General features: G+C 40.5%; 2 protein-coding genes and 1 non-coding gene across 3 annotated transcripts; all 3 read right to left on the bottom strand.

Annotated features, from left to right (window-relative positions):
* Window positions 1-388: 388 nt before the first annotated feature.
* GNAI3 (G protein subunit alpha i3) lies at window positions 389-31,875 on the bottom strand. The gene is made up of 9 exons (XM_089514849.1): window positions 31,559-31,875; window positions 16,967-17,009; window positions 16,167-16,308; window positions 14,890-15,047; window positions 12,488-12,616; window positions 6,970-7,099; window positions 6,273-6,426; window positions 1,643-1,853; window positions 389-1,557 (listed from the first exon to the last, which is right to left on the bottom strand). The coding sequence occupies exons 1-8, from the start codon at window positions 31,836-31,838 to the stop codon at window positions 1,663-1,665; spliced, it is 1,227 nt and encodes a 408-aa protein (XP_089370975.1). The 5' UTR covers window positions 31,839-31,875; the 3' UTR covers window positions 389-1,557; window positions 1,643-1,662.
* On the bottom strand, window positions 10,187-10,326 carry LOC149316129 (small nucleolar RNA SNORA57). Its single transcript, XR_016280767.1, has one exon. It is a non-coding gene; the product is annotated as a small nucleolar RNA SNORA57 (small nucleolar RNA).
* Window positions 31,876-41,400: 9,525 nt separating the features above from the next.
* Window positions 41,401-54,422, bottom strand: GPR61 (G protein-coupled receptor 61). The gene is made up of 3 exons (XM_089518622.1): window positions 54,356-54,422; window positions 52,761-52,871; window positions 41,401-45,483 (listed from the first exon to the last, which is right to left on the bottom strand). Exon 3 carries the CDS (start codon window positions 45,067-45,069, stop codon window positions 43,705-43,707), a length of 1,365 nt encoding a protein of 454 aa, XP_089374748.1. The 5' UTR covers window positions 45,070-45,483; window positions 52,761-52,871; window positions 54,356-54,422; the 3' UTR covers window positions 41,401-43,704.
* Window positions 54,423-112,502: the final 58,080 nt, after the last annotated feature.

The following is a 112,502-nucleotide window of genomic DNA, read 5'->3' as shown; positions in this document are numbered from 1 at the left end:
AAATAGCTATTGTAATATCCTGCAGATACAAAGTGCCTCCAGCCTCAGCCATATTTGAATAAACCAGGAAAAGGGGATGTGAGCTTGCCAGATGTTGTCAGACACCTCTCATTGTCAGTTATGTTGGCTAGAGATGAGGAAAGTGTAATGAACATCTGGATTGCTACATGTTCCTCCCCCCTCCCCCATAGTATGTCTATCAATACTGTGGAAACCTGGTATCAAAATTATTCAGAAATGAATACAAAAGTTCCAGAAGTATTATTACATGAAAGGTTAGTAACATCAGTTCTATTTTATCTAGCTAAAATCTTTATTTGCAGAGGGTGAAAATTCAATTAAGAGATACTGACAAAGATTTCTAAACCACTTCTAGAAATGGCTCCAATAAAGTTAAGAACATTAAGATTTTTAACTCACTATTTTAATATTGCCAATAACTACATCAGGTGGAAACTGTACATGACAAATTGGAAAAGAGTTTCAGTGTAATGGTTTCAGCAAAGTAATGTACTGACTCTGCTTAAGAACATCACTACAGTAAAAACAGTGGCAAACAAGAACTTGGCACCACATTTACAAAGTAAAGGCATGCTGTTTAATACACAGTTTCAAAATCTCTGAAGACGAAAGGCCCTGGTAAATGCAGAACAAATTGCACCGTCTACAAAATTCCCCACTGGTTTAAGACCAAACACACACACAAACAATTAAGTGGTCAATTAAGTAGCTTTGCAGCAGCACATACTCTCCCCCCTATTTGGAATTTGACAACTCACCTTTCAATTGGAAGCCACCATGGGCAGTTTATATAAGCAGATTTCCACCTTCTACACCAGCAGCACACTCTGAGATTTGGTAATCAGCATAAACCAGGCTAACCCTCCCCAACTTTTTAAATCAGGAAAAGCCTGTCACCCTGCTACATGAAATCTATCTTTGGGGGAAGGGAGAAAGCCTTACAGTGTATGTAAGCAGAATGGTAACAAAGGAGACATCAGAAGAAGCCACAGCTTTAGCCATAAGAATTCTAAGGCCCTTTTATGTAATTGCAGTAATATTAAGTTCTGACCACACCAAGGTTTAAAAACAAAAGGTTCCTGCTAAGAGGAATACTTTCTGCATGATCTGGTCACATGTGCATAGTTAAGTGTTTGTTTTTAAAACAAGACTGTTTGCACATACAGAAATAAAATTTAGTTGAGATACAGTTTTGACAGAAAACCCTTAAAAACAGCGCAGAAGTGGCTTATTAAAGAAAGAAAGCTACATATTGAAGTTCTGGGATATCAATTTCGTAACAGCTGTACATTTATGAAACTTTGCAATAATAGTGATGCTTAGATGATCAAAACACCACACTTAACAGTAGTTCCGATTTTTGGATTCTAACTTCAGCATCCCATACCAATAAAAAGGTTCCTAGTACAGATGATTGTGCTAAAGAATGCAAGGATTTTCCATGCTGTTTTCATTCCCCAGTCCTGTTCATGCTTGTAGCTGTCCCACGAGGCAGCAAATAAACAGTCCAGTTCATAAAACACTATATCCTGAAATCTGAAAGAAAAAAGTTCATATTAAAGTCTGGTAAACATTTGTACAATGCTAAAGTTCAGAAAAGTTTGCAAAGCTCATAATTTACCTTTCATGGTCACTCTCCTTTTAGTAGAGTCCACATTCCTTCAGGTTGTTTTTAATTATAACATCTGTAACAGCATCAAAAACAAACTGCACATTCTTGGTGTCAGTGGCACAGGTGAAATGAGTGTAAATTTCCTTGGTGTCTTTTCTTCGATTGAGATCTTCAAACTGGCACTGAATGTATGCAGCTGCTTCTTCGTATGTATTAGAACCTAGAAAAAAGGATACAAAATGTAACAGCCCTCTTGATGGATCAAACCAGAATGCCTGGTCCAGCATCCTGTCACTTTACAGTGGCCAAGCTGATACCCAGAACAAGTGGGCTATACCCCTCTCTTGTGGTTGTTTCCTAGCAACTAGTAGTAGTAGTAATAATAATAATAATAATAATAATTTTTATTTCTATCTTCCCGCCTCTCCCCATGGATCGAAGCAGGATCACAACAAGGTTAAGATCACAAAGTTAAAATTACAACAACATTAAAACCACAATAAAATAAAAACATAAAACCTAAAAAACATCAAATCTAAAAACAATAGTATTCATCAATCAAGGGGCCAGCTAGACTCGTTCCATACCAATGATCTTCATAGGAGGTCAGGAGGATAAGCACGGCAAAAGAGTTCTGTCTTTACCGCCTTCTTAAAGATTTCTAGAGATGTAATAAGGTGGGTCTCTTCTGAGAGTCCATTCCAAAGTCTGGGGGCAGCTATACTAAATGCCTTCAGGGAAGTAGAAACATGTTTGGATGATGGTATTTCCAACAAATTCTTCCCACTTGTTCTAAGAGTGCGGGGCGGATTATATAGGGAGATGCGTTCCCGTAAGTAACCCGGACCCAAGCCATATAGACATTCTTCTCTTTTCTTGGGTGGGTGGGTGGATATGACTGAATGCATATATAGAGAGATGCATACACATACACACCATGACTAGCAAATAATTTATGCTAATCTACATTACTTTTAAAGGAACTTCAAAGCTCTTCTGAAGTATCTGTTTTTAGGGACTATATTTTGTTCAAGTACACTATTTAATATTAATAGTGATTCTTCAATACATTTATTGGAAAAAATAGGCTAAAGAAATGCAGTTGCATTGACAGGACACCTTGATAGTGTATGATGTAGCTCCATCTCTGATGTTAAACAGAGCTGTGATTGGTTAGTACCTAGATTACCTGGGAACTAAACTATGGGGCCCAAAGCTCTTTCAAGGAAACATGGGATAAAGCAACCACAAAATAAGCAACCAATTAATATTAAAGAAACAAATGGATGATAGGATGCTTTAATCATGGTACAGCAAACAGATGAATGCACTGAGAAAAAGCAGCAAGGATTAGAATTTTTGTTTGTAAAAGGGTAGAAAACAAAGGCTGACAAGAAGCTGTAAGTGTTTAGGGATCCAAATGAAATTTCCATCATATAACCTATCGCACAATTAAATGTGAACCATTTCTGAAAACTCAAAATAATTTCAGCAACAGTTTGCTATATTTGCATGGAGTGGCCACTGCTTTTGAAAGAAAATGTTCTGAAAACATTTATGAACACAATCTGCCTGGATTACAGTGATCACTGCAAAGCTTTAATTCTCTTTAATTTAAAATCCCAGTTCCATGATTTAACTTTAGACACCAGCATAAACCATAATTACAATCACAAAGAAATTTGCTAGCAAACAGTAAAACAATGACAATCAGCATTTTTTTTTTAAAAGGGCATATATGACCATGATTATATGTTGCTGGATTTACACTCTAATCTTTCTGCAATGACAGGGTGCTTAAGCCTAATGAACTGGATCCTACCACAGTAATAATTAGACTAGACCCACTGAAATTCAGTGCATTTATTTTAATTGCCTTATGCAAAAGCACTACAGATGAATAATGTGGTGGTGTGGTAGTAACAGGAGTGACCTGGAAAAATGGAGCTTGTCATGGTACAGAAAGGATCAGAAATTATACCAGGACAGAGCGTATGTGGTTTAGCAAAACACAAGTAGCAGCACAGAAAAGATCAGGAATTAAACCAGGACAGAGCTTACGTGTTTAACATAAAAGAAGTAGCAGCAAGAAACAGGAGGAGAACACAAAAAAAGGAGATGCTTGCATAGTGCATGCTCACTCAACTTTATGAACACACCCTACTGCAATGCGCTATGTGCCTGCAGCATAAAGATGGATAGGTGGTACAGAGGAAACAAGAAATCTTAGCTATTGCTTCTATGAAAATCAGGTGCTAGACATGTGACTAAATGGATGGTCTGAGGGGAGGAGGAACTGACATGCGCCTGTTCCTCCTTCTACCCCCACACCTTTCTGGGCCTCTAGCTGCCTCCAGAGAAGCAGCTGGAGCACAAGAAAGGTCTGGGAGGAGGAGGAACAGGCACATGCATCTGTTCCACCTTCTCTGCACTGGGTGCCTGGCCAAATGGAGTTGCGTGCCACCTGTGGAACGCATGCCATAGATTTGCCAGCACAGGCTTAGAGTAAACAGTGCTGCAGCCAGAAGTGCTCTTTACTAGATACCAGACAAAATCAAACTGGACCCAAAAGTTCCCTTGTTTATTTGGTGTTCAGACAGATGAGAACAACAAGAAGAAGCTCATAAAACACTGAAAATACTGTATGCTTTATTCACAAAAGCACTTCAATTTAGTAGTTACATCTAACAGACTTTAAGGGTAAGTCCTTCAGAAGCAACCAAAAAATCTATCTTTCAATTTTTAAGAAGAGCAATGTTTAGTAGGCACTTGGACTGAGACTCAGTGGGCAGTTTAAACAAGATATTTTAAAATGAGGATGCGTAATTTAATCTCACCCTTATGTTAAGAACTTCATAACATTAAGGCAGAGTTGCATTTTTTGAAACTGTATACTTTCCTCTGATGAAGGTTGTAACATTGTAAGCCTATCAGGAAAAACAATGTATAGGAAATGCTTTTGTGAGCTCTCTTTTCTTTGGCTTGGAAATGGTGATAATGTTCTCCATGATTCCCCCACCTCCTAAGTTCCAGTCACAAGTTGCCAGCTTACTTCCTCTACCATCAGTATGCCAATATGTCAGCTTGTAAGGTGTCACAGAACATCCTGTTCTGGGAAGCTTCTCCATTGTCTCTCATTTTTGTAAAACTTTTACTCTTTTAGATTTCATGCTAGGCAGTGGCTCACCTGCACTTCCTCTTTGTAATAAATTGGAGACAACTGATTTATTAAAAATAATAATTTTTAAAATCAAGTTTGAATTTAACTGAAAAGACTTAAGTCTCTTTAAGAATTATGTTCTATCCTTCCAGTAAACTGTTCATCTGAAAGTTCAGCTATGCTGTTTGAACGTTTCATAATAGCTGAATAATTATCTTACAACAGCAGAGAGTTTCATGGCAGGTGTAGAACTTGCAGCAGGCTAGCAGAAAAATTATGGCTGCCCAAAAAGAAAAGCCACATTTCTGAACCCCTGTATAATGTATATGCACTTGGTTCTGTATCTATTAATTAGCAGTTGTTGGACTATCACAAGCAAGGGGCAAAACAGACTGGTGGCAAAGAGCAGCCTCCAGCCGCTATAGGCCTGGGATCACAGTGATTGCACCACCCATTCTCAAAGCAGGCCACCACCACCACAGTGCCAAACAGGCCGCCAGCAGGACCGATTTTTTATTGCACCTTTTCCCGGTGACCTGGAAGTGGCTTCTGGCCACTCTGGGGGCATGCATCATCTGCACACCATGCCCCCTAAGCAGCTGTAAGCTGCTCCTTTTTGCCCACCTGTTTTGGGCCCAAGACTGCCTATTAGTGGGAAGAAACTGTGTGGTGACTTGAATGAATACAAACAAATAAGACACACTCAGACTTCAAACCATATATGTTCAAATTCTTACTTTGTGAGGCAAATAACAGTGTTAATGAAGTTAACAACGAAGTGTTACAGTGTTAATAAAGTTAACAATGAAGCTCATAATAGATGCCATAATTGCAGGATGGTACAGTGGACCCTTGTTATATGCTGGGGTTTGGTTCCAAGATCCCCCGTGTATAACAAAATCCGTGTATGCTCAAGTCCCATTAAATATAATGACTTAGCAAAATGGTGTCTCTTATAAAAAATGGAAAATCAAGGTAAATTTATACTTTTTGGAACATTTTCAAACCGTGTATGCTTGAATCCGTGTATAAAAAATCCGTGTATAAGAAGGGCCGACTGTATTAAGAGTATCCTCTACACCAGGCATATAAATGGGGTACAAAATCTTTCAATACTTTGAGAAACCACCACTTTTATTTTGCATATAAATATATTTAAATGAATTTCATCACATATAAACAAAAGAATAGCGAAATATTATATTAGATATCTGCTTCCATCAGGAAACATAACCATGACCATAAAATAGAAGAATATATTGAAAACAGCACTAGTAATACGTAGAGCTACAGTTAGCCTGATTTCACCAAATGGGAATGCTAGTACACACATTTCTATATATTTAAAAGGCTATATAAAAGATGAGCCAAGGAAGAAGGTTGTGTACACATTCACAAACATTTTTAAAAAATAACAGGACACTTGCTTTTATTATGTTGGTCATTCTCAACATATTGTTCCTACTATCTTGATTTTACCTGGGTATTCTGGATAACAAATTGTTAGTGGGCTCCTCCTTATCTTTTCCTCAAACAGATCTTTCTTGTTCAGGAAAAGAATGATCGATGTATCTGTGAACCACTTGTTGTTACAAATGCTGTCGAAGAGTTTCATACTTTCGTGCATACGGTTCTGGATGGGGGGGGGGGAGAACAACCCATATTGAAACAGTTTGACATACTTAAATAATTAGAACAAAGTTGTAATACAAAAAATGTGAATTATTCAATTTGATGTCCAAATAAGCAAGTACTTCAAGCAAATAGCTGGATTCTATTGTAAAAAAAGTCACAAAAAGATCCTGAATTCTCCATAATTTCAGCTATTACAATTACAAATTTCCTACAAAATGTGACCCACTGCCTTACTTATTTACTGTAATGAAATTCTACATTAATTTTTGACATATGATTCAAGATGGTATTTTGGTTTTCATTACCTGTCAGTTTAAAAAGTTACACAGCTACCTGTCAATGTAGGAAATTTGAGGAAGCATACAAGAAAAAAAAGTTTCCATACCTTAAAATATGATTACCATTAGTAATTTTCAAGGCAACCATACAGCAAAATAAGTCATTTTGGTGAAAGTTTTTCAAACAAACTATACAAAACTTCAAGTTAATTTCTATTATAGTTCACATTATGCAGAAAATAAGGAACTCTATGGCTACATACCATTTCTTCATCCTCAGCAAGAACAAGGTCATAATCACTGAGAGCTACGCAGAATATAATTGCTGTTACTCCTTCAAAGCAGTGAATCCATTTCTTACGTTCTGAGCGCTGACCACCAACATCAAACATCCTGGCAGGAAGATAAATGACTTGAAGATTGTGCCAAAATAAGAGTAAAGTTTGCCTCCTCAGTGCCATCATATGTACATAACAGGCCTTCTTTGCCTCTAAAAGAATCTATGCATAATGCTCAAATTCACAAAAAGGCCATTATATTGACATTAAATGTCTGCAATATTGTCCCTTTCTAATCTTTTCTACCACAAATGTTTCCACAGAACAAGACGATTGTTTCTAGAGAAACAAGACTATTTGCATGACAAGACTATTTGCCTAACTATAAATGTCCTAAGATATACACCATCCTTTACTGAGTGATAAAATAACAGATGACGATTTGGCTATTTTAATGACTGTGCACATATTTTTGTGTGCTTTTATTGACATTTTGTAACTGTATTGTTTGGTTTTATCTGTTGTAATGCCGCCTCGATCCTCAGGGAGAGGTGGGAAATATAAATAAATAAATATTATTATTGTTTAAATATTTGAAAGGATGTCATATTGAGGGAGCAAGCTTGTTTTCTGCTGCTCCAGAGAACAGGACCCGGAACAATGGATGCAAGCTACAGGAAAAGAGATTCCATCTCAACATTAGGAAGAACTTCCTGACAGTAAGGGCTGTTCGACAGTAGAACACACTCCCTCGGAGTGTAGTTGAGTCTCCTTCCTTGGAGGTCTTTAAGCAGAGGCTGGATGGCCATCTGTTGGGGATGCTTTGATTTGGATTTCCTGCACGACAGGGGGTTGGACTGGATGGCCCGTGCGGTCTCTTCCAACTCTATGATTCTATGATGATGATTATTTTTATTAACTAGCAGTAACAGTAAAAAACATTTTCAACAACAAAGCAGTTATGGTAATTATGGATCCCATGATAATCAGGTGAAACTGTCAGCAATAGCCACCATCAATCATGGCCTCTCTAGCACTCAAGGGTGCCAAACTGGGATATAGGCAATGGTAATTTCAACCAGCAAGGGATTAAGTACAGGCAGAAGCATGGGACAGATGCCACTCACCTCCTTTACTCCAAATATATATTGCAGAGGTTGGGAAACTACTGATAATATAGGGCAAATTTAATAATCTTAAGGAAGATTAGTGTACCCAACTGCATATATATTAAAATGCATCAAACCATATGCATAATTCTAGAAATTGTCCAAAGACATCTACTGATTTATACTACTTTAATTGTGACTGCCTATCAATACATATAAGAAAACCAGCATCTCCTGCCACAGACTAAGAGCTCTAAGGGGCACATGATCTAGGAAATCTGAAATAAAATCATAGTATCACAAAAGGAGTGACACCCTGTAAGTAAGTACAGTATATACTTCTACATTGCTATCTCTATAACACAGATGTTGTAGCCTGCTTCTAACTACACCATTAACTGAAAAGAAACCATAAATTTAAATGTTCAATTTTTGCAATGTGAATTCATACATTCTTTAATGGCAGACAACACTGAAAGAATTTTTTTTATTGGAATACATTGAAAGAAGAACACTGCCATGGTGACTGATATACAGGTATTTCTCATCATATTCTCTCTGAAATACAGAGAGACATTGCACAATGCACAAATGGAATGCTATGCTGATAGTCTGTTTAGCATCCTTTCTGTTCCCAAGCAGCAGAGCACATGAATAGCCTATAAGCACAGTGTTCCAGTAGCAACTTGTTATACCATATTTACATAATCAAAACTGCTCTAAAATCCAAGATAGGTGGTTGCTGTAGTCAAGCTAATCTGCCATAAACTTTTATATACACTACTGCAATATGTTTTAGTGTTTTGAGTTTCTCTTAATCAGTATAACCCCAGAGCCAGCTAAAAGATATGACCTTATTTTATAAAAGAAGTAACTTCAAAAGTCACCTAACTGACTGACAACAGGCCCAACATGCAGTCCACACCCTCAAAGCCTCCTACCTTACAGCTAACTCTAACTTAAATTAAGAGCTACATAAACAAGATTACTTATAGAACTGCTCCAGAAATTCTTTAAAAATTAGGGGAATTCTCCTGTGTGGAGAGACAATTATATTTTAAGATTCTCACCATTGCAAAAGAAGTGCTTTGATCTTGAGACAGAGCTCTCTATTCACCTACATTGTTGTAATGTAAGTAAATGTAAGTGTGCAGTCACTATAGGAAGATGTAGAAAGATACAAGCCACTCACTTCTATGCTCAAAAACAGCAGCTTGCATCTGAATGTGAGTAACTATTCATCACTGAGTGTACAGGCACATTACAGAGGTCTAATGGCATACCTAAAATGCATCCAGTTATACATGCTGAAATGATATCATGGGATCTATCTACCCGTTCAGTGCAAGACATTCTGCATTTAGCAAGACTCAGATATTCACCAGCACAGAAAAACGAATCTACTTTCAATTCCATCCCATCAGCTGTACATGAGGGTAGCTGATGCATACAACAAAACCATCGAACGGATGAACTTCTATTTAATCATATTTTAATCTTAAAGTGACTCAACAAAATTTTAGATGAATCTTTTACTAGCTGGATTCAATTTGTCTGCTTATATCTGCAGGACTCAAAAGAAAAAAATATAATGTTGTTTTCAAAAACTATTTTGAAACACACACCACACTCCCTTCGACTGAGGTTTAATAGTCAGACCATTAAGCTGCACTACAATTCACAGCTTTCTACTGGACCAGTTAGAGTTGAGATAATACTGCAAACTAAAGGCAATCTCCAGCAAATCCCCACCCTACTTTCAGCTGACAGGAAAACAGTCAGTTCAGACCCCTAGGCAGGAATCATTTCTCCTTCTCCCAGCAGCCTGCTATGTGGAGTGACAGAGAAAGAGAGAACAAATATATGGCGGGGGGGAGTGGCCCCACCTCTTTCTCGCTCTGGTCCTGTCCAGAGCTAACAACTTAATTAATTAATTAAATTTCTTGCCCCCCACTCCCAATGCTGTGTAGGAAATACTTTCTCCAAAGTGCATTATAGGTCAAATCATCCTCTCCTTGGAAATGGTAGTATTCATTGCTTGACAAATTGCTTTTGCAACATGGAACAGCCCCTGAATGAACATACAATGCCACCTTTGGCCCAGTGCTTGAGGACAGAACCAGCAGATGGCAAACCACTGGCACCAAAGACAGAATACTGGACAGGCATTCCTTTCCCTCCAGTCATTACAGAGCCAGGCACGGCAAGGCCTGAGCCTGCCAAGAAAAGGAGGCATTACTCCCAAGGGAACGTGACCCTCAACAGAAAAATGGTACCCTGCCCTGGGTTAAGGAAGAGAGAAAGAAAATAATTTGAAAGTAGGCTGAACAAGTTCAATATCTGATTCACTGGAATAGGCTGAAAATGGGCAGATATGTCAGTTATTCTGCATTTATAAAGCACTTTAGCACACCCATTTCAGAGAGCTTGTCTCATTTATGTTCTATATATGAGACACTACCATTATACCAACACTACCAAGAGGCTCAATTATGGGCCTAAACCCAATTGTTGATTTCTGTTAGAGTAAACACAGTGCATCAACAGAACTTGACATGCTGACATTTGTTAACATGTCAGGCTCCCACTGACTCAGTAGGTTTACACTAGTTGGAATTTAAGCCATGGCATTTTTTTATCCAAGAGCCAGTTTGGTGTAGTAGTTTGAGTGTTGGACTACGACTCTTTGGAGACCATGGTTTGAATCATCACTCAGCCATGGAAACCAACAGGATGACCTTGAGCTTATCAGACTCTGTCTTAGAAGAAGGCAATGGCAAATAAATTTTGCCATAAAACCCTATCACAGTGTCACTACAGGTTGAATATCCCTTAATGTGAAGGATAATTAATGTCTGATCCCACCTTAACTGCCATGGCTTCATTTTGTAGAATCGCAGAGTATGTAGTTTGATAAAAAATGGTTAAACTCTCTGTGAATTATAAATATCCGTCCCTAAACTGCCACTGGGCAATCTTGGGCAAGTAAGAGTCTCCCAGCCTCAGAGGAAAGCAAAAGGCAAACTCCCCTGAACAAGGATCGCTATAACACACACACAACCTTTTATCCAAGCTCATTCTGTGATTGCCCTGACCAGTATTCAAAGTTCAGAACCAAATTTAATACTATTTAAGATTTTGCTATATCTTTATAAAAATACATAAATATTGTAAACATTATCCAAATCAAATAGAAAACAAGTACAGTTAAAAGCCGGATGTAAGTGAGCCATGTCAGCAGAAATCGAAACAGAAGTAGTAACTCACTGCTCCATGTATCAAATTATTTATCAAAACATTATGAAATACCATTTCTTTCTATCAAAAAGAGGTTGAGATAATGCACTCTAACAAGTCTAGTATTGCGCACACAACCAATTTCTCTAATACTATGGTGACAGGCAGGGATATATTGTGCTTCAGTGCATCCTCATGGCTGGCATGAAGGATGAGAAGCAGAAGGAATTCATACTGAAAGGGATACTGCTTAGATCACACTGATTACGTTAGTGTGGGCACATGCTTATAGGAGGGGCTTCTTACATTTTCCTTTTTCCTCATGCAGAATGTCTAACATTTATGAATTCCATGAGCAGCAATGCACACCATGGAAACTTGCATTAAGAGGGCTGTGAGCTCTTGCCAGTCCCACTCATTCTGCGTGATATATTTTACTAAAATGTGAGACTTGCCAGAAGTTATGACAACAGAAGAGCCAAGAGGTTTCAAAAGATAAACTTAATAAGAATATGGCAATTCCTAGAAGGACCTCTCTAAAGAGGTGGTGATAAATTACTATACAGAGGAACATGAGGTATAAGTTACCCACCCTGAAACGGAAAATACACAGCCTCTGAAAATACATATCAAGCACAACTGATGGCAAGCACTGTAAGAGCTGTGCATGCTCCTTGCCAATGTTTACTGGCTGGTTAGTATTATCTCTACAGTTTTACTGAGAAAGCCATGCACAGTTTAGAGAGCCACATTAATTTCAGCTCCAACTGCAACACAGTAAAATGATGTATGGTAAACCGGAAAATCTTTTATGGTGGGCCTTTTATCTTCTAAGTTTCCAAGAAAAATTATAAAATAGTAGCCAGTATCCTTTTAGTATATGTGCTCCTATAAAGCAAGGGTTCGGTACCTGTGTCTGTGATCCCAACATAAAAGCAGCTGAAAAAACAAAACAATAAAAAAGTGAACTTACACCAGGAATCTCTAGCAAGAACAGAATATAATGACAGAGGCATATTGTATTATTTAAAGCCACAGGCAAACTAAGCTTACACCACCATGTGGAGAAGAAAAAGTGGTACATTTTATACCCCACCAAAGAAAATTGGTGTGATACTATAAGAACTGGCAGCCCTCCAGCAATCACATCTACTCACTTGAAGTACAAATCCTTGAAGGTGAAATGTGTTTCCACAATGCCTGTTGTTTTCACTCGGGTCCGCAGAACATCTTGCTGGGTTGGAATGTAGTTCTGTTGGGATATTCTGTCCAAGTCATTAAGGTAGCTAAAATGAGAAGGGGGTGAGCAAAGAAGGGACAAAAATACATTAAGAGTCGTTGCTTACATCATCTCCTGTCACTAATATTATTTCTGAACAGTGGAAACTGAGCAACAGGTATACTGCTGCATCTGTTACATTAATTCTATGTCAATATAGTGTGCAGAACAAAATATATTTGAGCAAATGACACATCTTGGATTCTTCACAAAAGACTTAACATGTGAGCTGTCTTAGATGTTTAGCTTGTAATATGAAGATGATGAATATTTATTACGGCACACAGCCAGCACAGAAAGAAAAGGAAAAACATCAGAAAAGCATAAGCAACATATAATTACAACCCTAGCCTAAAGAATATTCAAAAAGTAAATTGGGTATATTTTCAACAACAACAAAAAAACCTGATACCAGTCCAGAATGTAAATATGGGTAGATAACTATAAGCAGACCTATCTCCTGGAGTAAACAATTCAAGATCGTGGTTTCTGCTTATCCTATTATATTAAAAAGTTATTAAAATATAAAAACGTGTACAAATTCCTCTATATTAACATGATCAATCGATTTACTTGTAATATGTGAAATAAATGTTCTCCAACAAAATAAGCTGTACACACTAATTCACTGGAATTATTATGCCAGTAAATATCAGCTTGAGCCAAATAGCTTTTAATAGGACAACAGTTTTAAACAGGAGTGGGAAATCTGCTGTTCTCTTTGCAAATCCACAGGTTGTCCAATTCTCATTTACAATGTGAAGTCTCCATAGCTCAGTGATGTCTTGTTTGTTATTTTAAAGCACCATGTACTGTGATAGTCTTTATAAAAATAAACCAATAAAAAGTATTAGTAAGATGTATGTAAAAGAGATACAATTCAGAAATGATGGAGTTGCCTCCAGTAAGCAAAAGGAAGAAAGACAACACAGATATATGAGACTGGCAGGTCTGCAGGCACTAGTGTTTTGTTACGGGGTAGTTAATGGTGTACCTGCCTTCTTCATGTTGAAAAAATAAATAGTCTTGATACAGGGTGCTGCAAAGACTATGAGGCCTGTAACAGAGGACTGGCTGAAGCTAACCTCTTCTTCCCAGCACTCCCTGCTGGCACACAACTACCTGAAAACCTCCTGGAAAATCCAGTAGGTATCAGTGACCACCAATTTACAGAAAATGCTTGAGTGAGGGGCTGTCAGAAAAGAAAAAATCAGTTTCCATTAGACCCACTCTGGATGCAACACTACTTGCATATCACATGAGTGATATTTATAAATATTTTTTTTTAAATGCTGAGGGGTGGAGCATTAATATAATTAGTTAAATGACTACAGTTCTGTAGTTAATATAGACTATAGATTTATATCTTGTATTATTTTCATACTACTGGGAGTGATGTACTTGAGTCCCCACAGATACTGTTGAACTACAACTCCCCTCACACCTGCCTACTGGCCCTGGGAGCTAGGACTGATGTAATTGAGAATAAAAATTAAAAATCCAAAGGGCCACAGGGATGCAAAAGGAGCCCTTGGGAGGGATACCTCTCCTTTCATACTACTGTTCTCCAGCTGTTTTCTAATAAGCCTCATTAAGATGAGAATAAAATAATGAAAAGCCTCACAGAACCTTCAAACCCAACACATTTCTTATGGCATAGGTTTTCACAGAATTAAATCCATTCCTTCAATGCACGAATTGTATCTTCCAGAAATTGTTAGCCCAATGTTACAGTATATGGAATTCCTCACATTCATCCAAGACATAGTAAAGGTCAGTAGAATGGCGAAACGAAAGGCATCTATTCAATCAACAGGAGATGTCACTTTACCAAGAGAAAAAGAGGAGGACTACTACTCTGTTCTGCAGTGCATTTCAGTTCCAAGAGGGAGGTCTTAAAAATGCAATTAAAAGCAGGTTGCCCAGTGTCATTGAAGCCGATAGCAAGAATCAGGAATGAAAACATATCCAGCTTCTTTCTCTGACCAATAGGCTCACTTTAATCAATTAAGCATAATCCATGGAATCTTCAAAGCCAAGCCTTCATTAATTGTCCAGTTTACCAAGCTTAAGAAATTTCCCTGAAATGCCTTACGTATATCCTTACATCAAGAGCTTCCCCACGGCTGTTTGAGAAACACACTTTAGAATTGCTCATTTGCATCACAGTAACTCTGCAAAATAAACCACAGTTGTGAAAGGACAAATATGCTTTTGTGAGTAGGTAAGAGCATGAGTTCAGCTGTGACAGTTCTTATAATTTGAAAAACAATTTCTTACTAGGATGCAGAATCATTAAGTTGATATTCTCTTGATCTGCTGAAGCATGCTTGAACTCCAGGGTCTCTCCATAATCGCTTTATCACTCCTGCTAGTTCAGGCGTCATGACACCCTCTTCTGCACTTCCAGCTAGTACAAACAACTGGCGGGCATCATCCTACAGAAGAAAATAGGTTAAATACTGTTATTATATGCAACAGAATAACATACTGCTTCACTACTAGCACTAGAAGAACTGCTTTTCTGCTACAGTTTACAATGATACTGTAGATTACCTTCCACCAAACACCAGTCCATTTTTTCTTCACTGGAAATATCACCACCAGAACAATCAGTTGCAAACTGCAGAAGCCATTATCTGAGACACACTAAAAGGATTCATGTAATAGGGTGTACCAATTGCAACAACTAAGAAAAGTAAAGGATGCTGTTTTCTAGAAGTCCTGTGAGAGTATAGAAAAAGCTCTAAAGTTAACCTCAACTATGAAAGTCACTGGAATAAAAATCCCAAGCTGAAATTGGAATTTGAGGGTCTGACAAACTATTGCTATCTTTTCCTGTCAATACAAGATGGTAAGCAGAAAGTGGAAAACGCTGCCTCAGAGTGGAATGGAGTGGAGTGGAGTCTTTCTTCTTTGGAAATTTTTAAACAGAGGCTGGATGACTACCTGTTGGAAGTGCTTTGACTGCGTATGCACCCAAGGCAAGGGTTTGATTGGCCCTTGTCGTCTTTTCCAACTCTACAACATATTACACTAAGGAAACAACACAGTAAAATAACTGGAGCTACATCAGACTTCCATCAAGCTCACCCAAACACTGGATAAACTGACATTATTTATTTTAAGGAAACTGTTCCCAGAATAGCTTACCTAAGGCAAATCTGAATTCAATTTAAAGCAACATTAACAAAAATATATAGTACAAAACAAGAGAGCAGGAATTAAAGACCAGAGTAGAATGGGTTAAAAACTTAAAGTAAGGCATCGCAAGTAAAATCGGCTTCTTTCTAGTCATTACCCTCCTAACTTCTGAAAGTATGAACACAGAGAACAGTCCCAGAGGAAGATCTTAAAGTATACATTGATTCACATGGGAGTCCCTCACATCTCTTGGTAAGCTTCATTGCAACAAAGCACTGAAAGCAAAACATTATCAGCTCCTAAAGAATCATGATCAGATACATACCATTCTTATCTTGTTTTTTCAATTCTAGTTTCATAAACATCAAAATTTGTCATTATGTCTCATACTAATGAACCAACACAATACTTACAGCTCTGGCAACTTCACCAAAGTCTATCTTTAGTCGTCCCATTGCTCTTATTATTGCAATTATAGATTGAATAGTATTGCTATAGACAACCACTTTATACTGCTTGCATTCTTCCTCTGAATAGCCATCCTCATGAATGATTCTGGAGAGGAAAAAAGTCATTATTAGTTAATCAGTTTCAGAAAAGAGAAAACCCCACACAGCCATGAAACTCAATCTGTTACTGAACTGTTACTCTCTGTTAGTCTAATGTATCTCACAGGATAGCTGTAAGAATAAGACCAGGAGGAAAAAACATGCAACCGACACTCAGTTCCATGGAAGAAGGGGAGGGTAAAATTGTAATAAATAGATTTCACCTCTTCATAGCTATATAAAAATACTGTATAAATTTCTAACTGTTGTCAACAGGTTGGGACCTTATCGCCCGGTTTACTTGCTACGGCCTCTGAGTTGTGCGGTAAACTGTTCCTTAAGATTGGAGGTCCCTCCATAATTAGATAGGAATGGCCCTGGGGCTGCATTAAGAAGGGCAAACCTACAAAAAAAAAGCTGAGGATCTTCTTGCACGGGTGGAAGAACCTCATATATGGACAAGAGCATTTATGAATCCCAATCTATGAGCACAATTCATTTCTGCTCCCTGTAGGATCTTGCCAAATCTCTGTCCTGTAACAAATGTCCACATGGGAGGATGGATGATGTGAAATTGAAAAGAAGAAGCATAAAAATGCAAACATTGTGTCTGTGACCTAAGCATATTTTTCATCAGTCAAAAAGGCAAACTAATTTTTACTTACTTCATCTGCTTCACAATGGTACTTTTACCAGATTCTCCAGCACCTACAAAACAAAAACAGTGTTATTTCATGTCACATGATGCAAAGTGGGATTTCTGTGATAAAGAAAAAAAAATTTAAATGTTTTCTATACCAACACCATTTAAATGTTTATGCTTAATTGGATGAGATATAATTAAGTTGTAGACAATTCAAGTCTGAATGTAAATCCTGCCTTTTTAACTACTAATTTACATATATCTGAGCTACTTAGATACATACTAGATTATCCATCACTCATCTATTAGAATTCCTGATACACCCTGCAACAAAACATGATTATGCCCCACAGAAAGATTTAAGTGTATAGGTTTTGAGCAATCTCTTTCTCACAGTGATATGAAAGGTGATACTTTCACCTTTAAGCCATCTTTGTGACACTGGAAGTGTCATTGATACCATCGCTTCCGGCATCCCAGCCCCTCTAGAAGATGATTCATTTCTCGCCCAAATCTGCCCAAAATTTTTTACTTTATTGGTCCTGAAATGTTTTAAATTTTTCCTGTTTAATTTCATTTTAGGGATTGATTAATGATTTTATGTTTGGGGGAAGGATTGGGGCTTTAATTGTATTTTAAAATTGTATGTGATTTTATCCTTGATATTCCTGTAATCTGCTTTGATTCTTTCGAGAAAAAGCAGAATATAAATAAATACTATTATTATTAATACTATTATATCAACAACAGTAGTTGAAGAGCCTCCCCAGTCCATCCCACCCTTCATTCTGAGATTATATTACTCCCAAATACTTTGTGAATTGACTGAATAAACTGGAAGAAGTCATGGTGCAATTTCTAATTTTTCCCTTCCATCTCTCTTGTAGTCTTTCATCATTCTCCAACTTCATTTATAACTGGCTCTCACTAACCCTTTCCACAAAAGATAATAAACAGCAACAAAAGATAAAGAGGCACTGTTGAAAGAAAAAAACAAAACAAAATGGATTTCCATGTGGGAAAGAGAAGGGAAAGCTCCCAGCCTTTTCAATGGTGGTTTTGAAGACAAATGTTTTCTGGGTTGAGCATGTAGAGAACTGGAAGCAACATTTAATTCTCAGAAAGATAACCGAAGGAAATACAGACTTGCCAAAACAATGTAACCTCTTCTGGCAGCCCTGTTCCTTAATTCTGTGGAAGGGGCAGAATGCCTCTTGCTGGATGAAAAGGAAAACACCCTCTATGTGTGTTCAGAGGCACTATGAGTATTTTCTTGTTGGCAACTAGAAACAACTGTTGACTACTAAGCTTAGCCACTATAGACCTATCTATAGATCTGAATGATTTTATCTTCAAAATACTTTGTGAATAAAACAAAATGGACTTCTGAGGTTTCTTCTATAATCATCCTATGGAGAAAGCCCAAAATGAGAAAATGAAGAACAATGTCACCAGTACTGGACTACCAGAACTTATCAACCAACTTGGTAAAGTAAACTTCCTACATTTACATGCCTGTAAGATGTTCCATGAGAGCTTTAAGATTACTTTTAAAACCACACAAAAAACCCATATACACATGCTAAATATTATCCAACTGGTGCCATTTTGCTGACTGATTCCTCTTAAATCTATCAGAATGGGAACCCAGGCAAATCTTAGGGACCTCTTCTCCTCCTTGCATCACTTACCATGTTATTGCAAAGTGCCCCACAATCAGCAAAGTAGTTTTGGGCTGCAGGAGGAAGGGGGGAAATAAATGAAAATGGTTTCACTCCCTGTTCTGTTGACCAAAGCTTCTGCTGGATCAAAGAGACTTCTGTCAGTAAAAAGAAACTAAATGGCTACAACCCAAAGATTTTCAGATTTTAAACTAGATACCATTCCCATCCTGGAGAGAAGTGACTAGCAAGTTACCACAGGGTTCTGTCCTGGCCCCAGTACTATTCAACATCTTTGTCTTAGATGAAAGAATAGGGGCATGCTTATCAAATTTGCAGATGACGCCAAATTAATAGGAATAGCTAATACCCCAGAGGACAGGATCAAAATTCTAAATGACCTTAATAGCTTAGAAAGCTGAGCCAAAGCTAACAAAATGAATTTAAACACAGAGAAATGTAAGTTACTGCACTTAGGGCAAAAAATGAAATGCAAAGATATAGGAGGGGGGACACCTGGCTTAACCAAACTACATGTGATAGGGATCTAGGAGTCCTAGTAGACCACAAGTTAAACATGAGTCAACAGTGTGATGTGGCAGCTAACATCAATAGAAGTATAGTGTCTAGATCAAGGGAAGTAATGATGGCACTCTGTTCTGCCTTGGTCAGGCCTCACTTAGAATACTATGTCCTGTTCTGGGCACCACAATTCAAAAAGAATGTTGAGAAAATGGAGCGTGTCCAAAGGAAGGTGCCCAAAATGGTGAAGGAACTATGCCTTATGAGGAGAGACTTAGGGAGCTGGTTATGCTTAACCTGGAGAAGAGATGGTTAAGAGGTGATATAATAGCCTTGTTTAATTATTTGAAAGGATGTCACGTTGAGGATGGAGCAAGTTTGTTTCCTGCTGCTCCAGAGAATAGTGTACAGAACAATGGGTGCAAGCTACAGGAAAAGAGATTCCATCTTAACATTAGGAGGAGCTTCCTGACAGTAAGAGCTGTTCAACAGTGAAACACACTCCCTTGGAGTGTAGTGGAGTCTCCTTTGAAGGTCTTTAAACAGAGGCTGGATGGCCATCTGTTGGGGGTGCTTTGAATTCTTGCATGGTAGAGGGTTGGACTGAATGGCCTTTGTGGTTTCTTCCAACTCTATGATTCCATCATTTCTGCATAGCTACAATTAAAACCTCAAAATGGTTATTCTTAAAGTCTGTGCTTATGATATGTTGTTTTACAGAATGATTCAAGAGCTCCCAGTAAAATAAGACTTCCCAGTACTCCACATCATGAATACATGGTGAAGAGAAAGAAAGGTAAAATCTTCCCCTATCTTTAATATCTCTGCTATTCTTCCACAAACCTGTGTAAGTTTGGAAGCTAGGTAAAATTATGTTTTTAAGTATCTAAGTGTAAATGTAATACACATACACAGCATTAAAATTAGAGCCACCTCTGTACTTCATAGGACACATGTTAAGTATTCATACAGGTATATCTCAATTAATGAAGGAGATTTGTGTTCAAGAGTATTGTTTCTTTAACAGAAAGAGACAGAAAAAACATGGAAAGAATCGAAACAGATTCCTACACCAAAGAAGAGCAGTAAAACCCGATTCCCCCACCTTAACAAAATATTTACTACCATAATCATCTCAGTTAAAAGTGCGGACTTTATTAGATATTATAGAGTTTGGCCTGTTACAGACTGCCAAAATAAAGCTGCTTCGGGTCTCTTTGGAGTTATGCTGTTTAAATGATGCATGCATTCTAAGAGGCCGGAAGCTGCACCAAAGCTGCACTCCAGTGCTTAGGAATGGAGTGTGGCTTTGGCGCGACCTCTGGACTCTTAGGACCCATGCATCATTTAAATAACATACCTCCAAAGAGACCCAAAGCAGCTTTATTTTGGCAGTCTGTAACAGGCCTTTATTTCATTTTGGATTGTTTATTTCATTTTGGGTAGCTGTATTTTAAGACTTCTACAAGGCCATGTAATGTTTTTCAGATTTCTAGGAAACTGGAATGTTTTCCATCCATCTCACTAACTTTAGGCCAGAAGCAACCCCAATATTCACCACTACTTTCCTGCAAAGTAAAGTCAGTGGGAGGGCGAAATCAAAAGAAAGAAAAGATGCTTAAAACACTTTTCTCACCCACCAATCTCCTGCAGGTTTCCAGACCCATATTTTCCTCCCATGGATCTGGGGTCCAAAACACACTGCAGAAATAATCCAGTTTGAGACCGCTTTCAATGCTTAAGCTCAATGCTAGGGAATTCTGGGAACTGTAGTTTTGTGAGACATTTAGCCTTCTTGGTTAGAGAGCTCTGGTGCCACAATAAACTACAATTCTCAGGATTCCATAGCACTGAGCCAGGGCTGTTAAAACAGTCTCAAACCAGATTATTTTGGCAGTGTGCTTTGGACCTGGAAACAAACCAGAAGGGCGGGTGGGGGAACTTGCAAGGGAAAGCTAACAGACAGGATTAAGTACTTTATTCACTACTGGTTGGTTTTCTGCTCCATTCCCTCCTAATGCTGCGTTAGAGAGAAGACATCACACTTCAGATTTTATTACACAAGATGGGTTCTTAATATGCAATTGCAATATGCAGCTCCTTATGTTCCACTTCAAAACTCAGGAGAAATAAAAATGGTACTTAGGGGCTGTAGATACAGGCAGTAAGCACCAGCTGGGGGGGCAGTGTGGAGGCATAGTGTTTGGACAGACACATGCCCTGATGCCTTCCCCAAGCCAGCGTCATGCCGCCCACCACGGTAGGCAGTACAGTATTACAGCACTCTTTTGGCGTGGCATTCACACACCGCATGCCCAAAGGAGTATGGAAAATTGCCGCCACGGAGACAAGGGTGCCCTTTTCCAGGCCAAAAGGAAGCGGCATTTTGCTGCTTTATTTTGCACAGAAAAACGTCAGACTGGGGCCGTGGCATGCATCTGCCTTGGCCCTGATTCGACGCTCAAAGGGCCAGTGGCAAGCTGCTTTTTCATGGCAGGCTGTTTCGCCCCTCAATCTATCCTGGATAGGAAGAAGCATTACCTAATAGAAAGACTAATTAGATTGCCAACAAAAGTAGAAATAGGCAGGCATTAAGCTACTAGCTACTAAATCTTGTAAGAAAGCTTTAGCATTGTACTGAAAGAAAATACAGTAGGCCGTCTACATTTGCTGGGGTAGGGGAGCAGGACTCCATGAAAGTGGAAAAAATGAAATATAGACGGCCAACCATACTACTACTCAGGGCCACAGAACCAGATTAATAGGTACACTATGGATACACTTCATCTACTTGTAATGAAGCTATAATGTGCAATGTTGCATTGCTTTTACCAAATGTGCATGCTGCAGGAAGTCCTGATTAGGAGAAGAAAGGAAAATGCAGATTCAAATGGCCATGGTTCCTATTACATGCAATTTTTAAAAAGGCACCTTTGTCTTACATGTCACAGGGCTACACTTTGCATTTCTGCTATTTTTATAATACATGCAGTAGCTTGAAAATTCAGATAAAATCCTTAGATTTAGATACACTTCTTTCCACTGAACTCAGTGGGAGTAAGCATACTTACAATACTCTGGCTTTACTGATCTATAAAGTGCAAGGTCCTTTCAAATTACACAGCTAAGTAATATATACCAGAAGTTAAATGTCTCAGGTAAACCAATGCAAGCATTTCTGTACATTTAGCCACCTGCTATAATAGGAAAATTACAGAAGACTGTGCGCCAGCTAAACTGAGTGGCCCTTTATAAAAGTGTGTTTTTTGTTGATTTTTTGCCTGGAGGCACTGCAATAAGGGAACAACAAAAGCGTTGTCTGGAGCAGAAATGAGCAAAGACAGGGAAAGAATAAGACAAAAGTAGAATCTCTTCTATCTTATAAATTCCCTGTCTTCTTAAAATCAGAAAATTGACCTGCTACTAAGCAAATGATTTGATACTGAAGTCAGGCTTCAAAGTGCTGGAAATCTGTTTAGAATGCTACCAACTACAAGATCATGTATTTCAAGTCTCTAATTTTTAAGGTGTTTCAGTTACTTGTTGGCTGTTGATAAATGCCAAATCATTTCTTCACACCTAGGTTTAACATTAATTTCATGCCTGCCTAACTACTGTTATCATGAGATCAACCAGAGTATTGTTTGTGGGGGAAATAAGTGACCTTTTGTATGAACAGAAAGAAAGGGAAATTATGATCACACATTCAATAGTTTACGTAACTGCTTTCAGAACAACCAACACAGGGAAGCAGACCTCAGTAAGCAAAAACAGAAGAACATACTTTCCTACCATTTCTGAGGAGCTTTGTCCGAATTCCACAATCACACTATACAGTACAGCTGATATCAAGGAACAAGCACAGCTACCAGTATCATAACAGGGGCGGGGGGAGACCTTCCTATCTGAATATGTTATAGCCCCTTTCATTAAAAAATCACAAAGTTGTTTTCAATAAAAGCAGATCCATGAAAGAGAACTGTTAATGAAAACAATAAAGTGATACAGTCAACACTAACAGTTAGGGAAATAACACAGAAAATTACAACAGATTCTACACCCCAAGACTTCAAAATATGGAACAAAGAAAATTATGATAACTGATGTTGATACCAGATAATGATAAATATATACTAAGAAAAATATGGATTGTGACTCCAAAAGTTAAAAAAAAACACCCAGGAACTTTCTTTACTAAACAGAGTTATTTATGCAGTTCAAATAAAATAAACATTGGCATCAAGCTTCTAAACTTGATACTGGTCAAAAGCATGGAATCAAGTAACACTAGCTGCTCACCTTGCTCATACTTTCTCCACTAAGCATTCAGCTATATGTTCATGGCAACAACACTATTAGGATACCCTATACAGGTATTCTTTAGCTAATGAAGAAGATGTATTCCTTGGCATTACAATTTTATTTAAAAACAAAACAAACACACCTTGGTACCTGAGGTAGAAATAACACGGAAAGAATAAGAATATGTTTCTGCAGTTCAATATGCACTATCAGAATTAAATCAAGCTTTACTGAACTCAGTAAAACTTGCTTCTGAGTAAACATAGGAAAATTTGCCAGCCTACCAAGTTCTCTCTTTTCCAAACAGCCAAAACTATTCAACTTGGTCTGCAGGCTTAGACCAAAGGCCAACCCAGTCAAACATCCTGTTTCCCCACAATCCCCTACCAAATGCCTATGGAAAGCTTATGTCATAAACATGCCCCTTATCCACCTTCTTTTAAAATAAAGAGACCCCAAACTGCAACTTTTCTTTCTAGAAAAGCTGCTCCAGATTCCCTAATCATCTTGGTTGCCTTTTCTGTACTTTTCCCTGTTTTTACAATTATGTTTTTGAAAAACAACAACTAGAATTGAATGTATTATTTCATGTGTTGTCTCATCACAGAAGGCAGTACCATTTTGGTCATTTTATTTTAACTCTGCTTCCTAATGACCCCCAAAACAGAACCTGCCCTTTCAATTTCTGCATGCGGGATCAACGTTGTCACTGAGTGATCCACCACAACCCCCAACTAATTTTCCTGGTCAGTTTGTGTTCAGACTGCAACAGTGTGCACGTGTGAAGTCAATGTTTATTAATTGTTTGTGCCTACTTCCAATCATTGGAGGTGAAGTTCCATTTATTTTATACATACTGGCCAGAATCCTGTATGGGAGTTATGTCTTTGTAAACAGACTTAGGTGTGTGGGAATTAGAATTGCAAATAAGCACAAAACCCGTATCCAGTAGAGGGCTGCTGTTACATAACTACATTATAGATCTGGCAAAGGGACTGATAAGCAAAATGCACATTGGGCACTTGTGCTGGTGTCCTGTTATGCCTCTTTGCAATTCACTAACAGGATTTCTTAGCACCTCTGACATAGTTAAATGCACACACATTTAGGTTAAGTGAAAGGTCATATGGGATTCTGGCAAACAGCTGCAAACACTCTCTAATTTATTCATGATTAGAACCACAGATTGAAATAACCATTGCCATTGCAATATCCTGGTTTAGATTAATGTAATGTTTCATATGCCTTTGAAAATGGTTCAGAAAGCATTTGCGTACAGAAACCCATAGGGTAAATTTGGGCAAATCACACTTTCTCAGCCAATGGCAAATCTGCTCCTTCCCATACACTCCGATCCTCCGGGAAAAACCTCTTACAATCTAGAAAGACCAGACTGGCGGTGACCTCCCAAAGGTCCTTCTCTGTCACTGCTCCAAAAACTTGAAATGACCTGCCGGAAGAGATTCGCCAATTATCCTCACTTGAGACTTTTAAAAAGGCGACAAAAACCTTTCTCTTCCGGCAGGCCTTCCCTGATTGATAATGTCCAGAACCACTTGGATCCCCCTCTTTTTATTATTTTTCTTATTTGTGGCTTGTTTTTTTTTAATTTTGATGTATTGTTATGTACTTTTTAACCATCTTTTACTGTTTAATTTTATAGTTGGGAGGGAGGGTTGGGTCGGGGTCTTGTGGGGCTTGTTTTTATTGTTGTATACTGTATTAACTCTGCTGTTACCTGCCTCGATCCTCAAAGCGGAAGAGGCAGGATATAAATAATAATAATAATAATAATAATAATCTGAAGAAACCCGCCAAAATAACCCATGATACATGAGTGGCTTAGGGTCACCAAAACTCAAGAATGACTTGCAGGCACACAACAACAAACTAAGGTGGGCTGAGCCTTACACACATAATACAGCACTACTTTTAGTGTTTCAGCTGGCTTTTTTTAATTTTTAAAACATTCCCTGTAGACCATGGCATCTGAAATACTGTCATTTCCATATGTAATACAGACCACGATTGAAAATTCTCAGCAGACGACCTTTGTAAGAACACTTACAAACAAAATAAACATTTAAATTGAATAATATTAACAGCATTTGTCTGGGATAATGCTGTATGGTGAAACTTATGCAATACAACCATGGACAAGTTTGGACTGTTATGATTGTGTTGCTTTCATAACACAAAGGAACAGGAATTTGCATAAACACACACCTTACATCAAGATCAGCCACAAAATTAAGTAGGTCAATACAGACTAGCTCCCTAAAACTAAGAGTGCACCACACCTTCAGATGAAATTATAATTTTAAAATGCTAAGTCCTCTGTCTTTGGAGTCAGCTATCAAGTAATTCATTGCCTATCCTACTGACATAGTGGTTCCCAACCTTCCTAATGCCGTGACCCTTTAATACAGTTCCTCATGTTGTGGTGACCCAAACCCATGAAATTATTTTTGTTGCTACTTCATAACTGTAATTAAATAGGTGTTTTCCAATGGTCTTAGGCGACCCCCATGAAAGGGTCATTCGACCCCCAAAGGGGTCCTGACCCACAGGTTGGGAACCACTGTACTAACAGAAGATTATTCTTAAAACCAAATATGTTATTGTAAGAAATTTTAACCGATACTAGGATTTCTTTCTTTTCTAGTCAAGTACATTGCAATTAAGCCACACCTTTCCCTTCAGCAGTTTCCCTCTTTTAATACTCTTTATATGTACATTATAGAAAGCTTTCTACAACATCTAAAACACAAAACATTTTATGTTCTATTAATTTGGAATTTTGCATTCTTACTAAAATTAGTAAGCATAAAGACATAAACCTGACATGAGTACTAGTATCACCAGACACTGGGAATATTCAGTGCTAAATTCCAAGTTTTCAAAAAACAAAAGAAAGAACTGAAACGTATAGAAAGCAAAAAGTCTTTTCTCAAGAAACAATTACACAAACATTTGTCATCCCCAAAGGCCAACATTTACAGCTTCTCTTAAGAAAGGTTTGATCCATGAAGACACCATGATTCTCCAAACTGAGAAAGTTCAAGCATGTTATTACTTGTCACATCTGCTCACTGGATCAGACAACAAGTTCATTTATTCTCTGATTCTGATTCCAGTAGTGCCCACCATTCCCTTAATTAACTTTCAACTAGACAAACTAGTGAGAGCCAACTTCTGATCCTCATCATCTGGTTAATTTTTTTTACTGTATGTAAGCAGGAAGGCCCCAGTTTTAGCCATCATGGCTAATAAATGTTAAGATTGATCCAGATGAAGCCAATCATGCTTTAGTCCCCATCAATCATGACTAACTCCATAATTACCTTCATCTGGATCCCTGTGATATTTGTTCATAGATTTGTAAAACCACCAAGACAATAGTGTAGAAGGGGAAAAAATCCACAGTATTGATTTCCTCCCTGCCCGCTCCCCCATGCCTCGACTAAAATTAAAAAGCAGAAAACATAAAGGACTCATATTTTAACTGATAACTCTTTTATTCTCTTACTGGGCCTTCTTTTCTTCATCCCCATTAATTCCAACAAAAAGGAAATTACACCAGCTCTAGGGCTGAAAAGTTGTTGCTGCTGGTCTGGGGGTACTTTGGGTTCTACAGACCAAGTGTGGACAACTGCAATGATTCCAGAGATCACTGTCTCAGCTAGAACTTGCTGTGGGCTACCTCATGCTGCACCACCAGACCTTGGGGAGGGCAGGCCTATATAAAGGCTACTGACTGTTCACATAATACTGCAGATCTAATCTTTCCCTAATCCAGTTATGCATGTCTCCTTTTTGCCTTCTCTGAAGCAGAAGTATCAATGTCATAAGAGGGAAAGGCTGCAACATCTTGGGAGGCTATCAATGAAAACCTCTTCCTTTCCATAGACAACAGCCTATGCGATGGTCACCTGATCTCTTTTTTGTTCTCTGCAAGGTACACAAGTGCAGCTTAAATTAGTGGTCACTGCCACACAGTGTAATGAATTTCTTACATTAATTACGCAGGTATTGCAGTGTTAGACTGTAGAATCAGTATGTAGAGAGATCTTGTAACATCTTTGAGACTAAAGGAAGTAGACTGAAGTCTACAAAAGCTCATTTTACCAACTTCTTTCCTTCAATTAATTACATAAAGAGTGAAGTAGTGTTTCATTCCCTTGTCTTGAATCTATCAACAAATATTTTCACTGAATGAGTCCAAATACAAGTTGGGTCTCCCTTATCTGAAATGCTTGTTTTGGATTTCAGATTTTTTTTGGAATTTTGAACATTTGCATATAAATAATGAGGTATCTTGGAGATGGGACTCAGATCTAAATACAAAATATATTTATGTTTATGTATATACCTTATGAACATAGCATGAAGGTAATTTTATACATATTTTAAACAATTTTGTGCATGAACCAAAATCTGTGTACACTGAACCATCAGAAAGCAAACTTGTCACTATCCCAGCTACTCATGTGGACAATTCAGGAGTTTGGACTATTTCGGATTTCTGAATAAGGGAGACTCAACCAGAATTGGTGGTTTGAAATTATTTTAACATGCCACTATTTCATATGAAATACTTCTTTTCCTACAAAAGAAGTTTTTTTTCTCAGTAATCACTTTTTTTTGGTTTTTGTTTTTTCCAGCATTTTTAGCACAATATACTAAGTGTGAATGCAAATGATTTAAAATATATATTTCCTAATGCAGAACTATCAGTGTGCTTCAACCACAAAAAACTTTCTTCCCTCAGCATTATTTATGTTTCTTTGAATCAGCATGTACAACTTTGAAATTCAATGAATGATTTATCACTGAAATGAAGCACTGGAACAATGTCAAATACAGACCAGCACTGTAATGTAAGAAGATATGTTACATGTCATTTAAAAGTAGAGGGAGAACATGGCACAATAAAATAATGCAATACATAAAACTTACAAAGCAAATTTGGAGAACTTCTGAAGCTCTTTAAAGACTGCAAATTATACAGTGCGCCATGTGTGGATGCATTTTACGCAGCTTCCAGTTTACACGGAAGTTGCTTGGGGAGAACAACAATTTCCTATGGGGCTTGAGCATAGGTGGATTTTCCCTTACGCAGAGGAATCCGGAATGGATCCCCCACGTAAGGAGAGGGCCCACTGTACTACATTAGACCCTTGTTATATGCTGGGGTTTGGTTCCAAGATCCCCCATGGATAACAAAATCCATGCTCAAGTCCCATTAAATATAATGAAATAGCAAAACGGTGCCCCATATATAAAATGGAAAATCAAGGTTTGCTATTTGGAATTTATTTCTTTTTGAAATATTTTCAAACAATGGATGCTCAAATCCGTGAATAAAACATCCATGGATGATCGGCTGGGCAAGAAATGTGGGCCATAATATTTATTTGAAATGGTGGGAAGATATTTCTATTAAGGGTTTGAAATGTACATGTCCTTATGATTTTAAATAATGTTTTTCTACAAAACGATGTACAAATGGTACTTAACCCCAGAAAATTGTCTAAAGTTTTACAAAGGGGTTTAAATTTAAAGTTAAACCCCCCCTAAGATTAGGATCATCTGGTCATAGTAACTTTTCCATTTGATGATTCATTCTAAAACCTTGGCTTCTTGCACCTTTATATATCACAGTGCTTCCAATGTACTGCAAGGGAAGGGGAGAGTTCAGATAAAGACTTCCTGTCTGACATCTTTTGCAGCAAAGGCTAGAAAAAGGAAGTATGCTTGCCAGATGTCACTATTATCTGGCAAATTCATCATCTCTGAAAACGACCCTAGTTGCATCCCCACCTAAGAGGAAAACCCAGAGACTATCTTTATTTTCTCCCTTTCTCACCTCAGTAGTTGCCTGTGTGGGACTGACTACAAACTACTGTGCCACCTGCACTGAAACATGCATGCTCCCTTCTGCTGGCAAAGGTGCCAAGGGTTGTATATGATTTGAGGAAAAACAGGAGCAAGCAATTGCAGCAAATCCAGAGGCAGATTTTCTTCTCCAGGGCCTCACAAAATGTAGCTGAGATCTCATTTTATTTATAGCTCCCAGCATATAAATAAAAGTCCAAAAACCAAAACAAAACCCACAGAAATAATCCAGTTTGTGACCGCTTTAACTGTCCTGGCTCAGTGCCAGGGAATCCTGGGAACTGTAGTTTATTGTGGCACCAGAACTCTGACAGAGAAGGCTAAATGTCTCACAAAACTACAGTTCCCAGGATTCCCTAGCACTGACTCAGGACAATTAAAGTTGTGTCAAAGTTGATTATTCTCTCCAGTGTGTTTTGGACCAAAGTAAATAAATAAATAAATACCCGAGAAACCTAACAAATATTTTAATGGTAAACTGGATATAAAATTCAACACTTTGGCAAGAAAAGGGTGGCTTCATGGGTCTGTAAAGGTCAATGGCTGCAAAACCATCCCCAGGATCTGCATGTTATCTCAGGGGTACCCTTTGCCCACCCCTGGGGTAAGAGGCAGAACTGACTTGTCTGCCCACCTTCCTGACTCTTTCATCTTGATCTCCAATGCTGACGTTTTTTTAGACCAGCAAAAAGGGGACAAAAACGAGGACCCTTTAAGTTAGCCTAATAAAAAAGTTATCCTAATATGGATTTCCTCCCAATGGCCAACTTCTCGTTTTCATCCTGGTTTGTCCAGTTGCAGGAGGAGGAGCTAGAAGGTGGCAGCAGCACACACAGTATGTTGTAAACACCCTTCAGTTTGTTCTTCTCCTTTTAAAAAAGTACATACGTCGGACACCAAGCGTAGTTGGAAATGGGTGGATGCTTTGAAGGAGCTTTGAAACATGAATGTTAAGCTCTTCAGCCTATGTATCTAACAAACAAATACCCATTTAGTAAAGAAACAGTAATGTTTGGGGGAAAGGCTAACTTCTTGTAAAAGAGAGTGGCTCACTTGAGAGTGCCACAGCCTACAGACCACCATATTTCAAACATCAACCCAGACCTACTTGGTAGCAAGATAATTTGCTCTCCGTGTCTTCACTCTTTTTATTTGTTAGTGGAAAAGGTGGCTCTTTATTTCATAAAGCCTGCCTTGCCAAGATTTTGAAGGCTCCACAGCCTTTGCCAATCAGAGGATGGCTTCAGGCAAAGCCACTGGGGTTGCAAGGCATCCCTTATTATAAGGCATGGCCCCTATTTACAGGTTGGGAAGCTTTTCCTTTTAAACTTAAACAGACCAAACCAGATGCTCCCCTCAAATCCCCTATTTTGGGCTGTGGGCCCTTTGGAAAGACAGAAACTGTGCCATCATTCATGAGTGTGGATAAGGCGATTCCACGGATAAATACATGGCTAGGGCTGCACCCACACTGCAGAAATAATTCAGTTTGACACTGCTTCAACTTCCATGGCTCAATGCTATGGAATCCAGAGGTTCACCCTTCTCTATCAGGGAGCTCTGGTGCCACAACAAACTAGTTCCCAGGATTCCATGGCAGTGGGCCATGGCAATTAAAGTGGCGTCAACCTGGATTATTTCTGCAATGCAGACGCAGCCCAGGCTAACAGAAGTCCATACTTTTGCTTGGCATTTAAGCCCAGGATGATAAGGGTCCTCCTTTTCCAGGACACTCCTTCTGTCCAGGAGGAATGCCAAAATGTCCTCCATTTGGAGCAGCATGAATTTACATTGATATAGAAGGGTGACCAGAGTTGGGCCTCCTTTTCCAGCTCCTACATTTCATCCCCTTCTGTCCGGGAGGGAGTCCAAACTGTCCTCCATTTGGAGCAAGACTCAGGAGCATAAATGTAGGAATGTTTTTGAAAGGCCTTTACTTGTGGCCCTGTCCTCCATTCCCTCCCTCCCTTCAGCCACGTCTGCTGCCTCCTTTGCCTTCGTTGCACACCATAGTCAGCCGTGTGTGGCTGTTCTTTGAGATTCTGAGAGCCCTCCTGGACGGAGGGCTGAAGGGGAGAGGCCCCTCTCGGGGGAATGCAAAGGGGCCCCTGCAGCCAGGGCGGGTGGGCAGCTTCTTCGCGTGGGCCCCGCCAAGGCCCCGAAGGCCTCCGCAGGGCCTGGCCCGGCCCCACCCTCCTCCTCCTCCTCCTCGTCGTCGTCGTCGTTCTCACCCAGCAGGAGCAGCTTGACCTCCTTGGCCGCCTTCTCGCCGTCCTCGCGGAGGTTGCGGTCGATCATGCGGCTCCGCTCGGCCGCCGCCTTGTCCTCGGCGCTCAGGGTGCAGCCCATGGCGGAGGCGGCCCTGGCTCTCTGGCTTCCTCCCTCGACGGCCGCAGAGGAACAAGCTGGGAGTCGACGGAGAAGAAGGGAGGCGCCACCGGAAGTAGCCCTCCTCCCGCTTCCGCTTCTGCCCAGCGCCCAAGCGGCGACGAGGGACGCCAAGAAGTGCATCTTGGGAAATGTAGTCCCAAATGGACGCCTCAGGCGACGGTTGGAAACCGTTGGGGGCGAGAGGGCGGGGCTCTGCCGTGACGTCATCGTTCGCCTTCCCTCCCATCAGTCCCCGCGGCTTCAGGGCTGGGCGGCGCTCTTTGTCCTTTCACGAAGACAGAAGCCCATCAGCAGCCAAAGGAAAGGCACAGTGTCCTTGTTGCAAGCTTCTGAAGCTCCAAGGCTTCTTCATCAGGCGAAGTGTCCCAAAGGAAACAAGAGAAGAGCAAAAGCGGGAATAAATGGAAGTCTCACTTATTAAAACACAATTGGAGGCCAGAGGAGCCTAGACTTAGCAGGGACCGTCAGGCAGTGCTCTTACCCCGCTATTTCAGCTGTAGCCTATAGGCTGGGAGTATTTGATCTGTAGCCATTAGTATCCTATAAGGCAGAGATCTGCTAGCATCCCAGAACTGAAGGCATGCCTATTACAGCCAGGCAGTGCTCTTACTGCACATTTCAAAGCTGCTGTGGAGAGTGGCGTCCCTTGGTGTCTATGCATTACGTCTGCCATGCTGTCGGGGCAAATCTGGAAGCGTGTCGCGGCAGAGAGACACAGAGACAGGAATGGGGGTGCAAAGCTTCTTCGCTGGCCAGGTCTTGGCCAGCCCTTTTTATTCACATCAGGGTTACATTAGGTTTACATTATCTCATAGTACATCAGAAGGCAATTTGCAAAGTCAGTGACCAATGTGTATTTAGGAAAATTCCAATTAGCAAAGGGAGCAGGATGTGTACACTGTCTCAGCCGAATCAACATGGGCTTATCCAATTATGGATAAAGCATTGTCAACCAGAAGGTGAGTCATAATCCTATGGTCTGCCAGTAGGGTGATCACACCTCAATCTTGGTAAACATTGCTATCCTGGGAGGGGGCGCATCCCCTGGGTCTCCCAGGGAATGCCACAGAAGCGCAGGCCCTCTACGCAATAATTCTGTTAGCCATGGCCTCCGAATGACAGTCCCAACATTTTGGAGGACATGTTGGACTATATATATTTTTAAATTGCCCCGATGTTTTCATCTTTACCAGAAACAGGTCTTTTGCAAAGTTAATGGGCCTTAGTCATTCAACATCAAACTACCTCAAAAGACAACTAGAATAGCTCATCACCATAGCTCTTGGAAAGCCCAGCAGCTACTGTGAGGACTACAGCTTAATTCATAGGGGAGGGGGATAGGAGATGAGGTCCTAATATCTTGGACGCTTGATCCTGGGAATCCTGGCTCCATGATACCATTGGGCATGCATAAACACCAGTGTATTACTCTTCATATCACCAGTAATATATTTTACACACAGTGTTATTGATCATGATGAAGACACCTGGTGTCTGCTACAATATTACCAGTAATACATTGTATGCGCAGTGTTATTCGTCACAATGAAGATAGAGACCGCAGAGAATTACAGTGCACCCTTCTTTTACGTGGGGGGTCTGTTCCAGACCCCCCCCTCCGCGTAAAAGCAATGTTGCGTATGCTTGAGCCCCATTACAAGTAATGGGGCTAATGCTTGTGGGGGCATGGTGGCGCAGCAGGGCACATGCACAATGGGCGCACATGCCATAGTTCCTTCCGGTGCATGGTGCCACTTCTTCCAGCACTGCTTCCAGCATATGATGCGGGATATGATAAATATCCCAAATTTAATAGGTCTTTCACAATAGAGTTGTAATGGTACAGCATTACTAATGAGTGACCCCACTGAGCTCAGTTATTAGTTTTACCTATTCCAAGAGAGATACATGAAAGACTGTTTCTTAGGTGGTTGAATACTTTGATACACACAATATTCACACAGCTGGTAGACAGAAATGAACAATTTTGGTTCCTGCACCTCTGATAAATAAATTTATATTGTGACCCAAACCAAGTTATTTTAGCACATGTGGCAGTAAATTTCACAGAAGCCTCTCCCCATCCCTAGCTTTAAAAATATGACAGTAGCCCATTAAATAGCCAACCATTTTTTTTCAGGTCAGCCCAAAACTGTTGCCTGGGACAGTTGTCTAATTGTGTCAAATGGCAGAACCAGACTTACATACCCTGCTGCATAATATTAGTGCAGCCATTGTGCGGGTAGATCTTAGCTCTAAGACCAAACTAAAGACCAGCAGTTGGTGGTGATCCCTTTTATGCCGCGAATGGTTGCTGCAGCCCCAATCCATAAAGGAAAGGGGTAGCAGACCACCATCCCTTAAAGGCCATCTATACAGCCCCCTTTCAAGCTCTGTTTGTGTCTGAGGAAGAAGTCTGCTGCCTCTTTGCCCAATCACAGGGAGCTTAAGTGGGAACAAACAAGGAGATTGTGCGCAGCCAGGTAGCAGCCTATTCCTCTTAAGGGAAGTCTGCTTTTCTGTTGAAAGCTGTAGCTCACTTTAGTGCAAAAGAATATTGCATAAGTATATTGCATTAAAGTTTATCCACCCTCAAACACTGGGTTGTTTTTTTAGCACTTATTAACAATCCTCTGGGACAACTCAGTATAAAACATGATGTTTTCACCCAATTGGATAGGCGTCCAGTTTTTAAACAGAAAAAACAAATAACAACTCAGGATGTGCCGATTGCATGTTTCAGGAACAGCCCCTAAAAAGGAAATTGTGACTGTTTCACAACCTAGTGTCCAAAACAGAGGCGTTGCGATACATGTTGCTCTGTTGCCCTCTAGTGACTTTTTCTTAATATTTCCAACATCTGAAGTCAGAAGTTATATGATATGGAAATAAATTAATCAAGGGCCAAGTGACTCCCCCTGACTGACATGAGATGTTTGATTATAGATGATTGAGCTCAGTTTTGGCCAGTTTAGGTAAGCTTTCTGTGAACCTGCCTCAGTACTTGATAAAAAGTCTATAATTTAGTACAGTGGTAGAGAAGGATGTTTCCTATAGAGACAGTGATACTTCATGAAGTATGTATATAACTTTCTGCAGGAGTTGCTAGCTCCCTGCTCCCTAAAGTCCAAAGTGAAAGTAAAAGATTTTGATGATGATGACGATGGAAGAGAGAGAGAGGAGATCCTTATGGATGAATACACACAATTGTTATCATTCTAGTGTCTCTCTGGCTTTACTTCATGAACGAAGATTCAGGAAGGACTCATCCCGCGCTTTGTACAAGCGCGTTGATGACTAAAAAGGCCAATCCAAGATAAACAAGTCCGGTTGCAGAAAGCACAGCAGAAAGTCTCCTTGGGTGATGTTTCCGGATTGTGGTTCTTTCTGTGTTGTCGTTTCTCTTTGAGACTCGTTCAGCGTGAGCTTTCAAAAACAGGCTGCAGCATCGTGGATAGTACGTCTCCATGCTTCCCAGTGTGAGGCCAGGGCGGACCATTGCTGGTGATCGATTTGGCCAAGCCTGAGATGTTGTTTCAGGGAGTCCTTGTATCTCTTCTTTGGGGCGCCCCTCTTACGCTGACCCGTGGTGAGTTCACCGTAGAATACTATTTTTGGGAGGCAATGGTCCTTCATCCTAGAAACATGTCCTGCCCAGTGCAGCTGCATCCTCAGTAGCATGGCCTCAATGCTGGTGATCCCTGCTTGCTCAAGGACAGCTACATTTGTCACATAATCAATCCAGTGTATATTTAGAATTGTGTGTAAACAGCGCTGATGGAGTCGTAGGTGTTGGCGATAGGTGACCCATGTTTCAGACCCATAAAGGAGAATAGACAGTACAATGGCTCTGTGAGTCTAATGCCACAGGTTATTTGGCTGTTTCTAACAGTGGCTCATGCATGCTTCTGGACACTACATGTCTAATCTGGATCAGAGGTTGGGAAAGTTTCTTTTCTGGACTACATATCCCATAGTCTTAAACTGGATGGTAGATTCTGAGACTTTCCATTAAAAAAAGGAACTTGCCTAAACTTCCCTAAGCCCAAATGCATCTGAGGAAGTAAACTTTAGTCTCCGAAAGTTCATGCTACCAACTTCTTTCTTTCTGTTAGTCTCAAAGGTGCTACAAGATCTCTCTACATACTGATTCTACAGACCAACATGACTGTATCTTTCAATTTTACCAAAGCTTTATTGAGGATACCTCTGATATGAATACTGTTGGGCTAATTTTCAAAATACGTACTATCTACAGTCATTACTGAAACCTTTCCCAAGTCTTTTGGCTAAAACAGAATGAGCCTAGCATTCATTAGTTTAATTTCCTGATGCTGGGAGGGAGAAAGTGAGAAACACCTTGCAAATGATCTCCCTACCACCTCCACCCACTTTATAAGTAGGTGCGCAGGTTTATAATTCCACAGGAAGAAAACAAAGGAACCATTTGAAACTGGCACCTACAGAGAAGAAACATAAACCATATCAGTTCTGTCAGAAAATATAGCATGGACTATGACTTGAGACCAGCATTCAAATCCCTGCTTGGCCACAGAAACCCACTGGATGACCTTGGGCAAGTCACACTCTCTCAGCCTCAGAGGAAGGCAAAGACAAACCCCTCTGGTATTTCCTACCCCCCCCCCAAGAAAACCCTGTGATAGGTTTGCCTTAGGGCTGCCATAAATCAGAAATGATTGAAGGCACACAAGAACAAACAGCTACACAATATGAGGTTTTCTTTGCTGTGTTGCCATCTAGAGGCTGTACTGCTGTTTTATTTTAGTACTTGAAAGACTGGCGAAAGTAAGTGTGTGTGTGTGTGTGTCTTGCTCAAGGCTGCTCACTGAATTTGTTGTGTCACAAGAGTTTCATACCCAGCAGAGGATTAAAATTAGCAGAGGCAATGTGAGCAAGGTGTAGGAAAAAGGCAAGTTTATTTCTGCAGTAACAGATGCACATTCTAGAAGTCCAGAGTGTGGCAACACAATGGTTTTCATAAAATACACCTATAAAATCCAGAATACATATCTTTTTTACAATTTGTAAACAACTGGATGAACATTAACATCTTAGATCAAATTGCATTTCCTTTGCTCACCATTCCTCAACACCTTTAAATTGTCCCGGATGTGTGTTTCTTCTAATCTGTTTATCAAAGCAACTAGCATGTGAAATTCAGACAACAGGGACTTTAATGCTTACAACAAGGAGGCTGTCACTTCAGCAATGCATCTTGAATGAATTGTACATCAAGGAGGAAGTTCCCCTTCATATCTGTATGTTAAACACAGGACAAAGACTGAGGGGTGAGGGACAAAAGGTCACATTACTTTACTCTAATTTTCCAGTTATGGAGACTTCTGGGCTTTCAGCACAAGAGGAATGTATAAACCCATGGGTGGGAGTTTATTTATTTTTATCACAGTAGCAGAGCTTCAAATTTGACTGAAGACCTCCAGTTGCTGGACCATACTGATGGTTACTTGATACATTTCTTGACAAGCTACAAGCATCCTTAGCAGAGTTGTTGAGGGGGAGAAAATTCATGAGCCCATATCAACCTGAATTTAGCTTACTTTATCTCCTACAGAATGTTAGTTATAATTATACATTTATTATAATAATTATTAGACTAAAGTGTGAAAACGAATATCTTAATATAACTAATATGATATAAGTAATTCTTGGAAACTAATACGGCAAAAATGGGAATGTCATCGTTTCCTACCTGATAGAAATTCTGAAGAGAAAGAAAATAGATTTTACGTGCCTGAGTTCCAGCAAAGTTCCTTTAAGTCTATAGAAAATGCATGTTTACTAATGTCATAGATTGCAGAAAAGCCCTTGGAACAATGCACCCTAAACGCTGGTGCATTTAAAAGTGGAAGACATTCATTCCTACAATAATTTTCTTTTCATCAGAGCTTGGAAGACCTACTGTTTTAAATCCTTTACTACAGTTTTCATAATTCTTCCAAACAGCAGTATAGTGACTGATACAGCCTGCATGGGAACTCAAAAACTAACTTTTCCAGCTTTTCTACACTTCTTGCAGATTCTGGAATTAAAATATGAAAAACAGCCACCGCCACCACCACCCCTCAAAAAATAAATAAAAAGAGCATCAGAAAGATTATTGTTCCTTGCTTTTGGGAGACAGGCTGTGTCTGCCACATAACCTTTCTGAACACCTAAATTAGATTGCTGCCCAAGATTTCTGTTGGAGAACACTTTTTTTTTACTATTAATGCTGGAAGTAAGACATGGGAATCATGTAAGGATGCACAGATGTTAATGGACTGCATCTCCCACCATTGTTTATTGTTGTCTATATGTCTATGTAGCTGAAACTTGCAGCTGAATAACATTGGGTGAGCACATGATTTCCAACTCTGGTGTAGCTATAAAACACAATTCTAGGCATTTGAAATGACTTTGTTATGCCTTTGTCCTATGGATTTATTGTTTGGTATGATATTTAGAATTTCATTGCTAGAGGGCCCTACTGCTGTAGTTCAGGGAAAGGCACATGAACTACTTCATGGAGAATGTTATGCCTCTCGCAAAACTAGAAATCCCATGATTCTATAGTATGAAGCATAGCAATTAAAGTGCTATACTGCATAGTATGGATGGACTTCAAGATTCAGCTGTTTTTTGCTTCAGGCTGCAAAATATCTTGGGCTGTTCTTAACACACTCTTTACCAATTTAGGGGTTTATGAGGGACATAATTGGGATGAGAGCTGGAGTTGTTCCTTCTACCTGCCTCCCACATCGCCCATCTCTTCTCTTAAGCACAAATAGAAGATCCATTCAGAAAGGGATCTGGGAGTCCAAGTAGACCACAAGTTGAACATGAGTCAACAGTGTGATGCAGCAGCTAAAAAGATCAATGCAATTTTAGGCTGCATCAATAAAAGTATAGTGTCTAGATCAAGGGAAGTAATAGTGCCACTATATTCTGCTCTGGTCAGGCCCCACCTGGAATATTGTGTCCAGTTCTGGGCACTACAATTTAAAAAGGATGTGGAGAAACTGGAGCATGTCAAAAGGAGAGCGACTAAAATGGTAGATGGTCTGGAAACCATGCCCTATGAAGTACGACTTAGGGAGCTGGGGATGTTTAGCTTGGAGAAGAGAAGGTTAAGAGGTGATATGATAGCCCTGTTTAAATATTTGTAGGGATGTCATATTGAGGAGGGAGCAAGCCTGTTTTCTGCTGCTCCAGAACCTGGACGGAGCAATGGATGCAAGCTACATGAAAAGAGATTCCACCTCAACATTAGGAGGAACTTCCTGACAGTAAGGGCTGTCTGACAGTGGAACACACTCCCTCGGAGTGTAGTGGAGTCTCCCTCTTTGGAGGTCTTTAAACAGAGGCTGGATGGCCATCTGTCAGGGATGCTTTGATTTGGATTTCCTGCATGGCAGGGGGTTGGACTGGATGGCCCTTGCGGTCTCTTCCAACTCTATTATTCTATGATTTTATGATTCTATCTCTGCTCAACACAACAAAGGGAACACATAGGGTCAGGCCAGTGTGTGCAGCCCCACTCTTCTACATTTAGAGGCCTCACATTTGCTCAGGGCAGGCAAATGTCTGAACAAGACTAATAAAGCTTTTATAAAGTGAACTTCTACAATATTTTTCCTCATATCTTCAGTATTATAACTAACAGTGGGCTTTAATTTGTTCTTTGCCAGCTGGAAAGCCTCTTTAATGAGCTGAAACTTGAATATATACATCTCCTAGCCTGGAGTTTTGTAAAGATTTGGGATCTCCCTTCACCTTTCAGTAATTACTGTGTAGGGGATGGGGGGAGAGGGAATTCTTCTGTTCAATGATTAGAGAAGATTTGGTGCTTAGGTCTTGACCTGATAGGCCTCACTACCCCTGACCAATGGGTTGCTTTTCACCTCTTGCTTAAGATGGCCAAGTGGTTTCATCGGCAGGCAGTCTTCTGTTTGAAGGGTTGTCCAATTCAGGTCCAATGGCCTTGAGCAGACTGAGCAATCACACAGGTCACCTGGCCACAGTCTTCTCCACTATGGTGATAAAATGTATTTCTCTTAAGAAATAATTGCTATAATTTCCGTAAACACAATGAAGAATCTTTTGACACCTCTTAAAGACTAGCAAGTTTTATTTGGCATTTATATTGGTGCATCCAGTGAAGAGGACTACAGCCTGCAAAAAAGGTTATACCAATAGAACTTGTCTTGCTGCTGCCACACTGCAAAATTAATGAAGTTTGACACCATTTTAACTATCATAGCTCCACCCTATGGAATTCTGGGAGCTGTAATTTGTTGTAACACTGGAACTCTCTGATAGAGAAGGCAAAATATCTTACAAAACTACAGATCCCAGAATTCCATAAAATTGAGCTATGGCAGTTAAAACAGTGTCATACTGCAATAATTCTTCAGTATAGATGCAGCCTCAGTCTCTGAGGTGCCATGAGATTCTTCTTTGTTATGATGCAAAACAACTACTCCCTTTAAATAATATACTTTCATTCAGATTTATATCTATACAGTACATACAAATTAGTTTTTCCTTTTGGTTGTAAGGACATACACACTCACATTGCCTCTGAGACTGAGCTGGAAAACCTCTTCCCTTCCCAGATTTTGAGATGTATCACATTTGGGTTCTCAGAGCCTGTAAATTGGTCATTGTGTTGAAAGTTGTAATTGCTGGCTATTAAAGAAAACACACACATACCTAACTCTAACTATTGGGGAAAACTGAAGAATTATGGGGGTACTGGAGGCAAGTGGCTCTGTTGTCAGTGGGGTGGTGAATCTGGTCCTGGTCTTACCCCACATGTTAAAGGATCTATCAATAGTGCTGAAACTGTTTTGAAGACAAACTTGCTAGCTCCTTCACAGTTTTGACTAAAATCCCAAATTTGAAATGACATTATATCCCAGTTGTAGACTATCAGAATGTGAAAATCTACACATTCTGCTGGACTGAGTCTTGGGAGTAAGCCCCATTAAAGTCAGTGGGATCTCTGGGTAGATGCTTATGTACCAGATGCTTATGTTAATACGATTCTGATGATTTCCACCTTATACTTCACATGTGAACCTTCTTGTTTTTCTGTCAGATCTGCATCTCTGCAGGACCATTTGATTTTCATCTCCTCTGCTGTATGCCATTTACTTATTATTATTATTATTATTATTATTATTATTATTGCATGGGTGCATAATCCCAAAAGGTCCTACACAGTAAACAAGTGAAAAATGGAGAAGTGCCCCAGAGTACAGTCTCAGCTTGTTGTATAAAAGCACAGGGGCACATCCTAACCCCATTCACTTGCCTACCCCTGCTGTGTATCATTAGAATTTTCCTTCAGGATCCAGTAGCCTGGAAAAAAATAGCAAAAGGAGGGACATCAGACAAAAAATAATAATTTCCTGTGCAATAAAACTCTGCAGGTTGCTGATCAAAAAGAAGCTAATGTACATTCCCAGTTCCAAGTCAAGCAGCTGGGGAAACAGCATCAGACCAGGTGATGTTATTGGGACAACCACTTTCCTGGCTGGAGCCTTTTGCTTTAGTATAAGAGGACGAAAGCCCATTATTCACACACAGGCAGGGAGCAAATGTCATAATAAATAATAGCTTTATTTGTTACTCGAGGTTTCAACTGTCCTACATTAAAACCTCCCTCTCCCTCTTTTATGTGAGGTCACTTCATTAAAAAGTTCATATGTATGTCAGAAGGAGAGTAAGTTCTGTGCAAGATTTCTGCTGGCACACTACAGGGAGGACATGACCATAGGTTGGTCCCCTCAAGGCCAAGGAGAGAAAGCATTCATGATTCACAAGAGTTATCTTAGCTAAAAGGCTAAAAAAATCTGGGTGGAACCAGACTTACATTTCCACATAACTTTCTCCCTACTCAGTTCCAAATTTTTATTTTTATTTTTGGCAACCAAAAGAATTTCTGAATATTGATAGATTGGCATAACTTTACAAAACGTATCTAGTTGCAGTACTTTGAAACTTCCCTCTCCTCCATGCTGGCCTGTGGAATTTTGTGGGGAAAAGTGTAGTGTTAAAAACTGATCCCCAGCTTTGGGCCTTCAGAGTACAGTATTTAGACTTCAGCTCCCAGAAGCCCTAGCCAGCTCAGCCAATGGTCAGGGATTTTGGAAGGTGTAAGCCAACAACATTTGGGGATCCAAAACTGGGAGCCATTGCAGAAGACATGAAATACTGGTGTTCAAAGGGAGGGGAATAGTGAACAAAGAAGGCACAACTCTGCTCCTTAGGTGTGCTATTAAGCCTCCCACATGTTTCCTATGCAACAGCCATAAGAAAGTTGAGACTGCAGAGTTTCTGGAAAAACAAAACAAAATAAAACACGGAATTATTTACTAGAAAGCAAGATGCCATATCTCATAGTACAATCACATCCAGGCAGAGATTTTGTTTGCCTGTTCATTACTTTGTTTTTAGGCCACCAAAGTATTCCAGCTGGTTGTGACGGCAGGGCCCCACACTGCAATGTGGAGTGTTACAGGGGAGGCACAGATTACCTTTAGCATTGCAAACTTTCAGTGTGGTTGTCATCCCCCTCCACTACTCCCTGAGTTGCCAGTAAGCTCGTTTGTTTAAGGACTTATCATTAGATGTATGGTGTATGATTCTGGTGGCCGAAGGTGGGAAAGATGACCTTACCCAGCCTTACAAGTGTATGTTTAGCAAGTAAGTGATTGCAGAAAGAGGCAGGATCATGAAATATGTTTTATGCTGCTGCTTATCTGAGCAGTGAATAGGAATCATTTCCCTTTCTGGTGTGTCCTCCAGTAGAATCCTGAGGTGGAATAAAGCTGACTTTCCACCAATGCCAGTTCTAAGGGAGGCACTAGCTAGAACAGGAGGCAGCAACTATTAATAAACTGCTGGAGGACAATAGGAATGGGAGAGTGTGTGTCAGGCAGTTGCATGGGAGCTGTTGTTGTGTGCCTTCAAGTCATTTCCAATTTATGGTGACGCTAAGGCAAACCTAACATGGGGTTTTCTGGGGCTGATAATGTATGACTTGCCCAAGGTCACCCAGTGGGTTTCCATGACTGAGCCCCCAAACCCTGGTCTCCTGGGTCATAGTCCAATGCTCAAACCACACCATGCTGGTTCTTGCATGGGAGATAGAACTTGGAAAAGTTCTTCTTCTTTTCCCCCCAATAATTTTTAGAATGCCTAACCAGCTGGAGTAGCTGGGCCATTGCCCCCCCAGATATTTTGGACTGTAGTTCCCATAATCTCTTACTTCTGGCCATGCTGCCTGGAGCTTTTGGGCTTTTAGGTCTGTCCAAAACATAGAGGCTCCAATGATCCCCACCCCTGATATATATAAAGGCCCTATTAATCATATTTAGTTCCCAGTGTAATGAACCTTTCTTAGAGGGCTCAAAAGGCTATGAGAGGTGACAAGAGGCACTGAATCTCTATGAATTGCATGAATGAAGAAATGGATGGTTTTATAAATTCTATAAATCAATGACCACAAATAGAAAGCAGATGGAAATAAGGATCCTTGCTGATTTCCTTGTTTTTTAATGGGTTACCTTCCCAAAGAAGAGTTCAAAGGAGATGTTTAAAAATAAAACTCCTAGATGCCAAATGTAAATAAAATCTAAGAAACTGGCAAGGGGTAGATGGAAACAGCAAGAAGTTTGAAAACATGAGGCCATTTCTAATTTCATACTTTAAAAATGAAGGCTGATGGGAGGAGGGGAGAGTGAGCAATTACCATCCCACATTGGCAAAAACTGAATGAAATGACTCAGATACTAGTACCAGGTGTTTCTTGGCTGAGTAGTGAGCTGGAGAGATAAAGTGCCATGGTTGTATTTATTGAACACTCTCCCCACCACACCCCTCCCTCCCACCTCCATCAGCTGCTTTATTCTGCATTATTTCACACACCAATAAACTAGATTGTCAAGTGCAAAAACAGCTACACCTCTGACTTGGGTGAACGTGCTGCCCTGATGTAGCTGTCTGAGACAGTGATCTCATTATTCATGTGCTGGTCCAAGAATTCAGAGGTTTCTTCAGCAATTTGTCCTGGAATTCGGAAATCTATGGTTGTTTGGTCCCTTTGGGGGCTTGGGTGGGTGAAGGTGTTCCTAGCCTCAGCATTACAACCAGTCCCTTGAAGAAATTGCAAGAAGTTCTCTTCGATGGAACCTTCTCTGCTGGGTAACCTGAGGTCCTCCTCTGGGGGTTGCTTGAAGAAACACATGAGGTGCTTGCTGAGTTCTCCTCTGATCTGTCGGTTGAGGCACCCATAGAAGAAAGGATTGGAGGTGAAGGAAAAGTAGCCAATCCAAGTCACCACATTCTCTGCCTGTCGGCCAGGGAAATGGGAACTCAGCACAGAATAAAGGTGAAAGGAAAAATATGGCAACCAGCAAAAGAGAAATTGTCCTCCCACTGCAAGAAGGATGATGACAGCTTTCCCACCACCAAACGTCCTCTGGGGGGTAGTCCGTGGGGCCCCTGAGCTAGTCACCATTGTGGATCTACTGCTAAGGGATTCTGATCTCTGCCGTGGGGTATCCATCCAAGTGGGGAGTGGACCATGGTGCATGGCAGCTACCCTGGCCACTCTGAACATACTGCAATAGACAACCAATATAATGGAGATGGGCAGCAGGAAGTAGAAAATAGCAAAGAAAACCACAAAGAACTTGCAGTAGGCATTCCGACTCCACTGCAAGGTGCAGGTTTGCCCATTGTAGGCCAGGGAACTACCAGCATGGTCTTGGGAAAGCCATCCCAGGATAGGGATGAGGGACATGACTACTGCTTTAATCCAGACACCAGCTAGGACACAGACCACCAGACCTATGGTCATTTTCACCTCATAGCGCATGGGATGCACCACATAATAGTAGCGTTCTACGTTAATGGCTGAGATCGAGAGGATGCACATAGTAATGAAGCAAACACTTAGGAACAGGTAGGTGCGGCATATGGCATCCCCCAGTACAGTGCCGTCAAAGAAGGCTGAGCTGGACAGCATTGCCAGAGGCATCAGGGTGACAGCAGCCAGGAGGTCCACCAGACAGAGGTGGAACACAAAGACAAACTTCCTCAGGGCAGGTGTCTTGATAATGACCGTCATAATGGCTACATTGCCTACTATGGCTGTCAAGTCAATCAAGAGCATGAAGAAAAGGCCCACCGATTCAGAGGCCACATCTCTGGTCTTGGTGTCTAGGCTGGAATTGAGAAGCACAGAACTCTGGGATGTCTGCAGCAGCCGTCTCACCCTGGCGGAATTCCGCAGCCACTGGGTAGGAAGAGGAGGCTCCATGGAGACTAGCACCTCCCGTCACAAGTCCATCACCCATCCTATTCTGGGTTACCAGAGAGTAATCACAGAGAATCAATAGTCATAGCAGAGAAGAAGCCACTTTGAACTCTGGAATGATATTCTTTCCATCTTCTGTGCTGGCATGAAAGCCCAACAGGATTGTTGTCCACTCTGAGGGTTCTTAGACCTTCCAGTGCCACTCAGTTCTATAAGCCATTATACCCTTATGCACCACATTTAACTAAAAATGTCAATTTTCAACTTCTTCTGATTGTACGTCATTGAATTTAATTGCATACTGATGTCAAAAGGTCATGGGACCTGTTCTAGTAGAAGAAGGAACACTTCCTTGCTGTCTGTGCAGAGCCTTTACTGCATTTCTTGACATGCTTTTTCCTAGGTGAATGTTAGCACCTACAAAGAAACATATTGATAGGTTAATCCCCATATTGACCAAACCCCTGACACATTTCCTGAAGTAAGTCCTGTTAAGTTCGCTTGTTGATGCATTGATTTATAATTAAAATATGAGAAGCTGGAAAAGCTACTTTGTTGAATTACAAGCTCCCAGAATCCTCCAGCCACCAAAGCAACTGGCCATGATGGTTAGCAGTACTGGGAACTGTAATGCAAGAAAGGAACTTTTACAAGCTCTGTGATCTGTCTCTAAATATATCTTCTCAACTATATTGTAAAGTAGATTAGGCTGGTCCCACTTCCTTCTCAATTCTGGGGTACTGCATCAGGAAGCTTACTTGTCTTTAGATATTAGAATGGGCTAAAGATTTGGAGCCATGAAACAACAGTCCTAAACTTTGCATTGAGTTCCATCTCAACATATCCCAATTCAGAGACTGTAACTTAACTCAAGGCAGACAGAATAAGGCACTTTCCTAGAGGACTTTTTGTGCCATCATTTCTTTGAGCAATAAACATACAGGTTGTTGTTTTATTTTAAATACAAGATGCAAATATTAGCAGTCCATTCTTCTCTATTGCAGGACTAACATTGAAATTCTAATTTGTTGCTGCTGGGAAAACGTAAGTTTCCCAGAGATCATTTTTCTATTGTTAATGACAGTGGTTATGGTATAGGGCAGCAGTGCTTTTAAATACAATATATGTAAGCTATATCACTGGTAAGTATTTGCCCCAGTATTTCAAAGGTTGGGAATGTGTGGCTTTTCAGATGTTGTTGGTACACCACATCCATCAGCCCTAACCAGCAGGTGAGGGACAAGGAACATGTGAGCCTCCATATGTTTTAGGCTGCAGTTCTCAACATTTCTCATCATTGGCTATGGTGACTAGGTCTAATGGCAGGTACAGTCCAATAATATCAGGAGGAGCACACATTACTCACTTGTGACCTACTGTAAATAGCATGTGATGCAAATGGTTATCAGTGACACAGCTCATACATGTCATTTAAACAATAATTACTTAAACACTCATGGGCTGGTATCCCGTTGGTTATCCCAACTAGAGTAGACTTGTTCAATCAGCTGTTGAATGGTGAATCAACGTGTAGATAAACCTAATAGACTGAATGGGTTCACTTGAGACAGGACTAAAAGAGAATTTAATTTAGGCCATGAGCTTTACTATTCCAGCATGGAAAGAGTCACCCAATGGTTATGAAATATAGCAACTTTCCACTTCTATGTCCATGGTTCCATCTCTCTTGAAAGCATATTGTAGTTTTGTTAGAGCTTCAGGAAGTTACTTTTTGAAACACCGTCACTTCCTAGTCAGCACAGAATGGGGTCAATAAAGACAATACAGAGATCGCTGAAACTAGAAACATAGCAGCCTGTAAATGACTGTCCTAGGACTAGTACCAAATCTTCCTAGTCCCCTCTCAGTTTGTCTATTAGATTAGATCGGAACATGCTGGGACAGAGGGATCCTGTGCGTTCACCTCTCCTGTGAGGCTAATGGCAACAGCATTAAGAGCATGCTGGGCCTAGCATGTGCCCTAGTGTCAGCTTTGCCTATTACCTTGAAAACGGAATTGGAATGTCTCGCCAAATAGGATTCAAAGACTACTTTCTCTCTCCTTCCTCCTCACACATTCACACACATTGAGACACAGAGAAAGTAAAGTCTTTCTGAATCTGTCTCACTATTTGTGTGCATGTGTCAACGAGATTAATGTGAAACAGTAAATGGAGAAGGGCACCTTTTAGGTGGGCTTTATATTCTTGCTGATGTTGGCTTTTCATTTGTTATCATCAGCATGGGAAATATCCCCGACCTCTTCAAATATTATTAAGAAAAGTCATTAACCTGTGGTAATAAAAATGGTCACTTGGGATGAAACTTTAAATCATGCTCTGAAAGTCTTCAAAGAAATAATTATGTAATTCTTCATTAATTTTCTTCTTGAATGAGGCAACAAGTAATTTTTGCTATTTTCTTCCCTCGGGGAAAAAGTCTTCAAAAACCATGAGTTTTTGAAGCCTCTTCACGATTAAGAACTTATTCTGTTCAAAATTCACATGTGGTTGTTCTGTGTAGAAAATAACATTTTCTGTGCAGAAAAAAATCTATGTAGCAATATTATTTTCTGTGTAGAAAAGGCTGTTTTGCTATACAGAAAATGCTATTTTCTGTGCAAAATAGCAAAGGCAAATTTTGTACTGAGTAAAAGTCCCAAATTGCAAAGATTCTTGTCTGTTCCAGATTCTTCTCATTGGGGCTTCTAACCACTTTTAAAAAATGTTTTTAAAAACCATTTTTGAGTATTTTCACATATTCTTTCCATTCCTAAAATAGAATGGGACTGGCAATCATTGCTGAGTCTGTGGCAGATTTTACCCAAACAGATCTCAAGGAATACTGTAATTAGTTTTACTCAAAATGATGGTAGCAGATTAATTCAAACGTAATTTTTAATTGACAAACTTTCTGCTTTGTTTGGAATTACACAGAAAAGACCTAGGGTAGATGACTTTAAAATATGGACATTAATCCAATCATTATTTCCAGCCAGAGTACACCTATTAAATCAATGGAATATAAATGTTAACCAAACAACTTCACATTGATTTAATGCATTTACAGATATTTGAGTTGGGACTAACGTATGGACGTTGTATCTCACTGAGCAATTTACTCCTCTATTCTGCCTTCACAAAAATGACTTGTATGGTTGGAGACAGGTCCTTTGGAGGCCTGGCTGTATCCAAACTGATCTACTGAGACGTCAAGATCATCCTTAAAGGCCAGACTGTAAGCTTGATTTGGTTGGAGAACACGAAAGACAGAGCTTTCTCAGTGGAGGCCTCTTTTAGGTTGCAGATTGCCTTTTCTCTGGAGGTGCCTGCCTATTGCCTCAACTTTGCCAGGATTCAAAGGGATTCATACTTGTAATGTTTCAAATGGGTTTTCATGAACAATTTTATCTTTAGTTTTTAAACTGATGAGTTGCTAGAAGAGTTTGCATTTTACTTGTTATATTTTAGCCCCTCTACATTCATCTTTACATTGCTGTTTTGTTTTATTTTGATTCTGTTTTATTGCATTTTTAAAAACTGTTATACGATATGTTATAATAAATAGCATGTGATTCTGTGTCAGTTAGAAGTTTTGAAAGATATATTCTCTTTTTCTCAATTGTACTTACATAGTTTAGTTGAGTGTTTTGACTTGCATGGCTGTTAAAAATCTCATCTATGGGGAAAATAATCTGTGTTCCAAAGTTGCAGAAGAAGTTTATGCTTTAATGACTTATATAAAAACTTCCAAATGCCCCCTCCCCCCAATTCTCTCCAGAATTTTTCTGTTGGTTTCTCCAAAATCTAAATGCTAATCCTAGTTTTTAGGTAGCTGCTAATGCACCCTCACGCTTTGAGGGAGAGAGACTGACAAGCAAGTTAAAATCTTTTACATAGATGTGTTTCTAAAACCAGTCTCCTCATGGCTAAAATGATTTCCAGTCATAGAAAACTGGACACATTAAAATCAAAGATAAAGGTGAGGAAAACTCAGTAATTTCCCACAGAATGTCTGCTGTTCATTAGCAAGTTTACATTTACAGTAGAAAAACCCATCTCTATAGAAGAAAGTTCATTGGTAATTATTTCTTAAAATTTGTTTCAACTGAACACACAGTGCAATGTTTCAGCAGACTAGACATTTATTTAATTGCATGGGATACCTATGAAAACCAAGAGAAGGATACATGTGAGCTGTATGTAGGAACAGAACACCACCAGATATTTCTGACTTCACATAGTTATTTTGTACGTTGGCTGCAGGGAAATACTATAGACCAGTGGTCCTCAACCTTCTAATGCCACAACCTTTTAATACAGTTCCTCATGTTGTGGTGACCTCCAATAGATAGAAGAGTGGTGTCTCGGTTCCTAAGACCATTGGAAATATGTGTTTTCCAATGGTCTTAGGTGACCCCTGTGAAAGTGTAGTTCGATCCTCAAAAGGGTCAGCCTGAGGGCAGGGAACTGTCTAATGAAAAAGATTGTATGTACAGCACTGTGTAAATTTACAGCGCTTTATAAATAAAGGATAATAATAATAATAATAATAATAATAATAATAATAATAATAATAATAATAATAATGAAGGGTCATGACCCACAGGTTGAGAACCACTGCTATAGACAATCTCAAATGGGCTGCTGCTAAAGAAATCTGGCCCAGAAAACAGTACTAGTACTCTGGATACACTACTGGTGTCCATTTCTGACAGGACATAACAGGACCTCTAATCATAGAAAGCTGTCCAGTAATTTTCAGGCCTTCCGGGCCAACAGCCATGTTGGCTACAGTGACCTGGGAACTGTAGTCCAATAGGAAACTGTCCCAAATTCTGAATGCTACCTTATTCCTGGATTTGTCCACCTACCCCAGTGCCAAATGACTGGAACATCTCTTCAAGGTCTTGGGCACAGGTCTTTTACCTGCTACCTGAGCCTTTTAAAGGCAGATGCTGGGGATCAAAATTGATACCTTCCGTAGGCAGAACATGTAATATGTACTACTCAAAGTGGTAGTTTGTGAACAGGTGCCATTGGCTCCCAGTCCACAGGAAATCAAGAAGCTGTTGCTGCCAATGGGCACAAATATGGTGCCAGTTCTTGGCACATGGGGAGGGGGGTCCTGGCAGCCCTCCACATTAGCTAGCTTAAAAAGCACTGCTTTATGCTAAAGAGCTAGAGGCCCTCCCCTAAATCTTGAAAGGTTAAGAATAAAATACTGGAATGTCCTTCATGTTCTGTTTTAAATAGCTGCAGTGACATTTTTATTACAATATATTTTTATCTGGAATTTATTTCTAGTTACCCTGAGAATGAATTGTAGAAGAAAGTCTCTCTCTCTCTCTCTCTCTCTCTCTCTCTCTCTCTCTATATATATATATATATATATATATATGAGAATGAGAGACAAACAAATATTTCTTTGCATTTGGCATGAAATGTTGCTTTCAAAAAGGACCATGTGGGTCAGAAAATATGATGAAACTGAGTATTCTTCTGGAGTATGTGTGTGTGTGTGTGTGTGTGTGTGCGCGCGTGTGTGAATTTCTTTAGTCTTCTTTGCATGAGATTTTGACAGAACCACTCTCTGTTGTGTCTTTCCATATTGACTTTGGCAAACCAGAGGTTGGTTATCCAAAACAACTAGTTGTCTTTTGGATAACAACTCCCAGAATACCCCAGCTAGCATGGCCAGTGACCCTATAGGCTGGGGGATCTTTGGGACTCTAATCTAAAAAGTAGCTTTTCCAGTTGAGCCAGAAAGTAAGGTATCACTACCTTGACTCTATATATTCAAAATCAGCAGACATAGTGTCCCCCTGTTGTCTTCAGCATATCAAAATGACTGAGATGATTTATTTACATGATTGATTATACAGGTTGTATAATCTCTATTATCCAGAATCCCAAAATCTGAAATACTCCAACATCCAAAACTTTTTTTCATGGGTGGTTGGGATAGTGACACTTTTGTGTACTGATGGCTAAGAGTACACAAACTTTGTTTCATGCATAAAACTATTTAAAATATTATGTATAAAATTATCTTGAAGCTATGTATATAAAGCATATACAAAATATAAAATAATATGCTCTCCAAGATATCTAATTATGTATATGTAAATACAGTATTCCAAAATCCAGGAAAAAAGTCCAAAACTCTTTGGGTTCCTAGTATTTCGGATAAGAGAGACGTAACCTGTATTTATTTATAACCTGGCTTCCTCTGAATGCTGGCTCCTCTTAAGGGGCCCTCTAGCACATCCACACCATTTTCTATATCTCTTGCTTAATGTTAGCCACTGTTAGATGAAAATATTGGGATTTACATTAAATGGAAGGATAGTTCCTCAACATACTGTACTGTGTGATTAGCGTAAACAAATCTGTAGCTGCAACTGAAGACCCTATGAGAAAATGTTGTCCTCAAAGCACTTTTGAGCAGAAGGGTGGGCACTTGTGGCTCTTCAAATACTTTAGACTTCAGTTTCTAACAGCTGCCAGCCAGCATGGCCAACAATGTGGGATTATGGGATATGCACTCCAAAACATCTGGAAGGCAAATGGTTCTCCACTATTAACTTTAAAATATATTGAGTTTTCTTATTCTACAAATCTATCCTGAAACAAATCATTTCCTCACCCATGTATTTTAGTTTCAGAACAGCCCTTCCCTCTAGAAAACAGGGTTTTATATTAAGTTCCATACCTCAAAATGTGGCATGTCCAAACAACAACAGCAGCAACAACAAAAACCAAATAGTACAACTTTCAGAGTTTCAGAAGAAAACAATATACAGTTGGCCCTTCATATCCATGGATTCCTTATCCATGGATTCAACCATCCACGAGTTAAAAATATTTCAAAAAGAAATAAATTCCAAAAAGCAAATCTTGATTTTTCTACTTTATATAAGGGATGCCATTTCACTATGCCATTGTATTTAATGGGACTTGAGCATTCATGGATTTTGGTATCCACAGCGGGTCTTGGAACCAAACCCCAGCAGATATAAAATGCTTACTTTGAAATCCTTAGATAAGAGGAGGAGAAAAAAAAGAAGCTGTGCTCTTACTAAGAAGTGGTTACTTCTGGAGAAAATGTTCCTTTGTTTGGGACAGATCTAGTGTATGCTATGGTAAGTACATACATATAGATTATTCATCCAGTTTAAACCCATCAAAATCAGTGGGAATAAAGCAGTATAACCAGATCAGACGTCCTATAGTAAGAATTATAAAACATGTATTTTCCTCTAACCATTTGAAGTTAGAAGTATTCTTTTGACAATGCAAGATAGCCAATAAAATCTCAGTACAAATCTTCAGCACAGGTGAAGGGACTGGCAGTGTTGACCCAGCAAAACTATAGAACAGCAGTTCTCAAATTTTGGCCTTCCAGATTTTTGGAGCATCAACTCCTGCCAGCCCCAGCCAGCATGGCAAGTGGTCAGAGATTCTGAGAGTTCATGTCTAAAACATCTAGAGGGCCAAAAGCTGAGGACGACTGTTGTAGAACACAATTGTGAGAACAGCTGTAATTGTTTCAGGAGGGTATGAGGCACTTTTGTTCATTTCTGCTACATATAGTTCCCTCTTCATTTGACTCTGGGGTGTTTCACCCCATACACATGGGTTTACCATTTGACCCTTTTAATTATTTAGGAACCCAATAAGTACACAACTTACCCTCTTGTGTGGCACAGAAGAAAGAAAGGTTTGGCTGCCCATTTTGCCTTCAAGATGGACCTTGTTGCAATCCTGGACATAGTCTCCATGTGCACCAGCTCAACAGATACACTTGAAATACAGAGTCAGGAGAGGAAAGTTAAAAAATAGCTGTCTGGTAAAAGCAATTTTCACCCAGCCCCCAAATAACAGGTATCAAACATGCCTATGTTCTGCTTGGCTGTGTGTTACACCCATGTGAAGCCAGACCATGCCTAGTGGTGGCACAGAATCTTGACAGCTCATCTAGCCTAGTACTGTATTCCTCTGAAGCATTCCTCAACAACGGCCACTTGTGGAAGACAACATAAAATAGATTCTTAGTCTACCAAGATATACTTTGCTTGCTTTTCCAACCTCTTGACCCTCAACTCTCATCCCAGCACCTGCTTTCTACATAAGAAACAGGAATGGAAGGTGTAGTGCTCTTTCTTTCCCCAATCAGAAGGGGGGAGGGGGAGGAAGAGACTAGCTATCCCAATGTATTCTTATGTCTGTTCATAGACACTGTTGCTTTCTCCTTACTGCCTTTCCTTCTTTTTTTTTAAAGGAAAAATTAAAATGCCTCTTGGGAGGGAAAAAGTGTTATCCTCTGTCTCATCAGTGAACATCATAGAATTCTTTCATTCCTATACTTCACATTTCAAAAGATCAAAATCTATGCATCATATTTCATAGAGCATTGCTTCAAAACATTCTGAATTTCTGACATTCTTACCTGGCAACTCTCTTGAGCCACAAGTGATTTTGCAGGTAGGTAAACAAGATCTGATCTCCCTGTAAGAGACACCCACTCAGGCACAAGAGGCACACACCCTCTTCCCAATTCTTGCTCCGCTCACATGGGTGTGTTTCTCTCTGTGTGTGTGCTTAATCTTCTCCTACTGTGCTGCCTCCAGCATTGCAAGACAAAAGAACTCTCACATGCTGGACTTTGGATATCTTCCTCTGCTCCTTTCCCACCCATCCAAATATAAATTCTGCACTAGGAGCCAGGTAGGTAGTGGCAGTACCACATTTCTACCTGGGAGAAATATGTTACTGCCACTATTTACCTGGCTCCTAGTACAGAATCCTCACCTTGTGCTACCCACCTGTACAGTGCTTGGAGAGACGCAACAGTAGGCCTCAGCTTGTGCTTGAAGGGAGAATTCTAAGGATCTCGTCTTGCTCATTCCTTTGCCCCTTTGCTAGTAAATTAGTTCCTTGCTTCAGAGGCAAGAAGGATCCTCCCTACAGAGCTCAGGTCTTCATCTCTCTCTCAATGTCCACATTGTAAGGACTGGAATGATGGAGACTTGAAATTATATCATATAAAATATATGTCTTTTAGTCCCTATCATTTGATTTCCTCAGTGCTCCTCTCCTTGTCTATCTCAGCTTCTTTTGGAGAATGGACAGTCTCTGTGCCTTTCTCCCATCCACAAACACATACATACACACATATGCATGCCACCTGGATGGCAGGAAAGTGCTGACAATACCCTGCTCTGCATGGTGGTGCATAGTCACGATTGGTCATCCCTTTTTATTCTCATCTGAGCATCAGTCCATACCTTCCCTGTGCAGGCTTCCAGCATACTGGGTACCTCTCTGATGCTGCTTCTCCACTGTATCTGATGCACAGATCCACTGCAGTGAAGGGTGAGAGGCAGCCAGAAGCTTGTAGAGTGTCTCAGCTTCTGGGTCCTAGAAACCTTCTGATTCCCATCCCAGTATTCCTAGTTTTTCACATGTACAGCCCCAGCCCAATATGCCACAAGTAGCAGGAGCATCAAATTCAAACTTAAAATAAAATTTAAAAAACAACAACACTACTGTGTTCAGAATGGCTAAACATTCAGTTGTGTTTTTCCAGAACCAGAAGATGGCTTAATTTAATCAAATTGTTAATTAAAATATTTTTGTGCAGTTTCTCTGTTTTGATAAGCATATGTTGTCAGGGCTCCCCCCCCCCCCCCGAAAACTATGAGTAATATATATTTACTTTTAACACCAGAATTCATTTTTTTAAAAGTAGTTCTGGCTGGGACTTTTTTTTAAGTGAGAATGTTTGTGAAATGTATCCAAAGGACACAATTTAGCACTTTGATATACTTTAATTTGTTACAGAATTACTTTATGGAATCCTGTGATATGTAGTTTGTTGAGATATTTCATATTTTCTGCCAGAGAGCTCCTGTGCTATAGTTGAGGTATTTTTTGTTGTTAACTGCCTTTAGGTCTGCCTGAACCCATGGCGCCTCTATGTATAAGAGACCTCCAAGTCATCCTATTCTCAACTGCCCTGTTGACTCATGGCCATGGCTTCTCGAATCTATCCATGTGGAATGCGGCCTTCCTCTTCTCCTATTGCCCTCCACTTTCCTAAGTCTTTTCTAGTGAGTCCATTCTTCTCATGATATGGCCAAAATATGACAACCTTCATTTAATCATCTTTGCTTCTAAGGAGAGTTTGGGCCTGATCTGCTCTAGGACCCATCCGTTGGTCTTTTTAGTGGTTCATGGTGTTCTTCCCCAGCACCAAAACTCCAATGAGTTGGATTCCCCCTGCCCACCCCACCCCCCATCAGCTTTCTTCATTGTCCAGCTTTCACAACCATACATAGAAATGGGAAATACAATGGCATGGACAATCCTAACTTTGGTATTTAATAATATATCCTTACAAAATTAAGCCTTTGCAGTTAGAAGGGTAAACTGGTCTGCCTTTTCAATGTGGATTTGTGACCACTCCCTAAAACTGATTCAAAGTTTCCTGCTCCTCTCTGTGTCACAGTTTGAGACAGATACTTTTTATGGAATACCTCCCAGAATCTCATTACCAGCATGGCTCAGCCTAGCCATGCTGGCAGTGGTATTCTGGAGGTTTTAATAAAAAGTAATTTTTCCAGGCTGTGCTACATATACAAGGAGGGGTTAGCTGAAACATAATGAGGTCTTTCTACAGTAACATCTGACTTGATGGGTACATCCCTAATTGCCATTGCTGTTTCCTGGTTTAAAAAAAAATCACATGAATACAATGCTACATTTTTGTGTGTGACTGCACTTGACTGCTGGGGGAAGCATGTGGCTGCTTCCAGAGATGTCCCACATCAGAAGCAGGTTTTTTTCCCCCAGTGGCTGCAGTCCTGGCTATCATGATTAGACCACTCTGGGTAAACAATATGGCTAACCTCTGAATACTTTTATTGGTTTGATAATTTTTTTTTGTCCATTAAATCTGGTATTTGGAGCAGCGCTAGCATAGGGCTAGGAGGAATATGGCCATTGCTCACTGCCTGCTGCTACATGCCCATCTGGCAAACAAGATGGCAGTAGTCTCCAAACTCAGGAGAGGACATTTTTGTACTTCTTGTCTCTCTAGGCACTAAGCTATACACCTAGTAGTACAATCAGCTGATGGCAAGACCACCTCCAAGGACAGTCCATTTCAGGAATGTTTGAACTGCAGACTGCATGGTTGTAACATGAGGCCAGTTTTTGGGTTGGTTTGTTTCTTTTCCCCTCCTCTACAGTTTTGGTGCCACCTAACAAGATGAGGAGTTTTGGAGAACTGAAAAGCTTGCCAGCTTTTGTGTCATTTTGGTTAGTCCTGATAAAGATATTGCCCAATTGTACATTTTGTTCTAGGGAAAGGAGTATTCCCTACCCTCAGGGCCAGCCACTGCACAAAGAATTCTGTTCTGCATCCCACCCATTCTTTCTCCTCTTTTTCTGCCAGTGCTGGTCTTAGACATTTTTGCACATGAATTGAAAAGTTAAAATCATAACTACCATTATACGTCTTACAGCTCATTTATTTTAATGAAAAGTGGCAGCTAGACTAGAGGCAGAAACTGGGACCCACTTTGAAACTGGGTACTTAGTGTGTGTGTGCGCGTGTGTGTGTGCGTGTGTGTAGGATTTTTTAAAAAATGTATTTTCATGGTATTGCCAGCCTTGGACTCAGCCAAGTCAGCACCCATCTCATACCCATATGCCATTTGCTCTTTCAGGTGACATTTTCATTGGTTGTCATGAAAAACTGTTTTGAACTGGTTTGAGCACACAATTATGCATTAAACTGGTCTAATACACAATTACCTCTTGAAAGGCCAATGGTCTCCTGAAGAACATTGGTCCTGGCCAGAGCTTAGGAAAATTTACTTTTTTGGACAACTCCCAGAATATCCCAGCTATCAAGACACAGTCCATATATCAAGACTTTAATAATAATCTGAAGTGTGATTTACATAAGACAGCTGAACGTCCATCCCAGTTTACAACTAATATACGAAAGTTTGTGGAGAGACCAGGGCACTTCCAACATGCAACAAGCCATTTGCCCTGATTCACATTATCTGCACTGCTACAGAGTCACATTATTATGGTTTTACATTTTGGAAATATATGTCAATATGACACTCTGAGATATTGTACAATACCAGTCATTATGAGCTCCCAAGGAGGAAGCAAGGAAGATGGTGCGGCCTTTACCCCAAAGATTGCATATTTTCTTCAGTAATTTCTTTGTTGGTTTTCTGTCTATGTATGGAAGCTGAAAGGGATACAAGGTTCTTATGGTATTTACAGCTAGGAAAAATTACTATAACTCTATCCTAGTGACCTTGCTTGCTGGGAAATTCTTGGAGTTGTATTACAAAAAAGTAACATTTTCAGGCTTTGTAGAATTTGGTTCTGGGATCACTAGTCCACACCTGATAATGAAAGAACAATGACTGTTAGGGAGATGCAGACTCTTCTCCATAGCCTATTGGCATGCTCTCTTAGATGGGAAACACTGGGGACAAATGTTTACAATTAGGTGTTTCTTATCTGCTTGTTCCTCAAGCATCTTTTCATTTCTTTTGGCAGTCCACATTAGAGCTTGGAGATAACTGCTTTTCATACTCCAGTTCCCAGATTCCCTCAGTGGTCACCTAGGGTTGCCAAGTTAAGACTATCTCAGACCCTGAGATTTCAGGGCCAAAACTTGTGATCTAGGGATGATCCCTTCTGATGTTACAGCGGATAGGTCCTGGTGATATTAAGCATGGTACCTTAAGAATCAACCACAGTTGTACATAGAGTAGCCAGCTTAAGATCATCCTAGGCCTACTCTTTCTAGCCAGAAGATGGACGCAGAACTGAGCAGAGCAGATGGGGAGTCCATGCAACACAGCAACTGCAAGGGAAAAAAGGAAGCTAGCTAGGTAAATACATAGATTTCTTGGAGAGTCTTTGAAAGTGGAAGCAACAAATTAATAACGGTAGCAAGCTGCACTTCCACTAACTGAGACAGATTTGCCCACAGCCCTTTCCTCTTGCCTGGAGCTGAACCCAGCAAAACTGGAGAATTTACATCCTTGTCTGGCAGCTAGAGATGAAAACTCAGACAGGGCTTGGGATCTGGGAACCCCAGTTGTACAGAATATGTGATTCAAATATAAAATGCGGGGGCTGCAGCTACACTACAGAATTAATGCAATTTGACACTGCTTCAACTACCATGGTTCAATGCTATGGAATTCTGGGATTTGTAGCTTTGTGATATATTTAGCCTTCTCTGTCTGAGTGCTCAGATGCCACAACAAACTCCAAATAACAGGATTCCATAGGATAGCCCCATGACAGTTAAAGTGCTGTGAAACTGCACTAATTCAGCAATGTGGCAGCAGCCTAAGACACACACACACAAATTTTTCAAAGCACTCTTGCCCTGAGGTTCCAGCCTTTCCTTGACCTCTGGCTGGAGAAGAAAGACCTTGTCTTGACACTCAAGGCCAGGCTCTGAGATCTGGCAATCCTATGACCCAGAATGCCCCAGATAGCATGGTCTAAATAGCCATGGACCAGACAGGCCTTCAGCTATGCATTCTGGTTCAAATAGGCAACTATTAATTTCATTATATTTATAAAATCTCATTAAAAATTGGCATGCCAGTGTTCAAGCAATATAAAAATGTATAGAAGGAAATGTTAAAGCAGCCCCATGAAAATTTGGAGAGATTTTTTAAAAATAATATTTATCAATATATATTTACATTATAAAACAAACACCATACTTCTTGTCCATCCACTTCCAACAGAATCTCCCCACCCCACACACAAAAAATTTGGAAAGATTTTTTAAAAAAGCTTTCTTTTACAGTCATGTTTTACTAGCCATTGGTAGGTCAGACAGCAGAGAGCCCCAGGGGAGGAATTTTATTCAACAAGGTATGAAATTCTGCTGATGTCTTTTATTCCTTCTGTGGGAGACTTCCCAGTCCCCAAACCCTCCTATAAAGCAAGGAATCTTCAAGCAGGGACTGGCAACCTCTGGTGGTTCAGCTGTCAGTTTTTCACCCCAAGGATCTACTACAAGCATTTCTAGATAAAATAAAAAGCAAAAATAAAAAAGGGTTAAATCAAAATTAACAATAGTTGAAGGTCCACATCAGTTTTTCTTTTTGGTGTATCTTCATATGTTTTGTAGAGGTGGGTCCCTGTGTCCTGTTATAACTAAACACCACTGCTCCTGGAAGAAAAAAAACATGTTTGAGTTAGCTAACCAACAAGATGGATATTGGGCAGCTTGTGGGGTCACATGGGCTTCAAAAATGATCAAAGGACCACTTGAGTTCATAGGCCACAATTGCCTCCTCTTTCTGCTTTAAGGGACAGGCCTTTGGCTTGAAGCCTAGCTCTCCTTCATCTTGCCAGGTGTTCATGCTAAACTAGGGTTGCCATACTTCCAGACCTCCAAACCGGGAAAAATGTAGGACAAAATTTTCAAATGTAGGACACATTTTTTGTGTATCCTACATTTGAATAGGAGCCTCGCTGAGGGGAGGCTTTCCCTTGCCGCCTGGGCCCCGGGCCTCGCCGCGATCGCGGCAGGGAGCAGAGCCCAAGTGGCAAGGGAATCCTCCTTTCAGGGAGGCTTTCCCTTGCCACCTGGACCCTGGGCCTCACCGCGATCGTGGCGGGAGTGGAGCCTAAGCGGCAAGGGAATCCTCCTCTGAGGGAGGCTTTCCTTCACCGCCTGGGCCCTGGGCCTCGCCGCCATCGTGGCGGGGAGCGGAGCCCAAGCGGCGAGGGAATCCTCCTCTGAGGGAGGCTTTCCCTCGCCGCAATCGCGGCGGGGAGCGGAGCCCAAGTGGCGAGGGAATCCTCCTCTGAGGGAGGCTTTCCCTCGCCGCCTGGGCCCTGGGCCTCGAGCGGAGCCCAAGCGGCGAGGGAATCCTCCTCTGAGGGAGGCTTTCCCTCGCCGCCTGGGCCCTGGGCCTCGAGCGGAGCCCAAGCGGCGAGGGAATCCTCCTCTGAGGGAGGCTTTCCCTCGCCGCAATCGCGGCGGGGAGCAGAGCCCAAGTGGCGAGGGAATCCTCCTCTGAGGGAGGCTTTCCCTCGCCGCCTGGGCCCTGGGCCTCGAGTGGAGCCCAAGCGGCGAGGGAATCCTCCTCTGAGGGAGGCTTTCCCTTGCTGCCTGGGCCCCGGGCCTCGCCGCGATCGCAGCGGGGAGGAGAGCCCAAGCGGCAAGGGAAAGCTTCCCTCAGCTTGCTATATCCTGCCCGGGAGCGGGTGCAATCCCGGGGGCGGGGGCAAACCGGGGCGGGACCGTGCAGACCCGCCCCAAACCAGGAAAGTCCCACCCCCAGGCGGGATATGGCAAGCCTATGCTAAACACACCACTGGCATTCATGGTACGCTGTTCCAAGGAGCACAGGGCTCTTGCAGGGGGATGTGCAGCCCCAGGGAGCTGGCGTTGCACTTACATCTCTGGCTTAGGAAGGATTTTCATGCTCTTGGGTCTAAGGTTCTTCGCTTGTGCTTGGGTCTGTTTTTATTTTCTGCTGGCTTGTCTCTGCTTCTCTGGTCAAGTCACTGCTTGATTCCTAGATCATGTCACTAATGCAAGCTTTTCTAATTAAAAAATAAAAACATCTTACACACTGTTTTAATAAAAACTTAATGCAAATTCCTGTTTGAAAATTCCTCTTTTGGCTGCTTTGCAATAACAACCAAACCCAGCATATAGGACATCCTCCAGGGCCTAAATTAAAATGAACTATTAGCAATGCTGAGGGAACGCACCTAGTTTGCTATGGGACTTCCACTCCCATCTCACTACAAATCCTGATCAGGTCCCTGCCATCTCCTGAATTACTCCAAGATACTTACAAATATATCTTTGTAGCCAGGAGGACTAGAAGCTTGTTTTTGTTTTAAGTTAGAGTTGGAGTTCTCTAGATGGGAACAGCAGTACTTCCCATGGCCAGTTTTTTAAAATCTGTGCTTCTGCACGTAAAAAGAAGACATAACATTGTTTATTCTATGCATTTTGTCTGTCTGCCACTTTCCCCTCCAAGGAATAAGCAGGAAAGGAACCTGGACTATGGAAAGCATGCCCTGTGTACCACCGAGCAATGCCCTTCCTCTAGCAAGATTTATGCTCCTATTTAGGGATGCATGCTGCTGTTTTATTTATATCTGTCCCTCCTTTTTCTCCTGCATCATCTTCTTTAATCTCAAAATGACAAAAATAGTAACAGACAGGGGTTGCTGCCATTTTCTCACAGCAGTGGCCAGCCAGAGACTGCTGTATCATTTGAGAGCCTTCCTTCCACCCTACCTTCTCACATGGTTAAACATTTAGCAGCTGGTGACACCCTAGGAGAGAAAGGGGCTCAGCCCCTCACAGCTTTTTTAGTTGCCAACCCAGCCTCCGTTTACTGAGGCTCTCAGCCTGGAGAAAGCAATGTATATTCATGCTGCAGCCACTACTGATCACGTGTCCCTATTGCTAGGTTACAAGGACCCAAAAATAAATCCTTCCAAACTAGATTAGAACAGAGGGACCTTGCATGAACTGTGTTCCTAGCACTGTAGTAGGGGACCTAGAGCTACTTAGACCATGGATGTTAATGAGAGAAATAAAAGGGAGAATTACAGGAAAGCCTCTGATGGTTTGGGGGGGGGGGGGGGAGAGAGTGGGTCTCCCTGATTCAGGGCTCCTCCTATGGGGGCACATAGTCCTCTGTGTGGTGGTCAGTGTTCAAGCTACCAATCCTGTTTTGCTCCCAAAATCACTGCAGAGGGCAGCAGAGCTCAGTGCTGTTACACCACTTTGGAATGAGGCCACTACAGGGCTCCTATGCTCCTCTTTTGGTGAAGTACTGGCTAGACTGCTGAGAACATCTTTTGGGTCAAACTTCTTCCTTCAAAGACTCCTCTTAGATCTCATTGGTGATTGGAACACCACTGATACACTATTTAGATAACAAAAACAAGAATCCAAACTCTCCAACTGAGCAATACCTTTTATTATGGACAAATAAAATGCCACCATTTTCTTGTGGAGTTTCTTGAGTTCTCCAGCACTCTTTATCCCAGTTTGGTGGTGCAAAATGTAGGATATAGAAGGTTACCCAAAAGCCAAAAATAAAATAAAATAAAAATCTAGGGAGATGCTGTGACCATGAAAGCTGTAGGTTTGACTTGGGCCAAGACATGGCCCAAGGTTTGACTTGGACAACTGACAAAGAATAAATCTCAGGGTGGGGTTGGAGATCGGATGGCCACTGATGGCTGCAACATGCACTCAGGTGTTGTTCAGCTGCTGTTGCACACTTGGTGAAGAGGTCAGGCAACGGCAAGTGCTGGTCCTTCTTCCTGGCATGTACAAGGAAGCCAGATGGTGCCTAAGTGTCCCACGATGGTCAGTCAGTGGTCCTGAGTAGAGCTATGCTTGATGGCTATACTGCTGCTTTTTGGCATCTGAGGGATCCCCCTCACATTGCCCAAGGACAGTAAAGTCACTTGCAGGAGATGCATCCTGCACTGAGTGGCACCTGAGAAGAGGAGTGAGACCTGGTCACTCCTCCTCCACACACTTCTCATTGCTACAGTCTCATTCTCCTTATGAGGAAATCATTGCCACAACTTTGTTCTCCTCGTGGGCAAACAGGAGGGCCAAGCATACCCCCCATACCTTGTTGCCACTGCCACTGCTGTCTCCTGAAGCTTCATCCCCTTTACCAGAAGCCCCCCCCCCCCCCCAAAAAAAAAAAGCCTCACACTCTGCACCGGGTGACACCTCTTTTTACAATGGATACCTTTTTGTACAATGTCCAATAAAGTAGTTGCTGTAAGTGGTATAAATGCAGATTAAGTCAGTTTAAATCACCAAAAGGATTACAGCCCAAGCGTTAAAAATGTATATTTGTATTGTTACTACAGGTCTCATATTACTCATGGCATTCAGGGATAGAGAAGCAGTGACTGGTCTCCATTTCTGAAAAGTGAGAGTCTGGCTGCAGCTCAAATTTGCTTTTGGCCTTGAAAGAGTGTAGAGCAGAATGTTATTGCACTGCATGGAAAGTAGTCCAGTGAAAAAGACTGTACTGTTTTCCTCTGGGGGGAAACCTGTGCTCATCACCCTGTTGGTCCTGCATTAATCTCTGTTACTGAAACAGTATATCTAATCCATAAGAACAATGTGTGAATGTGTGATTTGGAATCCCTTACCCTGTCCAAAACTATTGGGTTATTTGGGGACATTTCTTCCTAGGAACGTGTCAAGAAGATGTACTCACTGTCATCTATACAGATTATTTTCTTTCTTTTTAAAATGAGAACTACACAATTGTCTGTTGACAACGAGCAACTGCATTCCTGCTTATACATAATTTGCATCAAGGTATTTTTCAGACCTGCAGCAGTTATGCTCGAAGGAGAAGCAGCCCTAAGTGTTACCTGCTTCTCAATTTGATAACCATTATTTTGTTCTCTGTTTTTTTTCCCTCCCCCTCCCCCCCTTTATTAAAGGTATGATAAAATGTGTGTTCTCCCCTCTCCCAAATAGATTTGAGAAGTCCTTGGACTTATACCCTCAAAGCTTCCCTAATGTGAAAGTAGGATATACAGACTCTGGTTCTTTGAAGCAGTCATATTGTGGAACTAGGGGTCACAGAGTCAAAGTGCAAGGACATTTTGTTTAACAGGACTACTGTATTAAGTAATCTGCCACCCCCTCCCCATCAGCTTTCCTGTACCTTCTGAATTTAGCTGTAATTCTTTCAGTAGCTGGGTAGCAGGAATTGATTTTCCTAGCAATAACAATACATTGCTTGAGCAATTCCTGTTATAATTAAGATATTTTGGGTGGCTTTATCTTGATCAGGGGAAATTAGACCCATTAGCTCTGGGAAAGAAAACTGGGCCCCTTCCAAATTACACTATTATAGTACTGTGATTCCAGTTTACATGCCATGACTTTATCCTATGGAATCCTGGGGTTTGGGGTATGATGATGCACTAGAGCTCTCTGGTTAAGAATTCTAAATACCCTTCCCTGACCCTCAGAGTTGGAATAGGCTTTCCCTTTGCACATGTGAACTGAATAATGTGCAAAGTGGAATGTGTTAAGTCTTCACAATGAAAATGAACACTCCTCCTGTGCCTCAAATTGTGAGTGGTTCAGTGCAGAGACTTTTGGGCCAGAACCTGTGAAACAAAACATGTAGTTATTGCGCAGATTTCTGCATCACACAGGTGGAACATAATGTTCCGCTTGCACAGTTCTACATCACTCTCTGCAGAAGGCAACTTTCAAGCATACCTACATGGTCATTTACTGGTTGGGAGGAAGTAAAAAAGCACATGGGGAGCACCAGCTAGGAGAAAGAGTTGCCATCCCCAGTTCTCCAGTGGGAGGTTAGCACCAGCTCCTTTCTTCTCCTGGTTGCAGAATTGTAGCCGGATGCCACCCAGGTGTTTTCTGCATTGCACCCCACCCCCAGTAAGCATTTGTGGCAGTGTGGACTATCACGCTGAGAATTTTCAGACACATCACACTTATCCAGGACTTAACCTATGAAGATCCAGGAACGCTTCAGCAACAAACCATTCCCAGGAGTTGTTAGAAAAATCTTTGTTATGGGTGATGCCTCTTGCCCTCATAGCCCCGAACTGGTACCAATTGGATTAGATGCAGTCTTCTCTGGAACGCAGGATCAAAGCAAACTCCAACACAGGAAAAGCTTTCTGGAACAATGCCTAGTGAAACAGCTGCTTAATTAATGAAACAGACTTCAGCAGACTTCACTCAATGAGGGTTTTATTGTCTTAGTTGCTGTTTACAAAACTAACAGCTACAGGTACTGTATAACACATCCTTCTCTTCCAAAGTCCATGCTCAACAAAAAAAAACACCTTGAACAGTCCTTTGTTCTCTCTTCAGGAAAATATTCCCATGATGCAGTCCAGCCTCTTCCCACATAGGGACCCATCACAATACAAACAACAAACATGTCAGGTTTACATTTTTGTCGTGGACATTTGTCCTTGAACATTCTGTTTTCAAGCCTAGACTTCATGGCCTTCAACAGGAACCAATTTTTTACTTTAGCAAACCATTGTCACATCTGAACATTTTCAATACAAATAGAAATATACATTAACAGGAGTTCCCCATTAATGCTTTGTTCCTGGATCTTCATGGGTTAAATCCTGGATAAGCACAACGTCATCTGAAAATCTTCAACACGACTGAGCAACTTTGCTGGCAGTATGCCTTTTTCTTCCCTGATTTCCCACCATCTGATAGTCTCCTATGTCTGAAAGCTATCTTCCATGGGGGGGGGGGGAGTTTTGAAAGGAGTTATGGAATACCTTCTTCTACAATATCCAGGAAAGGACATATCCTTGGGTAGTCCCAGATTATACTTACATCCTGTTTAAGGGCAGCAAGTGCACCTATATCCAAGAGAATAACCAGACGAGAAGCCAAGCTAGTCTAGGATCCTACATGGAGAGTCAAGAAGACCAGGAGTTTGATCAAGCTGGAAAAGCTGGGGAAATGTGAGAGTAGTATTTGCTGTTTGACAAAAGCCATGCTTCTAACAACCCTCTGGGAAGAGAATGGACATGCTACAAAATCATGCAGAGAGGAAAGCAGAAAATTGCTTCTCTCACTGTGCGTTGGCTTACTTTTGTCATGTGATACGGATCTTACTGTATTAGATAGCAGGGTAAGATGGACAAGAGACTGGTTCTTGTTGCTTTGCCAATTGTTTGTTTGAGATATCCAGTACTAAATTTCACTTTTCCCAGCATTTCCTGCTTGATCAAGCTCCTACTTCTGTTGACTCTTCATGTACGACCATAGACATGTTTGAAAACTGAAGAGAATGGAAGTGATTCAAGGGCATGTGAAGAGGTAAGCAGAAAGCTGTTTCTCTCTTATTGAATGTCAGCTTACTTTTGACATGTGATAAGGTTCTAAGAAAAACAAGCATAATCTTCATCGTAAAACATTGTAGTTTTTGTCTTTCTAAAAACCTTTCTTCTGTTGATATCAATGTGAGGGGAAAGTTAATTCAGCCACATGGAGCCATGTTGCATGGAAGGAACAGTATACACTCCAGTTGTCCATATTTGGTAGGAACAGTCCCAATTAATCCTCTGTCATTCAATTTTTTTCAGCTGCATTTCCTACTACCCCTCCCCCCAATCTCAGCATACTTCAATTGTTGCAAATTGAGTTTACAAGTGCAAAAATATTTTGCATCCAGTCAGTGGGGTGGGCTGGGGGAGAGGAGAAGAGAAGCAGAGTTTTGTCTTTCCCAGTAAGCCCAGGCAAATACAAATTTCTGTTGGCTTTTTGAGCTTGTGTTCTTCATCATTAATAATTTTTGTTGTTTTGCCCACCCTCTGATGTTGCTTGGCCACACATGTCATGGTTTTCATATGTGAAATGTTGGAGGATGTGAAAAAGTCTTCAGATACAGTGGAAGCCAAAGATCCTTTGTATCTCAGGCTGCCCCTCAAGAGATCATTATTATGTTCTTGGAGAACTTGGAAGGTTTATGTTTTGGACAACGATTCCCAGAACAATTCCTATCTGGCAGATTGTGAGAGTTGTATTCAAAAAAGGTAGTCTGTCTCCTAGGGTCTGGGTTAGACACTTTTTACTACTGACAGCCTGGTACCAGAGGTGTGTATTCACTGAACTTTCTTTGGACCTGCTAGAGGCCTGCTAGATAGGTGTTAACTCCCTGCCCTAACCCCCCTCAGCTGAATAGGGGCTACAACTGCTCTACCCATTGTCAAGCTCAGCCTCCCAGTAAAGGAAGCTTTAAGGCTGTACTTTGCTAAATGTACACTGTGTCTCCACATCCACTTATTTTACAGGATCTAACCAAGTTGGCCGCAACTTAGGCACTCATTTGTCTGCTTATCTTTCCATGTGATAAAGGCTATCATCTGCCAGCAACGCCCTTGTACTTTCTGCACAGGGCAAAGAGATCTATCTTTATGCAGAAGAATATATAACTAGGGAAACAAATCTTGAAACCAGAAATAGCAGGTAGTGAAAGTGAGGACATTAAAGTCATTCTGGACATTCTATTGCTGACCTGAAAGCTGCTCTCCTCTGGAAAAGGAATTTCAGAAGGCAGCTCCACAGTGAAACTGTTGAATTAGAATGCAAGAGAAGTCTTTTCGAGACTTCCACCAAGGCAGCAATTTCCTCTAGTATTACTGGTGTTAATTGAAATAGGAATGGTTTTGTGTTCACCAAGTATGGTTGCTATGAAAAGTCACTTCACTTATCAAAAGGTTTGCATAAAAATTTTAACAAATTTTACTTTTTTGCATTTTGAGTACATCTGCATTGCAGAAATAATGCAGTTTCACACTGTTTTAACTGTCATGGCTTGGTCCTATGGAATCTTGGGGTTGGCAGCTTGTTGTGGTATAAGAGCTCTCTTACAGAGAAGGCTAAACATCTCACCAAACTACAAATCCCAGAATTCCTTAGCATTGAGCCAGGGCAGTTAAATTGGTGTCAAACTGATTTATTTCTGCAGTGCAGATGTGGCCTTGATCCCACTTTTCTGTGTTTGTGTCTGTTTGCATGCTCATATGTGCTCCAGAGCTTGGAGAAAAAGTTACTTTTTATAGAGTACACCTCCTAGAATGCCCAAACTAGTGTAATTTCTAGTCAAAAAATATTATAATCGACTTTATTTATATTCTGTCTTTTCCCCAACAGTGGGACTCAAGGTAGCTTACATATTAAAACATTACAATTAGAAACATACAAAATGTCAACATTAAAAATGAATTAAACAGTCAACCATTGTAAAAACATATGTGAAAAAGTTAGAAAAAGTTAAAAAGTAAAATTTCAAGCTCAGTTATTAATATATAAGCTTATTCGCACACAATGATATTGTGTGGTTGGTTGAACTCAAAACTATGGACAAGGTTTTCCAGTGCTCCAGTAAACAGTGAACAAGGATCAAAGCCATCCTTTGACTTTGGGCAAACTAGTCATTTGCTTAGATTAGGTCTGACAGAACACAAAAGAAGAATTAAAAATGGAGCTAGAGACATGCCACTTTACAATATTTTTTCTTATGTAAACATCATCCTAACGCCTTTAAATTTTGTTTACTAGGGATTCCTCATATTACAGTAGCTCTAGTCAGGATATCTGCACTGTCCTTTTAAAAAGATAATTTGTTTTGTATATATTATATAATTATAGATATTATATTATTTTTAGTGAATATACGTGACTGACGAAAATTGTTGAAACAGCCATATGTACATCCTGGGAATAGGCATCTTTCGATCAGCTTGTAAAAAGACCTGCATCTTCCTACTGGGACTCTCAGCTTGTAAAAAGGTATGTGTCTTCTTACCAGGGCTCTCAGTTTGCAAAAGTGATATTTATCTTCTATAGTGACTCTTGGATTATTATAGTCACAGGGATTTCAGCTTGCCAAAGTGTTCCCACTAGGACTTTATATTGTCTTCTATGGCAAATTCCAGACTCTTGTGGTTCCATTGGGACGCTTAGTTTACAAAAGGAGATTTTGTTGTATGCATCTTTTTCAGTTTTGAATTATATTTATATGTCAATTTTTGTGACAATCAATGAAAGTAATTTAAACTACTTGTTTATAATGAAATAGTCATTCAGACCTATATTTGCAAAACAATAAAAGGATATGAAGACCAGTTTTCTTATAATATTAATTTATGCTTTACTATTAGGAATGTTTACACTTAATATGTAAGTCAGTAGATGTTTTCTTGCATTATCAGTTTATTCAAGTATAATTTATGATTAAAAAGATAGAATCATAGAATCATAGAGTTGGAAAAGACCACAAGGGCCATCCAGTCCAACCCCATTCTGCAATGCAAGAACTCACAATCAAAGCATTCCTGACAGATGGCCATCCAGCCTCTGCTTAAAGACCTCCAAAGAAGGAGACTCCACCACATTCTGAGGGAGTGTGTTCCAATGTCCAACAGTCCTTACTGTTAGGAAGTTCCTCCCAATGTTGAGGTGAAATCTCTTTCCCTGCAGCTTTCATCCATTGTTCCAGGTCCTAGTCTCTGGAGCAGCAGAAAACAAGCTTGCTCCCTCCTCAATATGACATCCCTTCAAATGCTTAAACAGGGCTATCATATCACCTCTTAACCTTCTCTTCTCCAAGCTAAACATCCCCAGCTCCCTAAGTCCTTCTTCATAGGGCATGGTTTCCAGACCCTTCACCATTTTAGTCGCCCTCCTTCGAACACATGGCTCCAGTTTCTCAATGTCCTTTTTGAATTGTGGTGTCCAGAACTGGACACAGTATTCCAGGTGGGGCCTGACCAAAGCAGAACAGAGTGGTCCTATTACTTCCCTTGATTTAGACACTATACTTCTATTGATGCAGCCTAAAATTGCATTGGCCTTTTAGCTGCCGCACCACACTGTTGACTCATGTTCAACTTGTGGTCTACTCGGACTCCTAGATCCCTTTTGCATGTAGTCTTGTTCAGGATGGGGGACACCAATAATAATCAATGATAATCCCTTTCTTCAATGGCATAGAGAAATTTCATCTGGACTGGTCACAAGCCAAGCATTAAGTGGAAAACACTAATTGATAAAAAAGAAAATGGAGGATGCAGTGTGCGAGACTTAAGATTGTTTTATTACGCTTGTGCATTAACATGGGTATCAGAGTGGGCAACTTTGGAAAATGAGAGGCTATTAATGATGGAAGGATTTAATAACCACTATGGCTGGCACATGTACCTATGGTACTGTCACAGTGAGTCTCACTCAGCCAATTATTTTTCTCTGATGGCAGCACAATGAGTGTTTTTATCCCTCTGCTACCTACCACCAATATGTGATGGCTACCTCCCTAGCTGCCACTAATAACTAATGGGGTGTCCTGTGAGATTTTTGCCCCAAACCCCCTGGTTAGTTTTTCCTTATTTCACCCCGCTGTTTGTTACCAAATTGCACCATGAGACCCTTGAACTCGGATCCCTAGCTTGAATGACTCCCACACTTTTCCTTGCCTCTGGCTCACTCTGTAGGAACTCACTATTTTGAGTGTTCTCAGCAATAAAAGTATTATTAATCCTTGGTAGCGTTTGAGTTATAGTTTCTTAAAATACCTCAAGCAACCACATGTTGAACCAAAACAAAATAAAACTTTATTTACACGATAGTTGGGTACAGTATCTTTCTTATAGTTGCTATTCAGAGTTGATACAGTATTTATTTGCTTAACAGTTAGAAAGATTTACAGTATCTGTTACTATATTCTATAAGTGGTCTCTAGCAAAAGTCACATAAGACTTTTGACTAGACTTTGAGCTTTAAAACTCTGTTGCTGTTTTATGACTTTACCAGTCACATCAATTCAATTTCCACACTTGATCTCTTTTAAGGCCAACCTGGGTACTCAAAACCCCTTCCAACTGCCCCTTTCAGCCGTGTATCTCAGCCGCCTTGGCTGTTAAAACTCCTCAGGGTCTAATAAACCTTTAACTCTAACTCAGAGCTCTGTCCCTATCTGGTCCCTATCCAACTCATACATGCTCCTCTCTTCCTATTTATACTTGCTCCTGGGAGTAGCCCCCACATTTTCTTGGATAAGCTCCATTGGTTGTTGCCAGGTTCACTCTGCTTGAATGTTGCCAATCTGCCTTTTCTGCACAGGTACAATAAGGCAGGAATCCACAAAGATTTTGAAGACCATTACATTAGGAAACCTCTGTTAAAAATTTGGACAAGGCAGAAAAAGAGATTGTACAGGAAAATTCTGGGATGGATTTCTACTCATGAAGCGTTTCAGGGGAGACGGATGCAACGTAAAAACTGGATCAGATATGAAGACATTTTAATAAAAGACCAACAAAATCAATGTAATATAAAACCACTTGAGGAACTGGGGATAAGATTACAAACTATACTGACTGCCGTACTTGCAGTTAAAAGACAGATATAAAATGGATTTAAAATTAGAAGGATTCCAAGATCAAAGAAATGAATTAGATAAAATAATATTTAGCCAGGAAGGGAACAAAACTTCAAAATTTTACAAACTATTATTAAAAAGGGAATTAGAACAAGATCAAATTTAAAATACAGTGGTACAATGAGCCAAGGATATAGAACAAAACATAAATTTAGAAGACTGGCAACAAGCAAGGAAGAAAATTCAAACATTTACAAGCTCACAATTTATGGCCCAACGGCAGTATTTAACCCCTCAAGAAAATATCAAAAATATACAAAATGAAACAAATACTGGAAGTGTCAACAGGCCCCAGGCTCTTGAATACACATGTAGTGGAAATGCCCTAAGATCAGAAAATATTAGGGTGAAATACATGTAAAGATAACAAATTTTACTATCAAATGAAACCACAGATGTACCAATTAAACATGACAACCAAATTAAAGGGGGGGAAAAGATGAGAATGAGCATTGGTAATTGTTATTATATATGGTAACTTCTGCTAGAATTCTGTTAGCAAAAAAATGGAAAACCATGAAAATTCTGACGATTGAGAAATGGTTACTAAAATTAATAGATATGCATGAAATGGATGAATTAACAGCTATGTTGAATAATAAAACCATGAGTATTGTAGATAAGAGCTGGGCTCCAATTTTGGAATTTTGTAAAAAAAGGTGGAAAGTCTGAAAGAAAAGAAAATGTTAGAAATGTTTATCAGTAAGTTTCTCTATAGAAATGCTTTTTGAGACTTTGGTAAAGTTTGGATAATCAGAAGACTAGAATAATGAGCTTTGCGAGTGTTTAAGAAGTCAGAGGATTTAGGAAGTATGTATATATGTATGTGTGTGTGTGTATATATATATTTATATGGAATGTGTGTATGTACTAGGTATGTATTAAGTTTTTATGCGTATATGTACTAAGTGTATATATTAAGTGTTTGTTGTGCTTAGATCTGTTTATGTCTGATGTGTTTTATTACAATAAAAAATCCTTAATTGTCCATATTCCACTGTGTAGGTCCCAATCTAGACTGGGACCCCCACATTTATTGTTGCACAAGCTGCAACTTGATTGAGTCATGTTTCCCAGCACAGCACTATTCTATGCATAGAGAAGCATGTGGACCTGAGTGCAGGGCTTGGAAAGACCAACACTTCCAGAAACCCCTGTCAAGCAAAGCAAGTGGCTATGATGACTGTGAGAATCTATGGTAGTCAAAAGAGCAAATTTCCCAAATTCTGCCTCTGAACCAGAGAAAATTTCACAAGCCTTTATGGTGCTTTAACTTTCAGCTTAGTGCTTGGACATGTCTCCTTACAGGTGGCCTAGAGATGATTTGGTGGTCTTTTTGTTCCGGATTAGAATATGATAGTTCAGTTAATTCCAAGGTTAAAAGATTTTAAAGCAACAAAAACTAAGACCAAATGGGACAGGGAAAGATATTCTTTCCACGTTGTTAGGCTTCCTATATTCTACACCATACACAGCATAGAGGCTTTTCATCTGTCCCAAGAAACTGAATTTCAAAGCTCCTAACTCTGGGAATTTCACTGGGAACTGTATGAGAATGACTAAAATAAAGAAAGCATAAAGCAGAGAGAAAAGGTTGTTCATTCTGGGAAAAGAGCTTTGGCAACACTACAATCCTTTTATTATAAGAAGGGAAACCAAGATGTCCTTGCAGCCTTGAAAATCTATAAAACCAAAATTAGGCCCCAAATACTATATAGTACATCTGTATGGGTAACAGCTTTTAACAAGGAGGTTGAAAACCTACAATCTCGGTTCTGCAGGAAATTGTTATCTATCCCACCATTTGTTCATTATTTAACGCTATATGACGAGCTTGGTTTGGATACACTCGAGACCACTGCCTGGTTGATGGCGTATAAGTATTGGCTTAAAATCCATTATAGACCAAATAGATCTAGTTTAATCTGGTTTCTCTTATCCGATAACTATTATATTAATTGGTCAAAAACCTTTGAAGATAACCTAAAATTAAAGGGTTTAAATCTGGACTCTCTACTCTTATTGACGGAGCATGAGTGCTTCAAGACAATTAAGGATTGTTTGCTGAGTTGGGAACACAAGGAAATTTTTTCTACCTCTCCCAGAGTATGCTCCCCTTTTGTGTTTGGCATTCCCCCCAGTTGTGGTGTGATACCAAAGTATTTTCAATCATTGTCTCTTCAGGCTGCGAGGAAAGCCTTCCTTTTTGCAAGGCTGAACATCCATCCGTCTTGTGTTACTAAGGGGAGATATATGAAAATTCCATTTGTTAATCGTCTTTGTATATGTGAGGCAGCCCCAGATACCCTCCAACATATTGTTTTTCTTTGCCCATTATATCAACAACCGAGAAAGAAATTGATAAGGAAATTAATGGAAATGAATTATTATGTAATGGATATAACTTTAGTGCACTTATTGGAGGATTGTAATGAGCAGATTACACGATTGATGGCAAATTTTCTAATGGAGGCAACAAAAATCTGACATAAACTGAATAACTGTAGTGCATAGAATCACATGTTATAAGGATGGAATTTTAAAGCAACTATGTTAATAATTTTAGTTAAAATTTTAAATTTTGTTTGATGTTTTTGTGATGCCTAATAAAGGTTTTATGGTATGGTATGGTATGGTAAGAAAGCAGAAAACAAGGAGATTAAATTATAAAATGTATTCTGTTTTAATTTGTGCTGTAAGATACTTTAAGATAAAAGCAGGGTATAAAGAAATAACCAACCAGTCAATCAATCAATGAAATAAATAAAGCCACTCTCCTCATTCCCACCATGGCCAGATGATCACAAGTCTTCAATAGTTCTCTTCTGCTGCTGTTCTCAGCAACTGGCATTGAGAGGCATGCTGCTGATCTCTCAACACCAATACAAAACTTCAATTTCTGAGGTTGTTTGAGGAAACCTGCTAACAGTTAAATCTGGCTGGAAACTGGTTTCAAAGCTCTGTGTAGGAAGAAGACACCCCCAGGGTTTCTTGGTAAAATGTGTGGGCAACGCTTATAGACATATTGAATGGTACACACAAACTCATCTTTAACAAAGCAATTGAGAAGTTTGACTCTGCTATATAACTGCTCTCGAAGGCATCATTGTAAGTCTGAACACAAGCTGTCCCTTAAAGGGTAGCATGGCATTATAATTTGACTTGGCATGGAAAAAGAGTACAAGAACACCATGGACATTGTATGGATTTTGCAGTTTAAAATTCAGGAGCAGCCTGAGTTGAATGTTTTTGTATCACTGGAATTATTTATCACAGGGGACTTTATTGACATTATGGGTACATAAGGTCCAGTACTTTGCCCAGGTCTAAGAAGAGAAGGATTTGTTCTATCAGCAGCTTAACAGCATCAGCAGCATACCTCTTCAGGATGAGTGACAGCTAATGGTCTGGTTCTCACTGAGGTGTTAAACCTATATCTAGGCTTTGCCCAGAAATGAAGACTCAAGACTGAAGCCTCTTTTATATAAATCAAAACAAAACTTCCACATGTAAAAATAGAAATCTGTTCAAATGTTCCGTTCCCTCAAGTGGTTATAATCATGTCTCCATCATTGTCCCACAAGCTCAGTTCACCCTCCAACTAACTGAGACTGATAGGGTCAGTGGGGGAGTAGAGGGGAGAGAATGAGTGCCCTCAGCCTAACCATTGAAATAAAGTTTCAGTGGCAAGCAGTGGTTAATTTATATATCCATAAACTGGTGAATCAACCATTGTTTGCTATATTACTCATAGTGCTAGTGTGGCATAGAGGTTAGAGTGCTGAGCTAGGATTTGAGAGATCCAGCTTCTAGTCTCCACTGAGCCATGAAACTATCTGGATGACCTGATGTTGATCATTCACCCATGAAAATGGTGGTAAGGTGACAAAACCGACAACTGAGGAAAGATGTTTGTTGGTTGATTTATATCCCACTTCCTTCCTAAATGAGACTTGTTGGGAGAATGAAGAAAAGAGGAGGAAAACCACATGTATAATGCCTTGAACTCACTGGAGGAAGGGAAGGATATAAATATAATGGATAAATAATAAATAGTGGGGATGTGGTAGGTCAAGCAGTCAAGACACTGACTCTGTTGATTGCAAGATTGGCAGGTTGCCAGTTTGATGGGGTGAGCTCCTATCACTAATCTCAGCTTCTGTCAAGCTAGCAGTTCAAAAGCATGCAAATGCAAGTAGATGAATAGGTACCACTTTGGTGGGAAGGTAAACAGCTTTTTGTGCAGTTATGCTGGCCCCTTGGCCACACAATCATCTTTGACAACACTGGCTCTTCGGCTTAGTCACGGAGATGAGCACTGCCTCCTGCAGTCAGACATAACTTGACAACCTTGTCAAAGGGGAATGAATACCTTTACCTAATAAATAATGTCTTGTTCCTAGTGGTCTCAGGGGCCATTCCATTTGAAATCTGAAACCACCACCTCCCCTGTAAGAGCCCAGTGTGTATGTCTGCAAACCCTCCTCCCTTATTTCTTATTCTTAAGACATCATGGCCAACATGAAGAGCGCATTCCTCCATCCTCTTCACCCCACTTCAGATACTAATCTCTCTCTTCTTTCTCTGTCAATAATATCTTGCCTGGTGAAAACTTAAAGAACTCAAAAGCACATTTCTTGGGACTGATGAGTTGACCTGGTAAAGATAATCCTTTAATAGAGATTTTAGAATTTTAACTCCCACAGTGGCTACAGCTTCCTTTATGAGCCAGGGCAGTATAGTGGTTTGAATGCTGGACTAGGATTCCTAGACACCAGGTTTCAAATTCTCACTAAGTCTTGGAGACCCATTGGATGACTCTCTCTCAGACATAGAGGAAAGGCAATGGTAAACCTCCTCTGAAAAAAATATTTCCAAGAAAACCCCATGCTAGGGCTATGATAAATTGGATTAAACAATAGCAACTCTCTTTGCTTTGTGTGTGCACCCTAGCAGGGGTTCCTATCCTAAGGCTATTTCTGGATGCCAGGTATACAGACTGGAAGAAACCAAACAATGGATTGTTTCACCTATGGTTGGCCTGTGCTGCACATAACATCTATGGTTTCCAAGGCAACTGCTGAATTCCTCTCATGGCAATAAGTACAGTACTGGGCATTAATACCGCCACATGGCACCATGCCCCTTATCTCATTTTAGCTGGTGTGCAGACGTGTCTTTTATATCTTCCAGGAGGAAGGGAAGCTGCAGGTGGGAGAGGAACGACATTTCATTTTCTGATGCTGACAGAACTTCTTATGTATTTATATCCCACCTTTTCTCCAGAGCCCTAGGACTCAATTAAATTAAAATGAATACAGGTAAAAACATAGAAAAAAGCTACTGTTAAAATGTGATTAAACTATCTACAGCATTAAAGAACATTTAAAACATGTCCGTTAAAAGGCAAGAACGAAAAATAGTACCGCTCATCATTACAAGCTCTTCCTTTATGAAGCAGTCAGTTCACAAAACCTGTGGTACTTTAAAAAATGGTTTTCTCCTGCTGATGGAGGAACAGCAAGAAAAAGCTAGGCTAGCCATCAGAGCTTGGGAGCAACTGCTTTGTTTCTGGTACAGCCTGGAACCAAGAGAAGGACTTTGCCTGCAAGGCAATCCACACAGCCAGACAGTGAGAAGCCATGCAGAAGGCAGATGCAAAATCTCACCATCAATCAAGTGATCCACTGTAGAAGTGACTACACTCTCCTCCGCTTCTCACTACTGTTATGTATGTTGGTATGCAAAGAAAAAAATTAAGCATGTGAATAGCCACAGGTATTTTTTCCTTCTATATGGACAAGACCTAAAACATAGGTCATAAAAACATAGCCCATAAAAATGGTAGTAGGGTGACGAAGCTCACAGCTGAGAAGAGAAGGCTTAAACCAGCTGTGGTTCCCAAAATTATTATCTGCACACATTGTCCAGTCCTTTCTTTAGACTTATAAGTACAGTTTTCAAACAGATTTAGACATCACTTCTATGTACAACTCAGCTTTCAGTTTAGCTTTAGATTTAGTTACCAGCTCAACTTTACTTTTCATTTTTGTTTAAAAAAGAAAAGGGGAAAAAAAGTATAAATCTAGGAAAATCCACACTGAGGGAGGTTTATAGCAAGTCAGAGCCATGTGTCCCCAGATGGCCTCTTATTAAGGTAGTTTAGTAATAGTGAAATATAACCATCACTTTGGAAGTGAGATGTCAGTAGTGTTAATATTGTTTTGTCTTGTTGTTCTGTTGTCATACATGTTGTTTTTAGATCTATGTTTAAAAAGTATATGTGGTGATATTTATGTTTAATAAAAAAAAGTTTTTAAAATAATTTTTGAATTTCATTTTCATTGCAGAGGCTTACCTAATCTAAATTATTGCAATAGGAGTTGGAGAAACTAGCTATAAAAGTATTACAAAACCTTGTCAGGGAGTCCAAGTATATGAAAAATGAGCCAGGAAAATCCCAGCTGACAAAGCATCTCAGCCTCAGGGTCAAAGAATCAGTAGAAAAGGGACCACAATGCTATCAAATTCAAGGTGTATTCAAGTAGACAGGAAGTAGAGAGGAAGCCAAAGTAATCATACTTTTACTTCAAAAAGGTGATTTCTCCAAAATGAGAACATCAGTAAAAAGAGAAGTGAAAGGAAATGTCAGAATGATCAGATTTCTCCAGAATGCTTGGGGATACTTGAAACCACAATAATCAAAGCTCAGCAAGACAAAAACAAATCAGATCTGGAAATATGCCACTGGGTCCAAGAGGATGCCATTGCAGAATTGGCAGAGTCAAGGATGCTATTAGAGGCAGGAAGTTGTCCTTCAGAAAATGGAAGCCTTGTTGAAATGAGAATAAAAACTTTGGCAAAAGAAATGCATGTATGCAAATAATAAGAATCTGAGGAGACTATCAAGATAATTTTTTTAAAAAATACTTTAAAGACACCAGTATGAGGAAACCAGTGCACCAAGGTAATGGTTGGCGACAAGATTTAAAAGTGTAATAAATGAGAATAAAGAGATTTCAGGAAAGATGAAAGAGTTATTTGCATTTCTCTTTACATTGTTTGCCAAAGATATAGATGTCTATGCTTTAAATGACATTTTAAAAGAGTCTGAATAAGTGAGATAAATAATGATGGTAAGAGAGAAGTTTCTGTATTTTATCAGCCAATTAAAAATTTACCGATCATTTAGTCAGTATGGTCTCTGCTGCCTAAGGGTTTTTAAAAGGCTCATGTATGAAATTGATAGTTTTCATATATATATATATATATATATATATATAGAGAGAGAGAGAGAGAGAGAGAGAGAGAGAGAGAGTTCCTATGATTGGCTCCCATATATAAACTGAAAAGCAGCCAATGTAACATCATTGGGGATCAGGGAAAGATCTAGGCAGGATACAGGAAATCCAGGCAGGATGATATGCCAGTTAACATAACATCAGTTCAATAAGATTGGTGGGAAATTTGGCTTAACATAAAATTACTGAGAAGTCTTGCTGAAGAAGAATCGGTATGCAACCCTCTTGTGAGCCTTTCAGAGTAGAGTGTTAATAAGCATATGGTACAACAGACTTGCAGGTTGTATGAAAACTCCTCTAAGCAGTGAGAGAAAAGAAGAAGTGGGCTGCATGGCTGTGTATGTTGGCCCCCCTCCCCTGATGTGTACATGTTCAGTCCACATGAGGAACATGTCCATGTGAAGATGGACTCTGCCTTCCATGCATCTGCTCTTGTGCCCTTTGACTGTTGGGTACAGTTTCTATAAGAGAAGGCTCAGAAGGCTTCTGTGCCAGCTGGCCTTGTGGAAGGGACCCATAGGAATGCTTTCAGTATGGGACAAAAAAAAAACCCTTCTAGTTGGAATAAGCTGGGGAGATGCATTTCCCTCTCAGCAGTGGCAGCTGATGGAACCCATTCTGGGCTTTAGAGGAGGCTTCAAGGAGCTGTCCAAGGTGCTAGGCCTTTGGGGGGAATAGCACTCAATGCTCCAGATGGCACCGTTAAAGCATTAACTAAAATCTGAAGTGGCCATACCAGTCCTCTGACATGGAAGTCACCAGCTGCCCATGCTCTTCAGCAGCTTGGACAAACTGAGGCCTAATCAATTAATATCATGGAAGTCAGATATTGCTTCATGTTCCAGGAGGTTTTAGTAAATAATGGCGCTGTATAGACTGGTGCTTTGCGCCGGCCTGCACACGTACTAGGGTTGCCTCGGGGCATCCTTTCCAGATGCCCTGCCAGCATAGTACGTTGTAATGGAGGCGCCCATTCTACATGGGTGCCGCCATTACAACATCACGGCTGCGCCGCCTCCACATGGGGTGGCGTGGATGTGATGTCTTGGCGCCGCTGAAGGGCACCTGTGGCACCCTTACAGCAGTGCCAGAAGGAGCTCTGAAACGAAGCTCCTTCCTTTCTTTATGTCACTGGCACAGCCTTTACACAGCTGCGCCAGCAACACAAAGGAGAAAGGGGCCAAGAGGCCCCTTTCTCTTGTTCCCCGCCACTGTCGGGGTGTCCTTGGGGCTTCAAGCCCCAAGGACACCCCTTTCCAGGCCGCAGGGAAGTGGCCTTTTGCCGCTTTCCCACAGCCTGGAAAAGCAGCAGATCGGGGCCTCAGGGCTGCCGCTGTGGCAGCTGAGGCCCCGATCCGTTGGGGAAAGGGGCGGTCTGTACACTGCCAATGTTAGTTGAAGATCACAATGTGTGAGGCTGTTTCCCATATTAAAATGGGCTTTCAGAAAGTGTTTTGGCAAAATCTCTCACCTGGAGCTCCTGAGCAAGTTCAAAAGACATGAGGTAAAAGCATAGGTGCAAGCAGACAGTTGAGAACCAATGGCCAATTCTTACCATGGAGTGATAGAATCATAGAATCAAAGCTATGGTGACCAGACATCCTCCCTTTCCAGGACATGTCCTATATTTCAACCTTCTGTCCAGGAGGCATTCCAAAATGTCCTCCATTTTGAACACAACTACAAAACATGAATTTACATTTATATTAGAGAGTTTAGTTTTTATTTGGTAATGTCCTATATTTTTCTTGAACTGCTTACATTTTGTGGTGCTTTGTTCTCCTCTGAAGTTACGTATGACATCTAGTCATCCTGATCAAAGCACTGGAAAAGACTGCATTGGCCATCCAGTCTAACCCCCTGGTGTTAGAATACACAATCAAAAGATATAAATACTGACCTCCCCAAGGATGTGTATTTTGGTTATTTGTTTTTGTTGTTGTTTATTTTCTGAGTTCTGCAATAATAGAAAATACTGTGGGTCAAATGTGGGACAACTGCTTGCACAGTAGCTGGAGATCATGCACTGAACTACAAGGAATCCTCTTGCTCACTGAAAGCCAGAACAAGGAACATTTAAAGAGCTACATCTTTCTTTTCTGCAAGAGGAGTGACAGTCTTATTGTGCAGACACAAACTAAGAGGTGCTCCTGGTTTTTCAAAGGAACAGGCCAGACTGCTCCAAAAATGTCTTGTAGACTTCTGCCTGGCACATCTTTATCTGGACCACTAGAGGTCAGCATTACCCCAGTTTCAATGTCCTGCAACTGAAAGCATGTCACCAGAATTTCTGCACAGGACACCAAGTATTTCAGCATATAATTCTAGCCTATTCCTCTGCTGCTCCATTCTCTCTGGAAATAACAGTATAACAGCGGTATATGCCAATCCCAGCTCATCAACACACACTGTTCCCACTAGCATCCAGATGTATGCTTGCAGCACCCTGAAATCTTGTAAGAAATTGCTAGCCAAATAAGAGTATAGGAAAATGAAATAGAACAGCAATCCTATGGTTAGGGGATATGTAATAGAAATACAAGAAATGGAACCAAAGTCCATTCTCACTAGGGCTTCTTTATTTCAACAGAGTATTTTTCATTGTCCTCTATCCTTTAAACTGGCCTGCTGCCTTCATCTGTACTGGAGGATTCTACCCTTTTGCTAGTATCAAAGTAAGATTTAAAGGTAGTTGCAGTTGACTTCAGTTTGCATTAGGAGTCATCTTCTCCTTTCCCTCAGCCTCCCAAATACCTTGGGCTGGCCCTGAGAAGCAGATATCCTAGAGGAAAAGACAGAAGTTGATTAATTATCTGCCAAAATCAGAAAAACTACACATCCATCAAATATTGACCTCCAAAACCTTGGAGGCATGAACACATTTCCCTAAGATATGGAGACTGTATATGTGTTCTTCGCTATTACTCTATCTTGAAAATCTTGAAAATATTGCACTAAGCAAAATTCTCTAGGTACACTATTTCTTAGTAGTTTTCTACCCCAAATTTGTTTTTATTTCTAGTGCACACACTGGAGAGCATCTTCTCTGTTCTTCAGACAATGACACCCCTTCCATTTTTATCCTGTGTATGCCATGCTGGCTGAGAAATAATAGGAGTTGTAGTCAAACACACCTGAAAGGAAGGTGTGGTGCCATGACTACAACTCCTATTATTCCTCAGCTAGCATGGCATACAGGCCTGCTGTGTATGTGGCATATATTCACTTTGACTTTGATCTGATATGCTTCCCCCCCTCCCCCACTTTTTTTTTAAATTTAATGTTCTAAATATATACACTCAGCCCTCTGTATCACACCCTTTATCCATGGATTCCATCATCCATGGCTTGGAAATATTTTTTTTAAATATATAAATTCCAAAGAGCAAACCTTGATTTTGCCATTTTATGTAAGGAACACCACTTTACTATTCCCCTATATTTGAGGAGACTTAAGTTTCCATGGATTTTGGTATCCATGGGGATCCTGGAACCAAACCCCAATGGATACCAAGGGCATACTGTATAACAAAAATACAAATCATGAGCAATAAAGGGGAAGTGTAACAATATGAAATGAATGATAATATGAACCTTTTGCCTGAGCCTTTATTGGCACCATCTAGATATTTCATTTAGTATGAAAAACTTCTCTTTCATTGGGTCTGGATGTTGCTGGTGATTCCTCTGTATACACAAGCCAGGGAAAACCTTTTTTTTCTAACCCATAGAGTCTATCCTTTTCCAACCAGACTATGTTTTTCTAAATTGGTGAAGCCCCATAAATGTGCCCTTGTAAATATTCTAATTAGATATGTAACCACAGCCCAGAATGTTGTATCAGTGTTAGAGGGCAGGTAGATGATGACCATGGTGGCTTCCTGGGGTTTAGTGTGAACTTTAAAGGAGCTATCCAAAGCACTGATTTTATTTTGGGGAGTGGGTGGGGATTAGGGTTGCAATGTCCTGCCTGGGGGCAGGACATTCACACTTTTTAACCGGTCGGCGAGGTCCCGTCCCGGTTTCTTCATTGACCCGGGTTTGCCCCGGGTTGGGTAGGCTACTGTTGTGGTGGCTGCGGCAGCTGCTGCGGCTGCTCTTGCAAGCGGCCCTTGCTAGCGGCCGCTCCTGGGGCTGTTGCTTGCGACTGCTTCAGTGGCCCTTGCTAGCGGCCGCTCCTGCAGCCATTGCGTGCATGTGCCGCCCATGCTTCCGCTTGCCCTGCGTGCTTTTGCACGACTGCGCGCAGGGCTAAGCAGGAGGAGTTCCTCCTCCTGTGGCAGGCTGGCCAATGGCTGAACAGCCCTCCCCTGCTGCTGGCCCCCATTTGCCAGCCAGCCTCAAGAGGAAGAGCTCCTCCTCTCCTCTTTAGTCCCTACATGGGCTGGGGCCAGCGAGGTGGACCAGGACAGCAGCAACGGAGCAAGGCAGAGGCGGAGGACCAAGGGTAGGCTTCTGGGCTGGGAATAATGTCAAAATTTTGATCATGCCTAAGCAACATGCATTTATATTAACACTTTTCACGTGTCCTCCATTTTTAAAAATATGTCCTACATTGGGGAGGTAAATTTTGTCCTACATTTGTCCTACTTTTTTTACATTTGTCCCGGTTTGGAGGTTGACAGTTATGGCAACCTAGTGGGGATAGGGTATAGCACCAGATAGCTCCTTTAAAGCTCATGTGGACACCCAGAATTATTCACTGGCCCTGGCTCAACATGGCAGCCACCAGCTGCTGCTGGGTAGGAGCCATGGTTGCAGACACACAGTATGCTGAATGGCCCACTGGTACTCACAAGAGCAGCCACTGCAGCCACCGCAGTGGCAGCCTACCCAACCCGGGGCAAACCCGGGTCAATGAAGAAACCGGGATGGGACCTTCCCAACCGGTTAAAAATCGTGAATGTCCTGCCCCCAGGCGGGACATGGAAACCCTACCCACTGGGCATAAGGCCTGGCAGATGCTGCATCAGTATCTCAGAGAACTCCAACTGAGCAACTAGGTCTGATGCTGAGGTCTTTCCTCTTGGGCCAAACTACTTTCCCAGGCATCAAGCCTTCAACATAGAAGAAAACCTTAAACAGTGGGTTCAAGGGGGTAGTATGGACCAAGAACAATGAAGGCTCCTAGTATCTCTCAGTGTCTCCCATCTCTTTCTCTCTCTCTCTCTCTTTCACACACACACACACAGAGTCCCAGATGACACTGATTTCCCAAAGCCTCCAGGGATGAAGCATACTTTTGGGGGTCTTGAAACAGCCTTGCAGATTATCTTTTGTTGTTAATTTCAAAGCCCCAGCATTTGATCCTTGTTTTGATACAGTTGATTAATCATTTTGGTAAAATATCTGGGCTGTTAATTTAACTGGTCCAAGTCAGAAATACTGCCAGTGGGAGACAAGACAGACTCAAGAGTATTTAAACAGACTCTAGCATATTTAAAAGCATAACAGTTTCAATACTGGCTTAAAGATGAGTCTGTAGCAGGGTAAGGTGAACATGATTAAAATGAATGGTATGCTTAGAATTGTTTATGTTGTTCAGGAGATGGGGGAAATCATCTTCTCCAAGAACTTCAAAGAAACTGATGCAAATTCCAATCAAAGAAAGAGAGTTTGGCCTTCCAGATACCACCAGGCATATCTACTATCTTGTGTATTAATTTTTGAACATATCCATGTAAAGTACGTAATCCACCATGGTTAGCTTTGGAGTCTTCACTTCTGGCCTCTCTGTTTAAATGAACAGTACTTGGTTCTTGTTTTATAAAGAAAATTATTGGAGATGTAATACTGCAAATGCTTCCTTAAGACATGTTTTGGAGTTGTCCCATAGCAGCTACATTTTGGGGGGAAGTAATCACAAGAATAAATTTGGTTTTGGAAAGTTCTTTGATATTTAGGGATATGCATGCTCTTTTGAATCATTTACCGGTTTCTTGGAAATTAACAAATGAGTTTTCCCACCATTTTGACTGCTAAAAGATTAATATGTCATTGCTGGAAAAATAATTTTTCCTCAGCTGTGATCCAATGGATAGAAGATCTAACAATACTTGCAACCTTGAAAGAATGATGTATGGATAAAATTTACCAACAGATTTATATCTGGACATTTGGTCAGCTTTTACAGAAACTTATGATTAATGCAGATATTTTGCCCTTCTTTTGTGTTCTTAGTCCTGCCTTTGTTATATTGGAATGTTATTGTATGTAACTGAGATCTCTTTAAATGTAAATAGTTTTAAAAAAACAGAAATAGCCTTTTATTAAAAATGGAAGTGATGTTGGGGGAAAAATGGGCCAACGTAACCCACAGTGGCCTGGGGACTATACTTGCTTCATCCCTCCACTCTGGACCTTCTGCAGTTGCCCACCTTTATCTGAAATGGGCAAGCTTTTGGCTTGGAATGGAGCATTTCTCCAGCTCTGAAAGAGATGATGCTCTGCCTGGAGTCATGAAGATCCTGGAATTCTTGGAGAAAGGTGTGCGTACTGTGCTGGGATCAAGCAGAGCAGAGGAATCATCATTGTTGGTCTGTGCTCATGGGTAACTAGCTTGAAGAGTCACTCTCAAGAATTTCTGATATTATCAGCATGGGGATCCACAGTATCTCAACTTTTGGGAGGGTTCATATTTTTCCTATGGTGTCAAAGTCTGGTGCCTCCTCTGTTGGCACTAATGGGCCCATACCCAGGTTATTGCTAGACTCCTGGACACCCCCTTTCTCTCACACACACACAATTACAAATGATGAATTCTGACTTCATAACTGCTTGCTGTGTCTTTACTTGCATTGATATTATTAGTGACTGTTTCTGTTTTATTACCAGGGTAGCAACACAGAGGTATGAGAACTAAGATGGTGCCATGATTTGAGCATTGGGACTATGACTCTGGAAACTAGAGTTTGAATCCCCACTCAGCCATGTAAACCCATTTGGTGATTTTGGACAAGTCACACACTCTTTGCTTCAGAGGAAGGGAAAGATGAACCCATTTTTAACAAATCTTGCCAAGAGAACCATGTGATAGGTTTGTCTTAGGGTTGTCATAAGGTGGAAACAATTCGAAGACACATAACAGCAAAGCAGCTCAGAGAGAATGCTTTTCATATAGTGATTTATACAGACACAATGTAGGTACAAAAGAAAAGATTCAGACCCTAAATGTAATATGTTGCTAAACAAACATTGGGCAGGCTGTCCAGCTGTTACAATAAGGCCTAGAATTTGAGCATTCTGTGCTTAGTTGACTAATTTCTGTGGCCCAGAATATAATGGGTATTCAAGCCAAGGCTGGCAGTGTTCCTTAGATTTGTCCCAGAATCAGGAAGAGGTACACAGGATGTGCAGACAGACTTTAGATGAAGTGCTGATCTGCCCTGCTCTTCCGCCTGTGAGGAAATCCTTTCCGTTTGATGAGCCTCTGATATCCTACTAGGTCACAGAGGACATACCGCTCCCACATGAACCATCTGGCTTTTGCTATATAACTGGCAATGAAAGCTCTGGTGAATCTCCCCCCCGCCCCCCCCCCCCCCGCAATCTCCTTCCCTCTCTCCCCCCTATTCGGGTGGCAACATAAACTCCAGGTTCCCAATGCAACAGAGGAAACTGAGTATTACTGGATTAGGAGCCACATTGTGATGCCCTGCAAGCCTAGATAGGAAAAAAAGTGGGGAGTGCTTTGTCTGTAACTGGAGCTGGGGTTTGAGCTTAAATAAGGTAAAAGTGAATCTGTGTGTGTGTGTGTGTGTGTACCTTCAATGTACATGGCAAAATAATAAATTTCATAATTTTCTTAGGCAAAGAATAATCAGCTGTTCCTCCATCCAAGGCCTAACCTTGCTTAGTTTTCAAAATCAGGTGGGATCTGCTACCTTCAGGATATTTAAACTATAATTCAACATGAAAGCTGGTCTAGCACTGCACATAAGACTGTGAGTATAATCTAAGTTGGAAGTTCCCTAACCCCTTCCCAAGTTCATTGCAATCATTGGTTCACTGGGGGGTTGTTTCTTAGCCCTGGTTGTAATATGTGGATAATCATATTGGTCCATATTATGAAGATCACTAGACAGCATTACAGTATGTGAAGTCGACTTTGACTTCACATTATGTGAAGTGTTTGCAGCATTTTAAAATAAGCATTATAAATGTGGTGGTTATTTTATATAGACATTGGCTCTGTCCAGAGCAATTTTTGCCTCATTCCCATACCAAGGTCTTCGAGAAATAGTTCAAAACAAACAAACAAACACCCAAGCAGGGGTGTCACTAGCAGGGTCAGGGAGGTGAACACTGTCTATACCAAGAAACACACTCCGGCCACACATCCCTCCATAAGACAGGGTGCCTCTGCCATTCATTGGATGCAGCTGCTGGTGAGAGTGGGATGTTGTTGCAGCCCTGCAGCCCCTTCCAGGCCTGGCACTAGTGTTGGCCAAGTAAGAAAGTGTGTTATCTCTCTTTCTTGCTCACTTGTAGCTGCACCAAACCTGGAACGGGTTGTTGCACTGAGGTGACACCAGCCCTAGTGATGTCACTGGCCACAAAAATACAAAATCCCACACACACACAAAGAAGGGGGATGTCTTGGACATAAAACCAAGATTTCATGAAGTGTAAAAGAAACAAGAAGCTGACAGAGTCATTATGGTATGGGTTCCCATGGAGCAAAATCCATACTCCACCCCTCACCCACCTTGCAATAGGAAATCCTATTCAGTATCAGTTACCTATTAGGACTGTGGCTTTTGAAGCCTTTCATTCCCCTGGAATTGTTTCTCCCTGATACAAGAGAACCCAGGAATAGTAGGAACACGTCAAGCTGTATCAGACAGCTTCCCAGCTCTTTCTTTCTGTTTTCTCCACCTCCTTCTCTGCATCTTTTCCCCTTGATCCCTGGCTGCAGCTGATCCTCAGCAGGCCTGCCAGCAGTACCAGTCTGTGTTATAAACTCCACTGTGGCTTGCCAGAGCCACAATTTGCTGGAGCAGCTGGTGTTTGATTAACACTCAGCTGAGCCAGAGAAAAAGAGAGGGAGAGAGGGCAGGCAATGCTAGTAGAAGTGCAGCTCCTTTCCTGTACCAGATGTTCTTTGCTGCTTGCTGCTGTCACTCAACAGCCAGCCAATATCTGCCCTACAGCCCTTCTGGCTCACAGCTAAGCACATCTCTGGCAGCAAACAAAATCTCTTTTTCCAAGTCAGGATGCCTAGCCTAGAAAATCCTCTATTCAACCTGCATGCCCTACAGAGTGTGCATCAGTCTTTGAACCAGAACTTGGAAATGTTCCTTGTTTGGACTGTAACTTCCAGAATCACCCCAGCAGAATGGCTATTGGCTGGGGGATTCTGGGAGTTGTCATCCAAAACAGCAGTATTTACAACCTATGTTTGTTTCTTTTTCCCCTTGTAAAACTTAGTGCAACTGGAAATTTTGCTCAGCACATGGCACAGGTTAGTCGAAGACTGCACAGCAGCAGAAAGCTTTGGAATACATTATAAGAATATTTCACTATAGTGATTCCGGGACTATTCTTCCTTTTTGCTTCATGTCTGGACAAATGAGGTATTCAGGAAAACTCAAAAACTTCTTCAGTGGTTTGGTGACATTTGTGTTGGTCTGAATAAAATTATTAAGTTAATGTGAAATGTTGCAGTTTGGGGATAATACTACTATTATCTTGGGCATGCTATAGCTAATATTACTAAACACTCATGGTTTGAGCTTTCCTTTGCAGGAGAGAATGAGTAATTTGGGGAGCGGGGGATGAATAGCTCACAGAATATTTGTGTGGTGTTTTTTTTAATTTATGCACTGCCCTTTTGTTAAGATAGGTTTACAATATAGGATGGCATCATAAAGGCATCAGTATAATACAAACATCTCAAATTTACAATTTACAATATTTAAGACATAACACCAGCACAGAGCTGAAAATTAGTAAACCTCACAGTTTAGGCATGCTCATAGCAAAGTTCCACTGAGTTCAATGGACAGTTGTTGTTTTTTAGGTAAGGGGCTATAGAATTACACTATAATAGTGATGGGCAATGTGTGGACCTCCAGATGTTGTTGGACCTCAGAAGCATCTACTCACCTAAACAGGAAATATAGCAACAAGGTACGTAACAACTTTAGGGTCCTGATTCAAATTTCAGTGTTCCCTCTACTCCTCTCCAAATGCTTCTCAGTAAAAAATTCTTATGTGGATGCTTTTTTCCAATGTGAATACTTTTTTCAAATTTAGAAAGATGTAAGTTCTAGTTTTCAGTATCCAATGTCTCATGTAGTTTCATCCTCAAGAATACTGAACAATGCCATCCATGACAATTGCCTATCTTGTCCTACAGATTTCCTGTTTTTAAAGTGATGTACAGTTAGTGTCCTTGTGTTATAAGCTAGGTGTGGAAAGACATTTTGTTGGGCTTGCCAGTCTCAATAGAAGTTGCCTCTTTGCACTTCCTGAGATTCACTCCAAGGCACCCCTCACTTCAAGAATTCACACACTTGTGAGACTAACAAATCCCCTGTTCTGGTATTCCTCAACTAGTTTGATTCAACACACAAAGAGGAGACCGTCTGGCCCTTCCACCCTTCATGATCACATGGAAAGTAACAAGGTAGATGAAGAGAAGTTCCTGTTTGTATGCAGACAAGCACGGATGCAGGAAAATAGAGGTTTTGGTTACAAGAAAACTTTCCAAGTCAACAAAAACCCTCTCTTCTTAAGACTTTCCAAATGAGAAAAGTGATGGTGGAATGGAGCAGGGCTAGACATTGGGGCAGAAATGCTTGAATAAAGTTAGAGTGTTTCTGAGAAATTAGATGGCCACAAAACAGTGACAATTTAAAAATACAAATAGCTAAAAGGAGCATAATTGGGGGTGGAATACTAAAGCAGACTTTAGTCAATGGGGAAAGTTGCATAAATTTAGTGAACTGTGCAAACTAGGAAAAATGCATTGAAAAGTGTGTAGATTTCTGTGCAGGAAGAAAATGCACAGTCTTGGGAGGGGAAATAAATTTGGAGAGGCTCACCAAAATCAAAAGATTGAGAGATAGTCACATCCTTAATATCAGCTTCTCTTCTCCTTCTCCCTGTCACCAACACCAATGCCTGAAGAGGTTATTGGACTGCTGCAGAAAACATGAAGCTTGCAAGCAAATGTGCAATTTGCCCTTCCACAATGAGATGAAAAATCCTGCCTTTGGTAACAACTGTTCTTCTGAGCTAACATCAGCATGCACAACTATTGCTGTGAGTAAGCAAGTGTCCCCAATTCAACATCCCAGTAAGAAAGGTGGGGAGGAAGGAATTGCTCTGCTGTGTTATGGCTCAAGTCACAAGTTTCAGATGGCATCAAACAATTCCTCAGAATTCTTCAACCAAGAGCGAAATACAGCTCCTAGGAGTTCACAACACATTGATCACTCTTTCTTTTATTGTTGCCCAGATGCTGAGCACCAGATCTATACTCTTTCTGAACACATTGCCACCAGAGGTCAGAATTCACATCTCAGTTCGTCTTTGCAATCAGAATGGAACAACTTCCAGAAGTTTAGTTTTGTCAAGAACTACACCTAGACTCAGGATCAGGATTCAAAATGGATGAGCCGGCATGCTTTAGTGGTTTGAGCACTGGAACACAACCCTGGAGAACAGGATTCAAATCCCAGTTCAGCCTTGAAACTCCCTGGGTGACTCTGGGTAAGTCACATACTCTCAGCCTCAGAGGATGGCAAGGGCAAACCCTCCTCTGAAGAAAGTTGCCAAGAAAACCCTGTGATAGGTCCACCTTAGGGTTGCCATAAGTCTGAAACAACTTGACAGCATGCAGCAGGGACAACATTCAAAATGTAGGCCAAGACTCCTTATGGAACGTGCTATCCTTTGCAAGACCCTTGACCACAATGAATACCTCCAAATGAGGGCAAGTGGACAGGTAGGTGGCTCAGCAGTAAGGGACAATTGTTAAGACTTCCCACTGCCTGTTTCTGAACAACTCAGATCAAGAAAGGCCAAGCCAAAGTTAGCCACTTTATAGGGCTAGATAGGTCCAGTTGGATCCTTTTGTTGCACTGGGAATTACAGTCCTGAATACTTGGAATGATGATGCAGAAAAACAAAGACAATTCAGTCAACAGTTGAACCCTTGAAGGCTGCCATTGCTGTTTCAAGAGCCCACAATCTTACAGAAAGATTTCTGAAAGCTGGCACAGAATGTGGGCTAGGGAAAATATTGAGCCAGTTGCTAAGTGCAGAGTGGGCTTTACTACTAGAAGCACTGGGGTTCTTTCATACTACACAATTATAACACTTCAATAGCTTTTTAACTGCTATTGCTGCATCCTTTAGAATCCCAGGGCATTAGTTTGGAGAGGGACTAGAATCCTCCCTCAGAGAATTCCAAATACTCCATAAAACTACAAATCCCAGGATCCCAAAATATAGAACCCCATGTGGTTAAAGTGATATCAACGTGTTATAATAGTGCAGTGTGTGAAAGAGAATTGGGTCACAAGTCTTGACTCCCCCTCCCCAAAAAATGTTGTCTTTGTAGGAGAGAGAATTCCCCCCTACACACACACATTACCTGTGAACACTTTACCTTCACATACCTACTCTCCCTCTTAGTTGGTGTAAACCAATCACATGTGCCTTTCACTGCATATCTGAATACTGTACCAATACCTTGGGCAGGTCACATAGTCACAGCCTCAGGGAAAGACAATGGCAAACCTCCTCTGAATAAATCTTGTTAAGAAAGCCCCATGATAGGTTTACCTTAGGGTTGCCCTAAGTCAGAAAAGACTCAAAGGCACACAACAACAAAATGCAATACATCTATACAAAATGACACTGTAAAAGTGTGAATGAGTGCTGAATAAGCCAGGTGTTACAACAAGAACAGAACAACTGATAAACATCCAGAAATGAGGATTATTCTCAAGGGAAATGTTGGTAGCTCTCTCCCTAGCCATGGGAGGGGGGCACATGTAGCATGCAAGTCTGTTTCTGTGGTACTTGAGCTGTTCAGATTTCACAGACCACCCTTTTTCTGGTTAAAAAAGTGAATTGCTTCTCCTGGGAGCTTCTAAGAGCCACAATGTACCTTTTAAATACGATTTGGGGAGGGATCTGCACTAAACAAAATATTTTTAAATGCCTGTTCACGGTATCAAAACCAGAAGCAAACTTTCAGACAGTTCTGGGCTGGTTGATTGGTTGGTTGGTTTTTGGTGTTTCTGCCAGTCTGTGGCGATGCTGGAGGATATCTGAAGCAGAAGATTGGGCCTTGGATCCACTGCACTAGCTCGCCACAGACACATGAATTCATGTGAATGCGTTCTGGCCCCACTTCCTTTTCATTCGAAATTAAGAGAAATTCCTTCCATGTGATAAACTCCAGAGCCTGGGATGCCTCTGTGTCTGACAAATTGCAGACATTCAGAAATCTTTCCTTGGTGTTCCTGATCCTTTTCAAACTGGTAAATGTGTCAGCTTTCAAACCTAACTGTCCAGCAGGAAGGGCACAGAGTATGGAAAAATGTGGGAGAGGGGGAGTTTGATTTAGGGACTATAACTCCCAGTATCTCCCAGCCAGCATGAGAATCCTGGGATTTGTAATCAAAAACTCTAATCGTTCCATGCTTTGAATAGAGGTAATATTCCTATGTACTAATATAACGTGTCATCTGCTGCACTGTGTATTTTGTCTGATGGAGACTTGATGTGGGCAGTATTTAAGAAGACATACTGACTTCTTGTAATCAGTTGGATGTACAAATGTATATGGAGAGGCATAAAACACTGAACACAATCACAGAAGAATTGTCTTTGGAAGGCAGGGAAGGAGTGAGTTACTGTTACTGTAAAACAATCATTAAGGTTTCCAGATTGTTCCCACCCACCCTCAGCAATAAATTCAATTAGCAGATTAACAAGAGCATGAGAACGTGTTACAACCAGGCAACAAAACCCAACTTGCAAATATTTACACTGAATACACAATTAATCAAATCTTTCCTGGAATCTGGTATGCTTTCCATACCAAGAGGACTTTCTCGAATCCAGTAGATTTCCATTAGGTTCAGATAATGCTGCTGCTTGTGGTGTTCCTGTCTACAATAGCTATAGTGGAGATGAGTTTTGTGACAAGAGACAAAGGAGTTTATCAAACGGGACGGGAGGCTCTCAATTTCGAAAGAGAAGATAGCGAGATCAATTCGAAAATTTATGCAATTATGTGATGACTTATCACACCTTAAATTCGCTGTAATGGCCTCCCCAAACTCGACCCAGATTCTGTGCGAAGTAAGCCATCACATCGTTGGGTTCTTAATTGCGAATTGGCACCCTTACGCATGCTCAGTGAGACTCCAGATGACTGGAGCACAGCATATTTAGGCGAGTGAGAGAGAGGAACCAAGGAACCCCACAATTTACAAAAGAGGTTGGAGGGGGTGTGTGTGGGAAGAATGGTTGAAAGAACATGCTCTATTCACGTTAAAATGAGCATATATTCATTCTTGTCACGTTAAAACGTGAATATAATGGTTATCCAATAGCTCCGGGTCCATGCCTCTTAATTAGCAGGCAGCAGCCCCCCCCCTCCTCAGCAAGGACAAGCAGACGCAAAATTGAAGTGGAATTGCAGCGTGGCTTCATGGGAAATCCCCCTTTCCAGACTGGGGTGGGGGAACCAGGACCAAAGGAGGCATGCACATCACACCAAACAACAGTGCACTGAGTGCGAAGTTGCCTAGGAATAAAGTTTTTATTTATTTATAAATACATCTTACAATACAAACATCTAAAATCTTCTATCCCAATCGAACCTACATTAACATAACACCTATACACATAACACAAAAACAAAAATACACTATTCCATTCAGTCGCATACATCTAACATAAAACATAAAACATTGTGACTTCCCTTGGTCAATCCTTGAACCGTTTCATTTTTCATTATTCCTGCATATATTCAATTTCCTTTCATCTTTCTGTTTTCTCTTCACATGAATACATTGTTTCTACTCCTTATTACAAATTTAACTTCCGTTGTTTTCCATACTTCCAAACTCATCTATCTTTTATCTAATTTTATCAATTTTTCCTCGTTACTTTTAAATTTCATTCTGTATGTTTGGCCATTTTTTCCTTATAAATACATACAATTTTTCCCAATTATTTGTATCAGAATTTTCCCTTCCTTCCGATTTCTTTGTCTCCTTTTTGTTTTCAATTAGTCTCTTTGAAATTATATCCGCTTCCATCATATCTAATAATTTGTTCATCCATTCCTCAGGCTTAATGTCTTTTTTAATTTTCCAATATCTGGCATATACCAATCTAGCAGCCGTCAACATGTAAAAGATCATTTTGCCAAACTGTTTTTCCACTTTTTCTTCTATCATATTAAGTAGTAAGTAGCAATTCTATTCCAATTATTTCTTTAATCTCCTGTTTTATCATTTTCCAAAATTCTTTAGCTTCTGAACTTTCTCACCACATGTGAAAAAAGGTATCTTTATCACATTTCCAACATTTATTTTGTCCTTTTCCATATATTTTGCATAATTTATCAGGGGAGAGATGCCACCTGTATATTATTTTCAGATAATTCTCCTTTATATCCTGATAGGTAGTATATTTAAGTCTTTTTTCCCAGGATATTTCCCATTGTCTTAGTTCCAACGGTTTTTTACAATCCTTGGCCCACCTTATCATATTATCTTTTATTATATCTCCTTCTAAATTATATTCCAGAAGTTTTTTATATACTCTGGATAACATTGCCGATTTCCCCCCCAATATAATTTCTTCTAAATTTGTCAGTGTTCTGGTGAAATTACTTGCTTTTTTGTCAGTTCTAAATCTAGCCACCAATTGATGGTATAAAAACCATTCACATTTATGTCCTTCTGCTCTGATTTGTTCTAATGGTTTCATATCAAAGTTTTTTCTATTACCTTTTAATATCTCTCCATATGTTAACCAATCTTCCTTTTTTTGACAATCTGTATTAAACAGTGCCTCATGGGGGGATAACCACATCGGAGTAGCAGAACAAATCCATCTTTTGTATCTCTCCCATATTCTATACAATGAAGCTCTTACAAAATGATTTTTAAAATCTACATTCACTTTCACTTTCCCATAAAACAAATACACATGAAATCCAAATCGAAGGTCGTGTCCTTCTAATTTCAATAATTTCCAATTTTAACCACACACTTAACCATTCTAATACACTTGCTTCATAGTATAATCTTATGTTAGGGACAGCAAACCCTACTCTTTCAGTTGCATCTTGCATATAACTTTGTTTTATTCTTAGTCTTTTCCCCTCCCATGTAAAATCAGATATCTGTTTTTGCCATTCCATGAAAAGTTTATCTTTCTTAATTACAGGGATCGTCCAAAACAGAAATAATAATTTAGGTACTATAGTCATTTTCACGGCTGCGATTCTCCCAAGGAGTGATAATTTTAAATTCTTCCATTCTTTCATTTCCTTCTTTATTTCTTCCCATTTTTCCCCATAATTATTTCAAATTAAGTCCGAATTTTTGTTAGTGATTGTTATTCCCAGATATCTTGCTTTTCTTACAATATTGAAACCCATCATGTCTTTTATCTTCATTTCCTCTTGTCTCATTATATTCTTTGTGATCACATTTGTTTTTTCTATATTTATTTTTAAACCTGAAATTTTTTCAAATTCTTTTATATTTTCTGTCAAGGGTGGTATACTATTTATTGGGTCTTCTACTGACACCACAATGTCATCCGCAAAGGCATGCGTTTTATATGACTCCCCCTTTAAATTAATCCCTTTAATTTCTTTTTCATCATTTATTCTCCTTAGAAAAACATCTAAAGTGATTACAAATAATATAGGAGAAAGGGGGCAACCTTGTCTTGTCCCCTTCATTATCTCTATAGATTTAGTTTTACTTCCGTTGATTATTATATTCGCCGATTGTTTACTATAAATAACCTTTATCCATTTAAGAAATTCTTCTCCTATACCAATTCATTGCAAAATAATTCTCATCAATGTCCAGTCTAGATTATCGAATGCTTTTTCGAGGTGCAATAGGAGCAAAGCTAATTTTTTTTCGTTATGAATCTTGAAAAATTCTATTCTATCTATTATTTGTCTTATATTATCCTTCAATTGTCTACCGGGAACAAATCCACATTGATCTTTCGATATTATATTTTTAAGCATTGTTTTCAATCTTATAGACAGTATGCTCGCAAAGATTTTGTAATCTTCGTTTAAGAGCGAGATGGGTCTGTAACTATTTAAATCTTCTTTGTTTTTCCCTTCTTTTAATATTAATATTACATTCACCTCTTCCCATGTTGGTGGCATTCTTTTTCCTTTAATGTTATTTATAGTTTGTAATAGTGGTACACTTAACTCCTCCTTAAAGATTTTATAATATTTCTCTGTGAATCCGTCCGCTCCTGGACTTTTATTATTTTTCAGACCTTTATTGCCTCCCCTAATTCTTCTTGTGTTATGAGATTTTCCAATTGTTGTTTTATTTCCTGGTCTATTTTAGGGATCTTACATTTGTCTAAGTATGTTTCTATATTATCCTTTTTAAGATCTTTAGCTTTATATAATTTACTGAAATACTAATGAAAAATCTCTTTCTTTTTTTTTGTTCAGTAAATATTTTCCCTTTTTATTTATTTTTGTGGTCATGTTCTTGTCTCTTTCTTTTTTCAATTTCCAAGATAACCATTTACCTATTTTATTTGCTCCTTGAAATTGTTTAGCTTTGATTCATTATTTTAATTGTTGCTTCAGAATTTTCTGTTGAATATTGTTTTTGTAATATTTTTATTTCCTGAATAATTTTCTCTTTTTCATTTCAATCTATCAATTCATTTTCTTTTTGCTTTATTACATCTGTTATACGGTTTAATTTCTCTCTTCCTTTTGTTTATGTTTCTGAATAAAAAAGCCTCTCATAACGGCCTTAGCTGCATCTCAGACCATTTCTATTCCCATTTTCTGCAAAGTATTGTTTAAGCATTTATTTTACTTCTTTTACAATATCTTCTTTTTCCAGTAGATAATCTTGTAGCTTCCAGTTATAGTCCGTTGCTATAATTTTCAAATGAAGAATTATGGGATTATGATCTGAGTGCGTCCTTGCTAGTATGTCCACCTTTTTTGTTTTGGGGCATAACGCTTTGGATATTAAAAAGAAATCTAGTCTAGCAAAGGACTTATGTCTCTCAGAAAAGAAGGTAAATTCTCTATTTTCTTCTTTTTTATATCTCCAAATATCCACCAAATTTACCAATTTCATCAATTTGAAAAAGAATTAGGCAATTTGCCTTGTCTTTGTTTAATTCTTTTAGTAGACAATCTATCTAACTGCGGGTCTAAGACCCCACTGAAATCACCACAGAGAATAATATCCTTCCCAATGTATTGCAATAGTCTTTCCTCAAGTTCCTTATAAAATTTAGCTTTTTTTTCTTGAGGAGCATAAATTGCAACTAAAACTATTTCTTTACCATGTATATTAAGTTCAATTCCTAAATAAAAACCATTTGCATCATTAAATAATTCTTTAGCTCCTATCTTTTTCCCAACATAAACGATTCCTCTCTTTTTCTCTTTAAATGCTGAAATAAATTCTGTTCCTAATTTTGGATTTCTTAACAACCTTCTGTCTTTATTTCTTACATACGTTTCCTGCAAAATAACAATGTCATAATTTAATTGATTACTCTTATGAAAAATTTCCTTTCTTTTCTTTTTCTCATTTAAACCTTTTACATTCCAAGATAACAAACTTAAATCTTTTAAACTAGACATTTAATTTCTCCCTTAATCTATTTATTTGAGTTCCTCTTCTTGTCCTTCTTTTCTGTTGCTTTCTTCTCTGCTCTCACTTCCCTCTCCTTCTCCCTCTCCTTCCAATGTTCCTTCTTCTCCTTCTTTGCTGTCTTTAGTATTTGTCGGGTTGTCCATATTATTTTCCTAATTTTCTTTATTTCAGATCTTAATTTTTCTTTATATGCTTTAGAATCCTGTCTCTCTGTGTCTTTCTTAATCTCCTTGCTGCATTTTTTCCAAAAGTCTTTAGCTTTTTGTACGGAATTTAATTTGAACCATTTTTGTTTAAAGAAAACAGAAAGACCTTCTAATTTTTCCCATCTGTACATTATACTATGTTTGTTTAACAAAACAGTCAAAAATTTATAATTCTCTCTCCTCCTCAAAATTCTTTTCGGCACATCCTTGTAAATTTTTAATTCCTCTTCCTCTACAATAAGTGATTTCTTTTAGCTCATTTCCAAAATCAAATATCTCATTCTTTTTCTCAAAAAATAAATAACTATGTCCCGAATAAAGTTTGTGACTTCGCTAGTTCACCGAATTTTCTTAACTGTGGATTGATGCATGATTGCATTCGGAGTGTGTTCAGACTGCCAGCGATCGCATGTGGTAACCTTTTGCGCAATAACGTGAATATGTATGATTCTATTCAGGATGACACTGGATTATACTTCCAATTTCAGTCATGTGATATTGTCCAAAGTCAAATGAGAGTTGACCTCAACTGACTCATTGGACAGGTTTTGCTGTCTGGACTGAATATAAGTGTAATGAAGCCTGTGGAGCAGGAACCTATTTTCTGAGAGCTGCAGGCTGCTGCCACAGTGAAGAATTAATGCACTTTGACACTGCTTTAATCCTGGGATTTATAATTTGATGTGGCACCAGAGCTCTCTGACAGAGAAGGCTAAATATCTCACAAAACTACAAATCCCAGAATTCCATGAGCCATTGCAATTAAAGCAGTGTCAAACTGCATTAATTTTGCAACATAGCTGCAGTTTGGTCTAATTTTAGCAAGGTAGGGGGACCTTAGAGTTGAGGGAATTACTGTTTGGATTAATTCTGCATGGGTCTGCTTTTGAAGAAAATTCAGCTAGGTCCAAAACACAGCACAAATAATCCAGTTTGAGAATACTTTAACTGCCCTGGTTCAGTGCTAGGGAATCCTGGGAATTGTAGTTTATTGTGGCACTAGAGCTCTCTGACAGAGAAGGCTAAATGTCTCACAAGACTACAGTTCCCAGAATTCCCTAGCATTGAGCCAGGGCAGTTAAAGTAGTCTCAAACTGGATTATTTTTACAGTATGTTTTGGACCTTTGAGTCTCATTCTTGGGGAAAAGACAAGATACATATTGATTGACTGAGTAACACATGCACCATGGACTACATGGGGCTTCTTGACCATTTTATATATATCTTCACCCAAGCCACTGAAGACTGCTAAAGCTGGCAGTAAATGTCTACTGTAAATGGGGTTTCATTACTTGATGGTGAATTTGGCAATGGACCAGATTATGCCATTTGCCACTGTATTTCATCAGTGTGGCAGGGATGTAGCCTGCAGTAGGCCTCAGGGAAGTAAAATTCTCCCACAGACCTTTTCCCTGGCATAGAGAGACAGGAGGAGGATGGGGATTATATCTCCATCAATATATATTGACTTTTATTCCCTGACTGTGCAATGCTGATCTGGCACATATGGATGTAATATTATATATGTTCCTCTACAGCCAGAAAAGAACAAATGATAAAACCTTGGCTAGCTGCCAAAGATTCTCACCAGAATCTCTATTCTTGGCTATGTGTTCAAATGTGGGAAAATATAATACTGCTTGGCACAAATATCTACAGGAGATGAAGGGAAATGTAATTCAGAAGCTATCTTACAGGGAAGAGTAGAAATGGGAAGAGGAAAGGTGATAGGATGCAGATTTTGACCACAATGAACAGGCAGAATATTGCTGAGAGCTTTGTACTATTTTGGAAGGCATTCTCTTGTCCTTGAAAATAAATCAAAACTACAGTGCGAAGCACATTCCTGACCAAGAGAAAATATTTTAGGAGTAAAAAACTGAGATGAAATTCTGCAGCTTGCCTCTTCTCATTCCAAAACAATTCCAGAGCATCATCCTACCATCGCTACCACACCTTCCTCTTGCTGTTCAGTAATGGATGGCTTCAGCATGACATTGTATCTACATATATTCAAAGGAACCTTCCAACCTCCAAAATGGTGCAGGTTCCCCTAGCTACCAGTTTCTTCTGTTTCAGTGGAGTAGTGAATTCACTTGGGATTTTAGCCTGGAGTAATTATCCAAGAGGACCCAAACCCCCAAAGATGTTCCAGTTCTTTGGATAGCTTGGATATCCCAGTTTTGACTAAAATGTGGAGCAAATTCAACATCCCATTGACATAGAAGTCCTCCACAGCTCCCACTGGCTAGACTCAACTCTCAGTGGCTTCTATTGAATTCAGTGGAACGATGTGGCCTCCAGTCTGTGGGGAAGGTAGGGCATGTCCCTTCCACAGAAATGACTGCCAAAGCTTTGTGCCATATACAGGACTTCCTTCACCACTTCTTCTGTGAATTCCTATTGTGTAAAGATAACCAGAGAACCAAACAAAGAGACCATTCTGTCTTAGGTTGGAGAGGTGTGACTAGTGGGAACATCAGAAGCTGCCCTTTTCATGCCCAGCAGTGCCCTCACAGTCTAGACACTTGACCTGAAAGCCTGTTTCCTTGTCCTCCATGAACTGCTTCTCCCCTCTGTCATGGATGAGAGAAATGTGGAAGGGAAATGAAAAAAATGTCCCTCCCCTCTGAGCCTCATGCATTCACCAGCTGCTGGGAAATCCATGTCAAAAGAGATTATGCAGCCCTTCCCACAGCAGGGAGGCACCCACAGAGCTGTGAGGGAAGCTGTCAAGAGAGTGCAAAGTAGCATCAGGCGGAGTGGTGGGAGAAGGAGAAGCACAGCAGCAGGGCATCATTGCAAGAGGTGGGCAGAGGGTGCTGTTTAGCTACAGAGGCCTGCAGCTGCTCAGACCCAAACCAGCAATTACAAATTGTCACTCAGTTTGGAGAGAAAGAACCTACCCAGGCTAAGGGAGAGAAGAAGCCGGCTTGCATTCCCAGAGATAAGGCTGTGGGGCTGACCAAGAAAAGGAGGTGGGCTGTGTTAATAACTCCTGCTGTCATGTCTTAGAAGGCAGGCAAGCTACAAAGAATAGGAGTTATAGAAGACAGCTAACAGGATAGGGGAGCACAGACCCCAGACCTGGGGAGGGTGTGTGGGCCAACAGTGATAAGAAGCTGGTTCTTAATGTTGCCTCCTTGCAGTGCAAGGGCAAATGATTTTTCTCATCCACTCTCATTCTGGCACCCTTAAATTTGAAGACTCATATTTAAATGGTTCAGAAACCTCTGTTTATTTAGAATGTGGATGAAAACAAAGTGTTATTTCCTCAGAGTGACTGATTGCATAAACAAACCTTAGGTGTAGGGAATATCTTGGGCCTGTTACAGACTGCCTATAAGTGGCGGTCTGCCGCCGCAGCCAGTTGCTGCGTCCAGGAACCGCAGCGGCCAAACCACACAATTCTCAGATACAGCAAGAAAGAAGCGCCGAAACAGCGCTTCTTTCTGCACCCCGGAAGTGGCACCGCGAGGCGCTAGTCACACACTCGCGGCGTCACTTCTGCCGCGCGACGTCAAAATGTTGGCTTCCGTGTGGATGGGTGCTGCCATTTTGTACAGACTCAGTCCGTACTAGGGTTGATGGGCATCCGGAAGGGACGCCCCTTCTCAACCCTAATATGCCCCTTCCTAACCCTAGCATGGCCCTTCAGCGCGTCAGAGTCAGGGGCTTTCCCAGCAGATAATTGATCACCAATTAGCAGACAATAATCCTTGTTTGCATTAGCCTCCCAGGCTGAGGCCAGCCATCAACACAGAACAATACACATGCAAATCACTCCTGCATTCCCAGGCTCACACAGTATACATACACCCAATTTTTCCAGGCAAAGCATTCTCTGAAGATGCCAGCCACAGATGCTGGCAAAACATCAGAAAGAAACTCTGCTAGAACATGGCCACATAGGCTGAAAAACCCACAAAAAAATCTGGATGGCGGCCATGAAAGCCTTCAACTTTATCTTGGATTGCTAGTTGAAATACAAGGCAGGGCTCCCATCCCCTGAACAGATGTGTATAAGAGGGAATTTGAGCATGTGTTGTTTGTCACACATGACCATTAAAGGGACAGGAGCCCTGTTCTATATTTCACCCTAGGAGTTTCTGACTCCTTAGGAGTCTTGAAAAGAGGATAACTCCTCATGGAAACACTGTAAACTGTGTCCTCTCTCCAGCCAACAAAGACATGTATAAGTGAAGTTGCAAAGTAAATCTGTAGTCTACTGCACATTTTAATCTCTTCTGTTTTTTTATGCCTGGTGTTCATACTAGAAAGTCTATCCTGCCTGTAATGGTTGGAAAAGAAAAAGAAAAAAAGATCAGTCCTGCTCCTCAAAGTGACTCTGGCTGACAGCAGCTGTCAGGTAGAAACCAAGGTAAGCTGAGCTTGGAGGCTTCTTTACATAACAGGAATTATCCTCACCCAAGCTGGATACTCCGTTTAATTAGAATCCTGTAATCAGCAGCGATCATCCCCCTAAGCTTATTATGTCACACAGCTGGGTGATATCTGGCTGGGATCACATCCCCTTAAGCTCTGTTTTTTGTTTTTTGTTTTTTGTCTACATCTAAAATGCTTGCTGACCCTTCATTAACTCTCCTATTTTGGGTTGGGCTGATACGCAAGTTACTGGGTCTCATTGTGCTTCTCTGATGGAACATATCTGTATATATTGATCTTGGAATAATTGCTCTTTGTAACTACAGTTTCCTGAATCCACCAGCCAACATATCCAGTGCTCATGTTGGTAAGGAGAATTCTGGAAGCTGTACTCCATAACAGAGCCAGCTGATGGCTTCCAAATCAATGGAGTTATCAACTTGCCCTAGGCTGAGTAAAGGAGCTGTCCATGTACTGAACCTGATCTCCAAACAAACTGAGCACCTTGGACAGCTTTTTAATTTTTTGACTAAACCTGGAACAGATTCACTTCCTTACTTACATGGACAGCCCCAGCTGGTACTTGTCCTTAAGAACAGTATATAAAGTTCCAGTCTATTGCATCCATATCAACCAAGGTTTGGTGTTGTTGTTGTTAACTGCCCCCCAAGTTGACATCAACTCATTGCACTGCAGCCCAATTCTTGTTTACATGGAACCTGATTTTCAAGGAAGGGGTTGATTTGACCTTGCATTCACCTTTTGATTCTATGGAGCTGAATTCTGCTGTTAAAATGAATACTGGTGCACTTATTGGTAGAAGGAATGTTACCTGAACTGTATAGCATCTAATGTACATCAAAACTGCTGGAAATGCTCCAGTGAATGTACAACAGAAGATTTAATACTGCCATTTTCAGCAGTAGTGGGTACACATCATCTGAAAGTGCATATGCAATACCGTCATATGCACGACATCTCCAAATTTGAATTGAATGTGAAAATTGTACATTGGACAAAAATGCCCAGCTGCTTTTATAGGAAAACTTAGCCACACATAATATACCAATAAGTTTGTGGCCAGTATGGCTGTATCTCAGTTAAAATACCTGATGTAACTGCAAGGATGTATTTTAGCCTGCTAGAAAAAAAGACCTAGTGTCATAAGACTTCAGTCCAGAGCTTGGAGAAGTTGCAATTCTCAGAAACCTATTCTGGCTGGGAGGTTTTGGAAGTCCACAAAAGCAAAGATTTTGGAAGTGCTCAGACTTCATAAAGTTTTGCACTGTGGCATTATCCAAATCAAGGGAATACCAACATGACAGTGGTGGAAAAACTGCATGTAGGGGATTATTCTGAAAGAAGCTCAGTTGGATGTTAATCTTGTCAGTGAGAGCACTGTTCCAGTGAAATATTTGTCTGTGGTCATTCACAGAATAAAGCCTAGTGTCTGTGGTCCAGAATGGTCCTGACATATCTTTGAGAAAATTGATAATGCTGAAAGGCAACAGGGAGGTATTTATGTGCACCTCACACAGAGTGTTGCCTTGTTGTGTTGCCTTTCAACATGTTTGATCAGGAGCCATGCTGTCTGAGAATAGCACAGCAGCACTACAAAAAGTTTGCTTATTAGAAATGCAACATGTTTTTAAAATCCAAACCATGTGCAAGAGTTGATTGGCCAGTTAATCTGTTTATTAAATTTGCACCTAAATAAAAGCAATACATGTGTATGTAATAGGCTGAAGGCTTCAGCTGCATGCCTCAATGCTATGGAATTCTGGGATTTGTAATTTGTGAGATATTTCTCTGTCTCTGTCAAAGAGCTCTGGTGCCCCATCAATCTACACATCCCAGGACTCCACAACATTGATCCATATCAGTTAAATTGTCAAACAGCATTATTTCTGCAGAGCATGTGCATCCAAAATCTTAGATCATGTATTCTCTTCTTTGTAAGGGAAATGAGGGGATGTTTCTTTGAAATGGTGCTTGCCATCTGCATTTTTAAGAAGGAGTTTTATTATTTAAAGTATAGTTTAAATATGGTTCCATTTATCTCTTTAGCCTACTAAAGCCTAAATCAAGGTTAAGGACCATGTGATCCTCCATAAGTTACTAGACTGCAAGACTCAGCAGCCTTAGCCAGCATAACCAAAGCTTAGGGGTTCTGGGAAGTGCAATCCAACAACATCTATTGACCACATGATTCCCATTTATGGCTTAAATTCAAGTACTAATCCCACCCAGAGCAGACTTGAAGGGAACTTGATATATCAGTATTTACATAAATCCTAGGAATTCAGCAGGTCTGTTCAAGATGATACTAATAGTTGTATTTAGAATTTAATTTCAATTGATTAATTTAACGAATGAATTCATGAAATATAACAAGCCTAATTGTTATATTGTTATCAAATTTTTGGACCAGTTTGGCACCCAGATCACCCAGCCTTAGAAATTTTTTTGCCATTTCTAACAACTGCATTTTAATCATGCAAACGTAATCACTCCCAACCAAATTTCCAATAGCAGTATACATGATACAGACATGATACAACATGTGTATACAAAATACACATGATAACACAAATTTGAAAGAGACTAAAGGCAGACATGACACTATGCCAAACCACCTTTTTCAAAAAAGAAATATTTTGTTGTTGTTTATTCTGGAGCTGCAGCTCCAATCTGGAAGGTCATTTTGGTTTCCTATAATTCTTGTTTTTTACTGCTAAAATTGTCTCCCAGTCATTAGAAACAGAGAGATAATTCTTTCTGAACAAGTAAAAGAAATGGTGGGAGCCAGCAAAGTATAGTGGTTTGAGCTCTGGACTATGACTTTGAAGACCAGAGTTCAATGCCCTACTCAACCATAGAATCTTACTGGGTGACTTTGGGCAATAACGCTGTCTCAGCCTCAGAGGGTGGTGAAGGCAAACCCCTTCTGAACATATCTTGTCAAGAAAAAAAACATGATAGGATTGCCATAGGTCAGAAACACTTTGAAGCTACATAACAGCAACAACAACAGCAACAACAACAAAGAAATTTGTTTGAAATCCATTTATTTTTATTGTGAGCTCATTAGCACTGTTCATTGCTAAATGTTCTTTGTTCCTTCCTATAAATTAGAGGTGGGGACAGTATGTGGACATACAGTTGTTACTGAGCTACAGTTCCCAGCATTCCTCACTATTGGCTATGCTGGCTAAGTCTGAAGAGAATGACAGACCAAAATCATCTTGAAGGTTGTATTATTTTTCCACCTACTGTAAATAGTTTGGGGGGAGGGCAATGATCAGCTCAGTGGAGTGGGCCACTTTTTTTGGAAAAGAAGGTAGCATGCATCTACTTGAACATAATTGTAATTGAAAACAGTGGTTATAAGATGGAATCTCAACCAGGAGGATGCACACACATATATAGTCAATATATATATATAGGCAATATAGAGAGTAGAGGGCGCAAATGGGTGAGGAAAGGATGTGGAAATGTAAAAGAAAAGAAGCATTAGCAAGAACTTGGGGAACTCTGGAGTGTGTGTTAAGCAGAAGACGCTGTGGTGGTTGGAGTGCAGAGGTGAGATGAATTCTCTCCACCTCCTGGAAAACCACTGCAAAAAGCCCTCTGCAAATGATGTTGCTGAATAGCCTTCAAAGATTTACTTTGGTGATATACAGTAACAGTCCGTAACTGTCTAGAATGTAGGCTGCAACCACATGGTAGTAATTTCTAGAGTTCAATAAAATTACTGTTTGGGTCTATAACTCCAGTGGTCACAATGGCTGGAAGAATCTGAAAATTGCAGTAATTGCAGGGTGATTTCAGGGACTGAATCAGCATAGGAATGTATTATTAATGACATATAATGAAACCTTAATACCAGGTCAAACTGTTTGTCTTTCTAGGTCGGTATTATTTATTCTGCCTGACAGTAGCTCCCGGGGTTCCAGGTAGATCATCACCTACTATTGATTTCTTTGAACCATTGATGTTTTGTATTCAGAGTCTATCTTCAGCATGCAGATCATGTTCTCATTACCAGAAGTTAAGGTCCCTCCACAAAGCACAACTTTTATGAGATGTTCAAAGAGCCCAGTTCAACCTAGGGCATTTATTTTTCAGTCTGGCCAAAATATTATTTTGCCACCATTGAAGATTTCCTCTATACGCGGACTGGGAATAAATGGCCTTCCAGATGTTGTTCCAATACTACTCTCATCACCCCTAGACAGATAATGATGACAGATGCTGGGAGCTGCAAACCAACAACATGGGGGTGCTGAAACATTTCCTAACCCCTTACACTTGGGCAGTCAGGTCAAACATACAACCATCCCAAGCCTGTCCCTCAAAAGCATGCCACTAACACTTAGTGACAAACCAGGTGATACATTTAATTTCCTGCTTGTTTCTGTGTCTTTCTCTGAAGTACAATAATATTCAAAGCCCACAAAATAGCAATACCTTTATTGGACCAACCAAAATGCACAAAATAAATTATGTAAGCTTTCAAAGACTGTGGATTTTGGATGATATTGTACTTTGCTGTATGGCAACCATGGCCACCCCTTGATATGTCTTTCTCTTGAGTTGCTGCTGAAAGCCAATAGCAATTTCTATACCACTTACTGATGTACTAAGCAGTTTACAAAGTGTAAGCTAATTGCCGCCAACAAGCTGGGTACTCATTTGAATGACCTATGGAAGGATGCCAGGCTGAGTCAACCCAGAGCCGCTGGCTGATATTGTGAGTGAGTGGCTGCAGTACAGGCATTAAACCACTGTGCCATCAGGGCTCCTGCTGAAATGCATTAATGTCATTTGCTTCCAGACCTGTGGTGGAAAGATCCAGGGATGTGTGAAATTGGCCCCTAGACCTGCCAAAATTTTCCCTTCCTGCTTTAAATTCAAGCCAAAATTTGACCTTGGAAGCTAAGCAGGGTCAGGCATGGTTAGTATTTGGAAGGGGGCACCACGGAATATGGGGTTTTGTAAGCTATATTTAAAAGAAGGCAGTGGCAGACCACATCAAAGTATTCCTTGTTTAAGAAAACCCTATGAAAATCAGGGCATTGCCATAAGTTAACAGATGACTTGAAGGTACATACACTCACACATGCACATACATGTGCTGGAATTACTGGAATAGGAGGAAGTGGCAGTTGTAACTCTGGTAGTGTGATACACAGGCCCTCAAAGGAGAAAGTCACTAAGGAAATAAAGGCAAGGAGTGGAACAGGATAGAGAGATCTGCTTTCAACATAATTTTTCTTTCCTTTCTGCTTCAAAAGCAAAGCCCTTATGGCACCTAGCTTTCTGAGCTAAAACAGCAAGTCTATTAGTGTAACAATTTTAAAACAAAAACATAAAAATAACATCAGCAAGTCAAAAGAAACTAATAGTGCTTTCAGTGGAGGCTTTTATTATGCAATCATTGTACCTTAGTCATGGAATTTTATTGAGGAAAGGAAAGTCAAGGTTCCACGGATTTAAAATTCCATTTTCATCCTTCCCTGTTTCCCACTTCCATCTTATTTTTCTTTCCATTTTTTTAAAATTACAGAATACACTTAAAGCTTACAGAATTGCTTCTCAGTTGTTACTGCAAAGAGCTGTTTAGCTGGAAGCACCAGGGAGGCTAAAAATCAGACACCAAGTTTAAGGTGTGCCGCAAAAAATGCCTTCACGTGGCTGCAAGAACATCAATCCAAAATGAGTTCCATGGATTTTGAAAGTGATACAGGATGGCTCTTTCTTCAATGTCTTTTAATGATGATGTAATTGGAGGATCTGCCAGCCACTTAAACTGTATCCATACTGTGGAAATAATCCAGTTAATCAGTGCTATGGAATTCTGGTGATTGCAATTTTGTGAGATATTTTGCCTTCTCTGTTGGAGAGCTCTGGTGCCACACCAAAGTACAATTTCCAAAGTTCCATAGCATTGAGCCAAGGCAGTTAAAGTGGTGTCAAACTGGATTATTTATGCAGTACAGATACAGCCTAAGAAGACTCTGGGCCTGCCAGAGTCTGCATGGAGATTAAGGGAATGTTGTTTTAAAAAGATCAGCGTGTCTAGTGTGGCATCACAACCTGTAGTGGTAATGCAGTAGCTCTGAGTGAGAAACCTTGCACACCTTTTATAACAGATACCGGAAAGACTCACAAAATGAAGCTGCACTTAGGAATTCTGGGAGGTGTAGTTCAAAAAGTAAATTCTCCTAGCTCAGCAATATTTTTGTGTGAAAGAATCGTGCAGGAAAGCTGAGGAATTTTCTCACTGTACCAGGCAAGCAGCTCCCATTAGCATACAGTGTCTTCCAAGTTATCTGTTTTATTTTCCCACATATAGATCCAGTGTGGCGTAATGGTTTGATTGTTGGAAAGGTCTGTAAACCATGCCCTGTGAGAAGTGACTTAGGGAGCTGGGTATGTTTAGCTTGGAGAAGAGATTAAGAAGTGATATGATAGCCCCATTTAAGTATTTGAAGGGGTGTCATATTTAGGATGGAGAAAGCTTGTTTTCTGCTATTCCAGGGAATAGGACCCAGAGCAATGGAGTCAAACTAAAGGAAAAGAGATGTCACCTCAACATTAGGAGGAACTTCTTGAAAGAGCTGTTCGACAGTGCGACGCACTCCCTCAGAGAGTGATGGGGTCTCCTTCTTCGAAGGTTTTTAAACAGAGGCTGGATGGCCATCGGTCAAGAGTGCTTTGATTGTGTATTCCTGGATGGCAGGGAGTTGAACTTGATGGCCTTTGAGGTTTCTTCCAACTCAATGGAATTTATCACATAAAGGAAATCGGGGGTTTATCCTGTGAATATCCCAGGGAAACTGCATAATTACACAAAACAATTTCACACGAGGTTGCACAAAACCCGCCATTAAATTGGTCACAAAGAAGCATTAACGTGCATCTTTTTACTTTTGGGACTTCAGTGATAATGCATTTCCGCTATCACTTTATTCACACAATTGCACAATTACTCACCACTTTCGCTTTATTTGCAGGATGCTTTAAATGCTCTTTAATCTCTCTTTAATGCAAAAATTAGCCCCCGTGTGATAAACCCGTTAGATTTTATGATTCTAGAGACCAAGGTTTGATTCCCTGCTCGGTCATGAGAACCACTGGGTGACCTTGGGCAGGTCACATCTTCTCAGTCTCGGGGGAGGCAATGGCAAACCTCTTCTGAACAAATCTTGCCAAGAAAACCCCATGATAGGTTTGCCTTAGGGATGCAGTAAGTCAGCATTGACTTGAAGGCACACAATAACAAAATTCCTTTAGGCTCCCTTCTTTTTCTTTGACCTTCTCCCCATTTTTGCCCTTAAATCAAGAGAGATAATGAGCCCCTCCTTTACCATTTAAGGGGGGAGAAAACCCCTGAGCCCGGACCTTTTTCATCAGCACTACTTTACCCAGCAGGATCGTGAAGGAAATGACAGCAGCCTAGTAACGATGTGGGGCTCCCATGGCAACCAACACCACTCAGGAGGGGCAGAACAAAATCTGAGCTTAGGATGAAACCGAAGGCCAACCTTTTTTGTAAGAAAAGAAAATGTGTCACAAGCAGTGACTGTGTAATAACGACAACGGGAAAATGTATTGAATATTTGTGTGTGGGGGGGGAAGCCTCCATCAAGTGCAGAGTCATGGCATAACAGGAAGCCCTCCTTTGGGAATAACCCATTGGCAAGAAGGGCCAGTGTGGTGTCATGGTTTGAGCATTGGACTAGGACACTGGGAGACCAGGATTCAAGTCCTGGCTCTGCCATGAAACCCACTGGGTGACCTTGGGCAAGTCACACTTTCGGAGCCTCGGGGAATGGCAATGGCAAACTCCCTCTGAATCATAGAATTGTAGAGTTGGAAGAGACCACAAGGGCCATCCAGTCCAACCCCCTGCCATACAGAAAATCTCAGTCAAAGCATCCCTGACAGATGGCCATCCAGCCTCTGCTTAAAGACCTCCAAGGAGGGAGATTCCACCACTCTCTGAGGAATGAGTGTGTTCCACTGTCAAACAGTCCTTACTGTCAGGAAGTTCCTCCTAATGTTGAGGTGGCATCTCTTTTCCTGTAGCTTACTGTACATCTATTGTTCTGGGTCCTGTTCTCTGGAGCAGCAGAAAACAAGCTTGAAGAAGCTTAAGAAAATCGCATGATAACCACATAAGTCAGAAATGACTTGAAGGCACACAACAATATCACTGTCAGAAGAGTATGTAGAGAGATCCAGTGCAGCAGCTTTGAGACTCACTGAAAGAAAGAAGTTGGCAGCATGAGCTTTTGTAGACTTCAGTCTCCTTCCTCAAATGCATTTAGAAGAGGTTAGAAGAGGTAAGTGGTGATGAGAGCAGTGGATGGGCCTCTTTTTTTCCCATATAGGAAGTTAATAAATATGCATGTGAACTACACTGCTGAGAGGACCAAATGGTCATCTAGCAGGAGAGTCTGAGAGAAAAATATTTACAATTGACCATCCCCACCACGCACAGGCGAGATTTCTCAGCATGAATAAAACAAAGTGGTTATCTTTTCTCTATAGAACAGGTGGGATCCACAACAAAATTTTGCAATAGACTGCTCCTGTTCAGTGTTCCACCCAGCTACCCAGCTCAACTTCCAGGGGCCCATCCTCACTATACAATGATAGCAGTATTATTCCACTTTAACAGCCATGGTTCCTGCCTGTAGTTTGTGGAGCCACCAGAGTGCTCTGGGTGATAATTCTAAATGACCCTTTCTAAACTACAACTCCCAGGATTCCATGGAATGTTGCCATGGCATACAGGTGGAATGTGCAACTTTTACTCTGTACTGTGAACAGAGCCCTAGTTATACTATTCCAGGATCCTGTGCCCCACCACCTACTTAGTGGGACCACACCACAGCTGGATGAGATCTCAGAGGAGGAGGAAGATTGTATTGTTGGCACAAGTGTGTTCCTGGGTCATAAGAAGACAGAAGATGCCAGTTGTTAACTGATGCCCTATCTACAAATACCATAGTGTAGAAAGATCCAGAGTGCCTTCAGCAATCCCATTGTTGTTGTTGTTGTTGTTATGTGCCTTCAAGACAGTTGAAAATTATGGTGACTCTAAGATGACCCTATCATGGGGTTTTCTTGGCATGATTTGTTCACAGGATGGTTTCCCTTAGCCTTCCTCTGAGGCTAAAAGAGTGTGACTTGCCTAAGGTGGGTATCCATGGAAGAGCAGGGATTCAAACCTTGGTCTCCAAAGTCATCGTCCACTGCACCATGCTAGCGCTTGATCTCACTAGGATCAAAAACAGCAGCATGTCCTGACAAAGACCCAGAATCAGAAGAACATTGCCCATCTGGAAGTATCCATAAGGAGGAATCATGGTAGGATTAGGGACCTAATGAGAAGCCAGGAAATGATGGGGCAACAGTATCACCTATTAAGTCACTCACATGGAATTGCTCATATGTAATCCCTTGCTAACCAGAACTCCTTTGTCCTTGTCCTACTTGATCACTCCTGGTGAGACACTTCAGCCATGTGGTAGGGGTCAAACACATTCCCTTTCCTCTGGAGTCTACCACTCACTCCACAGCACCATGACATCCAGTTGTCACTGGGGTATTATGGAATTTTAAAAAATATATCTAAAAATAGTGGTGGCGGGGGTGTAGGAGCAGCAATGGTGGTGGTACTCTACTTCTACAAACCACAGAATTCTCCTGAGAGCTGACACTTCCCTCTAACTTTTCAGTAGATAAATTTGGGCTACATAACCATCATAACCAAGCACCTGAGTTTGCTGTATTAAGACTACAGATGGTAATGGTGGTAATAGGTCATAAGGCCTTCAGGCAGGCACCCTGGAGTTGTTTTTAAAGTTGGGAGGGCTCAATTTTGGCAGGCTTGTGGAGGTGTGGTTTTACAAAACTCACATATTACAGCTACCAAGAAGGCTCTCTCCTGTCTCCTCACTGACTAGAGAGGATGCCTTCTCCCAAAGATCATAAGAATAAGGCAAATTCATATATGGAGCTGTGGGCTTTCAGATAGTCTAGTACACCTAAGACACATAATAATAATAATAATAATAATAATAATAATAATAGTTTTTATTTGTATATTTCCCGCCTCTCCCTGCGGATCGAGGCAGGAGTACAACAGTAAATTTAAAATTACAATTCAGTTAAAATACATTCATATGACATAAAATCCAAAAAACACAGCAATAAATCAATTCTATAAACATTCAGTATCAACATCTAGCTTCCCATACATGCTCAGAATGGAGTGTCTACTTATAATTGTTATAGCAGATCAGGGGGATAGGCTCGCCGGAAGAGATCCGTCTTAAGTGCCTTCTTGAAGGTATCTAAGATGGTAAAAAGACGGATCTCCTCCAGCAAGCCATTCCACAATTTGGGAGCCATAGCAGTAAATGCCCTGTGGGAAGTTGATCTTAATCTAGTCTTTGGGTAATCCAAGAGGTTCTTCCCAGTTGTTTTGAGAGTGCGGGGTGGATTGTGTAGGGAGAGACATTCCTTCAAGTAACTTGGGCCCAAGCCATGTAGGGCTTTAAAGGTAATGACCAACACTTTGTACTGCGCCCAGAAACTAATCGGCAG

Source organism: Sceloporus occidentalis, unplaced genomic scaffold (genome assembly GCF_023333645.1).
Source record: "Sceloporus occidentalis isolate IW3139 unplaced genomic scaffold, rSceOcc1.0.p SCAF_3, whole genome shotgun sequence".
Taxonomy (NCBI): domain Eukaryota; kingdom Metazoa; phylum Chordata; class Lepidosauria; order Squamata; family Phrynosomatidae; genus Sceloporus; species Sceloporus occidentalis.
Note: the sequence above shows the minus strand (reverse complement) of the source record. Positions and strands in the feature narration are given on the sequence as shown.

What these genes read in the sequence shown, in the direction of transcription:
- GNAI3 (XM_089514849.1), bottom strand. Translation starts at nt 31,838, where the DNA reads ATGCACTTCTTGGCGTCCCTCGTCGCCGCTTGGGCGCTGGGCAGAAGC. An exon ending in ACCATTGTGAAGCAGATGAA is followed by an intron (nt 16,309 to 16,966) that starts GTAAGTAAAAAT and finishes TTTCCTCTCCAG; the next exon opens with AATCATTCATGAGGATGGCT. An exon ending in TTGGTGAAGTTGCCAGAGCT is followed by an intron (nt 15,048 to 16,166) that starts GTAAGTATTGTG and finishes TTTCTTCTGTAG; the next exon opens with GATGATGCCCGCCAGTTGTT.
- GPR61 (XM_089518622.1), bottom strand. Translation starts at nt 45,069, where the DNA reads ATGGAGCCTCCTCTTCCTACCCAGTGGCTGCGGAATTCCGCCAGGGTG.